This window comes from Marmota flaviventris, chromosome 3 (genome assembly GCF_047511675.1).
Source record: "Marmota flaviventris isolate mMarFla1 chromosome 3, mMarFla1.hap1, whole genome shotgun sequence".
Taxonomy (NCBI): domain Eukaryota; kingdom Metazoa; phylum Chordata; class Mammalia; order Rodentia; family Sciuridae; genus Marmota; species Marmota flaviventris.
This window is the reverse complement of record NC_092500.1, coordinates 124,299,590-124,419,180: the sequence shown is the minus strand read 5'-3', so window position 1 is coordinate 124,419,180 and position 119,591 is coordinate 124,299,590. Positions and strand designations below refer to the sequence as shown.

Genomic DNA, 119,591 nt, shown 5'->3' with positions numbered 1-119,591 from the left:
AGGGTTTGCTGTTTTTTTTTTTTTTTTAATATTTTTAGTTGTAGGTGGACACAATACCTGTATTTTTTTTTTTTTAAATTTATATGTGGTGCTGAGGATCAAACTCAGTAACTCACATGTGCTAGGCAAGCACTCTACCACTGAATTATAACCCCAGCCCTGCTGCTGTTGTGTTTTCAAATCATCAGCTTGCTTTATTGATTGTTGTAAGCTATCTCTGTGTCAAAAATCAGCCTGAGGTGTAAACTTAAAGACTTTTCAGGTCTTTTCTGAGACTTTCCCTGAGCATGCATGATCACTTTGTAATTTTCCTTGTATGTATAGTTATTTGCTTATTTGGGCAGTACTGGGGATTGAACCCAGGGTCTTGTGCATAGCAAGGCAGGCACTCTGCCACTGTTTGGCTCGCAAGAAAGGAGGAAAAGAGGAAAATGAAGAGGGGGAAAAGGTTACTGTTTTTTAAACCCCCTGAACAATATCTTCAGCTGGGAGGTGAGGGCTTGCCCTCTGTGATCAAAAAAACAATCAGCCATCATAGCATAGATCCTCAGTGTTTGAAGGACAGGAACCTTTTGGTCCACTCTGGCTCCCACAAGCTTTTAGCAAGCTGCTTCAGAACACATGCAAATGGTTGATGGATGAGAAATGGTAGTTGCTACTGAACTAAGAAACAAAATTAACTGCAGTGTACCGTCCAAGCTGTCCCTTGGAATTTGCAAGCCTTCAATAGACTCCAGAATTCCAAAATAAGTTCATTAGACCGATTTCGCCAGTGCAATTGTTGTCTAGGTGGGGAAACAGTTTCCTGGTGCTTCCTACTCTGCCATCTTCCCAGAATCCTCTTTTCAGAATTTTTACTGAAACTTTATATGTCACAAGGAAACAATTTAAAATTGTGTTTTAGACATTGTTCTTAATGGTCCTTCCTACCCTAGAGAATTAGCAATGGTCAAGCTACTCCACAAAGCAATAAGGACGTTTTTTTTCCCAAATTCCTGACATTCCTCTCCTCTCCTTTTTTTCTGACTCTCTGGCCTTTCAAAAATCTTCTGTCGGGGCTGGGGATGTGGCTCAAGTGGTAGCGCACTCGCCTGGCATGCGTGCGGCCCGGGGTTCGATCCTCAGCACCACATACAAACAAAGATGTTGTGTCCACCAATAACTAAAAAATAAATATTAAAATTCTCTCTCTCTCTCTCTCTCTCTCTTTAAAAAAAAAAAATCTTCTGTCAGAGCTGGGGGTGTAGTTCAGGGGTAGAGTACTTGCCTACCACATGTAAGGGCCTGGTTTCAATCCTCAGCACCGCATAGCAATAAATAAATAAAATAAAGGTATTGTGTTCATCTACAACTAAAAAAAAAAAAAAAATCTGTCAGTTGGGTATGGTAATATGCATCTGTAATACTAGCCACCTGGGAGCTAGTATTAAATTAAAGCCAGCCTCAGCTATTTTATAAGACTCTGTCTTAAAATAAAAAGGGCTGGGGATGTAGCTCGGTGGTCAAGCACTCCTGGGTTCAATTACCATTAGTAAAAAAAAAAAAAAAAAAAAAATATATATATATATATATATATATATATATATATATGTATATCTCCCAATGTTCAGTATATGTTATATATATATATATATGTGTCAGTCAGCATACTTGGTTTCTCTTTAGTCCCTAATCCCCAAATCAGTTCTTCCCTTTTCCATTACCAGTTGAAATGCTCAGCAGAATCAAGCTGTCCACAAGATCACTGTTAGACCACGATGCAAGAAAAGACCACTGACTCCAATTAAAATCAAATTAAAGCAAGCTTATTATTTCAACCAGCCGGGCTGCCTTGCCCATCAAAATCGTGGGAGCCAAGGACAGCAGCGAGGCTGTTTTATAGCCCAAAAAGTTACACAAAGGGGGGTTACAGATAACAACACTCTGAGGAGCATAACACAAGTTTACATTTTTGCTGGCCCCGGCATCAGAATTTATGGAGATCTTAGAGACTCAGAGAGGGTCGTTATCCGGCCAGGGAAGGCCAGAATTTATGAGGCGTCACTAAGGTTTAGGAAAGGGTTGTTATCTGGTCAGGGAAAACCGGACATGGGTGAGTTCAGGGCACGGGCAGGCATTCCAATCATCTTTACAACATCAACTAATCACCAGGCCATACAGACATCCTAATATTTTTACAGAAAACAGAAATGAATCCTTCATAACTTGTGACAAGCTGGCTTCTGATCTAATGAGAGAACTAGGCTAGGTATATCATCACTCCTTAGAAGGAACTTCTGTTATATTACAGATGTCAGAAATCATTGTTCCAGGAACTGAGGATGTGGCTCACTGGTAGGGTGTTTGCCTAGCATGTGTGAGGCCCTGTGTTTGATCTTCAGCACTAAAAACAGAAAAACAATCCCTCTTCCTGATTTTTCTTTCTTTTTTTATTTGAGATAGGGTCTCACTAAGTTGCCCAGGCCCTGAACAATGATCCTCCTGCCTCAGCCGGGATTATACGCATTGACCACTACACCCAACTAGTGTTTTTGGTTCTTATCAACCAAACACCTTATTTTTTCTAGCCCACTTTATCTCTTCCCACTCCATTCCTTCTCCCCCTCTCCTGTTTTATTTGGTGACTGCCATCAAAACACCCGCCCCCATCTCTTTGGATCCTTCTTCCCAGCAGGGCTTTGAGAGACTAATGATGGTCTGGGTACCCCTATCCTAGTTTTAATTGTATCCCTGATACTCCTCAGTCTGGGTGATATGGGGAACTGAAGAAATGTGAGCATTTGTTCCATCCTCTGGTCACTTTTTAGAATCCCAGCCCCAGCTCTTAGTGTCTCCTAACTCATAAGGCACTAACTAAATATTCGATTGTCCAGCCTTGGCTTTGTTCCCTTGCAGCTCTGTTCATAATTATCACATTGAAATTTCATGGGGCACAGGGTCATAGACTTCCTAAATTCCACTTCCCATTCATTTAACAAGTATTTATTTGTTGCACATCCATTTTGTGTCAGGTACCTGCTAATAGGCTATGAAGATGAAAACAGTTACCAAATGGTTTCTGCCTTTGTAGAGTTGACACACCAGTGAGAGAGTCAGACATTAATCAAGTAATCTCAAGGACACGTCAGGGCTGGGGTTGTAGCTCAGATATATATAATATAATATAATATAATATAAATATCCATATATATGGATATATATATATATATAAAGAAAAGACACATTATACTGACCATTAGTAATGGTCATTATTGCAGTGCTATGAAGGGGAAAGTCAAGATGCAAGATAAGGACTAAGGGGTGCTTCAATATGGAAGCAAAGTTTGAGACCTTTGAAAGCTCTCTATCTGCTTGAGGATTGTTTCTTCCTTTGATTACTCTATGATATTTTTTTTTCCTTACATGCAGATTATATAAAATAGGTATAATTTCTTTCTCAAAGGCTTAGTAGAATTTGCTTGTATGTGTATGTATTTTGAATGCAGTTATTTCTTTCACTGTTGATTTAATTCACATTTTTAGTTTCTTTTGGAGTCAGTTTTGGTAGATTGTATTTTTCTAGCAGATTGTTTATTTAATCTGATTAAAGATTTATAAATTATGAGTTTCAGATTTGTTGTCAGAAATGTTTAAAATCTCCACTAGGTTTAAGGTTATTTACTTTTTTGATTTCCAATGTTGCTTATATGTAATTTCTCAGTTTTTCTTGATTCACATTCCCAGAAATTCATCTAACTTATTAATTGCTTCAAAGAACTGCCTTTGATTTCTGTTTTCTATTTCATTTTATATTCTGATCTAATCTTAAAGTTATTTCCCTCCTTTGATTTTCTTTAGGTTTATATTACTGTTCTTCTTCTACCTTCTTGAATTGGGTGCTTGATTCATTAATTTAAAATTTTCTTCTTTTCTAATATATGCATTTGAAGCAATAAACTTCCCCTAAGATATTTTGCTATGTCTCAAGTTTTGCTATATTGCTTTTTCATTATTGTAAGTTTAAATTTTTCCCATTATTACTTACTTTTTACCATATTTTATTTATAAATACATTTAAATTTTTTTTAGTTGTAGATGGACATAATACTTTATTTTATTTGTTTTTATTTAATATTTTTATGTCGTGCCAGGGATCGAACCCAGTGCCTCATGCATGCTAAGCAAGCACTCTACCACTAAGCCACAACCCTGGCCCTATAAATACGTTTTTAAAATTTCAGATTTTGGGAGCTTAAATTATTTTAAATTTTATTTTATTGTGGTCAGAGAATGTAGTCTGTATGTGTAATATAGTAGATAGAATATTGGCCTATGATGTCTACATTCCTAAAACCAAATATTTTGTTGTACAACAAAGGTTAATTAAGGTGACAGATGGAATCAAGGTTGCTAGTCAGTTGACCTTGAGATGCAGTGATTATCTTGCATTATTAGGTAGACCCAATTTAATCACAGGGATTCTTTTTTTTTTTTTTCTTTGTGGTGCTGGGATTTACCTGGGCCTTGTGCATGTGAGGCAAGTACTCTACCAACTGAGCTACATTCCCATCCCTCACTGGGGTTCTTGTAAGTGGAAGAGAGAGGTAGTAGAAAGAGAACGAGAGAGTTGACAGCTTGAGGAGTCTACCTGATAGCTGCTGCCTTGGAAGATGGAAGATGAGGGCAGTGAACCTTGGAAAAGGGGTTGAGGCGGTGGGGAGCCTCTGGAAGCTGAAAAGGACAAGGAGACTGATTCTCCCCTGGAGCCTGCAGAAAGGATTGCAGCCCCACAACACTAGCTGAGTGAGCCCCTTTCATTTCAGTATTGGGGATTGAACTAGCATACCTCCATGCATGCTAGGCAAGTGCTCTACCACAGAGCTATACCTCCAGCCCCCTATTTTGCTTTGTTTTGTAGCTAGGGACTTAATTCCAGGCCTCCAGTATGCTAGGCAAGGCCTCTACCACTGAGCTACATCTTCAGCCCATTTTGGACTTTTGACCTTTAGAACTAAGATAATAAATCTGAGTTATTTTCAAAGTTTAAGTGTAGGATAATTTGTTGCATCAGCTGTAGAAACACATATAAATTCTCTGGCTTTTGTTTGAGATTTGCTCTGTGGTATAGTGTGTGGCTATAAATGTTCCATGTGTCGAAAAAAATGTGTATTTTTGGGCTGGGGTTGTAGTTCAGTGATAGTGCTTACCTGGCATATGTGAAGCACTGGGTTCGATTCTCAGCACCAGATATAAATAAATAAATTAAATAAAGGTTCATCATCGACAATTATATATATATATATATATATATATATATATATATATATATATACTTTTAAAAAATATGGATTTCTAATTCAGTGGTCTCAAACTTTTTTGATTTTTTTTTTTTTTTTTATATCAGGGATTGAACTCTGGGGTACTCTTCAACCACTGAGCCACATCCCCAGCCCTATTTTGTATTTTATTTAGAGACAGGGTCTCACTGAATTGCTTAGCACCTTGCTATTGCTGAGGCTGGGTTTGAACTTGCGATCCTCCTGTCTCAGCCTCCCAAGCCACTGGAATTATAGGTATGAGCCCAGCACTTTATCTTGTACTCCATCAATAAAATTATTTTCAATATGTATCCCCAAAATATATAATTTTAAAATACATTATATTCATAGATTTGTATGTTCAAATATGTTATGTGTGAGTATATTTAGACATTAAAAGAATGAGATAAAATTATACAGGAACATGAAAAAATAAAAAGAATGAGATAAAGATGGGAAAAATAATATTTAACATTTATGCTTATTTGTAACAAAAGATCTGCTTGCTCTCACTAAAATGTTAATATCTAACAATTTTATACAAAATGCTAAAAAATTAAACTTAATGTATTTAGTAAGAACAATATGACTTAATGTTTTTCATTATTTTAAAAAAATCTTGCCTTGATACTTTCTATATAGTGACTAGTAGGTCTGGGTGTCAGGGCATATGTTTGATTTTAATGACTGACTTAGATGAAAAAGGTGCTTTACGTCACAAGGTTTCAAGTATGTTTTCTAATTTGAATCAAGAGTGCATCTCCCCAATGGCTTGGGAGTTTAAAGCAGGAGGATTGCAAGTTCAAAGTCAACCTCAGTAACTTGGTGAGGCCCTGAGAACTTAGTAAGATTCTGTCTCAAAATAAAATATAAAAAAGGGCCGGGGATGTGACTTAGTGGTTAAATGTCTTTGAGTTTAATCTCTGGTGCGCGCGCATACACACACACACACACACACACACACACACACGAGTATAGCATCTCCAACAAGGCCTTTTCTGTGAGCCCTTGGTGGCCTTGTTTGAGGACATGTCCTTTCCAAGAAGTTTTGTATTTGCTTTTGTCAGACACTAGAGGAATGTTACTGGCCTGAGACCAATTTCTGTGTTATTTTGTTGGGGTGGTGGGCACAGTCAATTTCTAAGCCTTTTGGAGAATTTAAATGTGACCCCCAAATCTAGATGAGCACAGGTCTACAGTTAAAAATTTTAAGACAGTTTTTTTTTTTTCCTCTACCCAGAAGGCAGTCAGAGGCAGACAAACTTCCTTGTTGAGGTTCTGTATTGGTGAGTAGATTTTTCTAGATTTCCTTTAAGGTTCCTATACTTATGTAGGAGGGTATCTTCTTCAGTTCTTTTCCAATGTCCTGTGTGGTGGGTCCCAAGGTCTTTTCTTCCAGACCCAAGTGGGCATCAAGGCCTTAGCCCTAGGTGACCCATGCTGACAGCCCTCCAGCTATTTATGCATTCACTCTAGCAATTTCAGTTTTCTCCATTTTTCCAGCACCTGACATTTCCCTTTATTTGTGAAGAACTGAGCTCCATATGTGAAAGAATGTTATGTAGCATTTAAAAAAAATATTTAGTTTTTAGTGTAGTTGGACACAATACCTATGTTTCACTTATTTATTTTTATGTGGTACTGAGGATCGAACCCAGGGTCTAGCATGGCAAGGCAAGCGCTCTACCACTGAGCCATGACCCCAGCCCTGTTATGTAGCATTTTAAGGTATTGTGGAAACTGGAAGTTACATCTTCTAGGGTACTGTAGGTATCGATATGACTTACCTTCCTCAATACTCTTTCTTTTTCATGGCTTGTTGATGCTCAGGACTTTACGTGATATATGGTTTAGAGAATTAATTCTGATCTGAAGTAAAGCTAATTTCTGAAATCAGATGTTATGTGAATTGATGTAAGGTTTGAGTGCTGGCTATTGATGTTTTTAGTCTATGAAGCTAAGAAAAGGCAAGACCAGTATAAGAAAATTCTTGAAGGGGTGAAATAGTGAGGGGAATATGTAGCTATAAGGGGACAGTATTGACCAGGAACTGAGGGGTGGTCCTAGGACTCAAAATTCTGAGTCAGAAGGATCCTAGGGTTGGTAGAGAGAAGCTGACTTTCAGAACCAGACAGATTGGTTGTCCAAATGCATCTCTGCTAGTTATTACCTGAATCATCTCTGGCATGTCCCAGAACATCTTTGAATTGAGGCTTGATCTGCTTGAGGATAGTGTCCCATACCATGCAGCAGGTTGGGCCTATTAAGCATAACGATGAAAATGAAATGCCTTGCCTTGTTGCATACTCAGTAAATGTTCATTCTTTCTCTCATTTGTTTTTGAGGCTGAAAATCTCAAGAAATGGGATTGAAGGAATAGCCAATTAACCAGAGAGCTAAATCAATGAAATGTGAAAGAAACAGAAAGCTCACAATGGTGAACAAGCTGTGAAGATGCAGTGTGCCTGCTCCATGTATTATTCATACTCAGAGATTTCTTTTTCTTTTTCCTTTTTCTTTCTTTCTTTCTTTGTGTGTGTGTGTGTGTGTGTGTGTGTGTGTGTGTGTGTGCTGGGTATAGAACCCAGGGTCTTGTGCATGCAAGGCAAGCACTCTTTCATCTGAGCTATATCCCCAGCCCCTTTAGAGATTTCTTTATAATGTGGAAAAGTGATTTTGCAGGGAGGTGGGGGGATAATTCCCCTTATAATGGGCTCCTGGCATTTTCTACTTGCTCTATTTCTGGATGATTTCTCTAGCCTACCAGATGAGTGCAGGCTGCACCCACAGCCAGTCTAATGAGTGCCCTAATTCCTCTCACTTTTTTTTTTTTTTACACAATATCTTTATTTTTTATTTATTTGTTTTTACGTGGTTCTGAGGATTGAATCCAGGGCCTCATGTGTGCAAGGCAAGCGCTCTACCACTGAGCCACAACCCTAGCCCCTCCTTCCCAACTTTTGTTGAGTCTAAAGCAACCATGAGTCCCATGAATAACTTGATGTCTTCATTCCCTCTTCTGGCCTTGGGTGTGTCATCTGAGTTTTACCTCTTAGGGTTAGTTCATTTCCCAGAGATGCACTGGAGCCAGCTGGTACTGCCTAGCCAAAGCCAGATTGTTAAATTTTCAGGAATTTTGTAAGCCAGTTATACATTGTTAGCTTGAAATTGGCAAAGTGGCCATGGTCAGGATTTTACAACCATGTAAATCAGCCAGTGCTACAAATCAAGGCCTTTTCACCCAGGGAACTGGCACATTTACTACATGATATTATCATCAACTTATTTGGATGAGGCCAGTTATTGCCTTTAGTTTTTTTTTTCTTTTTTTAGTACCAGGGATTAAACTCAGGGGTATTCAACCACTGAGCCACATCCTCAGCCATATTTTATATTTTATTTAGAAGGGGTCACACTGAGTTGCTTAGCACCTCAATTTTGCTGAGGTTGGCTTTGAACTTGAGATCTTCCTGCCTCAGCCTCCTGAGCCCCGGGGATTACAGCCATGTGCCATTGCACCTAGCCTTTAGTTTTTTTTTGGATGCTGGAGAGACAGAGTTCTCTTGTTTCCAGATTCCAGAGCTCTCATTTTGGCTTCTAACTAGAACTACTTGTGGTAAGCTCCTGTCTGCATACTCCAACCAGTTTAGCATCCCAAACTATCAGAGCTGGGAGGAGGGATTCTGACCCTTGGGTTTACCACCTCATTTTACAGGTATCAGAACCACTGGCTGGAGGCTAAATGACTTGCTTTTTGTGGCAGAGAACCCAGGTCTCCTGGATCCTAGTCCACTGCTGAATAACCCATACAAAATAGATACTCTCAGATACTCAATATGTGTGTTGAACTGACTTTATGCTAGAGGGTGCTCAACGTGTCTTAGCTGCTCTTCCTGTCCCTTTCTGCTTTCTGTCTCAGACACTGTTCCCCTGCCCTTTTGCTCTATGAAACCATCCCAAATTCTTTTGTTGAATTGAAATTTAATTATATAAGTAATACATTTATTTATATCACATTCTTATAGAAAATTAAACTTATAGACTGGATGAGGAGTGCACACCTGTAATCCCAGTGACTCTGAACGCAAGTTTGAGGCCAGCCTAGATAACTTAGCAAGACTCTCTCAAAATAAAAAATAATAATAAGAGGCTGGGGTTGTGGCTCAGCGGTAGAGCAATCGCCTTGCACATGCGAGACCTGGGTTGGATCCTCAGCACCACATAAAAATAAATAAGTGACATAAAGGTAAAAAAAATAATAATAATACAAAGGGCCAGGGAATGTAGCTAAGTGGTAGGTTCTCTTGAGTTTAATTGCCAGTACTAGGAAAAGAAAAAAGAAATTAAACTTACAGTAAAATCCATCAATTTCACACCTATGAATATGTACTAAGAATTTTTGCATATATGCCCTAGGAGACATGTGTAAGAACATTTGAACATTGTTGTTTATAATAGCAAAACAAAAAAGAAAGAAAAGTAGTTTGACTAATAAATTATAATATATATACCCATGGAAATATTCATACAATGAAACACTTGTGAGGAAAAAGAAAGACTTAGATACATCCTCATTTGGGTGACTTTCAAAAATACAATATTGTATAACATTGTGGATGTATTTCATGTCCTGAATTGTACATTTAAAATGGTTAAAGTGGTAAATTTTATGTATATTTACCACAATAAAAATAAATAAAATTGGGCACCATGGCACATGCCTCTAATCCCAGCAACTCTGGAGGCTAAGGCAGGAGCATTGGGAGTTTGAGGCGAGACTCAGCAATTTAGTGAGGTCTTCAGAAACTTAGGGAGAATCTGTCTCAAAATAAAAAGGGCTGGGTTGTAGCTCAGTGGTAGAGTACCCCTGGCTTCAATCCTTAGAAGGTCAGTAAATAAATAAATTTAAAAATTAATTGGTTGAAAAACATAGTGTCAGCCAGGAGCCATTGTGCAGCACAACTGTAATTCCAGTGGCTCCGGAGGCTGAGGCAGGAGGATCACAAGTTCAAAGCCAGCCTCAGTAAAAGCAAGATGCTAAGCAACTCAGTGAAACCCTGTCTCTAAACAAAATACAAAATAGGGCTGGGGATGTGGCTCAGTGGTTGAGTGCCCCTGAGTTCAATCCCCAGTACATGACCTCCCCCAACCCCTACAAAAAAAAAAAAAAAAAAAAAGAGATTGAATGAAAGAAGGAAGCCACTGAGAAGTACATGTGTAAGATTCCATATATATGAAGTTCACAGACAGATGAAGCTAAATAGTTTGTTCTTTAGGGGTGCACACATAGATGGTGGAAAGAAAAATGGGGGATGATGGATACAACCCAGGGCTGGTTCTACCTGGCTTAGAAGAGAATTAGGGAATCAGTGTGATTAGGGAACTTCTAAGGTTCTCAAAATGATTTGGCTTTATGGGTTTTTGTATTGCTATTTCTACATACTATTTTTTATATATGGCATAGTTCATGACAAAAATTTTAAATTACATTACAAATTGAAGGTGAAACTGAAAAAAAAAGTCAAATAATTACAGATAAGCCTCAGTTCCCTTTTGTCAGTCTCCTCTCCCCAGCCCTGGTTCTCCCCTTGCCTCCATAGAGGTGGACCCTGATTCAGATTAGTGAATATTCTTCCAGAACTTTTCTAGACAGATAAGTAAATTATGTGTATACATTTAAAAAATTCTTTTAGGAGCATTTATGTCTAAAAAAGAAGCCAACTTCTTCTCTTATTAAACTGTACATTAATAAACAGCTTCTTTTATATAACAGGGAATAAAAATCAGAATCCTTAGAGACACCTATCTGTCAGCAAAAAAATCAGATGGGTTTTCCCAGCAAAGTCCCTTTTAATTTTTGTTTATTTTGTTTTGCAGTGCTGGAAATTGAACCAGGGCCTTATGCATGTTGGGGAAGCACTCTACCACTGAGCTATGCCTCCAGCCTCACTTTTATTTACTACTTGAAGTATTATTTAGCAGTAATCAAATATCTTTCACTCTGATTTCTCATCCCCTTTGTTGCTGAGGGTCTTCTGCTTGAATTTTTCAGAAGAAAGACAATTCTGTCTTTGGGAGCTGGGGGAAGCCATGTATATCTGGTCACTACCTTTCCCTGTCAAGGGGCTTGCCTCTCTTTTTATTCGTGAGATAAAAGAGAGGCTGAAAGTGATGACATTTAACTTTTCCTTTCTCATTTGGGGCATAACAGATTACCTCTAAAGGAAATATACGAGGCTGCACTAAATAAAGCCTAAGGAACAAGGCTTGCATTGATTTCCTCCACTGGTTAGAAACCTCTCTGGGAAACGAAACAACTTAAGTCAGGCATTTCCATGTTCTCATGTTGCTTTATAAAGTTCATCTTTTTCCAGATAAAGAAAGGAACAATCCTTTCTTTATTGGTCTAGTGTCACAGCCTGCCAAGGCAGAACCCGCCAAGCGCTCCAGGGCACTTGCATTTTTGTTTGTGTTTGATTTTTCTTGAATGATGTACATTGTGTATCTTTCTAGGATTTGTTTTTTTTTTCTTTTTTAATTCAATTATATGTCTCAGAGATCATTTCATTTCCTATACATAGAACGAGTCATTCTGTTAAGTAGAGAATGAATGTACAGAGCCTTTTCAGTCATTCTCCTACTCACGAGTACTTATGGTGCTCCCAGCATTCCACTGTTGCAAATGAGGTTGTATAAAGCATCTTATGCTTCTCTGTTCATGTGGGAGTGTCTCTCTAGAATAAATACTGAGCACTGGAATTGCTGAGTCATAGAGTATGCGCATTTGCCTCTTTTTAATATATACTGGCAAAGTGGTTGTACCAATTGGCATTCCCACCAGTGGGATGAGAGCATGCATTTCCTTACATCCTGCCACCTTTCCATATTAGCAAACCCCTTTTCATAATTTAATTGGAGGAAGTGCTGTCTCATTGTTGTTTCAGTGTGCATTCTTTTGTTTAGTGGTGAGGGTGATTATCTTGCTATGACCATTGGCTGTCTGTGTTTCCTCTTCTGAGACTGATGTCTTTCTTTTCTTTCTTATTTTTTTTAATTATAGTTGGACACAATATCTTTATTCCATTTATTTATTTCTGTGTGGTACTGAGGATTGAACCCAGGGCCCTGCATATGCTAGGCTAGTCCTCTACTGCTGAGCCACAACCCCTCCTCCAACTGATGTCTTTTTATCCTTCTGCCACCATAAGTATTCTAATATCTACCTTTGGCTCTTCCCCACAAAATTCCTGTCCCCCTGACCCAACGTGCAGGACCTCTGCCAGAATGCCTTCTGATATTGGCCCTCTGCCTTGGGGCTGAGAAAAGCCTGGCAGCAAGGGAGTTTCTCCTTTCCCTGCCTTACAAGCCTGAGGAGGTTTCGGAATTGCCTAGAGGTCACCTGTCAGGTGGCATTTGGGACTCCTACTTTAGCACTTGAGACCTTACCTTCCTTAAGTCTGCACTGACCTCCAGCTCAGGTTGAAATGCTTCTTGGGGTATGTTGACTTTTTATTGAGGTAAAAGGAATCATTTAAAAATGTACAGTTCCAAAAAAAAGGACAGTTCAGCCAGGTACGGTGGACACATGCCTATAATCCCAGTGATGTGGGAGGCTGAGGCAGGAGGATTGCAAGCAAGTTCAAGGCCAGCTTCAGCAACTCATGGAGGTCCTAAGCAACTTAGCAAGACCCTATTTCAAAATAAAAAATAAGGGCTGGGATGTGGCTTAGTGGTTAAGTGCCCCTGGATTCAATCTCGAGTATAAAAATAAAAATAAAAAGGGTTAGAGATGTAGCCCAGTGGTTAAGCACCTCTGGGTTCAATCCCTGGGACTAAACAAACAAACAAACAAACAAAGTGCATAGTTCAGTGATTTTTTTTGTATATTAACAAAAACGTGGGAATATCACCACAATCTAATTCCAGAACATTTCCATCTCCTCTAAAAGAAACCTTATTTATGCTAATTAGCAGTTACTCCCAGATCCCTCCTTTATCCCTTTGCAACCTCTATTCAATTTTCTCTCTATGAATTTGACTATTTGAAATGTTTCATATAAATAGAATCATACAATATGTGACCATTGGTGTCTCATTTCTTTCACTTAACATAATGTCTTCAAGGTTCATCCATGTTGTAGCATGTATCAGAATTACATTCCTTTTTATGGCTGAATAATATTCTGTTGTATGAATATATTTCATTTTCTTCAGCTATTCATCAGTTGTTGGATATTTGGGTTGTTTCCACTTTTGGCTATTATGAATAATCCTGCGATTAACATTCATGTGCAAGTTTTCATGTTCTTATGTTTTGAATTCTCTTGAATATATACTTACTAGTGGAATTACTGGGTCATGTGTTAACTATATTTAACTATTTGAGGAACTGACAAATTGTTTCCAATAGCAGTTGCACTGTTTTATATTTCTACTAGCAGTATGTGAAGATTTCATTTTCTCCACATGCTTGCCAACACGTGTTAATTTCTAGTTTTAAAAAAGTTATAGCAGCAGGGTGTAATGATGCACTCCTGTAATCCCAGCCACGTGGGAGGCTGAGACAGGAGAATCTCAAGTTCAAAGCCAGCTTCAGCAACTGCAAGGTGCTAAGCAACTCAGTGAGACCCTGTCTCTAAATAAAATACAAAATAGGGCTGGGGATGTGGCTCAGTGGTTGAGTGCCCCTGAGTTCAATCCCTGGTATCAAAAAAAAAAAAAAAAAAAAGTTATAGTTGCCCTACTTGGTGTGAAGTGGTATGTTATTGTGGTTTTGATTTGCATTTCCCTAAGACCAATGATGTTGTGCATCTTTTTTGTACTTATTGGCCATTTATATATCTTCTCTGGAAAGATGTCTATTCAAGTTCTTTGCCCATGTTTAAATTGGATTATATGTCTTTTTTATTGAGTTTCTAGAGTTTTTTTTTTTTTTAACGTATTCTGGTACTATTCTTGTACTTTTTGCAATACTTTCTCCATCTTGTGGGTTGTCTTTTCTTTTCTTTTATGTGCTAGGTATTGATCCTAGAGTCTTGCACATGGTAAGTACTTGTTCTACCATCTTTTTACTTTGATTTTAGTGTTTTTGAGGTATAAAGGTTTTCAATCTTGATGAAGTCTAATTTGTCCATTTTTTTCTTTTATTGCTTGTGCTTTTGGTGTCATGTTTAAGAAACTGTTGCCTAGCCCAAGGTCAAAATCAAACAGATTTTCACCTGTTTCCTTCTAAGAGTTTGTAGTTTTAATTCTTATATTTAGTTCTTTGATCTATTTTGATCTTTCTCCCTCCCTCCCTCCTTTGCTGTCACCTTCCCTTCCTTCCCATTCTTCCCCTTATCTATGCGTCCATCCATCCATCCATCCATCCATCCATCCATCCATCCATCCCAGAGCCTCATGTATGCTGGACGTGTGCTCTGACCCTGAGCTATACTCCCAACTGGAGTAAATTATTTTTTAAATATTTATTTTTTAATTTTAGGTGGACACAATATCTTTATTTTTTTAATTTTTTTTAATGTGGTGCTAAGAATCGAACCCAGTGCCTCATGCATGCTAGGCAAGTACACTACCACTTGAGCCACATCCCCAGCCCCTGGAGTAAATTCTTAAAAAATGATTTTAGGTGGAAGTCAACCTTAATTTTTTTGTTTGTGAATAAGAAGTTGTCTTAGCACCGCTTGTTGAAAAGACTATACTTTCATATTGCCATGGTCTTGACACCCTTGTCAAAATTAATTGATTATAGATATATGTGTTTATTTCTGGATTCTCAGTTATTTTTTTTGTTTATCTATGTCTTATCTTTATGTCATACACAGTTTTGGTTACTATAACTTTATAGTAAGTTTTTTTTTTTTTTTTAACCGGGGATTGAACTCAGGGGCACTCAACCACTAAGCCACATCCCCAGACCTATTTTGTATTTTATTTAGAGAAAGGGTCTCACTGAGTTGCTTAGTGCCTCGCAATTGCTGAGGCTGGCTTTGAACTCACAGTCCTTCTGCCTCAGCCTCCCAAGCTGCTGGGATTACAGGCGTGTGTCACCATGCCCAGCTATAGGGCTATAGTAAGTTTTGAAATTGAAAAGTGTGAGTTATCTAACTTTGGCCTTCTTTTTCAAAATTATTTTGGCTATTCTAAGTCCTTTGGATTTCTATATGAATTTTAGGATCAGTTTGTTCATTTCTGTAAAGAGGCAGTTGAAATTTTGATAAGGATTACATTGGCTCTATAGATAAAATTGGGAAGTGTTGCTATCTAGTCTTTCAATCCATGAACAAGAAACATCTTTCCTTTTATTTAATGCCTTTCAATATGTTTTATAATTTTAGTGTAAGAGTCTTGTTAAATTTATTCCTAAATATTTATTCATTTTGATGCTGCTGTGAATGGAAGTTTCCCCAGATTCATTTTCACCCTGTTCATTTGCTCATGTTGCTTGTTCGCTTTTGAAGGAGGCAAATGTTTTCTCCACAGAGTTGAAAGGTAATGCCTTGGGGTGTAGGTGTGTTGCTATGACACTCTGTGGGCATTGCTGGGGCTCTCCTGTGACTTATCTGAAGAAGCATTGGAGAATTTGATTCTGTGACACAAAAGAAAATATGTCTGACTAATTTCCCCCACACTCCCTTTACTTCTGATGGCTTCTGTAGCTGGGACAGTGAGGGAGGAAGAGTGGGTTGGTAGCAGGGACCTTACCATTTCTCACAGCTGCTTCTTCTGACCCTTCATTCCTTCAGGGTTTTGGGGCACTTTGAAAGGGTAAAGGTTGTGGTGACCTTAAGTTTTACCAAATGTCAAGCCAGAGTCAGATTTTTTTTTTTTTTTTTTTTTTTTTTTTTTTTTTGGTATAGTACTAGGGATTGAACCCAGACCTTCACCCATGAAAGGCAAATGCTCTACCACTAAGCTACATTACCAGCTCCAGGATCAGAACTTTGATGGGCATCTTGACCAGTAGAAGAATGTTGAAAAGACAGGCACAAGCAGTGTCCTGGCAACTGGCGGGGTCAGAGGAGTCTGGGGAGGAGTCTAAGGATCAGTAAGATGGCAAAGATATGAAGGAGTGCAGGACCATTCACGATAAATCAGTATGGCTTGGCCTTTGCCCAGGGCTTGCTAGCTGGGCCAATTGCTCAAGGTCTGGGAGTCTCTTTCCTCTATAACCTGGGGATGCTGATGCTTACCTCATAGGTGTGACCAATTATGTCTGGTAACATGAAATAACACCCTGCAGAGGATTTGATGCAAAACAGGTGCCAGTTTTGGTCATCAGAATATGAGTCAATCACCAGCTTCTTGCTTTCTTGATTAGTGGGCTGGGGAAAGCTCAGGATTCCCTAAGTTGGGCAGAGCTCAGAATGGAAGGGAAAGAGTGAAGAAATCCAGGAGTAGGGGGCATATGGGATAAATCTTACCTTTACTAGAGCACAGAATACTCAATGGGAGCTTTATAGTGGATAGTGTTAATGCTTCTGGGGCTAGAAGACTCTATCACATTTTCATGCTAAAGGAATGGGACAGGCTAATGAGTGACCAAGCAAGAAGTAGGATGTTACAAATTTGTGTATTTTGATATTTGAGGACATAGAAAAAAGAATCTTTAAGAATTGTTCGGGGCTGGGGTTGTAGCTCAGCGGTAGAGCGCTCACCTAGCATGTGCAAGGCCCTGGCACCACATTAAAAATAAGTAAATAAAATAAAGGCATTTTGTCCAATTACACCTAAAAAATAAGTATTAAAAAGAGAAAGAATTGTTGGAAGGGCTAGAGTTGTGGCTTAGCGGTAGCACACTTGCCTAGTAGCATGTATGAGGCGTTGGGTTCGATTCTTAGCACCACATATAAATAAAAAATAATAATAATAAAATTCTATCAACAACTAAAAATTAAAAATAAAGAATTGTTAAGAAATATTAGTCTATTAATCATTTTAAAATCTATTATTCCTTATGCCTTTTAATTACAAATTTTGTTATCTGTATAACAAATTAGAACAAATTAAAAAAATAAAACAGAAGGGAGACTGGTAGAAGAAGGGGATCAGTGGGAGGGAGGGGAGGGAAAGAGGAGGTACTGGAGAATGAAATTGATCAAATTATACTGTTTATTGTGTGCATGTATGAATATATTATAACAAATAAAAAAATGAAGTTGTGCTAGAGAAACAAAAAGACAAATTTTGTTATTCTATAATTATTCTGATAAAAATTTTACTTTTTTGTTTTTCTTTACATTCAAAATATGAATTTTGCTGGGTGTGGTGGTTCACGTCTGTAATCCCAGTGACTTGGAAGTCTGAGGGAGGAGGATCACAAGTTTGAGGCTGGCCTCAACAACTCTGTCTCAAAAATGATTGGGGGTGTAGCTCAGTAATAAAGTGCTGGGTTCAATCACCCTTCTTATTTATTTATTTAATTTATTTTAAAATTTTTGGTACTGAGGATTAAGTGCCCAGAGGCACTTAACTACTAAGCCATATCCCCAATCCTTTTAATGTTTTATTTTGAGATGGGTCTTGCTAAGTTGCTTAGGACCTTGCTAAATTGCTGAGGCTGGCCTTGATGTTCAGAGCCACCGGGGAAGGGGCCCCAGCAAACTTCCAGCTGCCAGCTGATGATTGGCTCACAGCGGCCCCAGCAAACTTCTAGCTGCCAACTGATTGGCTCCTCTGCAGTGATGCTCATTGGGCTGTTTCCCCGCCCTTTCAGACCACAGAGCTGCTCATTGGGGGACTTTTTTTTTGGCTCCGCCCATGCAACCCAGCCAATCGCCCTCAAGAGCAGGAGGAGTGGGGGGAGGTTGAGAGGCTTGTGGGAAGCCAGTGGTGGCAGTTGGGCTCTGAGGGAATTCCTGAAGAGCTGTGTGGTGCGGTGTGTGTGTGTGTGTGTGTGTCTGTCTGTTCTAAAAATAAAGTTCGTTTCTTTTGACAAGTGGCTCCTGAATTGTGCCCAGCCAGAACTTATGCTCCTCCTGCCCCAGCTTCCTGAGTTAGGATTACAAGTGTGCACCACTACACCTGATTGCTTCATCACTTGATGTTTGTCAGTTAAGCTTTGACCAGAGAAGCAAAACCAATATGAATGATGTGGAATAAGGAACTTATTTTAGAGATTAGACAGTGCAATCAGAGCTGCAAAAGAGGCTCTGGGAGGCTGCTGTCTCTGCATCTGTGGTAGGCCTGACAGCTCTGCAGGTCAGTTGAAAAGAAATGCTGGACGTAATGTGGGGGAGGAGCAAGAACCAACTGGAACCTGTATGTCTCATCACCTCTAGTCCTGGGTTGTCTGCGGAAGGGCCTGGTGTTCTTTGCTGTGGAGCTGCACACATGCCTGCCTTAGGAGTTGAGAGGGGAGGGGATCAGACAGGAGCTGGGCAAGCTGCAGATCTGGCTGTTGCCATGCAGACAAGGTGAACCAGCATCTCAGTGATGATGTATGTGAGTGCACCTACACCTGGCCCTTCATGCTGACTTTCAGAGCATAGTGGCTGATACTTCAATTCTGCTTTTCTACTTTTCAAATCTTGCACATATTTTTCTTGTGGCAAATCCCAAACCCTTAGGGAGGAATTTCCAAGAAATATGATTCCATCTTAGTTGAGATAGTACAAAGTCACCAATTGAATCCCCAAACTTCCTAGAATTAAAAGGACACCTGTCTACTAGGGGAACAGTTTCATTATCTCAAATGGACAGTATGTGACCACGATCTGTGATTACTATCTCAGGGAGACTGAGTTCTCAGGAAGCAGAGATTTGAGGTTTTTGATATCAGACCTGGGGCCCATATACATGTAGGTGAGTCTTCTTGATTTAGTATACTAAGTTCCCTTACATGATTTAAACTGCATTTATAAATTTAATATATCTGGGTCCAAATCATATCCTCATTAGAGTAGCTGGAAGTCTGGAGTCCCCACCCAAACGTAGCCACCCTTAGTAACTCTTCCCTTTGTCCTGACTACTGGATGTTTTTCTTATTCTTTCTGTTCTGCTGGGTCACAGTTCTGTAGGTCTCATGAGCACCTGCATACCACTGCAAGACTGTGCTTACAACCCTGAAGTTGTACTAAGTACTCTGAGCACCAAACAGAACTCTTCAGAGTCTCCCAAGTAACTCTAGGGTGTGGAGATGTATGATACATTCACTCAGGATCAGGATCTTAAACATCCAGAGCAGAGATTCTCCCCAGGGAAGAGGGGAAGTCCATGGTCACCTCTTGGGAAGGGACTGAAGCCAGCAAGAACCGGGCACAAACTTTGTACTAAAAGGAGCAGGTGATCCCCCTGCTAATGGGTATGAGGGCCTGTGGGCTAATTGCACAACTTGGAGTTTCAAACTTTGACTCACTGCCCAAGAAGCCACTCTCTTTTATGGAATAATGAGCTTCTACATGATTTGAATGGAAGCAGGGTGCTCTTCTTCTCATCTGTCTGTGCTTTGGGTGCCCCCTTGTGTCAGAATAAGTGATTTTAGTCTTCAGAGTGTCTCAAGTCCACTCAGGAACCCAATTCTAGCTTTTAGGACATTACTATTAAAACATAGGGTGAAAGGACCTGGGAGTATAGCTCAGTGGTGGACCATGTGTGAGGTTCAGATTTCATTCTGGCACCTTAGGCAGAGATGGCAGGTGTCTGACATCTCCTCAGGGCTTTCCTGAGTCTGCACAGCAGGCGTGGTGTGAGTCTGAGGGATCTGGGGAAGCCCCTAGGGGTGATGGCCACTGATGTGGACAGAGGGGCTTGGTTCCAAGGACTCCTGTCTATGATTATTTAAATAATCCAAAAGAATCCACCATAGCCAGGCATGCTGGTTCACACCTATAATCCCAGTGATTTAGTAGTCTAAGGAAGGAGGATTATAAATTCAAGGCCATCCTCAGCAAATTAGCAAGTCCTTCAGCAATTTAGTGAGACCCTATCTCAAAAAATAAAAATGGCTGTGGATGTGGCTCAGTGGTAAGGTACCCCTGGGTTCAGTCCTCCATACCAAAAACAAACAAACAAAAAAATCCCAAACGAAACAAAACAATAACAACAAAACAAAAACAAAAACCAGCACCATAGCATTATTTGATCTTAAAAGCTCCTGTACTTTTTAATATCTTTTAGCCCAGACTCTATGCTAGTGGCTCTTAATTAGGGTTTTGGGGGGATCCAGGAGATCCTTTGAGTATCTTGAGAAAGGTGTTGGTTGTGTGCAGTGGTGCATACCTGTAATCCTAGTTATTTTGGAAGTTGAAAAAGAAGGATTAAAAGTTCTGTGCTGGTCTGGAGATATAGCTCAGTTGATAGAGTGCCTGCCACATTCATGAAGGCCCTGGGTTCAATCCCCAGCCACACACACACACACACACACACACATGCACACAGTTTTAGACCAACCTGGGCAAGTTAGTGAGACTCTGTCTCAAAATTTTAAATAATTATTTTTAAATGGCTGGGGATGTAGATCAGTGGTAGAGTAGTTCAGTCCCCAGTAGCAAGGGGAAAAAACAAAGAGAAAGAAAGATACTTATCTTCTTTTAGAAAATAATGTGCATGCAATATTGTAAATAGAATTTCAAGTAATTGGTGGTCTCTGGAGACCAGGAGTTCATATGGTTTATACAAGTCCCTATTTTGGATCTCTGCTTCTATTTCTCAGAGGTTTGATGTTTTTAAATAGATTTTCTTTCTTTTGAGGAGATAGAGGTACACTTAGGGAGAAACTCTCTAGAGAAGGAGGAAGGACACAGGGTAAAATTTCTTCTCATGAGATAAGTAGCACCAACCTCAAAACTATGTAAAGGGTTGCCTTTTGTTGAGAAACAGATGTTGCTCTTATGAAAATATCTGAAACAGATAACAGGGATGGATAATTTACATAATCTAAGATAGAGATCATCTCCAGATCATCTAATTTGAGGAATCTGCATAAGATGAAAGGCAAGCCACTCTCTGAAGAATTTCCGAAGGCAGACACCACTTTTGGCTGATCTCAGATGGTTCGAAATGCTGCTGACTGTTCTAAGAGGCAAGGCAAAAACATTTTAAGAGATTCCAAAGAATTCTAAAAATCCATGCTAGTCTGCTTATAGAAGAAAACGTAAACTAATTGATTCATGTCTCTTTAAGACAAACCTGTAAAGGGATATTTTTGGTTGACTGCTATCCCTTTGCTTAACAAATATTTACATAATGTTTATTGGAAAAGAGAATTTTGGAGTTGGCAGGAATTTCAGGCAGCTCTCTCTCTCTCTCTCTTGATTCTTTTATCTTCAGACTAGCAGCATGAGGATCAGAGAGGTAAACTGCCACATTCACTCTTTCATTCATTCAGCAAGATTGTTAGGAACTGGGTTTTGTATGTGGGATTAAAGAGGGAAAAGCAACAAGAGTAATCCAAATGAGAAGGTAATATGTAGGGAAATAACCACAATTCAGTAAAGATAGCTGTTACAGAGAAGGTTATTCACAAATCAGAGGAAAAAGCTTGCCAGAAAAACTAATTAAATCTGTGAGAGTGTCAGAAGATGACTTCACGGGAGAGGTAGCATTTGATCTGTGACTGGAATGAGTAAGGGTTTGCTACTCGCATATCCATTGCTGTGTGTCCCAAGCTGTGCAGATGGTATGTAGGCTGGGCAGTGCAGATGCTGCCAGGCCAAGGGATGATGGGATGTGAAATCTAGCCTGCAACCACCAGGAGGAAGTGACATCTTTTCCTAATTTGCACAAAGGCACAATATGGGCTACTAATCCTGAGATGTGGGCAGATGCACAGAAGTATAAAAAATAAGATATGTTCTAAGAATTGTTAGCTTAGAATTGTAATGTAAAAGGACAGAGAGGTGATAAGCCTGGAAAGGTAAATGGGGCCAGTCATGAAAAGCTTTTTAAAATAACTAACACAAATAGTAGTTATGTTGGGAATGGAATCAGGGTGCCATTCTTGCAGACCATTGCTGTTTCTAAGTCACCAACTGTTTCTAGCCCAGACATAGCTCTGTGCTGGGTGCTGGTGAGGATGCAGTGGGGGAATACTCACAGGCCTTGGCCTCAGGGGTTTATAGTTAGGGAGTAGTGCAAGACCTGTGGATAAATAGTGAGAATAGGGTAAAATGTGATTAAGTAGACAAATAGAAGAAGAAGGAGCACCGGGCTCACACTCAGCACCAGGAAGTGATTTGCTTACGCAACATGCCAAAAGCTAGGGTTCAAGGTCAGATCTTCAGTGTTTGTGTTCTTGGAAGTTTCAAATGCCTTAAAAATGCTCATAATCTGATGCAACAATTCTACTTCTAGGAATCTGTGCTAAGGAAATAAGTGACAATGTATGCAAAGATTTAGTGAAAGGATGGTCTGTGGAAAAAAAATTATAATAGGAACTCCTACCCCAAATGATCTAAATGTCCAAAAATAAGAGATTGGATAAGTATATAGTGTTATGAATGATGAAATGCAGAATAGTTCTTAAAATACTGTTTTAAAAGTTTATTTATTAGCCAGGTATGGTGGCACATACCTGTAATTCCAATGCCTCAGGAGAATTGTGAGTTCAAGGCTAGCCTAAACAACTTAGCAAGACCCTGTCTCAAAATAAAAAAATATGGTGGAATGTGATAGACATCATTATCCAAAGTACTTGTGTGAAGACATGAATTGGTGTGAACATACTTTATACACAAACAGAGGTATGAAAAAGTTCTATATGTGTAACAAGAATCGTGATGCATTCTGCTGTCATGTATTTGAAAAATAAAACCAATAAAAAATAAAAAGGATTAGGAAGCTGGGGTTGTAGCTCAGTGGTAGAGTGCTTGCCTTGCATGTGTGAGGCACTGAGTTTGATCATCAGCACCACATAAAAATAAATAAATAAATAAAATAAAAGTATTGTATCCATCTACACTAAAAATTAAAAAAAAAAAAAGGATTGGGAATGTAGTTCAGTGGTAAAGCACCCCTGCATTCAATCACCAGTACTTTAAAAATAAAGTATATTTATTAATATGGGAAAAGATTCATAATACCTTATTGAATCAAATAAGAAAAATAAACTACATGCTGAATCTTAAGGATTTTTATAAATGTTAGAAGAATTTATACCTGGTAAGGCACAGTAGTGATTAATTTAAAAAGATATGATGATGGTAACTTTAATTTCACACTTTTTGCTAATGTAAGTCTTCTATTTTTTTTTCCCTAATGAGTAGGTCTTACCTATGCAGCAACAACAAAGAAAGCAATAACAGTATTTACAAAGAGTTTCTATCTCCTCCTAGGAGATATGATGGGAACACCTATTAGGATTAAATAAAATAAACATTTAAGCATTCAGCACAGGGCCTGGCATATAATTAAGCATCATTAAATTTTAGTTACTGATGCTAACTGTAATAACAACTACAATGTCAACTACCACTACTACTCTAGTATTGTTACAACAATACTCCTAACATACCATAACTATGACCACAACTACTATTACTGAAAAGGATTGTTTCAAGGACAGGGCTTGAGACTGAGGAAGAGATAGGCTGGAGCTGCAATTTTGTCATTAAGATTCAATTCAACATAAGAGGATTCACCCCAACAATAATGTTTGGATGGTAGAGTTAGGGACTAATCAGTGAGGTTAAGACTCAGTTATTAGGTCAGCTCCTGGCCTTGGGGATGTCAGGTTCTGTGTCAGTGCTAGATTAGAATTCCACTTCAGGTCCGAGCAGCCTTGGTCTGAAGGCATGGGTCTGGGAGGAAGCTACAGAGGCAGAGGCCCTGGGAGAGCCACAAAGTCCCATTCACACTTGCCTTTGTCCATATTTCATCCAAGCACATACCAATTGAGAATCTTTCTCTCTTGAGTTCACTCCAGCGAAAATGTTGACCCTCGCAAAAAGGCGATCACACTTCCTTCCAAGCTCTTATCCACCAAGGAGTTCTCCTTCCAATGCTAGACCTTATCTCATCTCACCATCACTTCCCAAATCTGCAGTCAGTGGGAATGTGCCTTCCTATTGCAATTCTCTCCAATTATGAACTATTGGACGACTTCATAACATCTTAGCTCAAGTCAGTTACATCTACCACTTGTGGTCATTTAATTGAGCTCTCACCTAGCATGCATGAGGCACTGGGTTCAATCCTCAGCATCACATAAAAATAAAAATAAAGGTATTGTGTCTGCCTACAACTAAAAAAAAAAAACAAATATTAAAAAAAGAAGAGGCAGGACTTTGAAGTCTGATTAAAAGAGATATAAATGGTCATTGCGTGGAGGGAAGGAGCAGGTTGGCCTGAAGGATAGAACAGGATCATCTAGCAGTGCAGAGGGCCACCATGCCTGGTGGGGAACATGACTTGAAGTAACAATACACATTAATATGTGAGACTACTCTGTGGTACTCAGAGATCTAGTTATATGCATGGAGAAGGAAAAAGTTCAGTTTATCCAGGATCGGGGTGTTTTCCTGAAGGTGGGACTGAAGTTCAAAGAGGCAAAGAGTTTATAACATTGACAAAAGAGTGATAAAAATAGTTGGACTGAGTAGCGGGGCACAGTGGTATGGTGCACACCTGTAAACCCAGAGATTCAGGAGGCTGAGGCAGGAGGATCACAAATCGAGGTCAGCCAGAGTAATTTAGTTAGCCCCTGCCTCAAAACAAAAATAAAAAGGGCTGAAGTTGTATCTTAGTGGTAACGTGTCCTTGAGTTCAATCCCTAGGACAAAGGAAAAAAAAAAAAAAAGACTGTGGTGAAGATGAGAAGAAGGGAAGTGAAAATAGAAGGAGATGTAGGAGAGGTAGTGGACTGGCAGGCCTGAGTAAAAAGAGGCATATTGGGAGCAGTTGAGCAAACATAGGAGGTTGTGGTCAAGTTTCTACGTCTGTGAAGTAAGGGGAATGGCAGAGCTGTAGTGAGGATTGCATGTGACACAAGATGTTAAACATGACACCAAAGTTTGTTTTTCATAAGCTTCTAGAAGGCATGTTCACGTCTCAGGCTTCCCTTTCCCTGGTAGAGTGCCTGAGTGCCTATTAGAAGGATTAAGGTTTGAACTGATTTTCCCTTAAGATTTAGGCTCTGTGAGAATTTTCTGGACCCTCTAGTTTGAAAAACAGCTAGTCCTTCAATATTATATATATATTTAATATTCTTAGTTGTAGATAGACACAATACCTTTATTTTATTTATTTTTTTAATGTAGTGCTGAGGATAGAAACCAGTGCCTCACACATGCTAGGCAAGTACTCTATCTACCACTGAGCTACAGCCCCAGCCACCTTCAATATTCTTGTATACAAATACAAATATTGTATTTGTATACAAGAGTCTTACACCGAACAAACCATTGTCTCTCCAAATTGGTGAGAGGTGAAGGTGAATACAGTGCATTACAACTCACCAGAGCAGAAAGCCATGAGGTGAAACTTCACTGGGGACCTGTGGTGGGTTGATAAATTGCTGGAGGCTCAAAGTGGGTAGGTCTGAGAGAGAAAAACTCCAGGGGGGACTTAGTTATCAGGGGCAGCCACGTGTGTGCATTTTACCTCCTGGAACTTTATCAGGTTCATAGGAAATATCAGAGAAAAATCTCCTCATGGGTCTGGCAGGGGGAGGGGAGCAGGCACCATTTTGAAATGCTACAGAGATTCTGTTCTTCCTAACAAGATATGCCCTGAGGACAGACTGTTAACCAGAACCTAACCTGCTAGGGTTTTATCAGAGTCAACTGGCTTGGGAGAAGGGAGATACCCAACCCCAGGCCCTTCTAGCCATCCTGTCGCATCTATAGAGGGAAACTGAGAAGCACTTAGGAAGTTCATAGTCCAGAGGTACAGGCTCACTCAACCAAAGAGCTGTGAAAAGCTTCTTCCCCTCATACCCTGCCACCACATACTAATGGCCTATTTATAGCAATTCCATGTCTGGCTATCAAGAAAGAAATCACAAGGCAGACCAAAAAATAACAAAGCAAAAAAATAAAATTTAAATAATCCCAAACAATATATGCAGGATGGAGTTTTATTTAGCCATAAAGAAAATTGACATTATGTCATTTGCAGGAAAATGGATAGAACTAGAGACCATCATGTTAAATGAAATAAGTCAAACTCAGAAGATCCAGGGTTACATGTTTTCTCTCATATGTGGCAGCTAGAGAGGAAAAAGGAAAAGAAAGATAGAGGTGGGTCTCATGAAAATCAAAGAGATATCAGTAGAAAAAAGGGACCAAGGGCTGGTAGATGGGGAGGGAGTGGGGAAGTTCTGGGCAGGGATATTGGCCAAATTATATTGTTATATTGTGTGCATGTATGAATATGTAACAACAAATCCCATCATAATGTACAGATATAATACACCAATAAAAATTGTGGAAAAAAAAACAATAAATAAAATAACCCAAAACCCCATCATACAGTTTGAAGAGGCAAAGAGACCATCAGAACCAGGCTCAGAGATGACAGGGATGGTGAAATTATTCAACTGGGACTGTAAATCAACTATGATTAATAAGGTAAGGGCTCTAGTAGAAAAGTAGCCAGCATGCAAGAACAGATGGAGAGTGTGGTAGAGAAATGAAAAGTCTTTTTGTTTGTTTTGTTTTGTTGAAACAGGGTCTTGCTATATTGCTCAGGCTGGCTTTGAACTAGCACTCTTTCTGTGTCAGCCTCCTAGAATTACAGGTATGCACCACTACAGCCATTTTTTTGAGAGATGGTAATTCTAAAAAAGAAATAAAAGATGTTAAGAGAAATGAAGAATGGCTTCAATGGGCCTGTTAGCAGAGTAGATACTCCTTGAAGAAAAAAAAAAAAACAAAAAACAACAACTCTGGCTCAAGGCCCAGTGTGGTAGCACACTCCTGGAATCCCAGCAATTTGGGAACTTGAGGCAGGATCGCAAGTTTGAGGTCAGCCTCAGCAATTTAGCACAGACCCTATCTCAAAAAATACCAAGGACAGGGGATATAACTCAGTGGTAGCACGCCCCTGGGTTCAATCCCCAGTACTACAGAAAAACAAAAGGAAAAAAGAAAAAGAAATTCTATCTCAGTAGAAACTTCCAAATCTGAAAAGCAAACAGAAAAGAGTCTGAAAAATCAAAACAAAAAATAAACACAGGAGAGAATATCCAAGATAACAGATAACCACAAAAGGTGTAACATCTATGCAATAGGAAGGAGAAGAGAGAAGAGGAACAGAAGAAATATTTGAAAAAATAATGATTGAGAATTTCCCCAAATTGATGTCAGTTACTAAACCACAAATCCAGGAAGCTCAAGAACACCAAACAAAATAAATGCCAAAAAACTACTCTAAGGCATATCATTTTCAAAGTACAGAAAATTAAAGATAAACTGGATGCAGTCCCAGAGACTTGGAGTGTGAGAGGATAGCTTGAGCCCAGGAGTTTGAGCCCAGCCTGGATAACATGGTGAGACCATGTTAAAAAATAAAAATAAATAAAGAATAAGATCCTGGGTTAAGGATATAGCTCAGTTGTACAGTGCTTGCTTAGTATGTGCAAGGCCCTAGCACTAAAAAAATAAATCTTGAAAGAAACAACAACAGTAAAGAAACAGAAAACAAATACCTTATTTACAGAGGAACAAAGGTAAGAATTATGTCTGAATTCTCCTCAGAAATCATGCAACCAAGATGAAAATGAAGTGAAATATTTATATTCTTTTATTTAAAATACCAGGGATTGAATCCAGGGGTGCTTTACCACTGAACTACATCCCCAGTCCTTTTTATTTTTTATTTTGATATAGGGTCTCACTAAGTTGCTGATGCTGGCCTTTAACTTGCCATTACTCCTGCCTCAGCCTCCTGAGTCTCTGGGATAACAGGAATGCACCATTACACCTGGTTTTCTTTTTCTTTTTTTTAAAAATATTTTTTAGCTATATATGGACACAATACTTTTATTTATTTTTATGTGGTGCTAAGGATTGAACCCAGTGCCTCACATGTGCTAGGCAAGCACTTTTACCACTGAGTTACAACCCCAGCCCATTATTTTTCTTATTTTTAATTGATGTGAGCAACTGGCATTTTGTTCAAAGTAATGATAGAAATAATGCGAGTTCAAAGCTAGTCTCAGCAACTCAGCAAGGTCCTAAGCAACTCAGTGAGACCCTGTCTCTAACTAAATAAAATATAAAAAAGGGCTAGGAGGTAGCTCAGTGGTTAAGTGCCCCTGGGTTCAACCCCTGGTATTAAAAATAAATAAATAAATAAAAAAGAAAAGAACAGAACACTGTGGATTCAGTTATGTGAAAAAGAATTATTTACCACAACCAAATGAGATTTATTCCAGATAAATATTCAAAAATCAGGGTTCAATATTCAAAAATCAGGGCTGGGGATGTGGCTCAAGCGGTAGCGCGCTACCGCATGCGTGCGGCCGGGGTTCGATCCTCAGCACCACATACAAACAAAGATGTTGTGTCCACCGAAAATTAAAAAATAAATAAATAAATATTTTAAAATTCTCAAAAAAAATTCAAAAATCAGCTAATGTGATTCATCACATCAACAGATTAAAGAAGGAAAATCAAACAATATTTTAATAAATAACATTAATAACATTTAACACATTTATGATTTTAAAAAAGTCTCAGTAAACTAGGACTAGAGAAGAACTCTTCAACCTGATGAAGAATAGCTACAAAAAACAAACAAACAAAAAAATAAATAAAAATCCCTGCAGCTAATATGATACTTAATGGTGAGAAAATAGATGCCTTCTTTTTCACCAAGAATCAAGAACAAGATAAGGATGTCTCTTTTCACCATCATATTGAAATCCTTACAATAAGACAAGAAAATGAAAATATAGAAAGACAAGAAGGGAAAATATTGAGACTGGGAAGGATGAATTGAAACTGCAGAATGGCATCATTGTCTATGTAGAAAATTAATTATTAGGTGATATAGCAATGCCACAGAATACTAAGTTAGTATACAAAAGCCAATTGCTTTCCTGAGTATTAACAATAAATAAGCAGCATTTGAAATGAAAAACAAAACAAACCAACAACTACATCAACAAACAAACACACAATACCAAATGCATTAGAGAACTCCAAAATAAAATTAGGTTTAACAAAGTATGTGAAAGTTCTGTATGAGGACAACTATATAATTTGAATGAAAGAAGTAAAAAACTACATGAATGGAAGGATAATCCATGTTCATGGAGAAGAGATTAAATATTGTTAAGATGTCAGTTCATCCAAAATTCACCTATAGGTTCAATACAACTTCAGTCAAAATGCCAGCAAGCTATTGTGTGAATACCCACAAATTGATGCTAAAATTTTTATTTTTATGTAGAGGCAAAATATTCAGAATAGCCAATCGAAAAATATCAAAAAAGAAAAAGATTGGAGGAGTGATAGTATCTGAGCTCTATAGAAAGTTATAATAATCAAATAGGTGTTGGTATTGGTGAAAGAAGAGACAAATAGATCAATGGAACAGAACAGAGAGCCCAGAAATGGACTCACATAAGCATAGCTAAGTGATCCCTGAGAAAGGAACAAAAGCACAACAAGGGAGAAAAAAATAGCCTTTTCAACAAATGGTACCAGAACACCTGAGCATTCAAATACAGAAAATTCTAAAAAAGAACTTACATTCTTCACAAAAATTAACATTTTTATGAATGAATATAAATATAAAATATTATATCCACCTATAACTAAAAAATAAATAAATATTTTTAAAAAACCAAAGAACCAACCAACCAAAAAATGGAATAAACTTAAATGCATATTGCTAAAGGAAAGAAGCCAGTCTGAAAAAGCTACCTACTGCATAATTTCAATTTATTGACATTCAGAAAAAGAAGAACTATAATATAGACAATAAAAAGATAGTGGTTCTCAAGAGCTTAGAGGGAGGAGGGATGAATAATGGGGCCCAGGGAATTTTTAGGAGAGTGAAATTATACTATATGATTCTGTAATGATGGTTTATGACATTATGTATTTGTCAAGACCCATAGAATAGTACAAAACAAAGAGTGAGCCTAGTATAAACTACCAATTTTAGTTGGTAGTAATGTTATCAATAGGGTATGTTAATCATAATGAATGTATCAGACTAATGGAAGATGTTACTAGAAGCGGAAACTCAGGTGTGAAGGGGAAGACAGGGTATGTGAGAAGTCCCTGTACTTCCTGCACAATTTTTTCTGAAAACCTGAAGTTTCTAAAATACAAAGTCAATTAAGAACAAAACAAACTACCACTTTCCTTCAAAATTCCATTCCCCTCTTCAGCTATTGACTTATTGTTCTCCTCCTTTCATAGCCAAACTTCTTGAAAGAATTGTCTAAGTAATATGAAAAATATTTACATTTGTTGAATGCCTACTATATGTATGTCAGTTGTTTTATTTATTCTCCATAAAAGTCCTGAGCTACACCTCAGGACAGAGGTTTTTTTTTTTTTTTTTTTTTTTTCCTTACCTAAGACTTTAACCCAGGAGCACTGAGCTACATACCCAGTCTTTTTTATTTTTGTTTTGAGACAGGGTCTTGCTGAATTGCTGGGGCTGACCTCAAACTTGCAATCCTTCTGCTTTAGCCTCCCGAGTCGCTGGGATTACAAGAATGTACTACCATGCTCCATTCCAGCCCAAGTTTAATAAAAGGTGGAACCGGTATTTAAAAAAATTATTTTTTAGTTGTTGATGGATATTTATTTATTTATTTATGTGCGGTGCTGAGAATTGAACCCAGTGCCTACAACATGTTAGGCAAGTGCTCTGCCACTGAGCTTCAACCCCAGATCTAGAACGAATATTTGATGATACGCAGTTGGACCTTACAGTGCTCTTAAAATATTTTAGTCAAGAATGCCATTTCCTTCCCAGGTTCTCTGCATTACATAGCAGTATGGAGCTCTGTTGTATTGTTGTCTGCATTCATAGTGTTCCCTGGGGCATAATTTTAAAAGGTGCCTTGTGGAATTGTGCAGTGTGGTAATCCTGCTTACCTCCCCTTCAACCTTCATCCCCATCTCTTCATTGGACTCTCTCTTGCTTAGATCAGTTGATCATATATATTTTTAAATATTTATATTTTAGTTTTAGGTGGATACAATATTTTACATTTATGTGGTGCTGAGGTTCGAACCCAGGGCCTCGTGCATGCTAGGCAAGCACTCTACCACTGAGCCACAATCCCAGCCCCAGTTGATCACGTTTTAAAATGCAATAGACACTTTTCCATCTTCATCTTATTTGACCAGCATTCAACATATCAATTACTCCCCTCTTAAAACATTTTTTTTTTTCCAGACATCACCTTTCCTTGGTTTTCTTCCTACTTCTTTGGTTTTTCTTTCGCAGTGTCCCTTGCCAGTGTTTCCTCCTCTGCTCATCATATGTGGGAGTTCCACAAGGAGTCTTATCTTATGCCTGCTTCTCTTGTCACTTACACATTTTGTAGATGATCTTATCTATTTTTGTTCTTCAGTTATCATCTAAATCATCCATATCATCCCTGATTTATGTCTCCAGTCTATTTAATATCATCAACAATTGATTGCCTCATAGTCACCCCATAATGCTCAAGCTGGTCTTTCATCACACTTAAACCCAGCCTGGTCTCTTATTTTTCCTTTAGGTGTGAAACTTACATCCTAGCAGAAAATTGTGTGTGGATTATAGTTTACTGAATGATTCTCAAGTGTAATGATTATGTAATTACCACCTAGATCAAGAAACGGAGCATTATTGGGAGTTCAGAAGTCTTTCATGCACCCCTTTTTGATCATAACAAACTTCCTCCTTTCTAGAGCAATGATTAAACAGCTTTGGGTGGTCATTTCCTTGACTGTTGTTATATGGTTTCACTACTTATAAATGTACCTCTAAACAATGTAATTTAGTTTTTAAAACTTTATGGAGGGAATCACACTGTATATTTTCTTTTCTGTTTTGTTTCTGTAGGAGAGGAAATAACCTTTTTCCTTTGTCCTCCTAAGATCTCTGGCTGGGGCCCAAAAGTTTGACTGACAAAAGATTAGCAAAAGAGGGTGGGGTATAGGTCAGTAGTAGAGTGCATGCCTAGCACTCATGAGGCTCGGGGTCCAATCCCCAGAACCATTTAAAAGAAAAAAAAAGAATTTATTAATGCATGCATTCTGCATACATACAGAAGAAACTCAGTGATGAATAACTTAAAGCAGGGAAGTTTAGGAGGTTAGAATTTCGGTTTATATTGCATCTTAACAAAGAACAATGAATTTAGAGAATGAAAAAAACAAAGGAAAAGAGTTTTGGGCTTACAAGATCAGTAAACTATGGAAAGGTAACTATATGGGGAATTAATAAAAGTTAAGGATTCAGTAAAGCTTATTGGTGTTATGTAGATTCATCTCCCTATTGTCTCTGGGATAAGAGTCTCTGGTGACTGAGTCAGCCTGCTTTTATAGGCAAGTAGTGGAGAAAGGGCAGAGTGCTTTTAATTTATTTATTGCATTAAGTATCATATTTTGGGGTGGCATATCTTAATTTCCTATATTTATTTTTCTCAGTGAAATGTTTGAGATTCATGTTCATTGCCATGTTTCATTTTAGTTCACCAACTTTCACTATTCTATAGCATTCCACTGTGGGACTATACCATTATTTATGATAATAAACATAGTTTAATTGCAGTCTTTGTAACTGGAAGTGTGAATACTCTTTCTTTTTTTTTATTTAGAGAGAGAGAGAGAGAGAGAGAGAGAGAGAGAGAGGGAGGGAGAATTTTAATATTTTTTTTTTAGTTCTCGGCGGACACAACATCTTTGTTTGTATGTGGTGCTGAGGATCGAACCCGGGCCGCATGCATGCCAGGCGAGCGCACTACTGCTTGAGCCACATCCCCAGCCCCTGAATACTCTTTCTGTTAGCCTTATTATACACAAATACTGGTAATTATATGTATACATTTCTCTGTGTATATACCTAGGAGTGGACTTGCTGAGTCATATAGTATTGTCAACTGTACTATAAAGTGATTGAACCAATTTACATGCATTGGGCAATGTGTGAGAGTCTGCTCCACACACTTGCCAACTTTTAGTACTGTCAGAGTTTTGATTTTTTCCCCTTTGGTACTGGGAATTGAATTCAGGGGCCCTCAACCACTGAGCCACGTCCCCAGCCCTATTTTGTGTTTTATTTAGAGACAGGGTGTCTCTGAATTGCTTAGTGCCTTGCAGTTGCTAAGGCTGGCTTTGAACTTGAGATCCTCCTGCCTCAGCCTCCTGAGCTGCTGGGATTACAGGTGTGTGCCACTGTGCCCTGCAGAGTTTTGAATTTTTTTTTTGGTCAGTTTTGTGGATGTGTTTTTATTTTATGTATTTCTCTGATGTTTATTGATGCTGAGCACCTTTTATGTATTAGACATTTGGATTTCCTTTTTGGTGAAGTAAAGGGTTAAGCCTATTTCCACATGTATGTCTGGATTTTTGCTGTCTCTTACATTTTTTTCCTGGGTAATCCTTACTATCTTGTCATCTTGTGTTTTTTTAAAAATATTTATTTTTTAGTTATAGGTAGACACAATATCTTTATTTTATTTTTCTCTGGTGCTGAGGATTGAACCCAGTGCCTCACGCATGGCAGGCGAGTGCTCTACCTCTGAGCCACAACCCCAGCCCCTTATTGGTGTTTTTCCATTCGTTTGAGTCTGCTCAGACTGCTGCAACAAAATACCATAAAATAGGTGACTTGTAAACAACAAAAATTTATTTTGCACAGTCTTTGAGGCTGAGAAATTCATGATTAAGACACCAGCATATTGGATGTTTGTTGAGGGCCCATTTTCTAGTTCATTTAAGGCCATCTTTTTGCTTTAACTTCACATGGTGGAAGAGGTGAGGGTCTCTCAGAGTCTCTTTATAAAGGCACTAATACCAGAAACGATATACTGTCTTCCACTTGACAGTAAAAATAACACAGGAATACATCATGGAGAAGTTGTAAGAAACAGACTCTTTCTGGGAAACAGTACAAAGGGAAGATGCAAGTCTAAGGGGAAAGACAAAAACAAGTTATCACTAGAGGAATTTTAAGCCTCTTGGTGCGTTGAGGATAATAATAGCAAAGCAAACGTTCAACCCTGCCCATCTCTCAAGGAGATTACAGAATCCTTCAACTAAAGAGCTAGCAGAAGGAAAGGAATGCTCATTAAAAAAAAAAAAATTATGTGTGTATACACACACACACACACAATTCCTGTGGTGCTAGGAATTGAATCCAGAGCTTGATGCATGCTAGACAAGCACTGTACCTCCAGCCTAGGATAGCTATCTGTCAATAAAAAAATCACAAGGCACACATAAAAGAAAGATAAAACCCTGAAGATACAAAGCAATCATCAGTACTAGACTCAAATCAGACATGGAATTTAAAATAATAGGGTTAATTGGGCACAGTGGCACATGCTGTAATCCCAGTGATTCAGGAGGCTAAACCAGAGGATCACAAGTTTGAGGCCAGCCTCAGCAATGTAGCAAGACCCTAAGCAAAAGGGCCTCAAAATAAAAAATTAAAAGGGCTGGGGATTGTAACTCAGTACTGGGTTCAGTCCCCAGTATAAACAAAACAAAACAAAATTGAAAATCAATTAAAACAACAGGATTAATATATTAAAAGATTTAATGGGAAAAGTAGAGGAAACAACATGTCAAAATAAGATTTTATTCATCTTTTTAGCAGAGGAAGCTAATAAGAATGAAATGGAGATGTTTGAAATAAAAATATGGTAACAGAAATGAAGTATACCTTTGACTAGCTCATCACTTGACACGATATAGCTGAAGAAAGAATCAGTGAACTTGAATATATAGGTCAATAAAAATCATCCAAACAGAAATGCATAAAGAGAAATGAGTGGGGGAATAAAAAGAAAGAAGAGAGCACTCAAGAATTCTAAATGGTTAACATGCATATACTTGAAATTCTGGAAGGGAAAAAAAGAACAAACAAGAAAGAGAAATGGTTGGAAAGATAAAGGCTTAGAATTCTACCAAATTAGTGAGAGACAGCAAACCATAGACTCAAAGTGAGAGAATATCAAGCAAGATAAATACCAAATAACAATAACCACCACAAAGCCACACATCTAGTCATGTCATATTCAAACTGTTGAAAACCAAAGAGAAAGAAATTATTGAAAATAGTGAGAAAGAAAAAACACATTATCTACAGAGATACTAGGGTGAGAATTATAGCAGACATCTAGTTAAAAAATACATAAGGAGCTAAGGGTGTAGCTCAGTGGTAGTGTTCACCTGACATGAATCAGGCTCTGGGTTTGATCCCCAGAACTGCAAACAAAACAAAAAACATGTAGAATAACATCTTTGAAATGCTGAAAAAAATACAGTAAAACCAGAATTCTTTCTTCCTCCCCCCCCCCCCATTGCCCCCCTCCTTTCTCCTGTGCTGGGAATTAAACCCAGGGTCTCACACATGCTTGGCCAGTGTTCTACCACTGAACTATACCTTGAGCTCAAGCTGCAGCGTCTATACTCAGCAAAACTAGCCTTAAAAAGTGAGGAGAAATTAAGTTTATCAGAGAAACAAAACGAGATTCATTACCTACAGACCTCCTTTATAATAAATATTAAGGGAAGTTCTTTAAGAAGAGATATTATAAAAGCCAGAAACTTGGATCCATACAAAGAAATAAAGAACCATAGAAATAGATGCTCTCTGTGGTGAGCATGTTAAAAATCTAATCTTGGGACTGGGGATGTGGCTCAAGCGGTAGCGCGCTGGCCTGGCATGCGTGCGGCCCGGGTTCGATCCTCAGCACCACATACAAAGATGTTGTGTCCGCCGATACTTGAAAAATAAATATTAAAAAAAATTTAAAAAAAATAAATAAAAATCTAATCTTTTGGCAATTTTGAAATATATATTATTATTAACTGTGGTCACTATGCAATAAAATAGGTCACTAAAACATATTCCCCAGTCTATTTGAAACTTTGTACCCTTTGATCTACATCTCCCCTTTCTCTGTCCTTCTACTTCAGTTATCATTTTAAGTGTAAATAATCCAAACATACAAGTTAAAGGAGAGATAGTTAGGTTGGATTAGAAAACAAGACCCAATGATATGCTTTCTACCAGAAATCCACTTTAAATATGAAGTGTTTAGTAGGTTAAAATTAAAAGAATGAAGAAAAATTTACTATGCATACTCTCACCAAAAGACACCTGGAGTAGCTGTATTAGTTTACAACAAAGTAGACTTCAGAACAACAATGGATCAGGGATAGAGATGGACATAACATTAAGGAGTCATTGCTCCAAGGAGTCATAGTAATCCTAAATGTATATGAACCTAACAAAAGAGCTTCAAGATACAACTGGACAATCTAGAGGAGACATGGAAAGATTCACACTATAATGGAGGATTTACCATTTTTCTGTCAGTAATTGATAGAGCATGTAAGCAGACAATCAGTAAGGATTTGGATATCTGAATAGCAAATATTACCAGCCAAGTTGACCAAACTGACATTTATAGAACATTTCATCCAACAACAACATAATACATATTCTTCTCAAATACATACAAATACAAACAAAGGCTCATAAACTTTTTTCAAATTTTATTTTATTTTGAAACAGGGTCTCCTTATGTTGTCCACACTGGCCTTAAACTGGCCTTGCTTCTGCCTTGCCTCCCCAAAAGGCTAGTTTTGCTGAGTATAGAAGCTGTAGTTTGAACTCAAGGTATAATTCAGTGGTAGAACACTGGCCAAGAATATGTGAGACCCTGAAATTATGGGTGTGCACCACTAAGCCTGGCAAGGCTCATAAACTTAAAAAGTAAAACATCTAGTGCTGGTAGCTCTGTGGCAAAGCACTTGCCTAGCATGTTTGAGAACCTGAGTTCTGTCCCCAGCACCAGCCCCACAAAACTGTATATCTTTGAGAGATATTCTATATCTCATATATCTCCCAGAATATAAACTCAACTCCAGGGATAAGGATTACTGAGTGAGAAGGGGCATGAAATCATCTTTCAGAAACTGTATATCTGGGGATGGTAACATATAAATATCTACATATGTAACAATTCTTCAGGCTGTAAATTTAAAATTAGCATACATTACACATTTTACTATATTTTAAAAAAAAACAATGTAGTGATTTCCTAATTTCTATTATAGTTCAGGAGTCTGAGTGACCTGCTTCCAGCCTACTTCTCCATTCTCATTCTATTCCCAAACTTCAGGCAAATTATTTTTCCTATCACAGGGCCTTTGCACATATCATCCATTCCACCAGGACCCACCCAATCAACCATTTATTTTTCTTTGGGGTGCATTTTGAATTTCCTCTGGGAGGCGTTTCCTGATCTCTAAGTCCAGATTAGGTGCCTGATAATGTGTTAGTGTTTCTCTTTTGTAGTACTCATCTCACTATAATTATGTCACAGGCTCCACGAGGCTGTGAAAAAAAAATGAGATCTCATAAAGAAATGAGATCTTTTATGAATAATCTTTACGAATCAAGTCTGCCTTGTTGCTGTTTTATCTTAAAATGCCTGGTACATAGTAAATGCTCATTCAGTATTTTTCCAAATGTTAATTTTCAAAGTGAGGCTCAGATTAATTTAACAAACTAATAGGCAAGCCTCAAAATATAAGCTAGAATACAAGCCCATCAGCACATCCTGGTAACTGTATTTCCAAGGTATATCCCCAATCCGTCAATTTTTCTCATCTCTTTGTTGCAATAGTTTCCACCTGATCTGTCTGGTCCCAGTTCTTATTTGTTATGGGTTGGATTGTTGTGTAATAGTAAGATATGGATGCTTCTTTAGCATAGCAAGACTTAATACTTGTTTCAACTCCTGCTTAACAAGAAATTGCTGTTAAAATCGGGAATAAGATGGAAGTGTTTATTACTGTTTAACATTATTCTGAAGGTTCTAAGCAATGCATTTAGACAAGATTAAAAAACAGGTGCTAGGCGCAGTGGCACATGCCTCTAATCCCAGTGACTCAGGAGGTTGAAGCAGGAGGATCACAAATTGGAGAACAGCCTCAGCAACTTGGGCCCTAAGCAACTTAGTGAGACCCTGTATCAAAATTAAAAAATATTTTTAGAAAGGTCTGGGGATGTGGGCTGGGGTTGTGGCTCAGTGGTAGAGTGCTTGCCTAGCATGTGTGAGGCACACGGTTTGGTTCTCAGTACTGCATACAAATAAATAGAGGTTCATGGACACTAAAAAAAAAAAAGGATATATATATATATATATATATATATATATATATATATATATATATATGGTCTGGGGATGTAGTTTACTGGTAAAGTGCCCCCTAGGTTCAATCCCCAATGCAAAAAAAAAAAAAAAAAGAATATAAAAATTGGACAGCAGACATAATTTCACATTACGTATAGGTGATAACCTGAGAGAATTAATTAAAAACTATTATGTATGATGAGAGAATTCATTTGGTAGTAGCTAGGTTTTAAAAAATTAAAAGATCTCATTTCTTTATCTCTTACAAAGATAAAGCACCTGGGAATGAACTTAATAAGAAATGCTAAGATCTGTACTAAGAAAACATTCGGGTGGTACCACAGGGACACAAATAGAAAGGTACACTGTGTTCTTGATAGGAAGATGTTCATTCTCTCTAATTAATCTATAATTTTAATGCAGCCTCAATGCAGATGCCGATAGGAGTCTGTTTGGTAATAATACAGTATAAGAGCTATGATCCTAAATTTGAATGGTGTCACAGGGCTTTGCCTCAGCACCATTTCTTTAAACATTTTTTTCTGCTTTTATTTTGTTGAAAAAGATGTATAAAAAGTTTTTTTTTTTTTTTTTTTTTTTAAACTCTAAGCATACTGGAACAATTAAGGACTCATGTCATTTGGCTCTATCATATAGAAGGAGGAGGAAGATTTATCTTTGTAAAGATACAACTTGTCATTATTTACTTCCTGCAGAAGGTAGGTGTACCTAATACTTCACAGACAACCTTAAATAACCCATCCGTTCAGTTGGCTCAGACGATTCCTGGGGTATGTGTTTTGCTGCCACGCTGTCTTGATGAACGCCAGTAACAGAGTTCCTAACCCTGGATCTATGACAGTGGCCTTTTATGGAAGGAGCAGTCAGCTGGCAGCAGCTCCCCTAGCAATCTTTCAAGCTAGGATTGCCTATAGCTGGCAGAATGGAAGATAATTTGGGGGAGGAGGGCAAATATTTGCTAATAAGAACACTAGAGAACTCTTAACGTTTTTTGGGGGATAAAACAAAAAGAAACAAACAAAAAAATCACGAGTGCTCCTGAGCTAAAAGGAGGCCAGCCATATTTCTATTCATCAATAGACTCTGAACTTGGCCTTTTGCATTCTGTTTCATGTGTACATCCTTCCCTTCACCTGGCTCTAGAAAACACTGTTCACTTTGTGCAGGGGCTAGACATTTGGGAGTTGATTGAGACTTAAAGTCTGTGGAACACAGAGAGATCCCAGTGAGAAGCCAGCCCCTTCTACCATTTAAAGAAATTCTGGGGTCTGGGGGATGTAGCTCAATGGCAGAGTACTTGCCTAGCATGTGCAAGTAGGTTCCATCCCCAACAACATAAAAATGAAAACAATCAAATTCTGAAAGGGTGTGATATTAAGTTTTTATCACCCAAGAGGCCTCTAGAGCCAGATTGAGTGCACAACATGGCTTTGCCATTTTTGGCTAAATTTATTGTCTTTAAAATCAGGCAGGACTGATAGAAGAAAAAGTTGGCTACGATCTACATACTGTGGGGTCGGGCTCCAAATTCCTCAATAGGACACCCATAGCACAAAAGTTAATAACTAGAATCAACAAATGGGACTTACTCAAACTAAAAAGTTTTTTCTCAGCAAAAGATACAATAAGAGAGGTAAATAGAGAGCCTACATCCTGGGAACAAATCTTTACTCCTCACACTTCAGATAGAGCCCTAATATCCAGAGTATACAAAGAACTCAAAAAATTAGACAATAAGAGAACAAACAACCCAATCAACAAATGGGCCAAGGACCTGAACAGACACTTCTCAGAGGAGGACATACAATCAATCAACAAGTACATGAAAAAATGCTCACCATCTCTAGCAGTCAGAGAAATGCAAATCAAAACCACCCTAAGATACCATCTCACTCCAGTTAGATTGGCAGCCATTATGAAGTCAAACAACAACAAGTGCTGGCGAGGATGTGGGGAAAAGGGTACACTTGTACATTGCTGGTGGGACTGCAAATTGGTGCAGCCAATTTGGAAAGCAGTATGGAGATTTCTTGGAAAGCTGGGAATGGAGCCACCATTTGACCCAGCTATTCCCCTTCTCGGTCTATTCCCTAAAGACCTAAAAAGAGCATGCTACAGGGACACTGCTACATCGATGTTCATAGCAGCACAATTCACAATAGCAAGACTGTGGAACCAACCTAGATGCCCTTCAATAGATGAATGGATAAAAAAAATGTGGCATTTATACACAATGGAGTATTACTCTGCATTAAAAAATGACAAAATCATAGAATTTACAGGGAAATGGATGGCATTAGAGCAGATTATGCTAAGTGAAGCTAGCCAATCCCTAAAAAACAAATGCCAAATGTCTTCTTTGATATAAGGAGAGTAACTAAGAACAGAGTAGGGTCGAAGAGCATGAGAAGAAGATTAACATTAAACAGGGATGAGAGGTGGGAGGGAAAGGGAGAGAGAAGGGAAATTGCATGGAAATGGAAGGAGACCCTCAGAGTTATACAAAAGTATATACAAGAGGAAGTGAGGGGAAAGGGAAAAATAATACAAGGGGGAGAAATGAATTACAGTAGAGGGGGCAGAGAGAGAAGAGGGGAGGGGAGGGGAGGGGAGGGGGGATAGTAGAGGATAGGAAAGGCAGCAGAACACAACAGACACTAGTATGGCAATATGTAAATCAATGGATGTGTAACTGATGTGATTCTGCAATCTGTATATGGGGTAAAAATGGGAGCTCATAACCCACTTGAATCAAAGTGTGAAATATGATATATCAAGAACTATGTAATGTTTTGAACAGCCAACAATAAAAAATTTAAAAAAAATAAAATAAAAAATAAAATCAGGCAGGCCAGGTGTGGTGGCACATGCCTATAATTCCAGTGACTTGGGAGGCTGAGGCAGGAGGATTGCAAGTTCAAGGCCAGCCTCAGCAATTTAGGGAGATCCTGTCTCAAAATAAAAGGGGGGAAGCTGGGGATGTAGCTCAGTGGTAGAGCACCCCTGGGTTAAATCTCTAGTACCCATTCTCCCTAGAAAGTTAGCATTTCTTATTAAGTTCATTCTTAGGTGCTTTATCTTTGTAAGAGATAAAGAAATGAGATCTTTTAATTTTTTAAAAACTGTCTCAGTTTCCTCATTTGTTAAACAGGAGTAATATCCACCTTGTGGAGTTGTGAGGATAAATAATTTGTGAGGATTAAATAAATTAATTAATAAAGTATTTAGAATCCTGCCTGACATGTTGGCAATTTCTGGCCAAAGTTGTGTTATTACCTTATTATCTGAATTACATATGTGGGTTTCTCACAGAAATACCTTTGTGGGGTTAATTATATTTTAATATCTTGACCTTTGCCTCTGATATTGCCCTGATGGATTAGGGTTTCTATTTAAATCCCAAGAAGCTAGCCAGGTGTGGTAGCGCAGGCCTATAATCCCAGCAGTTTGGGAGGCTGAGGCAGAAGGATCGCAAGTTCAAAGGCAGCCTCAGGAATTTAGGGAGGCACTAAGCAACTCAGTGAGACCTTGTCTCTAATAAAATTCAAAATAGGATTAGGAATGTGGCTCAGTGGTTGAGTGCCCCTGATTCAATTCCTGGTACCACACCCCCAAAATCCCAAGAAAATAAATTATTTGAATCTCAATCTCCTCTTTATTTGCATGTGGTTAAATTCATAAATATACTTGCCATTTTTCCCCCTTCCCAAACTCTCCCCCATACCTAGTAACCCTTCCCAAACCCCAGTTTTCATTGACTTGCTTTCCTCTCCTCCAGGAGGTAAGAGGAGGGATGGTCCTCCACATAACTTCATCTTCATTCAGGGTCCATCTCAGTTCACATGAAGTATGGGCCCTCAAAGGGTCTCTGAAACTCGGGGAATGAGCACCACAAATCCTTTAGAGGTCCCAGGATGTCCTTGCAAGTGAACATGTGACTGGCTCCCCTGTGTGCCATGCTTTGGATGCAGAGTGCCACAGTGGGCAGAAGTTTAGCGTCATATGCCCTGTCGGTGCCTGAGGCTGAGCTGCTGCAGCCCCAGTGGGCAGGTGGGTCTGCAATAAGTTCTTGGGCTTGCTCAGGCAGTGGTGAGAGTCCTGTAGTGGGCACTGTACCCAGCGAGTACGTGACCCTGCTCTCCAAGAGGTGTCTGAGGCCCGGTCCTTTAAAGCTCTGCCTCTCAGGGCCCTGCGCAGGCTCCATGTGAGTTCTGTGTGGGTAGGCAGCCTCCGAGGAGAAGGTGCTCTTGGGCCTCTCTTTTCCTTGTGTTTCTCAGACACCGTCAAACATGGGTGACCAACTAGCTCCTTGGGCCCCTGTTAGAGGGCATGGCAACCCATTGTCTCTGTCTCAGCCAGATGCCAAGCTTTCCCATCTTCTTGGTAGGGTGTAGAGAGCTCAGAAGATACAGGGGCACCCTCTTCAGGAATGGGGTATGGAGGCTCAGGGGGAGCTGTGGGGTCTCCAGGACCCCGTGTTCCCCCCAGTACTGGACCATTATAGATGTAGATGTTGCCAGTGACGGTCACAGAGCCACCGGTGACATGAATGCCATTGGCACCTGGGGGAAGGGAAGTGGAATGAGAGACGTCAAGGGAGCCTCGTGAAGGAATGCCCCATAATGGAGCAGACTGCTGCTCCCTGAAATCTTCCAGCCTCCCGCTCTTCCCTCCCTGTCCCCTTTCCCATTTGCTACTGGCTTCTTGAGCTCTAGGAATATTTCTGTTTCTGAGTTTTCCGCTCTTCCTCTCTCTAGTTGTGACACTCTGGCTGGTTGTCAGGAACTCTGTCTTGACTCTGCTTTGGTCTTTTTGTTTCATCTGGCCATATTTCCCCTCCGTGCTACCATCCCTCCTTTTGCTTCTTTAACATCCCTTCCTCTCCACACTCCCTTCTCCTTGCTGGCCTGCCCAGGCTCACTCACCATGGGCCACATGGCCTTGCTCCCCAGACTCGGCCTCCAACTCCCTGGTCTGGATCAGAGGGCTCTGCTGTTGTAGCACCACTTCCTCCAAAGCTGGAGTTGGTGGGGGCCCACCAGGGGCTGGGGACAAGTCTCCAGAGTTGGGCAGAAGTGGCTCTACCAGGTCAGGGAAATGTGGGTTGGCTTTCGGAGGAGGACACGAAGGGGATTCCTCCCCCTATGGAAGAGAGACAGAGAATCAACCAATGATAAATGACAGAGATCCCCATCTTTTATATCCTATGCCATGCTTCAGCAATTCACTACCAGTTTCTGCTCCTCACCATGCCCCCTTCCTCAGGGCCTTTGCACTTGATGCTCCCCCCACTTCCTAGAGCACTTTCCCCAAGACACCTCTCTGGTGGGCTCCCTCATTTCTTCTCTGCACAAATAGGAGCTACCAGAGAGGCCTTCCCTGTCCACTCTGTTTAAAATAACATACCCCGATCCTTTGTCACTGTCCCCCTTCCCTGCTTTATTTAGTATTATATTAACCTGATATTTGGTTTATAATTCTTATTCCCCAGCATGTAAACTCTAGGAGGGGCGGTGCTTTCCTTTGCTCACTGCTGCACCCCCATTTCCTAGCACAGTGCCTGGTACATGGCTTAATAAACTATTAGTTGAATGAATGAATGTTGAAGCCTGAAGAGTTTTTCTGGTCTGCTCCCTGCTGTACCTCATCACCTCCGCCCCTTCTTGCTGTCTTCTCAGCCTCCCCCATTACCTCTGGATGCGTCTTGAGCAGAGATCCTGCAATGCAAAATGAAATGGGTGAAAAGCCTCCAGCCCCGGCCTTTCCCCCCGCCACACCCCATCCTCCTGTGTTGCTGCCCATCCTGGGATCCCAGAAAGAACAGGCTGTTATTACTCTGTCCCCTGCCTCAGAATGAGGGCTTAGGTGGAGAGAATGACATTTATTTTGGGGGACAGGCATTAAGAGCTTTGAGGGGGTGGGAAGAGGTAGAAGAGTTTGCACTGGGGAAGTTGAATATCCCTCCCGACTCCCAACCATCCATGTGGGAGCTGAGGGCATCTCCTTCCTACCCAGTTTCCTGCAGAGAGAGGGATGGCTCTTCCAGGTGCAGGCGAGGACAGTGGTGAGGAGCAGAAAGGAGACCAATGGCAGCAGGATGGCCAGCACCAGCATGGTTCCTGCCAGGACAACAGATGGGGCGGGTGGTGTGCGTGTGTGATGATGGCTGGAAGGACAGAGGGGGAGGAAGCCAAGGAGGAGGCTTCCTGTTCTCTGGCAACTCAGACAGAGAAAAGGGGGAGCAACTTTTTTGCTCTGGTCATAATGTAGAATTAGAGCCATTTCCCTTGGGTTGTAGAGAAGGGAACTAAGCTGGGCTTGGGGAGGACCTCTTGACAGCCACAGAGACCCTGTTGTGGAGAGATATGCTTAGGGTAGTGTACATGCCTCTTGCTCAGAGACCACCAATGGGGCTGCCTTGTGGGTGAGAGATGGGAGCTTGGGGAGCTGGTTTTCAAAGGGCTGGAAGTGGTGGGTGGGAGGCAGTAGGGGAGGGTTAGTCTTGGGGTTGTAAAGACATTCAGGACACAGGGTAGAGCCACATTTCTGTGGACTTGGCCATCTTACATACAGACCACTGCAGAGGAGCTGGGATTGCTGCTGTATATGTTATACCTGGGTTTCTTCCCCGTGGTGTGATTTTAAGTCATATCATTTATTTAAATATCAAATTTTCATACACAAAATAAGCAGGTTAGCTTATATACTCTCTAGTCATTTCTAGCTCTAACATGTCAGTTGTATTTGATACATAATTAAAAATTCTGAGAGGACATAGAAAGATATTTAGGATATACTGTTGAGTGAAAAATCAGTTTACAGGGGTTGGGGTATAGCTTAATGTGAGAGCTGTGCTTAGCATGAGTAAGGTCTCTGGGGTTCAATCCCCAGTACCAAAAAAGGAAAAGAAAAGGAAAGAAAAGAATAATTAGGTTATAAACTGTTAAAATCACTCCATTTTAGTTAAAAATTTCTATGTATACATATGCACAAGAAAATGTCTGGGAGAATATATATCAAAATAATAAAAGTGAATATGCTAAGCAATGGCTCTGTGAGTAAGTTTGTTTTGCTTTAGTTTTGCTTATTCTGAATTTTCTAATTTTCCACGGTGTGCATACATTATGGCACGGAATTTAGAGTAAGAAAGACCTAAATACAGATCTTAATAATTCCAGTTACCACCTGAGTGATCTTGGGTAAGTCACTTAATTTCTTTGATTTCCATTTCTGCATTCTGTCAGTGAGGATAATAATAGGATCTCCTTTGTAGAATCATTAAGAGGATTAAATGAGATAGTGAATGGAAAGTGTTTAGATTGCCTAACATAGTTCTCAATAAATGGAAGCTATATGTCAGCTATAATTAAATCTCAGTGTTGGAGTATTTCTTGGCATCTTATTATATATAACTTTAAAAGTGTGTGTACTGGTCAGAATGGCAGTCCTCAAGAATACAAATAATAATAAATTCTGGAGAGGATGTGGAGAAAAAGGAATACTTTTACATTGTTGTTAATTAGTAAATCCACTTGGAAATCAGTGTGGAGGTTCCTCAAAAGACTAGGCATAGAGCCACCATACTGACCCAGCTATTCCACTACTTTATATTTACTCTGAAGAATTAAAGTCATCATACTACAGTGATACATGCATACCCTTGTTTTTAGCAGCACAATTCACTGTAGCCAAACTATGGAACCAGCTTAGGTGCCCATCAATGGATGAATGGATAAAGAAAATGTGATATATATATATAATGGAGTTTTATTCAGAAAAAGAAAAATGAAATTGTTATTTGCAGGAAAACGTATGCAACTAGATATCATTAAGTTAAGTGAAGTAAGCTAAATGCAAAAGGTCAGGGGTCATATTTTTCTCTCATATGCAGAAGCTAGAGAGGAAAAAGGAAAAAAAAAAGGTTTGTGGGGGGAAGGGATCTTGTGAAAATCAAAAGGAGGTCCATAGAGGAAAGGGAGTAGGGAATGAAGGCAGGGAGGGAGGGGGAAGTGATATTGGACAAATTATATTGTTATAGTGTGTGTATGTACAAACAGGTAACAACAAATCCCATCATTATGTACAACTATACTGCACCAATAAAAAAAAAATGTGGGAAAAAAAAAAGTGTCCTGACCCCACCTTGTGTCCCTCAGTCCTCACTCCTCACCTGGCATCTCAGGAGGCAGTGGCTCTGGTGGTTTTATGCAGATTGTGTCAGATTCAGGGGTGCCTGGAGCTTCTTCCACCAGGCCTTGGTCCTCACACCTGCAGAAGAGAGGATTGATTGTGATCTCCTGCTCCTGTCTCCAGTGCCTAACTCAAGGGATACGGGGTGGAAGTGGCCAAATGAGCGCATGGAATCAAGGATGGGAGCAGCTGGGCTTCTTTGAGGGTAGAAAGGCATAGGCAGGGGCACTCACCTGGTGTGGGGTTGGCAGTGGGCGTAGCGAGAGGAAGTGTTCTGGAAGTGTCCTGCCTTACAGGGGATACAGTTGTTGTCATCCTCCCTGATTTCATCTGGCAAGAGAAAGGAAGGCCAGCACAGGTGAATGGGCAAAAGGACCCTATAAAGGGTCTCCTGTTTGCCAACCACCCTGTGTTGTAGCTCTCACCTTCCCCAGCTCTGCTCTGCTGCCTGCCATTTTGCCCATGCTTCCTCAATGCTGAGAGGAGCCCCCTGTGCTCCAGCATCCATCCCAATTCCATTTCCCTGCAAACCCCTTCTGTGATTCTTTTGCATGGAATGAGAAGAAGCATTTTATGCCAAAGAGACTACCTGGCATTGGCCATGGCACAGTTCCATGCTCCCTGCCCTCACTCAAGCTCAACACTCAGCCTCCTTTCCTTATCTGCCCTCAGTGACCTCTGACCTTTAAGCTCGACTTCAGTGCCGGGCGGGCACTCTGAAAGTAGATCACAAAACACACACTCAGGGGCTCGTTGGGCACAGAACATTCCTGGCTGGCAGCGACACTCAGTTTTGCGATGGCTGGTGCAAGGCGCAACCTCCTTGAAGCCCAGCACTGGTGGGGAGATGGGAAAGCTCAGAGAAGGGCTATGCTCCAGGAAGTCCCAACCCTGAGCACATCTCCACTCACCTGGGTCACAGGGGCGGCACATCTGGCAGATGGTGAGGTGGTTCCAGTGCTCATTGTAGGAGTTTTCAGCGCACATGGCACAATGTGTGTCCTGGCTATGGTTGCATTCAGCTGTGACATAGGTGCCTAGGATATGAGTGGGGCAGCAACAGGGCGTCAGGACAGCTGGCATTCCACCGTCACCTCTGCTGCTTGCTTGCTTGGTGACTCCAAGCCTATCCTCAGTCTCCTTGCCCCCTGCATCCTACATGGCTGTCCAGCTACTTTTCAGTGAGGAAAAGGACTCAGAGGCCCACTGAAGAGGGCAAATCTCAGTGCCTGCATATGAAACGGCCCATGTTTCTCACTGTCACTATGGACACTCACTGTGGACAATGTCCACCTTTCCTCTAACCCACCTCCATGCCCCAGGCTTCCTGGGACCACCGCCTCTCACCTGGGGGGCAGCGGGAGCAGCAGAGCTGATGCTTGGGTTCGTAGTACTCCTTTTCCTGGTCCCAGCAGGTTTGGTTCTTCGATCTGTATGGGGGCACCTTCAAGGGGAGAAGGAGGTGAGGGAGAAGAATGAGTCAGGGGTCAGCGTGAGAGGGCAGAGGGACTGGAGAGCAGGCTGCTCACACCCTCTTCCCTACCATCACCAGCCACTGGGCCCCTCCCTCACCAGCTGGGGCTGGGATGTCACTAGGAGCCCGCAGAGGCCCAGCAGGAGTGACCCCCAGGCCAGGCCGCAGGGAAAGACCGCCCAGGGCAGGCGCATGGCGGCCACTGGACCCGTCGACCAGGCGTGTGGAGGCCTGGGAGGAAGGTGGGAAGCCTATACGTCCAAAGCGGCGATGGCGGCTGCTTCCCAAGCCCAGCGGCTGGGCCGACGTGCCCCCCGGGGCCGGGAGCGGCCGGGCCTGGCCTCCAGGGCTCCAGCGGCCAGGCTCAGGAAGTGGGAGTGGAGCTAGCCGGCCGCGGGGGCGGGGACAGGGAGCGCTGGGAGCTAAGACCGGCCTGTCGCAATCGCAATGGGGGAAGAGGAACAGGCTTGGCTGCCTAGATGCAGGGCGGGAGGGGGTGGCCGGGAAAGCACGTGAGGACAGCAGGCCCGGAACCCGGCCTCCTCCCTTCTTCGGAAGCCTGACCAGGAGAGAAGGACTGCCAGAACAGGAGGGCCCAGCTGGTGGGAAAGGGGCAACAGACAATGGACAGCCCTCAGGCAGGCCTCCAAGAGCCTGGACCCAGAGGAGTGTACAGATAGATGGGTGCCAGATCTGAAAAATGGAGGTTCCAGGGACCGACGGAGTGCATTGAGCAGAGACTCAGGAACAACCAGCAGAATGTAGCTGTCTGGAACCCAGAATTCCCTCTTGGCAGACGCCTGCGTGCCTGCCCTGCTCTGTGACTTTTTAAGACAAACTAGAAGGGATAGCAAGTCAGATGGGTCTCCACCCTGCTGACCCAACCCACTAGGCAACTTGAGAGAGTGCAGCTGGTCCTGAGCCCAGAGAGAGTGGAGAGGATGTGCAGACTGAGTTCCTGATGAGTGGGCACAGCTGGGCATGCTGCTGGGAAGCCTAGTCCTAGCTTCCTCACCCAAGTGCAGCCCCCTCACCTTCAGGAGGAGACTGAGGCTCAGGGTGCCAGGTACAGGAGACCCAGATTCCAAGGTTATTTAGCCTGGTGCCTGCCCCCTTTCTTTCCACCATCTTCTTTCAACCTATTAACCCTCCCCCAGGGCTGTTTGCAGTGTTGCCGCCAGCCTATTGGGTCTCCAAGTTTCAGTGCTCTTGGCTAACTCCTGTCTGTGCTTGAGGAGACACTCTGGCTCTGGGAAGCATCTGCTAGACCAGCTGCGCCTCCCTAGGAAAGCTGTCTCTGTACCCTGCTTTCTTAGTAGACTCTGCAGTGACTAGAACCAAATGTTTGAGTCTAGCATACGCTGACTCATACCACGTGCCCCATACAGATTTATGGAATAAATGAACAACGTGCACCTTGCTTAACCGGTCCATGAACTGGACCAGGGTCCAGAGCTCCTGATTTCCAGGTCCCAGATCATTTCAGCAACCACACTGCCTCCTTGTAACTCAGAGGTGTCTCCTTTGGGATGAGGGGCTAATTTTTCCCTTGAGATAGGTCACTTGTACTTGTCCCTGACAACCTCTGTTCAGCACTCATCTTTACCCTGGTTGGTAGATGGCCATGCAGGCTCTTAGTGGAGAAGACAGGAAATGTTGGTGCAGGAGTATGGGGAGGAGATGTTACAAAGACTGAAGGGATCTGCCTGAGTGTTAGACTCTGTGAGGAGCTCTCTCCTCACCCGCAGTCCTAGCACCTGCATGCTGTTGGCAACTGTGAATATGAATGAGCCATGGCTGCCTGGAGAGGGAAGAAGTATCTAGACAGTGGGCACTGCTCAGGGCTGCAGCTCTTTCCAGATCTAGGGTATTGGGCTCACCCTGAGCTCTTAAATGCATAAAGGAATGGGTATCTAGTGGCTTTAAATCCTTTTTTCACTTCTAAAAAATTTTTTATTATGGAAATTTTATAACATAATAAACAAAGTGAGAGAAAAATAATATTGGGACCTGCTATGTCCTCATTACCCCTTCAACTCACGGTCAGTTTTATTTCTTTGTATGCCTCCTTCCCATACTAACATACATGCTCTGTTAATCCCCCTTGATTATTATGAAGCACATTCAAGACATCATGTCATTTCATTTAAAAATATTTCAGGCTTTTACTCTAAAAGAAAGAGACTCTTTTAGTTGAGATAAAACATGAATGAAGTGTATGAAGTACACAAATCTTATACATACAGGTAGGAAATATGAATCGGTGAATTTTCAACCTCAAAGATTCTGTGTATCCCTCTAGAACATTTCTTGCACTACAAAAGGTTGCTGCATGCCCTTTGCAGGCACAGATAACCACTCTCTCAGATCCTTTTTAACCTCCGCAGGCTGAACTGGGCTTCTTTTCTTGTGCCAGTAAGCAGCTGATTCACTTTGGTATCTGTTCTCCACCCTTTCCATGTATTGGGAACTACATTTCCCAGACTCCTTTTACTCTGGCTTCTGCATAGGTTCAGCCAATAGGAGGCACTGGCAAATGACAAGTGGGTGAGGAGAGAAGACGCCAGGCCATCTCTCCCATTCTGTTTTCTGGCATCACTTGTGGCTGGTTATATTTCTGTCTACACTCCTTCCACAATCCCATTTCCTACTGGGGAGTCCCCACTATTTAGTTCCCGCTAAATAGCTTTGCGAGCTTCTTGGTCTCTAATGCTGGGATACCCTTCTGTCTTCCAGCCTAAAGGAGGGAAGCTGCTTCCTGCTCTGTTACTTTCTTACTGTCTCCATTACCCATATACCAATTCCTTGTTAATTTTTTTTTCCATTTGGAAGAGTGTTTTATATTTCCTACCTGGCCTATGACAGACACATCAATAAATAGCTGTTATGCCTACCCAATTGACCCTTGGAGGACAGAGACTCACAAATACAAAAAAATCCATGATTTCTTGTGGGCAGGGTACCATCTTCACTTTTTTCCTTTCATGTTCTTTGCCAGCTTCCTTGAAGTTTTACTGAGGTCCATTGGGCAGCACCAGACCCAGACTGAGTGTCCCATACACACTTAGAACATATGAAAGTGATGTGGTGGTACACGCCTGTAATCTCAGTGGCTCGGGAGGTTGAGGCAGGATTGTAAGATCAAAGCCAGCCTCAGCAATTTAGAGAAGCCCTGTCCCAAAATAAAAAAATAAAAATGGCTGGGGATGTGGCTCAGTGGCTAACTGCCCCCTGGATTCAATCCATTGGTACCCAAAACAAAACAATAGCAATAATAACACAAGTGACAGTGGGGTCTCCTCCCAGGCCTTCTTCAGAGCAGGTTACTGAGAGGTCCTTCTTCCCACAGGCCCTTGAAGAATTCCAAAAGGAGATCAGTATGAAGAGAGTCTTTCAAATGTTCTTTCTTTCTCTCTTCTGTCCCACACTGCTGGTGCCCTTGCATAGGGTCTGGCAAACACTGAAAAATGAATATAACTGATGAGGGCTGACTTTCTCTGCAGTTGTTCTCAACTGGGTGAATTTGCCCCCCAGAAGACATTTGGCAACATCTTCAGACATTTTTGGTTGCAACTGTTTTGGAGGTACTACCATTTTCTAGGGCATAGAAGTCAAGATGCTGCTAAATATCCCATAATGCACAGGCCAGCCCTCCACAACAAAGAATTATCTGTCTCAAAATGTCAGTAGTGCGGAGGGTGATAAGCCTTGTCTTAACCAAGGGAATAAATTTTTAATGGTGAACTTCTAAGCATTTTTCCAGACCCTATCTGGACTAGACTAAGAGTGAAAGGGAGGGATTTTCTGGTCCATCGTTTTAGATTCATATCCCATAAATAAACACAAAAGGATTGCTGTTTTCCCCAGTATGTATCCCAGGGTGAAGCAGTTTTAAGTGGTAAGACTAAAGAGTTATATTTAGCCAGATTTGGTGGCACATGCCTGTAATCCCTGTAGGAAGCTGAGGCAGGAGGATCGCAAGTTCGAGGCTAGCCTCAGCAACTTAGGGAGACCTTGTTTCAAACTAAGATTTTTTAAAAAAGTCTGGGGATATAGCTCAGTGGTAAAGAGCCCCTGGATTTAATCCCAGTAACAACAACATAAAAAAATAGTTGCATTTAATTAACTCATTTTTACTCTAGAAAGGATATAGGCTGCAAAGGAAAAAAGTGAGGGAAATTTAGGTAAATTGATAATTCACAAATAAATGATTTATCAGAGGAAATTAGGATGTTAGATGTTTGGGGTCTTCTTTCTCATTGCACAAGCCTCTCTGTCAAAAATAAATCTTGGGCCTTACCAAAAAGAGGCTAATTCTGCTGTCCTCTGCAGAGTGGATCAACAAATAGTGACCACTAGACACTGAGGTCACCAAGATGAAAAAGCTAGGTCCCTGTCCTCAGAAAACTCACAACATGATGCATACATATGTAAGTATGCACACACACTCTCACTTTCTCTAGCATAATCATAGTAAAGAGCAGCAAGTACTAAGATAGGCTCTCCCTGAGAGTGTGGAGGAGAATGATTCCTTCTATCATTGTTTGTCCCTGGAGCACAAGAGGCAGGAAAAGCTTCCAACTCATAATCTTTATCCTACTGAGGGCCCTCTGGTTTCAGTTCTTTCCATGCAACCATTTTTTTTTTTTTTGGTACCAGGGATTGAACTCAGAGGCACTCAACCACTGAGCCACATCCCCAACCCGATTTTGTATTTTATTTAGAGACAGGGTTTCATAATTGCTTAGCACCTTGCCATTGCTGAAGCTGATTTGAACTCTCCATCCTCCTGTCTAAGCCTCCCCAGCCACTGGGATTACAGGTGTGCGCCTGGCTTCTATGCAACCTTTGTACATTTTATGGCCATACCAAGAATTAGAAGGTGGCTGAAGTTTGGGCAGGGCTGGGACTCTGGGAGAGGCTGAGAGGAGCCCTAGAAAGTGGGTGCTTCCTAGATAAGATCAGTAAGACCCCCGACCTCCCATACAACAAGACTCCACTTCTGTCATGTGGGTTTTTTTTTTTTTTTAACCTTTATTTATTTATTTTTATGTGGTGCTGAGGTTCAAATCCAGTGCCTCACACATGCTAGGCAACGGAGCCACAACCCCAACCAAGACTACACTTCTGGAAGTCAGGGAAGCAGTGTTGAGCTTGGAAGCGGAATTGAGGGTGGTGATGCTGCACAGGGAGGAGGCTTGGTTTTCATTCTGGCCCTACTTCAACTTCTGAGTGACTGTGGGTAAGTCACTTTGCTTCTCTGGGCCTCCGTCTCTCATGACTTGAGCAATGGGCCATATTCAGATTGGCTAGCAAGGCCTTTGAAACCATCTGGCCTGCCTTTCCCACCTCTTCCTATCTTATCATTTTTCAAATGGGAATGCTGGGGCCCAGAGAGATAAATTTCCTGTTCCAAAGTCACACAGTTTAAAAGCAAAAGTGGAAGCCATAGCATAATATTTGTAACATGGTCACACATGAAAAAAATTGTACATTTAATGTAAGAAAATACATATAAATCTATAAGGACACACAAAAAGATACAGGGCTGGGCATGATGGGACATGCTTATAATCCCAGTGACTCAAGAGGCTGAGGCAGGAAGATCACAAGTTCAAGGCCAGCCTGGGCAATTTAGTGAGATCCTGTCTCAAACTAAAAATAAAAAGGGCTGAGGATGTAGCTCCGTGGTAGAGTGCCTCTGGGTTCAATCCCAGTACTGGGGGAAAAATGTGACAGTGACAGATATACAAATTATAGTGGGTCTTTTGGGGCTGAGGGAAGGAAAAGAAATGAAGCAATGAAAACAGTTATTATTCCTTTTACTTGTGTATTGCTGGGAAACGATTGTGACAAAATATATTTGTGTATTATTTTTACACTTTTAAAAGATATTATTTCAAATGGAGCCCTGACAAAAGCACAGGTCTCAGCTTTCTATTTTTCTCACAACAAGCTTGCTCTGGCCCATTCCGGATCTACAATGCTGTGGGCTCTAAGCTGCTCCTGTACCTTGGCAGGACGTGCCAGGATCACCACACTCTCCAGATCAGACCTTGCAGTTCTCAGCCTTTGAGATGAAGACTGTTTGTCATTAATGGCTGGATTTCAAACACCATCTAGCAAACAGAAAAGGGGAGGGGGGGTGCTTCTGAGCACCTACTAGATCAAACAGTTAGAGAGCCACATATCTGTTTGTAGGACCCTAATTTAAGGACCTCACTCATCTAGGGGTGTCTGGGTTCCACAGGGAGGCAGGGATAGTGCAGAGAGAGCTTTTCTCAACCCCAAGGAGACAGTCCAATACCCAAAGAACTGATGAAATCATGGTCTCTACATGGAATTTAACAGTCCCTTCCTGGCTTTCAAATCCAGGTACAGAAGAGCCCTCAAGGAGGAGAAGAATTCTGAATTCTGTTTATAACTCTGATGCTATTCAGTTTTGTGACATCAGGTCAGAAAACCAGCTTATCTTTGTGGAGGGCCAGTTCTTTTTCTGGAAAGTGAAGAAAAAGCCAATCTTTCCTTTTCCTAGGGGAGGTTTCACAAGAGATGGCAAGGTAAACCACCAGATTAGGTTTAGAATCCTGGTTAACACCTGCTCTTTTAGAAATCACAAAAGACAGCCACAAGGTCAGTTTGTACCCTGAGCCAGAGGACCCTCCTTCCCTCTTTGCCTAGTGAACTCATTCTTTGCCATCCAGTTGAGAGGCCAGCATCTCTGGGATCTCACCTGGAAGTGAGAGCCTCCCTTGGACTCTCAGAGTGCTTGGTTCTTATCTCTGCCTCTATATCCTTATCTTACTATATATTGCAACTACCTGTTTGTAGGCCTGCTTCTTTCCATGAGCATAGATCAGTGCTCAGGCAGGCCTGGGCTTGCAGGTCGGAGCACATTGGAATGCCCAGGCCTGCTGCTGGAGGGAGGGAGGCAGGAAGAGCCAGTGACCACACTCCTGCACTCTGGGCTGCCTGCTGCAGGACCCAAGGGTGGTAGATCTGACTTGCAAAGGGCCTGAGCTATGTGAATGGATCTCCTGTGACTCCTTGGGTCCTCTTTTGGGGCTAGATTCTCTGACCCTTCCCTTTCCACTCACTCACCGCTTCCATCTTTACTATTTGGCTGCATTATAATTGAATAGAGGTCTTGGAGAAAAACAGCCCCAACTAATTATCCCTCTTCCACAGCAGTGTAACTTGGACCATGCGCACCCTCTTCCTCCCAGACACCCAGAAATGACACATCCCTTTTTGCCCTCTCAGTGCTCTCTGTCCCTGCCTTTCCCTGGGCTCCCAGTCTCCCAGTCTTTACCCACAGTACCCTGCTTGGCCCCTAGGCTACCTCTCAGTGCCCACATTCCTGCAACCCCGTGACCAAACCAGGGGACGTTACACATTCTTGGCCTGGCAGTCAATGGTGTAAAAAAGAACAGAATGTCCCAGGGCCCCACCCATCCCCCAGCTTCACCTGGGCCCCTCCCTGGCCAGGACAAGGCTGAGCAGGGGGGTGGCAAGTCTGGAGGGAAGAGGATGGAGGAGGAGAGAGAGGCAGCAGGGGCCAGCAGTTGTTCCCACTTTTGTGGAGACTCTTCTTTCTCACTAGAACCCAGGGATGAGGCTGATCCTGTGGGTGACTTTGGAGGTGCTCCCACTAGGGGGGATCCTACCTCCTGGAAGCCTTCTTGAGGCTCCCTCCCTTGCTTGCCTGCTTGGAAGAAAGACTCCCTTTGGCTCTCTCCTCTGTACTTTCCACCTCTGCCTCTGTGTCCCAAGGCCCCTCCTTCATCCCTCTGTCTCAGCCCTTCACTCGGTCTGTCCTCCTCTTCCTGTCTCCCCTTTCTGCCTTCCCTGTTCTCCTGGTTTCCCCACCCTAGTCTCACTCATCCTGGTGGCTCATCCTCCTTCCTATTTTGCCCTCCTGGCTTTGTGTCCAGGATTCTTCTACCTGTTCAAGATTTCTAATGCTTATCTACCTACCCTTCTCCCCTGCCCAGTCTCCATCAATCCCCAGCCCAGACCCTTCCTCACATCTCCTCCCACCTTCTCAGGTCCCCACACTCCAGCCCCCAGGAGTCCTCCTTCTTTGGAGAGCTCTCAGCCCCAACTCCTCCTCTGCTCCTCCCTCCACCCTGCTCACCTTTAATTGAGATGCTAATGAGGCTTCTGTCCCTTCCATCCCTGGCCAACAGGCAGGCAGGCGGGCTCCCAGGCCAGGCCGCTGCACCTGTCAGGTGAGGGGGAGGAGAGGCTTGGCTGCCAGATTCAACTGGAAAGGAACCAGTCCTAGCCCAGCCACACCTGGGAGTAGGGAGAAGGAGGCAGCTCAGACCTCCTGGAGCCCTGCAGTCCCAGGGCAGAGAGGGAGTCAGGACAGAGCAGGAGGAGAGGGCCCAGGAGGAGAAAGGGAAAGGCTGAGGAGGAAGAGGAAGAGAGGCAGGATCAGAGAGCCTGGCACAGGGAGAGGAGACTGGCAAGGAAGAGGAGAACTGAGAGAGAGAGACCCGAAGAGAAGCTGAAGGCAGGCAGAAGGGGTGAGAGGCAGAAGCCAAGCCACAGTGCTGAAGGAAGAGGGCCAGAGGCCGACTGACCAGCAGGCAGAGGCCTCCTGCTGTGGAGAAAGAAAGGAAGGTGTTAGCGCGGAAAGCAAAAGTGGCCTTATCTGGGAAGCAGAGAGGCCACTCCAGGGAAGCCCAGAGCCAGCTCCTTGGCCCGGACTCCAGCAGGTCAGCTGGCTCCTGGAGAGGTGGAGGAGGGCGGGAGGGAGGAGAGGGGGGAAAGTGGACTCAGGGTGTGATGTGGGCATGGCCCAAGCCAGCCTCACTCTGGGCCCAAGTTGTTGATGAAGGAGGGCTCCCAAAGCCCTGAGCTCAGCCTGACCCTGACCATCACCTCCCCAACCCACCTAAGGGCTCAATGAAGGGGGACAAGCTCAAGGAGCAAGACCCTTGCCCTCCCCCACCCATCCAAGGGCTCATGAAGGGGGACAAGCGTGAGGAGCAGGGGCTGGGCCCCGAACCTGAAGTCCCCCAGCAGCCCACAGAGGAGGAGGAGGCTCTGATCGAGTTCCACCGTTCCTACCGAGAGCTCTTCCAGTTCTTCTGCAACAATACCACCATCCACGGTGCCATCCGCCTGGTGTGCTCCAAGCACAACCGCATGAAGACGGCCTTCTGGGCCGTGCTCTGGCTCTGCACGTTCGGCATGATGTACTGGCAGTTTGCCCTGATGTTTGAAGAGTACTTCAGCTACCCTGTCAGCCTCAACATCAACCTCAACTCTGACAAGCTCGTCTTCCCTGCTGTCACAGTCTGCACTCTCAATCCCTACAGGTCAGTCCGTCTTCTGCCACTTGCCTGACACCTGGAAGAGTGGTCAGAGGACATAGAAGTGCTCATCCGTCAGGCAGAACCCGCAGGCCCAGGGGGAGGAGCTGATGTTCTTGTGCCCAGATTGATCCCCTCTGGGCAAGATAGGGAGTCCCCCCTCCCTACTTGGTGGAATGGCATTCCTGCCCAGTGGAGCCAGCCTCACCCACAGAGGAGTGCTGGACGAGCAGGGCACTCCATTCCCATCCCTCTTCTTCCCGAAAGGGGGAATTGAGGAGGTGGACATACTGATAATTTCCAAAAGGGCAGGGTCGAGCTCAGCCCCACTACTTCCTGGAGCAAGATGACAACCTTCTAGAACAAGGTCTCTGCCACTTCTGCAGAAGGATCTGATGTAGGGCAGGGGTGTAGCTCAGTGGTAGACTGTGTACTTAACATGTGCAAAGCCCTGGGTTCAATCCCTAGCAATAACCACCACCACCACCACCACAAAAAAGAGTTTAATGGAGAATGAGGCCAGGTGAGGTGAGGCCAGGCCATGCAGGTGCCCTGGAGGTGGGTGAGGTCAGTCTTTGTGTGGAAGGGGAGCCTTGTTGTGGAGAAAGCATTGTGTGTGGGGTGGGTGGAGGTTAGGGCTTAAAGCAAGCCTTGAGGGTGGGGGTTAGAAAAGCTAGAGAAAAATGGGGTAGGATAGAGAGCCGCCCCTTGTCGACTGTTCCCAAAAGATCCTGCTAAGATATGGAGGCCCCTGCTCAGGTGCCTGACCTCCACAGGCTTGTGTGTGCCTTGATATTTTTGGGTTTCATCAGCACTCTTTGCCAATTCTAGTCTGGAAATTAGAGAGGGTGGTAACCATGGAGAAGAGAGGAGGGCAGGGCTGTTTACATATACCTTTTATTTGTATTCACTCAGTCCTGCCACACCTTGGGAACACCTGCGTAAAGCCAGCCACAGTGCTAGGCCCAGAGAAAATGGATTCATTAATAACTCAACAACCTTGATTGGAGATACTTAGCTCTAGGTAGTGGGGACACAAAGCTAAAATAAGGTGGAGAGGTAGGAATATAAACAAATAACTGCAGTACACTGTGATAAGTATAATGAAAATCATGAGTCAGTCTGCCTTCTAGGAGTGCAAGATCTTTTATGAGTCTTTGTATGCATATGAGTGTATGAGCACACCCACTGGGAATGTGTGTGGTTATGGATGGTTGGGATTGGTTACATGTTGCTGGTGGAGGCCCCTCATATAGTCTGTTGTGTCCTAAGGTGCATTGTGAACTAATAAGGGTTGGGAAGTCCTGTTCTGGAGAGAAAATACTCTCTTCATATAATATCCAGGGCAGGGGCCACTTGCTGAGTAAGCTACTGTATGCAGCAGCCACTGCTAAGTGCTGACAGCCAGCTCATGACATTCTCACAACATCCTATGGAGGCAGGAACTATTATCCCTGTTTTGCACAAGAGGAAACTGAGGCAAAGAGAGATAAGTCACCAGTTCACAGGGATAGTGACTGAACTGTGACTCATCTGTTTGCCCAATCCCCAAACTCTGCTCCTTCTTAATACACAGGATGTAGGACATGGAATAAATGAAATCTCCAATCAGATGATGTTTCCCTCTTATTTCTGGGCCGTCTTTGATCCTTCCCTCAGCTTCATTTTTTCTGTAAGCTTCCTCCCCCTCTCATTCCCTTAGGCCAAAATGGAGGTGGAGAACATAGCAGGAGCGGGAGGACAGGTCTGGGGAAGGCCATGAGCAGGGTAGTAGGCACTCAATAAATATTTGTGGTTGCAAAGATGTTGATGAGATATGGAGAGGGCAGGGGTGAATCTGTTGAGGCCTGAGTGTCTTCTAGAATTCTTCTGGGGGCCGGTTCCAGGACAGGACAGGATAAAACTGCAGAGAATGGAAATCACAGGAGGGGAGATAGTAGAGGATAGGAAAGGTAGCAGAATACAACAGTTACTAATAGGGCATTATGTAAAAATGTGGATGTGTAACCGACGTGATTCTGCAATCTGTATTTGGGGTAAAATTGGGAGTTCAAAACCCACTTGAATCAAATGTATGAAATATGATATGTCAAGAGCTTTGTAATGTTTTGAACAACCAATTAAAAAAAAAAAAAAAGAAATCACAGTCCTTAGGGGCTCCCAGGTTGGGAGATAGGTGGCTACCGCATAACAATCCCTCCTGCTGGACACACTGTGGTAGAGTTAGGAGGGAGAGAACACTTAGGAAGGAAAGGACGAAGGGAAGGCTCCCAAGCACAGGGCAAGCAGACCAGACACCTCCTTTGTGCTTACTCCTGTGCTGAATGCTTTCTAGATACTATCTCATTTAATCTTTTTTTAAAAAAAACTTTTTTAGTTGTAGATAGACACAACACCTTTATTATATTATATTATATTTATTTATTTATTATGTGGTGCTGAGGTGCTAAGCCTCACCGGTGCTAAGCAGGTGCTCTACCACTGAGCCATGACTCCAGGCCTCATTTAATCTTTTTCTTTCTTTCTTTTTTTTTTTTTTTGTGTGTGTGTGTGGTGCTGGGAATTGAACCCAGGACCTTGGGCATTCGAGGCAAGCATTCTACTAACTGAGCTATATCCCCGGCCCTCCTCATTTAATCTTAAAAAGTGCAGGGAAGTGGGTATTTTTATATATTTAATTTTTCAGATGGGGAAATTGAGGTTTATCAAGTAAAATAACTTGAACAAGTCCACATAGTTAATAATAAAAATGATAACAATAATAGCTATTGCTATGTATATTTATGTGCCAGGCATTTTTCCAAATGAATCAAAACCTGAAGTAAGTTGGGCATGGTGGTGCAGGCCTGTAATCCCAGCAGCTCAGGAGGCCGAGGCAGGAGGTTTGGGAGTTCAAAGCTAGCCTCAGCAATTTAGCAAGGCCTTAAGCAACTCAGCAAGACCCTGTCTCTAAATAAAATATAAAAAGGGATGGGGGGTGGGGGTTGTGGCTCAGTGGTAAAGCGCTTGCCTAGCATGCATGAGACACTGGGTTCGATCCCCAGCACCACATAAAAATAAAAACAAATAAAGGTATTGTGTCCATCTACAACTAAATAAATAAATAAATAAATAAATAAATAAATGGAGATGTGGCTCAGTGGTTTAGCGCCCTTGGGTTCAATCCCTGGTACCAAAAAAAAAAAAAAAAGAAATCAGAATTAAATGATATTAAATTATTTAATCCTCACATCTTATTGGAAGTTGGTACCATTATCCCATTTTATGGATGAGGAAACTGAGACCCAGAAAGTTAAGTAACTTGGCCAAGTATAGACAGGTAGCAAGTGGTAAAAACTGGGATTCAAAAATCACTACCAAGAACCAGTGCACCTCAGATAAGCAATCACAAACCAATTTTGTTTGATATCAAAGGGCTCTCTCCCATTACACTGAAAGTCAAGAGCAGGCAAAGGCTTCCCAGTGTTGGGGCAGTGGTAGGAGACAGTGGGAAGAGTGATAGTAAGAGGAGGGGTACTTTTCAGGAGTCCTGAGCAGGCAGGGATCCAGGCTGGTGGCTCTGTTGGAGGAGAGAGGTAGGGTGGGTAGACAGGCTAATTAATGCAGCTCGGTGAGTGCTAACCTACCCGAGTGTGAGTCAGAGCAGCCAGGCAGAGCAGAGGGAGGAGCTGGGGCAGAGGGAGGAGCTGTGTGGCTCCCCCAGGGAATGAAGGGAAGGTGTCGGAATGGGTTGAGATAGAGGAACTGGAGTGGAGCAGATGGAAGCTGCAGTGTCCACCAGCTGAGGACTGCAGCCACTAGAGGGAGAGTAAAAAGATGGTCCTGCCTATGGGGCTGTGCTGCTTTGTATAATATCCAGGAAAGGGGACAAGGCTGACAGCTGTCCTAAGCAAGGAAGTGCTAAGAATCTGATGGAAAGGGTCCACACCACTGCTGTCCCATTCTTTCTGGCCCACAGAGGGGTTTTTCACCCAAAGGAAATTTCATATTCATTCATATCCTTGGAACATAGAGCTAGTCCAGACCTAAGGGAAAACCCAGGGTTCTTGAACAATGAATTGTGAAATCTTTTTTTGGAGATGGCAGAGCAGGGGCCCTGGTAAACAAGTATGGGAGAGGAGGCTGGGTGTAGTGGCGCATGCTTGTAATCCCAACAGGAGGATTGCAAGTTCAAAGCCAGCCTCAGCAACTTAAAAAGGCCCTAAGCAATTTAAAGAGACCCTGTCACAAAATGAAAAACAAAAAGGCCTGGGGATGTGGCTCAGGGGTTAAAGCCCTCTAGGTTCAATTTCCAATACCAAAAAAAAAAAGAACGAGAGAGGAAAGGGACAATTTCCCAAAGAGAGCCACTTCAGGGAAGGAGAGTAGGTTTGAGCTAGAGAGTCATCCCTGACCATGGGGGGCCCTACAACTCACCATCTGGAATACCAGGCTTTGCTCTGCAGGCCTGGCAGGGAGACAGCTCAGACTTGGACTCCCTGAGCCTCCCATACTGATCGGGTGCTTCTCCAGGCAGAAACCTTATTCCCTCTGCAGTAGCTACTACTAGAAAATTCTTCCTTAGGTAAAGCTTCAGTTTTCCTCCTGGTAACTTCTACCTTTTGGTTCTGCATTTTGAAGTAACATGGCTATTAGTTCAGGTACAGCTGTAACAGCAGCTGCTACTCTGCAGGATACAGAGTGCACTCTCACATTTTGATCTCATATCACGCTGCTTAGATGAGGAGGCAAGCATCCCCATAGACAGATGAGAATGTCGAAGCTTGATAACCTAGAGGCTTTGCAAAGTCGCCCAGCTGTAGAGTGGAGGAGTCAGAATTGGAATCTGCATCTTTAGTTCCACTTTTGGTCAGACCACAAGGTCATGTGGTAGATAAGTGGCAGATGGTGCTCCTTTGTCTCCTTACCTTTTTTTTTTCCAATAATAGTAATAATAATAGTGATGATAATAAAAACAACAGTAGCAGTTGTATAGTTTTTACTCTGCCAGGTACTCTGTCCAGTTCTTTTCCTATACTAACTATTTAATCCTTGTTACAACATTAGAAAGCAGATATTATTTCTCCCATTTTATGGATGATGAAACAGAAATATAAAGAAGATGAGTAACTTGTCCAAAGCTAACCAGCACAGTGGTGAGGTTAGAGTATGAGCCTGGAAAACTAAGTAGAGCTTAGTTTCTGAAGGCTGTGGGTGGAGCTCACTGCAGAAAGAACTTACCTTTAATATTTCCTTAAATTGAAATGGTTTCTAGATTTCTCACCATCCTGACTGTCCGTCCTCTGAACTGTCCTTGGTTTGTGAAGTATCTTGTTCTTAAAATGTCTTGGCCAGGACTAAGTTTCACATGTGATTTGAGAGCTTAGGACTGACTCTAGAGGGGTGATCTCCATCCTCAAGGAGGCTCAGAGGTGAGGGCTAATTGTGGGGCTCCTGCCTGTGAATGCCTCGTAGTATAGGCTGAAGTTTGTGTGTGTGTGTGTGTGTGTGTGTGTGTGTCTGTCTAGACTCCATTGAGGTTGTGTTCATGATCCCCTGGGAGACAAGATTGGACGTGCTGAGAGGTGAAGAATGGGGTTGGGGAAGGGGCCAAAGAAAGGAATGTCAAGGTTTCTAAGTAGTCCCTGAAGGAAGCAGAGTAGGGCTGGGTCCCCACATACACACTGGTGAGTCAAGGGGCTTGTGTGTTTCTTGTGCCCAGCTTTGGTGTATTTTTCTCTGTTTCTTTTGGCTGTAGGTGTCAACTTCCAGGCTCTGCCTCCTGTTAGAGGAATTCTAATGTCAGGAAGTTAGGGAGGGAGGTCATTCCTGTCTTAAGTGGAAAACAAAGAGGGAAGTGACATAAGGGACCTCTGTGTGGAGTCCAGCTTCTTCTAGAGGCCTTGTCATGGGTTTGGCGGGGAGGATGGTCAGGGGCTGGAAGACCAGGCAGTGTTAGGGTGTGTGCTCCTCAGCATTCCCTCTGGAAGAGGCTGGAGGGAGCCGGATATGATGAACAGCATGAAGGGGAGAGCCTGGCATAGGGATAGCAGGGTGCTCTATGGGGAAGAGTGACAGCTTGGAGTTGGTGGTGAGTGAGAGGGAGGTATACGAGGCAGAACAGGGGTATAGATGGTGTCATGACAATAACTCCAGCCAAGCTGGAGGACCTGGGTTCTTCCTGTATGACTTTGAAAAAGACACTTCACTTTCCTGGGCTTTGGACGCCTGTCTGTCTTCCTGATAGTTGATGGTCTTTTTTGCTTTGAATATTTTCTTATTTAACTCTTCAAGAGCTTCATATGAAGCTTTAGTGTTCTGCCCATTTTACACATGAAGAACTGAGATTGGGATTCAGAAAAGTTGGGTTACTTACCCAACATCTCATAGCTAGAAAGTATGCAGCTGGGACAACAGGACTCGCATTCAGTTGACTCTGGCTCTTATGGGGACAGAATGAAGGACAATGTGATGGGTAGAGCTCTATTTGATCCATTTCCTGGCTGTGCTGTCTTGAACAAATCACCATGTCTTAGGGGTTTTTTGGGATGGGTTAGGGGGCATACCCGGGATTGAACTCAGGGACACTCAACCACTAAGCCACATCCCCAGCCCTATTTTGTATTTTATTTAGAGACAGGGTCTCACTGAGTTGCTTAGCACCTCACTTTTGCTGAGGCTGGCTTTGAACTCTCAATTCTCCTGCCTCAGTCTCCTGAGCTGCTGGGATTATAGGCATGCACCACCACGCTCAGCTTTTTTTTTTTTTTTTTTAAATTTTAATTTTCTGCAGTGCTGGGTATAAAACCCAGGGCCTTATTCATGCTAGGCAATAGCTCTACCACTAAGCTACATCCCCAGCCCTGTCTCAGATTGTTCACCACAAAAAGGGAATGACAATAATGTCAGCTAAGAGTGGCTACTGAGTCACACTGAAGAGTAAATAATGCACATTCTAGTGCCACAATGCTTGCTTGGTTCCTAGTGAATGCTCAATAAATGATAGCTATTATTATCATCCTTTTAATTGCCAATATCAAATAAGCATCTCAGAAGGCCAAACACACTCCTTCCACCTGAGTTACATTTTTTCCTATAAGGCTATGAGGGGATAAAAGTCCAGCCAGCTAGACTTGTAGGGCCAAGTGGAGGAGGATGTGAGGATCTAGATTAGACTGTGGTTGATGTAGCTGCACATTAGGACATGTGGAGGTTCTTTTATTTGTTTGTTTGCTTATTTATTTATCAGTGGTACTGGGGATTGAATTTAGAGACACTCTATCACTGAACCACATCCCCAGCCCTTTTTATTTTTATTTTTTTGAGACAGAATTTCACTAAGTTGTCCAGGTTGGCCTTGTGCTTGCAATCCTCCTGTTTCAGCTTCTTGAGTTGCTGAAATTATAGGGGCTCTTTTAAACATGGGGGTGTAGCTCAGTGGTAGAGCCATTAGTTGGCTTGTTTTTAGACTTCATATAAAAGGAATCATGCAATATGTATTTACTTGTATGTGTGACTGGTTTATTTTGCTTAATGTTTCTAAAATTCATCCCTTTGTGTGTGTGTGTGTGTATGTGTGTGTGTGCATCTCAGATCTTTTTAACTGTTGAGTGGTTTTGATGAACATTTGGGTTTTTCCAAGTTTTTTGGTTATTGTGAATAAAACTTCTATGAATGTTCATGTGCAGGTTTTTATGTTTTCCTTGCATTTGGGTAATAGCCAGGAGTGGAATTGGTAAAATATCTAGAAGTGAAATTGCTGGGTCATAATGCCATAAGGTCATGTTTAACTCTTTATAAAAAACTGCCAAACAGTCCTTCAAAGAGATTGTACCATTTTATACTCCCACCAGCAGTCTAGGAGAATTCTAGTTGCTTTCCATTCTTACTAACATTTGGAGCTGTTGATGTTTTTAGTTTTAGCTCTCCTACTAGATGTTAAATGGTACCTCTTTTTTTTAATATTTATTTTTTAGTTATAGGTGGACACAATATCTTTATTTTATTTTTTTATGTGGTGCTGAGGATCGAACCCAGTGCCTCATGCATGCTAGACGAGCATTCTACCTTTGAGCCACAACCCCAGCGCCCCCAACCCCCCCAGTCTGCTTTTTTTTTTTTATATTGGAGATGGAACCCTCATGCATGCAAACACTCTACCACTGAGCTATGTCCCCAGCCCCCTCATTATGGTTTTAATTTGCAATTTCCTGAGGACTATGTTGAGTACTTTTTCATGTGTTTAGTGCATCTCTTTTTGCTCATTTTTAAAAAAATGTATTTTTTCACAATATATAAATTATTCTATTGTTGATTTGTAAGAGGTCTTTAAATACCAAGATGCTCTTCCTTAGATATCTTTCTTTTTCTTTTCTTTTTTCTTTAAAGGACAGCTTAATTGAAGTACAATTCACATCACCATATCATAATTTATTCATTTAACGTGTATAATTCAATGATTTTTATTATTTTCACAGAATTGTGCAATTATCATCATTGTTAATTTTAGAACATTTTCATCATCCTAAAAGGAAATCCTATTCCCTTTTCCCCATTCCCTTAACCCCCAGCCTTGGTCAATCATTAATGTATTTTCTATCTCTATGGATTTGCCTATTCTGAACATTTCATGTTAACTCAGCCATAGTATATGTGGTCTTTTGTGTGTAGCTTCTTTCATTTAATGTAATAGTTTCACAGTTCATCCATGTTGTAGCATGTATCCATACTCAATTTCTTTTTATTGTTGAATAAAAATATTCCAATGTGTGGATATGTCATTTATTTATCCTTTTATCAACTAATGGATATTGGATTATTTCTACTTTTTGGCTATTATGAGCAAGTAGTACTACTATAAACATTTATGCACAGTTTTATGTGCGGGTCTATGTTATTTTTCTTAGGAGTAGAATTGATAGATTATATGGTAACTCTATGTTTAACCTTTTGAGAAACTTACAGATTATTTTCCAAAGTGGTTGTACCATTTTACATTCTCACCAACAATGTATAATGACCAGAGCCCAGATAGATCATCTAAAAATGAAGATCTGTTCATAAATGTGTCTGCCTCAAAAAATTGTTACAGGAATTATTTGTTTGTTTGTTTTTTAATTTACAAGAAAATTTTACCTACCTGAAGCTCATGAATATATCTTCCATTTTAATGGTTCTGAATTTTATATTTTGTTATATGATTCATCTTTAATTTTTGTGTATAGGATAAGTAGAAATCATTTTGTCTGTACAGTATCCTGCTGTTTCAGCACAATTAATTAATTTGTTAAAAATTCTTTCCCACTGAATTCACTCAGAGTTTTGGTCAGTTGACCATATTATATGTGTGAGTTTATTTCTGAGCTTCTTTGTGTGTGTGTGTGTGTGTGTTTGGGGAGTGGATACTGGGGATTGAACCCAGGGGCACTTTATCACTGAGCCACATCTCTAGCCCTTTTTATTTTTTTGTTTTGAGACAAAGTCTAGCTAAATTGCCTAGGCTAGCCTTGAATTTGCAATCTGCCTTCCTGCCTTGGCCTCCAGAGTCACTGGGATTACTGGTCTGAGACCTCAAATCCACCCACACTTGTGATTACTGCGGCTTTAGAGTAAATATTAGGTAGTATAAATATTCCTTGCTTTTCTTTTCTAAAGTTGTTTTGGCCATTCTAGGTCCTTTGTATTTACATATAAATCTTAGAACCAGTCTGTTGATTTATTTAAAAATGCTGAAATTTTACTTGTGATAGTGTTGACTCTAAACATGAATTTGAGAGCTACCTTGAGTTTCTGATCCCTGGTCATCTGTATCTTTCCATTTATTTTGGTCTTTGATTTCTTTTTAGCAGGAATTTCAGTACAGTTTCTGTATAGGGATCTTGCACATCTGTTACTTAATCCTGGATGTTATGTTTTTTAAACATGGAATTGTTTTTGTGGTTTCAATTTTCAGTGTCTCATTGACGAATGCAGAAATACAATTAATTTTTCTATATTGGTTTCGTATCATTCAGCTTCATTTATTAGGTCTAGATGTCTGTCTTGCTTTAGTAAATTGTAGTCCCAAAGCCAGCTATGTGGACTTTTAATTGAGGTGTAATTGGTCCAGTATTGAGGAGCAATATGAAGATTTATACTGAATAATGTTTAATTTATAAAACTGAGCCTTTGGAGGAAGGGGCAAGAATGGCTGTGGCATCTGGTATTTTTAGAGTTCTTCGTAAAGATTCTAAGAGCGCAGTTGAGAACCTTTGATTTACAAGGTGCCTGGTGGCAGACACACTGGCCCAAAGGTCACCCTCCCCTAGGGGACTAGCAACGAGGGCTGAGGGAGTGTCTGGACCAAGGACCACCCTCGAGAAAAGGCAAATGAGTTCCGGGTTCCCTTCCAGGCCGGGAGGAGTGGGATAAGCACGCCTCACAGACAGGCGGCCTCGCGCCTGTGGCTCTAACAGACGTCCATCAATGTCCCCTTGACCGAGGTTCGCTGTGCCTCCCACTTCCTCCGCAGACACACCTATCTACACTCCCCCCCCCGCCCCGCCCCCGCGAGAGATCCCTGTTAACAGGGCGCTATCCACAAGCTTCACGCGGACGACCCTCACCCGTGGCAGATGTTACAGATGAGGAAACTGAGGCTCAGAGAGGCCGGGCCTTCGTGTAGGGCCGCCTCCAGTTCGACCCTTTTCCCGTAACCCTTTTCAGGTATAATGAAATTAAATCGGAGCTGGAGGAGCTGGACCACATCACTGAGCAGACGCTCTTTGACCTGTACAAATACAAGTTCAACACGCGCCTGGCCAGTCCCCGCGGCCGTCGCGATCTCGGGGGCACTCTGCCGCACCCACTGCAGCGCCTGCGGGTCCTGCCCCAGCCCCGCAAGGCCCGCAGAGCACGCGGCGCGACCTCCAGCATGCGGGACAACAACCCCCAAGTGGACAGGAAAGACTGGAAGATCGGCTTCCAACTGGTAAGGCAGCTGGAGGGCACCGCCCGTCCACTCGCCCCACCCTGCCCCCCCCCCTCACGCCGCAGACCCCGCCCCTTTCGGACTCGCCTCTACAGATGAACGAATCAGAATGAGCTCTTCTGATTGCGGGCAAATTAAATAAATGAAACAAAATAGAATGAAATGGAATGGAAAGAAAAGAGAAAAATAAAATGTAAAATAAAAATAAGATTACACCTTTCTGTGAGCCAGTTTGTGCAGTCTCCTCGCTGGGAGCCTATGTTCCAGCGTTTAAGCCACAGGAAGTCCAATCTATTGTGGAAAATGCACTTTTCAGAATCTCTGGTTCTCAATGGTGGTGCTCAATTGGGACCTTCCAAGTCTAATGGAAAACTGGGGCTTTACTAGCCTAAGACAGAGAACTAGAGACAGTAAAACGGGAGACTTAAAAGTATTTTTAAAATACAAAATTATCTGTGGGTGTAGCTGAGTGGTAGAGCACTTGCCTAGCATGCATGAGACACTGGATTCAATCCCCAGCCCCCCAAATAAATAAAATCAAAGGCAAAATTACAGGAAATGTCTTCTAGGCCCAGCTCTGTCTGAAAAACAAAACAAAATACATACCTTTTGTTTCCTCAGTCTTCCCCCCAGTGAAATGGGAGAAGTTCTTGCTCTTCCCCCTGCAGGGAGTATATAAATGAACTGTAATCATGTGTGACTCTTCCCTGCTCACCCATCCTTTAAATCCATTTTCCCCTGGCCCACTCTCCTGGGCTTCTGCTTTACCCACCCTTTCTGCACTATTGCATTCTTATTCCTCATCCCTGTCCATCAGCCCTCAGAACTCCAGACAACTTATCCTTGACCCCGTCCTGGCCTGCTGCTGGCCTTTTGGGCCCACTAACATTCTGCTCTCTGTGTCCAGTGCAACCAGAACAAATCTGACTGCTTCTACCAAACATACTCATCAGGGGTGGATGCGGTGAGGGAGTGGTACCGCTTCCATTACATCAACATTTTGTCCAGGCTGCCAGATACCTCACCATCTCTGCAGGAGGAGGCACTGGGCAACTTCATCTTCACCTGCCGCTTCAACCAGGCCTCCTGCAACCAGGCGTGAGTAGGTTCTGCTGGGGTGGGTGTTCTTCTCTGGGCCTCCCTTGGGTCATCCTGAGGCCCATGGGTCCAGAAAATGCTTGATAATTAAATATGGAAATGCTGACAGTGGGTAAAGGGGAAGAACTGGCCTCAGGACCATGCCTCTGCCTCACGGGTCACACGGAGGCCCTGCTAGATCTGAGTGCAGTGGCCTCATCTGAATTCCATTGGAAGATTGGGGCTCAAGGTCTGGCTTTGAGAAATCAAGAACTAGAAGCATGGTTCTCGGTCTTTCTAAGGCCTCTTTCTCACTAGCATTAAAGTTCACTCAGACCTGGGAGGTAGTAAGTGTAGTGAAATAGTGTGGATTGAAAGACTAAAACCCAGTTCCCACTCTGTTTCTGTGACTTCCTGGTTGGGTGACTGAGCATTTCACATAATTCTTCAGAGCCCTTTGTTTGTAAAATGGAAACAAAAAAAAATACACAAAATGAAATTCATTCATCCAACTTTTTTTTTTTTTTTAATTTGTTTGTTTTGCTTTGTTTTTAACTGTCTGGACTATGTGTCAGATACCGTTCTAGGCACTTGAGGCACATTAGAGAAAAAAAAAAAAGCCCTTGCCCTTTTGGCACTTGTACTCAAGTGAAGATGATGAGGATAACACAGAGTGCACAAGGTAACACTTGTCAAGACATTTATACACCACTGGATTGATGGATCTCAATATTCTTGTCCTTAAACTGGGTCAGAAGCCGGCATTAGCTGAAGATTCTTCCTACTCCGTTGCCCCTCAAGCATTCTTTTGGTTGGGACCCCTGTCATGATGTCCTTGCAAAGAGGTCATGGCTGCTGTAGTCTCTTTGAGAACTGGGAAAGGCTGGGAGTGGAGGGGGTTCCATTCTGTTGCCTCTGGCCTCGTCCTACGCCTGCCTTCCCCTCCTGCTTCTGCTCCTTGAGCTTTGGGGGCCATCTCCATGTCTCTGCCTGGCTGAGGAAGGGTGCTGAGGCAGCATCTCCATTCTACAGGGGGCCCTTCCCTCCTATGCTGGAGAATGGCAGCAGGGCCAGGTGTCACCTGGTTCTGCCCCTACCATTCACCCCTCACATATACTTTGTTCAGCACACAACTTGGTTCCTGTCTCTAGTCTTAGTGTTTGTTTGAGGACAGAAGTGAGCAGCTGGGAAGTAGGGCAGCTAAGCCCGAGTCAACTGGCACCTGCCACCAAGCCTCTCTAACTGTCACTTTCCCACCTGTAGTTTTCATTTCCATCCTCTCCCTTTGCCTGCTCAATGCTTGTGCCTCCCATCAACAGAAAGTCCATAGTTCATCCTTGTTTTGGCATTTAAGTGACTTCCTCAGTTCAGTTCTTCCCAGTTCTTACCTGGATTATTATAACTACCCCCTAATTTGTTTTTTCTGCTTCTAAATCCTCCCTTTATTCTGTGACCAAAGGAAGTGTCTCAGTCTGTTTTCTGTTGCTGTAACAGAATACCACAGCCTGAACAACTATAAAGAAAAGAAATTTTATTCTTCTAGTCCTAGAGGCTGGGAAGTCTAAGAGCATGGTGCTGGCTCTTGGTGAAAGCCTCTATAATATTACATGGAGAAAAAAGGCAAGTGAGTTCATGTGAAAAGAAAGCAGGAAGGGCAGACTTGATTTTTAACAATGCACGCCCCACCTCCACAATGATGACCTTGATCCATTCATGAGAATTCTGTCTTCACGACCCAATTACCACTTATTAGGCCAAACTTCCTAACACATTGGGATTAAGTTTCCAACACATGAACTGGGAGAGTTTGAACCATAGCAGGAACTTTTGCATTTCACTATACTTAACTATTCCAGTTTGTCCTGTTTAAAATCCTTTGGTCTCTTGTGGTCTTCAGAATCATGAATCCTTTATTGTGGCCTTCTTTTTTTTAAAACATAGGTTAGCTGCACATTTTTTTCCCTAAAAAAAAATGTATATATATATATACACATACACATACATATATATAATATATATATTTCATTTCTCTTGGTATTATATATATATATATATATATATATATATATATATATATATATTTTTTTTTTTTTTTTTTTTTTTTTTTTTTTTTGGTGCTGGGGATTGAACCCAGGGCCTTGTACATGCAAGACAAGCACTCTACCTACTGAGCTATATCCCCATCCCCCTAAATATTTTTTTTGTAGTTGTAGATGGATACAATACCCTTCTTTATTCATCTTTATGTGTTGCTGAAGCTCGAACCCAAGGCCTCACACGTGCTAGGGAAGCGCTCTGCCACTGAGCTACAACCCCAGCCTTAGTGTGGCCTTCTTATCCCTCTCCAAAACCTTCTTATCCCATCTACAAAACCTTCCTTCACATATTATCTTTTCTTTTTCTTTTTTTGCATGTGTGGTTCTAGAGATGGAATTCAGGGCGTCACACATGCTAGGTGAGTGATAAACTGCTGAGATACATCTGTAGCCTTAAATTTTTCTTTAATAGTATTTGAAGATATGGCATATGTGCCATAAATTCTTCCTAGTAACATGTCCAACTTAGTGGCTTTTAGTATGTTCAGAGTTGTGCAACTATCACTGCTATCTAATTTTAGAACATTGTCCTCACCCCAAAAAGAAACCCGCTGCTTATCAGCAGTTCCCCACTCACTCCCCTCCTCCAAGCCCTGCAAACCACCAATCTGCTTTCTGTTTCTATGAATTGCCTGTTGTTGACATTTCACATAAAGGGAAGCATGCAATATGGAGTCTTCTGTGACCAGTTGGCTTCTTTCACTTAAGCGTAATGTTTTCAAGTTCATTTATGTTGTAGCATGTATCTGAACCTCATTTCTTTTTATGGGCAAATAATATTATATTTAGAAGGTAGCTTTATCCATTCTTCAGTTGAGAGACATTTGGGTAATTCCCACTTTTTGGCTATCATTCATGAAACTGCTATGAACATTCTTGTACATGTCTTTGTATGGATGCATGTTTTCATTTCTCTTGGTATAAATCTAGGAGTGGAATTGATGTGTCATATCGTAACTCTAGATTTAATATTTTGAGGAACTGCCGGACTTTGTCAAATGGCTATACTATTTTACGTTCCTAACAGCACTGTAGGAATGCTCCAAATTCTCTATATCCTACATTTGTCTGTCTTTTCATTTTAGCCCTCTTAATGAATCCCTGTAATCTTCATAGTAAACCAATGCAGCTCTTACTAAGTGCTAAGCACTGTTCTAAGTGTAATTTATCACACCTGTGAGGTAGATATTTTTAACATCTTGATTTTACAGATAAGGAAACTAAGGTTCAGAGAAGTTAAGTAATTTGTTTGGTATCATGTCTTTTCTTTTCTTCTTTTTTTGTAGTATTGGGAATTGAACCCAGGCCCTCATCAATTCATCTCACTTTTAATACTTTTATTATTTAATTAAATTAATTAATTAATTTTTTTGGTACCAGGGATTGAACCCATAGGTGCTTAACCTCTGAGCCACTCCCCAGCCCTTTATTTTTTTATTTTAAGACACGGTCTCACTAAGTTGCTTAGGGTCTTGCTAAATTGAAGAGGCTGGCCTTGAACTTGCAATCCTCCTGCCTTGGCCTCCTGAGTTACTGGGATCACAGGTGTGTGCCACCATGCTATCTAATACTTTCTAAAGCTTAGAGATTCAGTTCTGGACTCTGTGCTTTTAATCATCACATTATAAGGCTTCTCATAGGCCATTATATTAATATGCTTAATGTATATTCTTTGTGTTTTTGCAAAATTCATATTTAATTTATGTACACGGCATTATATATCTCATTGAATCCCCTGCCTTTAAAAACTAAGCTCTTGGGGTTTAAGATCCATCCACATTGCTGATTCCATCTGCTGATTTCATCTGCTGTGTGCTGTCCATGATGTACATCTGCAGCATCGTGTCTGTCCCCTCTCCCAGCAGGCAGGGCCCAACGGCCTTTTAGGACTGGCCACTTCTGTAGCCTCTTCTTCATTCACTCTTTGCATCCAACCCATCTCTGGAAATACTGACTTCCTAGCACATCCTAAAATATGTTCTGGTATTTCACACCTCTGTGCCTTTGGCTTTTAAGGTCAATGGAATATTCCAGATCATCTTCTTCTAATCTCTTCATTTTGTAGATAAGGAGAATGAGCTCAGAAAAAAAATGACTTGTTCAGGGCCATACAGGCAGAACTCCACTCCTTACCTCTGACTAGACTTCTTGCTTCTCTTCATTTCTCCTCTGCCTCTCACAGGTCAAAGCCTAATCTTCCTCTTCGCCTGCTCCCATCACCAGCTCTAAGATGAGATGGTAGTAGAATATAGATTTCCTCTGTCCTCAGGTGGGCTCTCGCTGCAATCCAACACAGCCTCCTGGCTTTGAAACCTGTTATTTGCTGTCAGATCTTATTGTTACTACAACAGCATTGCCTCTGATTGCTTTCTCTGGATTCCCAAATCTATTGTAGATTAGTTTTGGATCTGTCAGTCTGAGACATGCTGGTACAGGAGGCCTTGGAAAAACACTTGGCCGCATTTTACCCCTGGGCTCTGAACTTCCTCTTCTTAGCACCATGTTCCTCATGTCTCACTCTTTCCTTTAACCCTGTTCCCCTCCACATCTCTATTTCATTCTCTACATCTCTGTTTCATTCATTCTTTCATTCATTCACCCAGCAACTATTTGTTAACTATCTCCTATATGCCAGGAACACCAAGATGATATAGAGATGAATGAGATGTGGCTTCTAACTTCAAGGAGCTCATGATCGCGAAATGGGGAACTAAGAAGTAGATACGTGAGAAGTTAGGGGTACTGTAAGAGTCTTCACAAGGCACAACAGTAACGCAGGAGAGAGTCACAAGGCAGCGTATAAGTCAAGACAAGTGAGGTCAGATGGCTTGGTGGGAGAAATCTGAGCTAGCAGGTAGTTGTCCTGGGCCTGAATCCCAGGGCCATCATCACTGTCTATGTGACCTTGGGCAGCTGTTTGACCTCTCTGAGACTGAGCTTCCTCTTATATGATGTGAGAATGAGGCTCCCCAGGGAGACAGAGGGGGAGCATACTGGGTGATTTGGAAACCGACAGCTCTGAAAGGCTTAACTCCTATAGGTGTTTACAAGAATGATTCTCCTCTGCCTCTTCCTGTTCTCCTGCTTCCTATACATACCCCTCTAACCCTACTCTCTCTCCTGCTAAGGAATTACTCTCACTTCCACCACCCAATGTATGGGAATTGCTATACTTTCAACAACAAGAACAATTCCAACCTCTGGATGTCTTCCATGCCAGGAATCAACAATGGTGAGAAACTCCCAGGACCTGGATGCCCCACCTCTGCCCCAGCCCTTCTCACCTTGGGCCCACATCCTAGAGATGCCATGTGCCTTCTGGGTCTCTATCCTGGAAGGAATCTTCTCTTCTCTTTCTCCCCCAAGTGCATTGTATAGTCCATTCCAGGCATGAGAGGAATCCTGTCCCAGTCCTTTCTTGGCTGCCCCCAGAATTCAGCCCCAGGGTTGCCAAATCCACTTGCAGGTCTAACTGGATGTGCTGTCCTTAGAGATTAGTGACTAGGAAAGGTAGGAGGGTGGGTTTCCATCCCCTGACTCTTCTCTAAGACCTATCCCGCAACTCTGTTCCTGCTGCATCCCCCAGGTCTGTCCCTGACATTGCGCACAGAGCAGAAAGACTTCATCCCCCTACTGTCCACGGTGACTGGAGCCAGGGTAATGGTGCATGGGCAGGATGAGCCGGCTTTTATGGATGATGGTGGCTTTAACCTGCGGCCTGGTGTGGAGACCTCCATCAGCATGAGGAAGGCAAGAATGCTAACTGGTAGCTTGGGAAGAGAGTCCCAGATTGGAGAGAGGCCGGCAGGACAGGGGAGGTAGACAGGACAGCCAGGGACTATGGAAGATCATATAGGGTGGGCCTTGAGCATGGGGTGATCTTCAGGTGTAGGAATCAGGGGGAAAGGGAATGGCTGAGAGGGCATGGGCAGTGGATCCTGGGGAGTGGAGCTTGGGTGAGAAGTGCTGAAAGGGGGTTCAGGGCATGCTTGGGATCTCAGGGGATGCTCTGAGCCCAGTGCCCTTGAATCAGGTCGTAGAGGGATGGGACCTGGGGATTGCGGAGCATGTTGAGGTTGGGAGGCAAATAGGAGGAGCTGGCAAGATGTGAGATATGACCTGAAACTGAGGAAAGACAGAATCCTGGCACAAGCCTGGGCCACTTGCTCTGACCTCTTGATGTGCCTGGGTTCCTAGGAAGCCCTGGATAGGCTTGGAGGCAACTATGGTGACTGCACTGAGAATGGCAGTGATGTCCCTGTCAAGAACCTTTACCCTTCTAAGTACTCGCAGCAGGTAAGGCCCAGACTCTTTCTGTGGCAAGCTGTTTCCTAGGCCTGCCCCGGGTGGTCAGTCAGAGTTGTGGGGTGGTGAAAGAGGGGGACTTTGGGATGAAGGCTGCGGGAAGAGTGATGGAGGTCCAGTGCAATTCCTTCTCATTCCTTCTCATCTCTCCTCTAGGTGTGCATCCACTCCTGCTTCCAGGAGAGCATGATCAAGGAGTGTGGCTGCGCCTACATCTTCTACCCAAAGCCTAAGGATGTGGAGTACTGCGACTACAGGAAGCACAGCGCCTGGGGTGAGAGCCTGGGAGCCCCTGGGCTGCCTCACCCCTCTACCCTAGGGCTTCCCCGAGCTCTCTCCTCCAGTACCTTCTGTCTAAGGCATGACTCTTGCTCCCACCACCCTAAGGAGTTCTCCCTCTCCCTCTCTCAGCCCTTACTCTCTGCCTCTGTTTTCCTCCCATTCTCTGTATATTTCCTTTATTTCTTTTTTTCAACATGATTTATTCTATTTTATTTATTTTTTATTTATGTATGACAGCAGAATGCATTACAATTCTTATTACACATATACACCACACTTTTTCTTATCTCTGGTTGTATACAAAGTATACTCACACAATTCATGTCTCCATACCTGTACTTTGGATAATAATGATCATCACATTCAACCACCATTAATTACCCCATGCCCCCTCCCTTCCCCTCCAACCCCTCTATTTCCTTTATTTCTGTTCCTCCCTGTTGGCTCTCTGTCTCTGCTTTTGTGTATTTGTTAAGGAATTGCCCCCATTTAAAAATAACCTGCAGCAGAAGGAAGAAAGAGCGCATGTCCCTCAACTCCTTCCCCGCTCTCCTGCTGCAGCTTCATCTCGTACCTGTGGAGCATGGCATTCACAGGGTGCTGAGCAGGACTGGCTCCAGAGGAGCTGGGTGGGGCACAGGACAACTCTGGGGCCCAGGAAGAAAATGTTAGAAGTCATATGTGTCTGTCTCATTTCTTCACATTTTCCATTATACATACATTTTAGAATGTATATACTATATCCATCCAGTAGTTCAGCTATGTAATTTGTAAATCAAAAACATATCTCGGACTTGCTTATTTTAGATGTGTGTATGTATGTGTGTGTGTGTGTGTATATATATATATATATATTTAACCTGGAGGAGGGCACAATCAAACAAGTTTGGCTACTCCTGGCCTTTCCTCCTTATCCTGGTTTAGGAGTTGACAAATTCTTCTCATCTCCATTACTGCTGAACTGTTCAGCATGGAAACTGTGTGTTAGGAAGATGAGAAAGACAAACCCAGCAAGAAACCATGGCAACTGGGTGCTGTGGTGCACACCTGTTATCCCAGCGACTTGGGAGGCTGAGGCAGGAGGATTGCAAGTTGAAGGCCTGCCTCAGCAACTTAGTGAGACCTGTCTCAAAGTAAAAAATAAAAATGGCTGGGGATGTGGCTCAGTAATAAAGCACCCCTGGGTTCAATCCCCAGAATATATATAAAAAAAAAATATGCACACACCCCATAGATGCTCTGAGGGGTCATGTTTCTGTGTTCCTGCTACACAGGCTTTCATCTGGCACAGCTATCCTGTTCCACCCTCCTCTTCCTCCCAGGGCTTTATGGGCAAGGAGGTAGGCTGAGGGACATGGTAACAGGCACAACAGGCACAGAGGCCATGCCAGGAGCTGATCATCTCACCCAGAATTTAGAGTCCAGCCCTGCCTCCATTCTGTCAGTGGTGATTTTTCAGCCCTCTTCTCTTTTCTCCCCACCTTCTCCCTCCCCACCTTTCCTTTTTTTCCAATATTAGGGATTGAACCCAGGGGTGCTCTACTGCTGACCTAAATTTCCAGCCATTTTTAAATTTTTTGCGACAGGGCCTCACTAAGTTGCTTAGGCTGGCTTTGAATTTGTGATCCTCCTGCCTCAGCCCCCGACGTAACTGAGATGACCGGCATGTGCCACCATGCCTGGCTTCTGCCTCTTTTCTTGCCTGTGTCTTCTCTATCATTCTCTTCCCGTGACAGTTCCTTCCAGGTGTGGCTGGGACCTTGGGAAGATGGGAGCACATCATAACCTGAGGGAAACTCAGAGGCTATCTGATGTCACCTCTGTTTTCAGATAGGCAAACGAAGGCCCAGAGGGAAGGCATGAGCCTCCCAGGATATAAAAAGCAGTGGGAGCAATTTAGAAAAAATAATTTTTTTTCTAAATTGCTGTAATTTTGAGGATCTTTGAGCAAAAAATAACAATATTGATTGCTGAGAAGTTGTGAGGATGAGGGAGAGGAACTAAGGCTAAAAACAGTTTGATGTGTTTCCTAAGACTTAGTCCCCAGAGAAAAAGGCCCAGTTGCTTCTCATTCTTCCTAATGTAAGATTCCAGCTCTGGTGATTTGGGTCAGAGATGAAGGATTTTGAATTAAGTGACTCAAAGTAGCAATGATGACAAAATAACCTTACTTAGAACTTGGCAAATGCTGGTAGAGGAATCCATAGTCCTTTTCTCCTCTTTCTGCTCCTCCTCCTTCTTCTTGTTTTCCTCTTCCTCCTGCTCTTCTTGTGGTAATTGCTTTATTGAGATAATTCATATCTCACGCAATTCACTCATTTAAAGTATATGGTTTTCGTCAGGCACGGTGGCACATGCCTGTAATCCCAGCGGCAAGGGAGGCCGAGATGGGAGGATCTCAAGTTCAAAGCCAGCCTAGCAACTCAGTGTCTCTAAATAAAATATGAAATACGGCTGGGGATGTGGATCGGTGGTTGAGTCCCCCTGAGTGTAATCCCTGGTACCCCTCCCCAAAAAACATAATAAAGTTTATGGTTTTGCAGTGGCACAGTCTATAATCCTTGTAACTCAGGAAGCTGAGACAGGAGGATTGTGAATTCAAAGTCAGCCCCAGCAACTTAGTGAGGCCCTAAGCAATTTAGCAAGACCCTGTCTCTAAATAAAATATTAAAAAGGGTTGGGGATGTGGCTCAGTGGTCAAGTGCCCCTGGGTTCAATCCTTGGCACCAAAATAAATAAATAAAGTATATGTTTTTATTTTAGTACAAGTTTTAGGTTTTTGGTAGTCTCAGGGTTGTGAAACATCACCACTATCAATTTTATAATCTTTTCATCACTCCCAAAAGAAACTTTTTATACTAGGTAGCAGTCCTCAAATTTCTTACCCTTCATTGTCAGTCCCTGGACAACACTAATCTTTTTGTCTCTATACCTTTGCCTGCTTTGGACACTTCATATAGATGGAAACTTATAACAACACATGGTCTTTGTGAGTGACTTTTTTCACTTAATCATAACATTTTCAAGATCTGTCTATGTTGTAGCACATATCAGCACTTCCATTCTTTTTTATGACTGATATTCCAGAGTGTGGGTATACTACATTTTGTTTATTTTCTTATCTGTTGATGGAAATCTAGGTTATTTTTACTTTTTGGTTTTGTGAATAGTGTTGCTATGAACATTTGTGTACAATGTGTATGGATGTGCATTTTCAATTCTCTTAGGTATATACCTAGGAGATTGCTTAGATTCTGTGGTAACTGTTTAATCTTTTTGGGAAGCTATCACTCTTTTCCAAGATGGCTGCACAATTTTATATTCCCAGAAGAAGTAAATGAGATTTCCAATTTCTCTACATCCTTACCAGTACTTGTCCTTGTCTTTTCCTTTTTTATTTTATTTTTTTAAATAGTAACCATCCAAGTGGCTATAGAGTAATATCTTTTTGTGGCTTCACACCATTATTCTTAAACAATTGTTCCTATTTTTCTTTGTGACTTTTAGATTTCTGTCCATATTGAACACACTTTTATATTTTGCCCCGACTTAGTTTGTTAGAATTGAACTCAGGCGCACTCAACCGCTGAGCCACATCCTCAGCCCTATTTTGTATTTTATTTAGACACAGGGTCTTGCTGAGTTGCTTAGTGCCTTGCTTTTGCTGAGGCTGGCTTTGCATTTGTGATCCTCCTGCCTCAGCTTCCCGAGCCACTGGGAGTACAGGCATGTGGCACTACACCCAGCTCATAAACATTTATTGTTGCTGCTACTCATAGGCATCATTGTAATGTTGCAAAAAACTCTTGTAAATTGGCTGCCCAGTTCTGAGGGGAGAACTCTTGGGTGTGGGGTGGAGAAGGTCAAGGTGCCCTCAGGAAACAGGCACTTCGCTGTACCCATAGGCTACTGCTACTATAAGCTCCTGGGAGCCTTCTCTACAGACAGCCTGGGCTGTTTCACCAAGTGCCGGAAGCCATGCAGGTGAGTGTCCCCTGCTCTCAGGCACAGGTTGGGCAGCAGGCTGCTTGGCTGGGTAGGATACAAGGTAACCAGCTAGCTTTGGAGTGGGAGAGCCCTACTCCATTACTAAGCACCTTTCTCCATCTTCAGTGTGACCAATTACAAGCTGTCTGCTGGTTACTCACGATGGCCCTCAGTGAAATCCCAGGTAAAGTGGGGAAGGGAGAGATTGGGGGACTTGCACACATGCCTGTGCCCATGCAAGGGTAACTCTGTGACCTTCTCTGGGTGTTGGTGTGCTTGACCTGATCCCATTCCTCTGCACCTGAGGAATACAGGGATGAATTCCATGACACTACTGTTCTTTCCCAGGACTGGATTTTCCAGATGCTGTCCCTACAGAACAATTACCCCATCAACAACAGAAGGTGAGTCCTGCCCTGGTCTTAGCTATAGGATAGGAATCCCTGGGAGGGAAACCAGATCTGGGAAGAGGAATTGATTCAGTTGTTTAGAAGAGGGTTCAAGAACTTAATCCTCTAATATTTCTTCCCACCTCTCTCCCACTCCAAAGAAGTGGAGTTGCTAAACTCAACGTCTTCTTCAAGGAGCTGAACTACAAGACCAATTCTGAATCTCCCTCTGTCACGGTATGGCCTGCCTCACAGACCCTGTAATTCTCTTGGGGGGTCTTGGCAGGGTGGTTTTCCTTCTGTGGGGGCCAGAGAGTTTCAGCCTTGAATGTAGGGGACCAAGGAAAATGGGTGTGGGGTCAAGGGTGAGGTTGAGAGGGTTGGAAGGAGGGGAGCTAGAGTTGGGGTTTGAGGTTTGAGCTGGTGGAAGGTACATGTATGTCAGATGATGGGGAGAAGGCCCTTGAGACACACCCCAGTTGCCACTGGCCTCATTACCAGTTTTCCTGGGTGATACCAGTCAGGAGCTATGTGTTCCTAAGGGGGAAGAGCAGCAGCAGGGGGGCATGGAAGGTCTGAGGGGATAGTTGGGGTCCTCAGGCAGGAAGGGGATTGTGAATTCAAAGTAAGTGAGGAGGGGGCTCCTCTGTCTGAGCCCACCCTCTGCCCCATGGTCAGTGTACCTCTCTCCCCTCACAGATGGTCACCCTCCTGTCCAACCTGGGCAGCCAGTGGAGCCTGTGGTTTGGCTCCTCAGTGCTGTCTGTGGTGGAGATGGCCGAGCTCATCTTTGACCTCCTGGTCATCACATTCCTCATGCTGCTGCGGAGGTTCCGAAGCCGATACTGGTCTCCAGGACGAGGGGCCAGGAGTGCAAGGGAGGTGGCCTCCACTCCACCTTCCTCCCTTCCCTCCCGCTTCTGTCCTCACCCTACATCCCCATCCTTGCCTCAACCAGGCCCTACTCCCTCCTCGGCCTTGACAGCCCCTCCACCTGCTTATGCCACCCTAGGTCCCTGTCCATCTCCCTTGAGCTCAGCAGGGGCCAGCTCCTCTGCCTGTGCCCTGGGAGAGCTCTGATAGGGAACTTAGCCTACAGTGTTTCTCCCACCAAGGCCTGCGCTCCCCTGTGGCAGGGGCCCAGCCTTGGCAAGGTTAAAAGATGTTTGGGGCTTCCTCTCAAAGCTTCTCACTGCCTTTGGTGTGGGGGAGGGAAGCAGGATGGGTAAGGGGTCCAGGAAGTTGCCCAGAGAACAGTGGCCAATGAAGCCACCCAGAACTGCTTTGGTCCTGCCCTGCAACCTCGGTCCTGCCCTTGAACACTCTGATTTCCACACAAGTGCAAACAAGTCTCCTTTTCCCTTGGATCAGCCAAGCTAAACTTGGAGTTTTGCCAAGGAACTTTCCTAGGAAACGACCAACAACCAGAACAAAACACAAACAAGGACATACAAAGGCATATCTAGGTTTCCTACCCACAGTGACCAAAGCCAGCCCCAGGCTGGCCTGGCCACACTGCCATCCAGTGATACAGATGTCTGCTCCTTTTCTTGAACTTGGGTGGGAAACCCCACCCGAAAGCCCCCTTTGTTAGCTCTTGGGCAATTCCCCTTCACTGACTTCAGGGCAGGAGCTTGAGCAGACCAGTGTAGAAAGGTTTGGTCATTCCCAGTCATTCCCAAGACGCTTCTAGTCTCATACTTCACACCCCTGCGGAGATGCCCCAGTGCCTCTGCCCTGTGTCCTTCATTCCCCTGCACGACTGCTCAAGCTATTTCCTCAGCCTGAACACTTGCCTCACCATCTGGAGGACTATGCATCCTTTAGAACCCTTTCAAATACCATTACTTCCTTGAAGGCTTCTGCTCCATCTTGTCTTCCCCAGAATTGATCACCCACTCTCCTTTGGACTCCCATGGCCCACTATAACATCTTCTGGACTGCTGATGTTGCATTAAACGTTTGTGTTCATGTGTGTCTGCCTCCCCGACTAGACTGTGAGCTCCTTGTGGTCATTTCTATATTCTCCAGGTCTAGCCCAGTGTCCCACTTGGAGCAAGTAGACAGGTTCTCAATAAATGTTTGTTGCATAAAGCAATGTCTGCTGAGTTGAATGGGGCCCCAAGAAGATGGTAGGGAGTAGACACAAGTCGTGAAGTCAATGCCCACTCTTCTGGGAGGTCCTGGGGCAAAGAGGGCCAGAGAGATTCCCATGCCCTCTGGCTCACCATGGAAGAGATCATTCTTCAGGTGCCTTATAGGAGAGAAACTATCTTATGAGTTCATTCACAGGTGTGGCAAAGGATTGCTATGTGCCCATCACCATATTAAGGTGGAGGGGGAAGACTTGGTGTTCTGCAGTGATTGGTAAGACTCTGCTCTCTGCAAGGTCTGAACCTCCCTTTCCTTTCCAACTTTAGTCACCATCATCATTAACTCTCTGCTCCATTTGCTGAGTACCAGTCACCACCCAGCCACAGTATAACCCTCATCTGACCTCCTGCCCATCAACTGCCTAAGCAGTGGAGAAGGATGAGATGCAGGCCAGTTTCTTCTGAAACCTCGGAGCTCTATTTAGCCTTACTCACATTTCATCATAGAGAAGAGCAGAGAAAATCATTCTCGTTTCAATGAAGGAGAAATTGAGGTCCAAGGAGAGGCTGAGGGGTATCTGGGTGGAACCCTATTTTTCTGATCCCAGTCCTTCCACCCCCTCCAGCATCAGATCTAGAACCCAAAAGTAACCCCTTTTTCATTATCTCTGGGATACTTCCCCTGTGGCCTTGGTTTTATTCCTGTTATTTACAGTCTGTCCTGAGGATCCAGAGGCGAAAAGGATCTTGAGGAAAGAGGAGGAGTTGGTAAAGGGAGTGGGGACATAGGAAGGGTCATGAGCCAAAATGACGTGGTGACTTCTGACTTCCCTTTCCTAGATTCAGGCTGATGAGGGGGAAATGGTGCTGTCCTGATAGTTTCCACGGTCAGAGTCCTCAGGTACCTTCTGCTCTTATCTTCTCTCTGCCATAGTCTTGGCCACCGCCTTGTCCCACCCCGTGCCCAGTGCCTTCTCCTCTGGCTGGGGAGGAAGCACCTACTGGACTAAGCTGGATCGATTGTAGGTGGTGCAATCCCTACCCATGCTCCAGTTTCTCCTTGCCTGCCTATACTTCCTCCCTGAGGTCTTTCCTCATCTCTATCTCTTGTCCTAAGAGTTGGCATCAGGGTGTTAGAGAAAAAAGTGTTTAAGTGGCCTCATTTTCCTTATTGGGCTTAGTGGGTACAGTGATTTCCCCAAGTTTATAATTTTTACAGAGGAGCCTAGAACTCACAGGTCTCTTTCTATGACTCACCCTGCCTCCCTGTGATAGGATGAAGTCCCGAATGACAGAGGTGGAGCTAGAACCCACGTCACTCAGAGTTCAATGCCCTTTTGGGTTACGTATGTGTGTGTTTGTGTGTGGGTGCACGTGAGACGTGATAGGGGAGGGGCATCTCTGCTATCTGAAGCTCTTTCTTTTCTTCCTCCTTTGTCTCAATAAACCTGACTCAGACTCTGTCATCCCCTGTTCTGTTTTTTCATTTCTTTCCCACTTTACCCACTATTATTGTTTCTACCCCTGAAGGATCACAGTCTCACTTTCATCTCCTCTGTAAAACTAGCTAACTTTTCATATCCCTAGATCCACCCATTGCTCACTATCTTTTCTTCTTCTTTTTAATAGAATTTTATTGAATAATTCAGTATCACATGTGCCAAGGGTTTAAACTTAATGAGTAAAGCAACAATTATCCTAAATCATGAAAGAAATTCACCTTTTGTGCCAAGCTTTGTGTTAATGGCTTTGGCAGTTTGCACAGACTATTGAGAGTCTTTGTAATATTAAAAATGGGACATTGATGTTGTTATTAATTTTAATATGAACTATTAATATTGCCACCACTTATAAAATGCTTAATGTATGGCAAACACTTGCTAAACACTTTATATGCATTTAATCATAAAATCAACTCTGTGAGAGGTATTAGTGAGTTTCTCATTTACTTAACTTTTTTCCCCCAGTGCTGGGGCTCCAGACCAGGGCTTTGCACATGCTAGGTAGGCTCTCCACTAGGCTACATCCCCAAGCCTCCCATTCATTTTAGATGAGGAGCCTGAGGCTCTCCTGGTTTCTTCACAATGGAAAGTGGCCAGTCTGACCCTTGCATTACATTCTTTTCTTTTTTATTTGTTCTTTTTAATCACACATGACAGCACAATGTGTTTTGACATATTATTCATACATGCACATTCTTCCATTCTTGTGGTTGTACATGATGTGGAGTTACACTGATCATGTACCTTGCACTACATTCTAATGAACTTGTTTTCTTCCAAAGCTCTGCTTGGGCCTCACTCCTACTGTACCTGGCCTTTTTGTATGTTGATAGTGAACCCCTTCCTCCTTGAGTCCACTTTCAACCTACTAGTTCTCCAGAAGCTGGAGGACAGGGTAAAGTCAGTCCCACCACCAGTGGGGGCACCTAAACCCTCCATTCCCATTTACAGATGCCCTGCCTTTAGGGTTAGGATGGCAGAGGCAGGAAAACCAGAGGCAGGAAAAGCTAAGGCAGGAGGGCTTGGGGCTGGAAGGTCAGCTGGTGGATCAAAGGGAGTAGAGGCAGGGAGCTCTGCTGTACATCATAAAGCCCCAGGACAGCACTTTCTGGTCCCCCTGTGTTTTCTACAGCCTCAGCACCTGAAAGACTTAGCGTGTGGGGGAAGGCATTGTATTCCGTGGGCATTTGAGTCAATATTGCACTCAGGGTATAGAATTTGCTTGGGAGAAGCCCTGCCTAAACTGGGATAGTATTTTACATTAACAGAGGATGACAGGATATGGGGACTGAGAGGGACCCTGACAACAAAACAAACAAGAAAGGAAGAAAAAAAAAGACCCCAAAGGACAAACAAAAATAAACCCCAAGGGGACATTGGGAAAAGTGGCACTGTGTCTCTCATAGACAAAGGGGGCCCTTTGTTTGCAAACTAAGAATTGGGTGTTCTCTGCTTCTAAATGCTATGTATCTCTGGCCCTCACTCTTCTCATCTAGAAAGTCAGAGGGTTCCATAAATTCTCTTTCTAGGGTCAGTTCTGATGGATGTGACAAAATATTTGGGAAAAGGGTGTTGAAAATGGACTTTTGATATCTTCTGGAGATACCCAAATATCCAAAGCATCTTCACAAATACGGTCTCATTGATCTTCATGGCCTCATTTCCCCTTGTAGGTGGGCAGACACTTTACCCCCTTTAATAAGAGGAACCAATCAAAGCTCAGGAGCAGGGTTGCCTGATGTCCCACAGTTGGTGGCAGAGCTGGGATCAACAGCTGGGGGCACCTGTCAGGTGGAAACTGGTTAAGAGCCAGAGGGTGGGGGCCAAGGGTTAAGGTCCCAATTAGGGCAGAAAACTAAGATTAGAATTGACTTTGAGTATTGGTTTGGATGGGCAAACTCCCACCAGAGAGGGGAAGTAGAATGCCAGTGGGAACTCCAGGGTAAAGGGGAGGGCCACTAAGAAACACTGAGTACTTCCCACAGTCAGACGTTTGTGTATTGTTTCAGTAAATCCATACAGCAACCTGGCCTTGCAAATCGAAAAACAGGCTCAGAGAGGTTAGATCATGTGTTTAAAATCACCTAGCTAAAAAGTAGTGGATTCTGAACTGGAACTTAGTCATTTTGACAATTTGACTCCAAAATCATAGGTCTTCCCATTCGTAGCTGAGAAAGGCCAGGGCTGGGGGCGGCCGGGGAGGGGGTGGTGTCAGTGCACCTTGGGGTTTGGTTGCGAGTGGGTGGATGGGTGGGCTGAGGGTGCAAGGCCGCGGGATCTGGGGCTCTGGTGCCTCTGACTGGGCTACAAAGCGTTAAAGAACCTTGGCCCCCTCCACCCTCCACCCCCGCCTCCTCCCCGGGCTCTTCCTGTCCCTGTTGCAACACCGCCCGCCACTCTCCCTTCCCCTCCCACCTTCTCTCTCCTCTCTGCTTTAATTTTCTCCTGTAAGTTCTTTAGATTCAGCCTCCATTTCTGGCCTCCTGGGTTCGAGGTCCCTGGTCCTGGGTTGTGATATCCTGCCCCAAGTTTCAACGCTCAACTCCCACTCTCACCCCAAGGCCCAGACGGCGCTGGGGACCTCCTGGGCAGACCCGTGCGACTCCGGTCGCTGCCGTGCCGCTGGCGCCGCCACCGCCGCCGCCGCCGCCGCCGCCGCCGCCGCCCCGAGCCCCAATGGGGGAGTGAAGCCCACAGCCGGCCCGACATGGGCCTCCCCATCGTACCTGGCCTGCTGCTGCCACTGGTGAGACCAGGGTCAAAGGGAAGAGTGGGCTGGGGGCATGCGCCTCCTGGCAGGAGGGGGCCAGACTTTCCAGTCTCGGCCTGTCCTTGGTGCCAGTCTCAGGCCGGCTTGGCCTGACCTCAGGCGCTGACCTTTCAGGTTTCCCCATTCACCCTTCTCTAGGAGAAGGGGCTGCACTGAGGCCTGGGCAGAGGGGGGCAGGGAGGGACGAGTTTGAAAGGGAGAGAGTGAAAGGAAGCTCTGACAGCCCAGGAAGTTGGATTGGGCCAGGGGGTGTCTGGGAATTTGGGGGTTGGTGGAAGGTCAAGGGTGGGGCGGATTTGGCAGGGGGGAAGAAAGGAATGAAAGAAGGAGGTGGATCCTCTTGGAGTCCAGATGATTTGGAATTTAGTTCCTCTGGGCAGCTGGATGGCTCAGGAGTGTGTTGGGTGGTAAGGCCACCTGTGGAATTCAGCTGAGCAACCTGTTAGGGCAGGAGTTGAATGGCTTGTGAAATGGGGAAACTGAGCCTGGGAAGCAGATGATGGGTTGGTGGGGTGGGTTTGGGATGCTGTGTAGTGGAGGGTATTGGAGAGTGGAGTGAGATACTGGGTAGGGACAAGGCAACCAGTGGATAGCTGTCTTGGGCCCTGGGAGGCCCAGGTTTCCCACCTGGGGGCATACTCTGTCCTTCTGCCTCAGCCTCAGCTCCCAGACTCCTTCCAACCCCCTCCCCATAGACCTAAACAACAATCATTTGGTTTCTAAATCCTGTGTTCAGTTTGGGGAAGTTGGTAGCAAGTTGTTTTCGTCACTGGAAAATGTCCCTTTCTCTGGCCTCAGCCTTGTTTTAACGTATCCTTGATCTTCACCTGTGTCCTGGAATCATCTTGCTCAGATACCTGGAGCCCCCAGCTTCCCTGCTTAGTGGGGTGGAGTTTCCTACCTTTGTGGGCAGTTTCTCCGGGTCCCTGCTGTTCCCTGTCTTTTCCCCACCATGCCTTCCTTTTCTGTCACTCTCCTGAGCCCTGCTTGTGAGCACCTTTCATCCCTCCCTCCACCTCTGTTCTCTCATCTAGTCTCACATTTCTAGACTTCAAGTGGCACCTGTCTCTGTTATGTCTCTTCTCATTTCTCCATTTTCCTGTTTCCCCAGTCCTACCTTTTCTTCCCATCTTAGGACTGTCCTTCCATTGGCTACTCTCCCCGCACCATCCAGCTGCCCTGTCCTCTTAATTCTGTTCTCTCTGTGGTGGTCGATCACCTGGATTCATGCCACAGCTTGTGAACCTGAGCTGGTTATTGACCACTAATGCTTTAAGTTCTTTATCTTTAAAATGGACATAATCATGATGATCTTGTAGTGTTATTTTTAAATTTAAATAGATGGATACATGTTAAGTGTATTTTCAATTTATTAAGTGCCTACTCTGTGAAAGACACTGTTTCAGGTGCTGGGATTTCAGTGGTGTATGAAATTCCTACTCTCAAGTTTATGGTCTAGTAGGGATAACAGAAAGCACTCAATAAATCTTTAGCTTGTACATTATTGTCATTAGTGGTATTAGTAGTAATTATTCAGTGGCTACTTGTGTTTGGAAAACAGAAAGTAAAGGTAGTCTAAATATGGGTAAATGCCTGGGCTAGGAATATAGCTTAGTAGCAGAGCACTTGTCTAGCATTTGTGGGTTCAATCCTTAGCATGGGGTACGAGGAGAGTGCCTGGTACCAGGCTGCTGCAGCCCTGGTGGGGATGTGACCATTAGGGATGGAAACCTTGCCTGGAGCTGAGGGGGCAACAGGAGACAGGCAAGGTCTGTAGAGGGCTGTCCATGGGCTTTTCAGGTGAGCACCATTCAACTAGCAGTACAGAGCACACAGTACAGAGCGCAGAGTATATGGTGTATGTGTGAGTGGGAGGTGTTGGTGGGAATAGGGAACAATGAATACGGGAAGAGTGTGGCAAAGCAAGTAGGAGTTTGCTATTCTCAAAGAGTTTGCAGTCTAGGGGCCAAGATAGCAAAAAAAGTAAAAATGACTTCAGAACACAGTGGAGGAGCCAGGCTCTTATAATAGGGTTGGGGATGTGGCTTAGTGGTTGAGTACCCTTGAGGTCAATCCCAGGTACCCCGAGGAAAAGACCCATTGGAGTCCAGCTGCCTTTCTTTTTTTCTTTTTCTTTTCTTTCTTTCTTCTTCTTCTTCTTTTTTTTTTTTTTGTACCAAAGATTTAGCCCAGGGGTAGTTTACCATTGAGCCACATCCCCAACCCTTTTTCATATTTTATTAAAAGACAGGGTCTTGGGGCTGGGGCTGTAGTTCAGTGGTAAAGTGCTTGCCTCACATGTGTGAGGCACTGGGTTCGATCCTCAGTACCACATAAAAATAAATAAAGACATTGTGTGTTCATCTTCAAATAAATAGATATTAAAAAAAAAAAAAAAAGACAGGGTCTTGCTGAGTTGCTCAGAGCCTTGCTAAGTTACTGAGGCTGGCTTTGAACTTGTGATCCTCCTGCCTCAGCTTCCTGAGCTTCTGGGATTACAGGCAAATGCCACTGTACCCAGCTCCAGCTGCTTTTTCTTGCTTAGTGAATCTCAGCTCCAGGAAACCAGGAGTTTCCCCAGCTGATTCAGGTGTCTCTGCTAAGCTGTGGGCTGGAGCGCTCTTCCCATCCTAGGGCTTACAGTGTCTTCAACTGTCTTCAACTGTCTTCAACTCATTGAGAGTTCTTAAGAGGATGATTATCCATCTCAGCATCCCCATCACCCACATGGGGCCTGGCAAAGACCGTCCTTTAACTGTTGAATCAATTAAGGAACAAGAGATTGGTTGGATGAAATGAGGGAAGGAAAGCCTCATAGAAAAGTGGATTTGGAGGGCTGGGGATGTGGCTCAAGCGGTAGCGTGCTCGCCTGGCATGCGTGCGGCCCAGGTTCGATCCTCAGCACCACATACAAACAAAGATGTTGTGTCCGCCAAAAACTAAAAAATAAATATTAAAAAATTCTCTCTCTCTCTCTCCCCCTCTCTCTTTTAAAAAAAAAAAAGTGGATTTGGAGCTGACGTCTAAGTCACTGTCTGGCAGCTAGAAGGGAGGGAGGCAGAAGAATTGGGAGACTGGTTTAGAGGAATGGAGAGATGGGATTTTGTTGAGGGGTGGTGGGGACAGGAGCTAAATATACTACTAGCTGGCCTGGAACCTCCATGTGAGGAACAGTAGAAAATGAGAGTGGAAATATTGGAGTGAGTGGGTATGTGTGAAAAAGAACCTTGAGTATGGATCCAGGTGGAGAGTTTCATTCATTAACTATTCTTTAGGGGCCCATTCTGTGCCTAGACTATGTTCAGAATAAAAGTGCCTAGATATCCCTGACATGTGCATTCAGGGAAGGAATGAAAATGATGTTTCCAGCAGGCCCTGGAGATGGAGAAGGTTCTCACACTTGTGGTACAAGTTGAAGCCTGAACACAGATAAGAAAGTATGTGGGAAGCCTGACAAGGTGGCTGCAGTCCCAGCTCCCTGGGAGGCAAAGGCAGAAGAATCACTTGAGCCAGGAGTTCAGGGCATTCTGAGCAGCATAGGAAAGATTGGAACAGGAAAGAGAAAGACCTTTACAATCATCAATAATCCAGATGTGAGGCCATCGAGGAACATGGAGAAGAAAGAAAAATCACAGAGGAAGGACTGGCAAATGAACTGATAGGACAGCAGCAGGGTTAGGGACAGGGGCTGTGAGGAGAGGGCTGGGCAAATGTCTTGGCATTGGCACCAAGAATTTTGTGGTGTGACTCTAGGTGAGAGATGAATGAATTAAGTTTGGGGCATATTAAGGGTTGGGGACTAGCCAAGTGGAAATGTGGGTTTTAACAGCGGGTCTCAAAATCTTCAGTAGAGGCATGTGCGTGTGTGTGCCTGTGTGTGCCTGTGTGTGTTGGGAATGCTGAGTCTGAAAACTCTCCCCAGGTTATAAATGTACTTTAATGTGGGGAGTGCTGTCTCCCCACTTCCCTCTTGAAGTCATCATTAGTTTCAACTAGAATGGAAGACAGACTGATCAATCCATGTTAATCTGTCCCTCTAGTTCTGTGGGCCTGATAGAGAGGATTCCCGTGAGAGGAAGACAGGGCTCTGACCAAGATACTCTCTGATCTCTCATTTCATGGGGCTTGTGGTCTGTTTGGGAAGATCATATCTATTCATCTTAAATAACCTTTGTATGATAAGAGACCAAAGTAGGTATGGTCAGTTCATGTTATTCAAGGTTGCTGAGGGACGAGTGGCTAATGAACTTGGGTGAGGAAAACATGTGTCATCATCAATAGAGGGCTTCATGGTGGGGGTGGGATTTCAACAGGGTCCTTGGAGGAGACAATATCATGAGCTCTTCCAAGATCTTGACATTAAATGGACAAACACATTTTAATTTAATGAACACATTGTTGTGGGGAAATGGCAGAGCAAAGTGGGTCCCTGAGAGGTGGCTGGGTCAGGGTTAGACCACAGGGTCCATCTCTGCTTCTCCGCTCTACTCTGCAGCCCTGGGACCAGCACCGGAAGTCACACTTTAAAGTCTCCCCAGACGGAAGTTGTGGGGGGGAGATGAAGAGGTGCTGGGTCACCCCCTCAAGTCTCTCTCCACAGGAACCCCCAGCTTCCTGCCCTTCCTCTGCTCCAAGTAGAGGCAGTCAGACTGGAGTTGGGCCCTCAGAGCTCACCTCCTGGTTCTATAGTTTTGCCACTTAAGACAAGTGCTATGGATTGGGCTCATTGGGCCAGCTGGTGCCAACAAATGGTGCCCACTGGTGGGGAGCCTGAGGGCCCTGGCACCTTAGGGTCAGAAAGGGCTGGCCTGGAGCATGCTGTGAGCAGTGAGAGGCTTGAGCAATAGAGCTGGTTCCTTCTCACATCTTTTTTGCTTGCTCTCTCATTCCTGGAAATGAGTTTTTATGGCTCTGCAGTTTTTCCTGTGCAGTCACTAGGCTTGGGAAGGAGCTATGCAGCCTCAGAACTGGCCCTATTTTCTAGGGATTGTCCGGGACTTCAGGGAGGTTCCCAAACCCAACACAACTAGCCAGAACAAGGCAGGCTGTGGGAATGTGGTGAACCCAGAGTGGGAGGGCAGCCTTGGATGGCTTCCTATTGGAACTAAGGGGTGTCAGGAGGCTGGTGCAAGAGTCCAGGGAAGGGTTTATCTGTCTTCGAACTTGTTGAACTGGGAGAAGAAACAGGGCGGGGCCTAGTCTAAAGGAAGGATGCGGAGGGGGGGAAGGAACTGAGTGGCCCTCTGGGAGGGGCAGCTATTGACCTGATGGGCGGAAGCCAAGGGTCGAGGGAGACTTCCCTTTGGGATGGACCGGGAGAGGGAGGCATTTCCCTGAAATCTGTGGGCCAAGTGGGACAGGGGTCCATTGCCTGTCTCTTTTAAGGAGAACAGGGGGTGAAAAGGGGTGCTGAGTAGAGTGGGAGAGAGAGATGGGCCCACTGGAGGAAGGGATGAGATGGCATCCTACTTGCTGGCTGACCCTGCCTTTTGCTGACTCATGACCCTTGAGGAGCTGGGGAAGCTGAAGTTGATAGTTCCTTCTCCTCTCCCCTCCATCCCCTCCCTCTGGACTGAGTCACTGGGGCGGAGCTGCTGGGAAAAGATTTCCCCTTCCCGGATCTGACTTAACCCCCAAAGTTCTGGATAGGGAGGGACACGTGTGTGCTTGGCCAGAGAAAGCCTCTCTCCTTACTTGCCTCTATGAGGCTCATTCCTCACCGGCCAGAGGTCCCTGAAAAGCTCCCTTCAAGGCTATCCTGGAACTGGAGCCCCTCAGTGCCTCTTCCTGACTGCCTCTGCCCGTTGGCTTTGCTCCAAGCCCCTTGGATAGGATTCAAAGTGTCAGTGACCTTAGGTACTCCATGTTCTTCTTCGGGGAAAGGAACCACACATTTCAGGATTGGGAAGTTCTTCCCATAACCAACCCTTCCTGTTGCCCTAGGAGCCCCTGCCTTCTGAGTGTGTGGGCACACGCCTGCCTACAGGGGTTGCTACTGTTTCTGTGTATGGCTTCCCATGTTTGTGGCTGAGGTTTGAGCTTCCGGACCTGCGCAGCCGCTGGCAGCAGTGGCTCCTGGCAGATGACAGGGTGCAACTTGCCTGCCTGCTTGGAGCTGTTAGGACCTCAGGGCCTGCAGGGAGCTGTCAAGGCCGGGCGGCTGTGGCCTGCCAGGCCTTCTCCTGGGTTTCTGTGATCCAATTAGTCTGTTTCTCCCCAGTGGGGCTGCTCTTGTGTGTGTGTGTGTGTGTGTGTGTGTGTGTGTGTGTGTGTGTTTGTGTGCCGGGGTTTGAACCAGAGAAATACTATCACTGAACTATATAATCCACTCTTTTAAAATTTTATTTTGAGACAGGGTCTTGCTAACTTGCTCAGGGTCTCACTCAATTGCCCAGGCTGGTCTCAAACTTGTGCTCCTGCTGCCTGAGCTTCCTGAGAAACTGGAATTACAGGCATTACATCATGTGCCATCATGCCAGGCTTATCCCAGTGTTTAATAAACTTTTGAGGACATCCTAAATTGTTACAAAAAATGGCTCGTATCAGGGGGAAAGGAGAAGAATCAAGGCTCAGAGAGAACCAAAAATGAAGCCAGGACAGATTAAAGAGCAGTCTGAGTGGAGCTAAATACGACTCCTGGCTTTGCTTTCTCCATACTGAAACCAGAACCAGGAAAGCAATTTAGCTGCTGTGGGCCTGGCCCAAACCTATGCAGCTCTGAAGTCTGCCTTCCAGATACCCTGCTGTGCAAAGGGCTGATCTCAGGCACACCCTCCTGACCAGTCAGTTGAGCCTGATCTCCAGCTTCTGGACAGCTCTAGTTACTTGTGACCTGCATGCCTTTGCCCACTCCTGCTCCCACCTAAAGTTTCTCACCGCCTACCCTATCCTTTACCCCTGAAGTTTCACTTTGACTCCCCTCCCCATTTGTCCTCACCAGCTTAGTGTGTGTGCTTATAAATTTAGCTGTGGAAGGTGATGCGGCATGAAGTATGCGGGCAGGGTCCTGAATAAGGTTTGATGCAAATGTATAAAGAAATGCTTGGCTGGGGGTGTAGTGCTTGCTTAGCTTATAGGAAAAAAAAAATGTCCTTCTTTTGCTTCTGTCTACTCCCTAGGGATGGTACCTGTAGGAATGTCATTCACCTTCATCCCCATCTGATTTTCCCAAAATACTTTTTATAATTTATTTATTTTTGTGGTACTGGGGATTGAACCCAGGGGCATTTGATCACTAAGCTACATCCCCAGCCCTCTTTTAGTGTTTTAGTTTGAGGCAGGGTTTTGTTAAGTTCCCCGGGCTGGTCTTGAATTTGTGATCTTCCTGACTCAGACTCTCTCATTTCTGGAATTACAGGCATCCCCCACCCATGCTCAGCTTATCCAAAATACTTTTTAGTGGTATAACAATCCAGGAAAGTTTACAGATCCTAACTGTTTTCTTCTGTAAATGTTTACAAAGTGAATACACTGAGAACCCTGCCAAACACAGATGGAGAAATGTCACCTCAATCTTTAGGGTGGCTAGTTGGAAAAAAAAGGGCCATAGTGGAAGTGATCTGCCGGTTCCCAATCCAATAAAACATCTTCTGGGCTGGAGGTGTAGCATGTGTGCTTAGCACATGGGTGGACCTGGGTTCCAACTCCAACACTGCAAACAACGACAACTCTAAACATTCCTTGAACATCTGCCCTGTGGCCAGCAATGTTGGCTGTGGTGGGGAACTGTGAATCAGGATAAGATATAACCTGGGCCTGGGGCTTACTAGACTTGATTTGAAGGAGCAAAACTTAGCACACAGGACAGCCAGAGAACAATTAAGCGCTAGATTGCTCTGCATCCCCTGTCCAAGGGGCGAACAGTTCCTTGAGGAAGGACTTGAGCCACAGAGGTTTTAGATTTGCTGCCCCTAGTCCGCCCGCCCCTCCCTCTCCTGATGGTGTCCCCTCTCTCTGATTCTTCCTCAGGTGCTTCTGAACGTGTTGGTGGGGATACACCCCTCAGGGGTCATTGGACTGGTCCCTCCTCTTATGGACCGGGAGAAGAGGGATAGTCTATGTCCTCAGGGGAAATACAACCACCCTCAAAATCATTCCATCTGCTGTACCAAGTGCCACAAAGGTAGGAGAAAGTGGTAACAGTGAGTCTCCTCAGTTGTGGGGCCTTGAGTCTTCCTTTGCTTGTTACAGATGTTCGAGAACTTAGGACCCACCCTGATTCCTCTAACTTTACTGCCTCTATTGGGCTGGAATTTTCTCCCTCTTTTCTTCTCCTAGAGACTTCCTTCTGTGAGCTCTGAGCTCAGCCTAACCCTGACACCCCATTTGTAGGAACCTACTTGTACAATGACTGTCCAGGCCCAGGGCTGGACACGGACTGCAGGGAGTGTGAGAATGGCACCTTTACTGCTTCAGAGAACCACCTCAGACAGTGCCTCAGCTGCTCCATGTGTCGGAAAGGTGTGTCTTAGGAGAGGCTGAGGGCTCTAATGGGAGTGTGTATGGTCCAGATTCTTGGGGGGACTTGAGTGTCCTGTGAGGTATGTGCATCGATGCTGGGGGGTGTGGGCAGGATGAGTGTGCTCGTGTGGGCTGTATGCGTGGTGTGAATGTATGTTACAGAGACAGGTGTATGTGGTGGTGGGGGTGAAGGGACACAGGGAAAGGAGAAGTTGAGTAAATATGGCAAAGGGATGCAGAACTCAAGCCCCATCTTCTTCCCTCACCAGAACTATCCCAGGTGGAGCTTTCTCCTTGCACAGTGAACCAGGACACTGTGTGTGGCTGCAAGAAAAACCAGTTCCGCCAATATTTTAGTGGAAAACGTTTTCGCTGCATGAACTGCAGCCTCTGCCTCAACGGAACCGTGAATATCCCCTGTGAGTGTGGCCTGCCTGATCCCAAGACCAAGCCATCCCTGCCTTGGGGTCAGCCCATCTCCCAGAAGGAAGGTCGTCACCTTGCTGCACCCTATGAGGAGTGTGCCCCTTCCTACTCCTGTGGTCATGGGTCTGAGGACCATGTCCATCCCACCCTACCCCACCTTCGTCTTCTGGTCCCCAGGGTGCAGGGTGCATCTTCTGTAGCTGTGCCTTCTCCCCACAGGCCAGGAGAGCCAGAACACCGTGTGCAACTGCCATGCAGGGTTCTTTCCAAGAGAAAATGAGTGTGTCTCCTGCAGTGAGTGAGTATCTGCCAGCAGCAGGTGTTGGATGGGGGGCTGAGATGAGTGGGGTGACTGTGGTTGAGAGGCCCTAGCAGAGCAAGGGAAACACTCAGAATGCACATTCTCCTACTGGCCAACCAAGTGGGAGACACTTCATCAAGATACCAGACGACCTTCCCTCTTCCCCAAAAAATGTTCCTCAAATCTTAAGAAGTCTTTGAGCCAGGGTCAGTGGTGTACTCCTGTAATCCCAGCAGCTCTGGAGGCTGAGGCAGAAGGATCACAATTTCAAAGCCAGCCTCAGCAATTTAGCAGGGCCCTAAGCAACTCAGCAAGACTCTGTATCTAAATAAAATGTAAAAGAAGGGCTGGAGATGGGGCCCAGTGGTTAAGCTCCTGAAGGGTTCAATCCCCAGTACACACACACACACACACACACACACACACACACACACAAGTCTTTGGATAGAAGCTCATTCCCCCAGGACTTGCAGTCCTTCCAATTCAGGTTTTCAAACACTTGAGCAACAGGGTGTATTGTTGTTCATTGATTCTAGGACATCATCTACTTTCACATTTCTGAAATCAGACTGTGCCTTACAACAATTGATGATGTATCATGGTTTAATTGGCAGCTTTTGAGCATGTGCTGTGTGTGTGGTATATCAAGAATGGTATCTCTTATTATTGATGGCATCTTAGGTTTGCTATGATATGGTATTTCTGCCTCAGTCCTCTTGATAAGGCCTTCTCATTCCTGGATCCATAGATGCTGTTCTTTTCTTTCTTTCTTTTCTCAGTACCCAGGAGTGCTTTACTACTGAGCTACATTCCCAGCCCTTTTTATTTTTTATTTTGAGACAGAGTCTCGATAGGTAGTTGCCTGGGCTGGCCTTAAAACTTGCTGAGGCTGACTTTGAACTTGCAATCCTTCTGCCTCTGCCTCCTAAGTCACTGAGATTACAGTGACTTGTCACCATGCCTGACTCAGAGGTTGTTTTTGCACACTTGCTTGCTAAGAAGAAATTTTGAGGGCTCTCAGAGTCGAACTGACCTGGGCCTAAATCCCAGCATAGCCACTTGGAAGCTGTACAACCTTGGGCAAGTTATTAACATCTCTGAGCCTTATTTTTCTTACCTTTAAAGTAAGGATATTGGGGCTGAGGGTGTAGATCAGTGATAGAGCACTTGCCTAGCACTTGGGAGGCCCTGGTTTCTGTCCCCAGTAACATACACACATACATACACACACTTACAAAAGTGTCTGACACAAAACTATTTTCTTTTTTTCAACCAAGCGTTATTCTTCTTGAGAGTTTTTACCTTCATCCCACATGGTTTTCACCATGAGCTTGTGAGGAGGGCCAAAGTGCCTTTCCCTGCTGTCAGATTCCTACTAAGAACTCATGTTCTCAAGCTCCTTCTAGCTTCCCCAATGTAGTTATCACTCCACATGTGAAAATGTGCTGCTTCTATAGAGGACTCTGGCTGCCCTTAGTGAGATGTAGGGGCATCTGTGTGGGGTGCAGCAAAGTGACGACCTTCCTTTCATGTGCATGTTTGTCACCCCCACACTCAAAGCCAGGTACTATCACTGACAATGTTATTTGAGAAAAAGTGCTTTAGACCTCTTGTGTTGTCTGCATTCCATCCCTGTGACATACTACCTGAGGCAATCAACTGATAAGGAGGAAAACTTTATTTTGGCTCAGAGTTTCAGAGGTTTTAGTCGCTGATCATCTGGCTCTACTATTTCTGGTCCTGTGATAAGGCAGAACATCATGGCTGGAGTATGTGGTAGACCAAAGCTGCTTACCTCATGGAGGTTGGAAAACAGGGAAAGAAAGAAACTGGGGGCAGGGGAGAGGGGCTGTGGGCCCATTTTAATCCAAGAGCCCATCCCCAGTGACCTAACTTCCTCCCACTAGGCCCCACCTCCTAGAGGTTCCACCACCTCCCAGTAGTGCCTCAGACTGGGACCCAGCCTTCAACACATTGGGGAGACATTCCAGATCCAAACCATAGCACCTCTCTCTGCCACAATCCTACCAACAATGTATTAATAAACAATATTATATCAATATTGTATTAATAAACTTATTAATAATTACCATTTATCAAGTACTGACGATGTCAGGCTAATTAGCCCTATTGTACTGGTGAGAACACTGAAGCTTAGAGGTGAAATGACTTGCTTATTTCACAGTGATACTTAATGAATGGGCTGGAATTTATATCCTGACCTTAACTACCTTGAATTTTATTTTTTTTTCCGATGATGGAGATGGAACCTAGGGCCTGGTGCAAATGTTCTACCATTGAACTATACCCTGGTCTTGTAACCTTGAATGCTTTTAACTTTCTCAACATAGCTTTTTCAAGATCCCTTCTAAATCTAAAATTAAATAGTTCTGTGATTAACTGTTTCATTCTTTTGCATCACTTCTCAAGATAGGTTAAATTCCATTATATTAAGAGATAGCAAAAAATATTTGTAAAGCAAAGCATTTCCAACAATCTTTGTGTTCCTCTTGTTGTAGAGTCTCTTTTCACCAGTGCTGTCTCTTCTTTTAGATGTAAGAAAACCCCAGACTGCATGAATTTGTGTCTTCCCTTACTTAAAAATTTTCAGCCCCCTCCGGACTCAGGTAAGGAGAAGCCATATTGTGCCCATGTTCACCTGGCCTCCTGCCACCCCATGCATCCCTGGCTGTTCCCCCTTCCCTCCCCATTTACTGTGATCTGCTTTGTCTTCAGGTACTACAGTGCTGTTGCCCCTGGTGATCCTCTTTGGTCTTTGTCTTTTTTCCTTACTCCTCATTGGTTTAATGTGCCGCTACCCGCGGTGGAAGTCCAAACTCTACTCCATTGGTGAGTAGTGCCTTTGGGAAGGGAAAGAGTGTTTGGTGGAGATGTAGGAGATTAGATGGGTAAGATGGAGGGATATGAGAGGAAGTGTCTTTTTAGTTTGCTGCTGAGGACTCCAAGCTAGAGGTGGTCCTGGATGGCTGGTGGGAGGTAATGTGGCATCAGTAGTTCTCTAGTCCCCAGGGCCACATAGGCCCTGAGGCGTGTCACCGCAAGTCCCCATGGCCAGTCCCAGTGCAGGTTGCCAGGGCTGAGAGGGGAAGTGAAATTTATGATGGTTTCTCTCTCTCTCTCTCTCTCTCCCCTCAGTTTGTGGAAAATCAACTCCTGTAAAAGAGGTGAGATGAAACCTGGGACCTACCCCAAACTTCCCTGACTATTCCTCATAATTTTGGAATACCCAAATGTCTTTCACCATATGGGCTCTAGTAGTAATCCCATTTATCCCCAGACCCTCCAGAATAAAGAAGTTTGAGTTATTTTCTCTTCTCTTTCATTAATGCTGTGCCTTCTCTCTTTCAGGGGGAGCTTGAAGGAATTCCTACCAAGCACCAAGACTCAGGCTCCAGTCCCTTCCTCAGCCCCACCCAACCCTCCTGCCCCACTGATTGGTCCAACTTCAGGGCTGTGTCACCTCTGAGGGAGGTGACCCCAACCCACCAAGGGGCTGACCCCATCCTCACCATGCCCGTCACCTCCACGCCCATCGTCACCCCGGTTCAGAAGTGGGAGGACACCGCCCGCATGCAGCGCTCTGATGGTGAGTTTGGATGGAGCAAGGCTACGTGGAGGGTGCCAAGGAAGGGCTGCCAGTGGAGGTTCATTATCTTTATCCTCTGTAGCCGACCCTGCGACGCTGTATGCAGTGGTGGATGGAGTGCCCCCATCGCGCTGGAAGGAGTTGGTGCGGCGTCTGGGACTGGGTGAGCACGAGATCGAGAGGCTGGAGCTGCAGAACGGGCGCTGCCTGCGCGAGGCGCACTACAGCATGCTGGCTGCATGGCGGCAGCGCACACCACGACACAAGGCCACTCTGGACCTGCTGGGCCAAGTGCTCCGCGACATGGACCTGCTCGGCTGTCTGGAGAATATAGAGGAGGCGCTGCGTAGCTCCTCCTCCTTCTCGCCCACAACCAGCCTCCTCCGATGAGGCCACGCCCCCGCCTCGGGGAAGAACACTGTCCTTGTGACGGCTGCTTCCAACTCGCGCCTCCTGCAGGGATGATCTTGCAACATGCCCCCTGGACCTCGTTTTCTGGAGAGAAAGGGCCTTGGAGGGGAAGGCGAGAGCCGGCAGCCGGCAGCCGGAGTCACTTACTCGGTGCTACCCGCTCCGTGTATATAGCTTTTCTCAGCTTGACTGAGAGTTTCCAGAGCCCATAGAGTGGTTTCTGGGATAGGTGCACCATGCCTCATGCCTGTTTTGGGTGTGGGGGACCCAGCAAGACTGCCTAGGGGCTCCTGGTTGGTTCTGGGCCCTTTTTCACAATAGATAAGCAATCTTTGAATCAATTATATCACACTAATGGAAACTTGGCACCATTTGCCCCCTGTCCGGGCAAGCACAGAGTAAGCTGAATTGTCCCAAAGCAGGGGCAAGCACAGAACAATGGGACTTCCAGCTGGAGCTGTGGACTTTTGTAAATACACTAAAACTGGGAAATTAAACCTCTGTGCCTGGAGGAGTGGTCATTCAGTGTGAGAGCCTGGGGCAGAGACCACAAATCTGAGCGGTGCAATGGTCCTGACTAGGGCCAGCAGTCCACTGCCATCATGCTAGCTGACAGAGGAGAAGGCTGGGCTTATTGTGATTCCCCTTCCCAAGTTCTTGTTCTTCTCCTACTGATCTAGCACAGACCAAGCAGTCATTTTTGTGTACAACTTTTATGTGGGGCTCATGGGTGTCTATGATACATAAATTTACAGTTCTTGACCCTCAAAGTCCAAAGAGCAAGAGGCAGTGTGGTCCTTGAGGTAGAGTCCAGGATGGGGGGTGGTGACCAGCACTCTTAGGGAGATAGTTCTTCTGGGAGAAAGGTCAAAGGGCCTCGACATTTCTCATACCTCTCTGAAAAGGAAGGAGGTAGATGTTAGGTCAATGGCAATGGGAAAGTGAGGGTCAGGCATGAGGTGAAGGAGGAGGCTGGGGTCCTTCCCTGCCTTGGTCTCTGCTCTGCACTGCCCTCTTTCTATCCTGCCACCCTGCCTCCCCCAACTCCATACTGCCCTTCTTCCCTCCCATGCCAGCTTCCCTTTAGCACTTACGAAGTGGACAGGGGCGTGTCCAGCTTTATGATGTGATGCCCACGCATCCTCTGCAGCTGGGCCCGAGTCAGCTTCCGAGGTCTGCTGTCCCTAGGCTCTGGGGCTCCCTCAATCCTTTGGCTGGCCAATTCCTCTCGGATCTCCCTGAGCATGTCCTCAGCCCGGAGTGGGCGGGAGCAGGGGCTGTAGCCAGGGCCTAGGAAGAGAAGCCCCTCATCTTCCTCTGAGGACTCCCAGGGGCTTTCTCCAGCAGAGTCAGTGTGGTTCTGGGAGGAAGGGAGCTGCCCCCGAAGTTGGGCTCTGTGCAGGGTTTCTGCCACCACGTTCCTTCCTGCTGAGGATCCATCTTCCTCTTCTGACCAGGTAGGTGGGTCTACCCTCGGAAGACTGCCCCCTCTTTGGATCCCTTCTGGCAGTTCAGGGGCACTTCGGCGTTGGGGCGCTTGGGGATCAGCTGGCTGGGGGCGCAAAGGAACATTTCGAAGATCCAGGGTGGAGAAGGTCAGCCGAGGGTCCCGCTTAAGAGCCCTGGGGCGCAGACGGCTTAGCCGAGAGTGGGATGCCTTGGGGGAGCTTGACATCAAAGTGCCATAGCCAGCATCTGAGGTATCATCTGGTACAGAGGGAGCATCTTCATCTGTATCTTCAGTCACCACAAGGTGGGGGATGATGACGGTGAACTCAGGAGTCCTACAATAAATAACAAATGGTCAGACTCAGATACTTAGGGTCAAGTTCATGCCTAGATGTCTCTCTGGATTACTCCATCCAGAAATGGCTCCTTCTCCGAACTTATCTCCTTATTTCCCTTACATGGCTCGGATTGTTTTTCTCATCTCACCAGCTACACCGTGCACTCTAAAATAGTTTGCGCTGCCTCTAAGCCATTTTATCCATAGAACCTGGTCTAGGACCTTGTATAAACAGGTGGTCAGAGTGGATCTAGAGCTGGGGGTTACTCAATTATGCCCCGATGATGGGTTCTTCTTTTCTCCATAAGCATGTTGCTAAGCAGCTGTGTTGTCCTGGATGAACGTCTTACATTCTGGGGATTGGACTTGCTGCAACCCTACAGTTCTGATATTCTGCATACCCATACCCATCTGCTCATTCTGAAGCCTGCTCCTTGCAGGAGTTCATGTGTCATATTTCTGTTTTCTTTACTCCGTGCCCATTGTAGGCTCACCCTAGGCTGGCTGACCTTTACAGCCTGTCCCATGCATTCCTTCATACGGCTGGCACCAACCTACTCTACTCCAGCTTGTAGCCTGTGTTCCTCTATTCATGTAGTTCCCTAAGGTCGTAGTATCACTTCTCAACCTTTTGGATTTCTCCTCTTCCCTTCTTTGCCAGTGATCCCCTTCTTTGTTGGTGCTTGTAGGTCTTACCTCCCCTCAGCACTGCTTTGAGAGCCCTCTGGGGAAGGCGTGGAGGGCCTGGTGCTGGGGGACTCCCTGCCTTGGTCCCGGTAGAGGGCCAGGAGCTCCCTCTTCTGTTGGACGTACTCCTCTGCCTTCAGTTTCTGCAGGGCAGCCTGGTGGGGGTGGGGAGGACTTCATTATTAAGAATTCTAATTTACTGAGCACTTGCTGTATGCTGGGCACTGTGTAAGTGCTTTCCATACATTATCTAGTTTAACCCTCACAAGACCCCTCCGAGGCAAATATGTTTACCCCTACCTTAATAGTGAGAAACGGAGTCTGGAAGGTTAAGTAACTGTTGAGGGATAGTTTTTGAGTAAGAAAGCAGGGTGGTGACTGGGTTCGGTGGCACCAAACTCTAGAGCTGGTGCTTGGGAAGAGTGGGAGGAACAGAATGGCCTTTTCCACCTGTATACTCCCTGCTTCTCATGACCCTTTGGTAGACTCTCAGATGTGCACCCTCCTTCAGGCTGATTGGGGTATTGGTGACATAAGTGCTCTGAATGTTATCAGCCTTCAAGTTGCTCTTTGGGAGCATCCTTCTCCCACCACTTGGACCTCTGCCCTGAAGCTGGAAGGTGCAAAAGGCAGAGGGTGGGTAGGAGCAGGATTTGTCCTAGGCTGCAAACTCTGCTGCCCTTTAGAGAGGGGAAAGCAAGACTGTCTTTGGAAGGATGAGAAGAGGATACATTATATGGTCTGCCTGTCTTCCTTGTTTTTATACAGCTGCATTAGAATAAAATAGTAACATCTGAGAAGTGATTTACAAAGTACCTCCACATGCAAGTTGTCATTTGCTTACACACCACCACTCTGCAGGGTGCAAGATAGTTGCAGTGACTTGCTCAAGGTTGCACAGGTACAGAGGAGCAGAGCTGGCCAGGGCCACTCTCTTTAAGTTCAAGTTCAGTAACTGCATAGATTTTCAAGGGCAGCCTTGAAAGGTCAAGAGGTACTCAAAGATGCTAGCTTGGGGAGGAGACAACAGAACCTGGGGAGAGGTTATAGGTGGAGACTTAGCAAGAGGTGGGTAGAGGTGGCTACTGTGGGCTGCACTGAGATCAGTACTTACTTGCATGTTGTTAAAACTCTGAAGCACTTCCTCAGAGCTGGTAAGGAAATGCTGCAGCCGGAGCCCCACGCCCCACCTCCTCCAAGCACAACAGGGACTTTAAGTACTAAACCCCACTCCCACAGCTTCACACCCCCTCCACGATGCTCCATTAAGATTCTCTGATTCCTTATTAGTTGTTCCATATTTTTAGTTTCAGCTTAAGTTATAGGAGCCAGCAACTTCTGGGCTTTTCCAAAGCTTCTCCAGAAATACTGGGGGCAGCTGGGTCAGGACAAGATGCATGTTGGAGAAATGATGAACAGGGATAGGAAAGTGACATCAGGCTGATATCTCTAATTCTTTCCCTGGCTCTCTAGTCACTCAGCCAGAACAGAGGATGGTGTTTGGGGGCAGGAAACTAACATACCAAGGCCAAGTCCTGTGACTACTCCCTCTTCTCCCGGCCTCATTTCCCAACTCAGTGTGGGTTGAGAGAAGGAATGAGAAAAAGGAGAGTGGAAGGGCTGTGGCAGCCTGCTTCTCCTGATGAGATGCAATGCCCTTTTGCCCCACGTTCAAGTTTGTGTTTGGAATGCCCAGGATAGGGATGCAGTGTGGAAGGAAAGAATGGGAAAGGTGAGAGGGGTTCTGTAAGGAACATCAAATGCAAGCATCTCCACTACCCTTGCCTCTTGCCCTTGAGTGTCAGGCCCAGGACTACCAGCTACCTCAAAACCTCTCCAGAAGCCCTGGGAGGATTTTCTCAGTTTGGGTAAGAGGAGAGGATGGAAGGGCAGTGTAGGAAAGGAAGAGAAAACTGGTAGTCGAGCTGGAAGGTGACATCCTCACACAGCTGGGAAAAGGAAGGAAGAGCCCCCCAGCAGATTCATCTTTCTTTGTCCATGGCGAGGCCTGGAGAGGCAATGCTTCCCCTCCCTGAAGTTTCAGAGTGGCTCCAGATTCACCGTTCCCTTCCTGGAGCTCCCTGACACTGGCCTAAATGGGTCACCAGAAGGTCCTTGCTGACTTCCTAAGTGACAGATGTGAATGTGTTTCCCCAGCCCTGGCACCACTGCTCACCCCTTTCTTCTAAAGAGGACAATGACAGACATTCATGAAGTGCCCATGAAGTGCAGGGTCTTGTGCCAGGCCCTTTAGACAATTTTCCATCTACCCCGTGTGATAGTTTCCATTATCACTGTGGTTCTCCAGATGAAGGCCAGGCGGGCTAACTTACCTAAGAACACAGGTAGCTACCAGTGGCTTCTGCAGGCTCTGGATTCTCTTTGGACCCTGACTCTTCCCCTCAGCTGCCTTCTTCAGTCTGCCCTGCTTTTATTTCCTGCTTTCATCTTTGACAGCGCTTTCTGTTCCCTTTATTGGTTCCTTTTCCTCTTCCCAACAGCTAAATATGGGCATCTATTCAGATTCAGTCTCTCCCCAGTTGACAAGCTCGTTTTCTCTAAAAGTATAAGCCTCTTCTACTAGGCCCACTAGGGCCTTCATCTAGGAAGAAACCTCAATATTTCTGCAAGGCGGAAAGTGAAAAGACAGATCCCTGGGGTTGCTTGATGAAGGGGACCAGTAGATGTTCTACTACCCTCTTCCATTTTGAAACTTATGTTAGCTGGGCTTGGTAATGTCACCTGTAATCCCAGCTACTCAGGAGGCTGAGGCAGGAGAAGTGCAAGTTTGAGACCAGCCTCAGCAATTTAGGGAGAACCTGTCTCAAAATAAAACAAAAAGGGCTGTGGATGTAGTCCAGTGGAGGAGCACTCCCTGGATTCAGTCTCTAATACCTTAAAAGATTGATGTTAATTGAGAAAAAAAAGAATTTGATATGAAAGAACAGCAGCAAAACTAAGTATAATGTTGCTTGTTTCTTTGGTTCCTTAAGGGAGGTGGGGAGCCTCAGGATACAGTTTGGTCATAGGTCAGAAATAATCTGTCTCTCAACTTGGAGTGTGACTGCCAGGGGCTAGATAGTTTTGTATATGAATAACAGCAATTTTTAGTGGTCACTAGGGATCCTAGAGGAAGAAGGAGCGGGAGGGGTTGTCATAAGACTGGAAAGCAAATGAAGAGAAGAAAGTTCTGAAGAGAAGGGTGGCAAAGAAAAAAGTCTCCCTGCTAGTAATGGTCACCTCTGCCCGCTGTTCTGGGGATGCTTGCTTCCAGTTTCTCCCATATCTCCCCTAGAATGGTATCCCTTAGCCTTTGGGAAAGCTTCATTAACTACTAGAATGGGGTCAGTTGCCAATCAGTCCAATGCCTGGAACCTGTGTTTAGGACTGGTAAGAAGTGGTATAGAGAGATCCTGCCATGCAGAAAGGGGATTATGGGAGCAGGGGCCAGGGCAGATGGGAGACTACCCTTGCTCCAAAAGCCATATACTTCCACTGCTCCAGTCCCCTACCTTTAACCTCCTGGGGCTTGTCCCCATGTCATTCAGGTATTCAAGAAAGTTGCAGCCCCATGGATCTGGAGGAGACAAAGTGTTTCACCCTAATTTCTCACCTGAATTCTAGGCCCATGTTTCCATATTTCCAAAAGCCCCAAAAATACTCCCATTTGACTATCTTCCATTGCCTCAATTTCAAAGTAAATAGTGGCACCCAGGACTGGGGTTGTAGTCAGCATTTGACTAGCATTTTTGAAGCCCTGGGTTCAATTTTCAACACCACTAAATAAATAAACAGAATATTACTACCCGTCCCACTCCTTCTAGGAAGTATAACAACTAGACAAATAGGCTTCTCTTTCTAATGGTTCCACTCATCAGGGTTCCCCTTGCCAAAGCAGTCCTTCAAACAGAAGCTTCAGAAGGCCATCATTATCTTTGTACTTGAGTCCTGGAGTTACTCTTACCATTTGCTCACATAAAACCTGTGCTCTAGACTTAGACACATGTGGTCACTGTTCCAAAAGCAAATTCAGCCCCATTGCTCAGGATCTTGCCCAGGGTCTTCTGATTCTTCTGTTCAGGGTCTTGCCCAACCTTAAAAATTCAACTCCAGGGCTGTGGAGGTAGCTCAGCCGTACAGCCCTTCCTAGCATTCAGGAGGCCCTGGGTTCTATCCACAGCATCACAAAACAAAACAAAAGAAAACAAAACACAAAAAACTAGCCAACCAACTTAACAAAAAAGTCCAACTCAAAGTTTCAACTCTCTTTGCCCATTCTGTTCCTGTGGTGGGCTGGCAAGCAGCCCCCATCCCCCAAAATAAGACTGAATCCCCAGAACCTATAAATGTGACTTTTTCTAGAAAAAAAGTCTTTGCAGATGTGCCATTTTAAGAATTTTAAGAGAAAATCTCAGATTTCAGATGGATTCTAAATCTAATGCTTGGTGTCTTAATAAAAGAAAGGAATGGGGATTTGGAGATATATATATATATATATATATATATATATATATATACACACACACACACACACACACACACACACACACACACACACACAGAGAAGAAGGTCATGTACAGACCGAGGCAGAAACTGGAGCCAAGAACCACATGGAACCCACCAGAAATTAGAAGAGGCACAGATTGTCCCCTAGAGTCTGGTCGGAAAGCTCTGTCCTGCCAACAACTTGATTTCCTACTTCTATCCCCCAGAACTGTGAGAAAAGCAGTTTCTGTTTTTATTTATTTATTTGTGGTAATGAGGATTAAACCCAGGGCCTCATGCATGCTAGGCAAAGGCTCTACCACTGAACTTCATCCTCAGCCTCCTTCTTCTTCTTCTTCTTTTTTTTTTTTTTTAAATTTTGAGTCAGGGTTTTACAAATTGCCCAGACTAGCCTTGAACTTGTGATCCTCCTGTTTCCACACCCCAAGAAACTGGAATACAGGCGTGTGCCACTTTGCTAATCCTTCTTTTTTTTTATGGTGATAGGAATGGAACCCAGGGCCCTGAGCATGCTAGGCAAGTGAGCAAAACCCCCATCCCAGTTTCTGTTTTAAGCCACCAAATTTGTGGTAACTAATGTAACTTTATTGAGTCTCCCTTTATCCAAACTCCTGCTTTTATCACATACATCTGTCCATGTCACTACCCTGCTTCACACATTGACTGATCCCATGTTTTCTATAGGGCAAAGTTCAAGTTCTTAGCATGATGTGCAGAGATGGGCATGATCTGGTGGCACCTTCCTCCTAGCCTCTCTACTAATGAGTCTCCCTTTGTACTTTAGAACTTTGTACTTGCAATGCTAAGCTACCAGGCCAGTGGTTCTCCTGACATGCATGACTTTTATTTCTATCCTTTTGCTTCTCCATTTGGAATGTCCTTCCTTCTCATCCTTGTTCCCCTAACATCTTCCAAGTCTTTCCCAAATGGTCTGTCATTTCTGTCATGGCTTCTCAGCCTCCCCTCTCCCTTTTCCAGCAGACCTGCCCTCTCCTGTGTACATGGTCTATCATTTGTCCACTAATTACTCTAACTGGGCTGAAGTTCAGACTTCTTGAGGGCAGGAATGGTGTTTTATTTATTTTTAAAAATTTCCTGCACTTAGCGTGGTGCCTGTACCTAGCAAGTGCTCCATAAGGGTGGGAATGGGAGAAAAAGTTTAAGTTAATTGTTGCAAAAAAAAAAAAGTTAATTGGTGCCCAGCACAGTAGCACAAACCTGTAATCTCATCAGCTCAGGAGGCTGTGAGTTCAAAGCCAGCCTCAGCACTACTTAGCAAGGCCCTAAGCAACTCAGTGAGACCCTGTCTCTAAATAAAATATAAAAAAGGGGATGAGGATGTGGCTCCGTGGCTAAGTGTCACTGGGTCCAATCCCTGGTACCCCACCCCCCAAATAAGCTAATTGTTTCAGGGCATGCAAGCCACCCTGCTATGTCCTGGGCTTTCTCAGTGGCTGTCCTGGTAGCTTGTCTCAATCTTTTTTAAGAATGGTCAATGCTCTGTCCCCCTCTGAGGGCACCTGAGTGGCTAGGGGTGAACCCACATCCAGCTGAGGCTCTCTCTTCCTTCCCTCTGTGGCCCCATTCCTGGGCTCCAAAGACATCTGGAGCCTCCCATGACTGGCTTTCACCTACCTGGGCTTGCTGGGTCTTTTCCAGCCACCTTGCACGATCTGTGGAACTGGGACAATGTACAACGAGGGCACTTGAGACACACTGGAATTCAGTAAGGTGGATCACCAGGAAGCTGTCTGGTGGAGGAGAAGGTCTGCTTTAAGGGTTTTATTTGACCTATATGCCAAGCCTTCCCTACCTCTCCAAGAAGAAGGGGGAAGGAAAATTTTTCCAGCAGAAGAGACATACTGGGATCTCGCAATGGTCGGCAAACAAGCTTCTCCAGCATAAGAGGGGGTCGGATGACCTTGGCTTTGTCCACCTTACGTTGGGGCTTGGTCACCAGGAGCACATCAGAGAAGAGGAACAGGTACACATCCAGCTGCAGTGGGGGCATAGGGGAAAGAGACAGGTCAGCTGGAGCATGGGCAAGGTCTGGTCAGGGATCTGGGCTCAGGCGTGTGTGCACAGGAACTAGTGTAGACAGTGGAATGCCAGAGCTGGAAGAGCATCAGTTTGGCCCCATTTCTCATTTTATAGGCAGGGAGAAGGGCTGGTTCAAGGGCAAACAAACAACCAGAGCTTAGCCAGAACCGTGTTTTCTCCCCAGTGTGCACGTGCGTGTACACACACACACACACACCAATCTCCCCATTTCCAGCTTTTCTGCCTCCCACCCTGACTTCCTTCCCTTTAGTTCATCTCCCATCTCTTTACTCTTGGCCCACAGCTCCCTCACCTTCCCTTCTCGTCCCTCCTTCACTCTCACAGGTCCCTCCAGCAGCAGCTGCCTGGTGTGCTCAGGGCCAACCCCCAGCATGGGGGACATAAGGTCCAGAGTGCAGAATGGACGCAAGTTCTGAGGGACACAAAGGGGAGGGTATCAGGGCACCGGGCAGGCATGTCTCTACATCCCAACCAAGAGTGGCTTCTTGTTCCTCCACCAGCACCCTCTCTCTCTATCCTTCCCCACTTGGAGCCGGAGCAAGCACCCCAGAGTCTCTGTTTTATTCTTTTGAACTCTGCCCCTTGGACCCTCACCACTGGGAAGGAATGATGGGCACACCCTTGGTGGCACCCAAGTGCAGGGTGTTCTGACCTCTGTCCCTTCCTTGCCTGGCTTCCCCTTCATCCATTTTCCCTGGGACCTTACATTTTCTGAGCCACCTTACCTTTTCCACTTCCTCGCTGGATGCCTCTAATACCTCGTAGTTCCCAATGCGCTGAGCTGCAGCCACCAAACTCTCCTGCTCTTCGCCTTGGCGGACTTGACCATTGATATGTCGAAGGAACGACTCCACAGCTGCAATCTCAGTTGGGAGTGGGGGTGCAGAAGGAGGTGTAGCTCAGCTCAGCTCAGCTCAGTCCTGTATTCTGCACAGCCCACCCATCCAGTGACAACCACAGCATTCCAACACAGCCGAATGAGTGGGTGTCACACGAGGAACAAGACCCTCAAGAGTGCATGGAAATCAGTTCCCACCTACCCGTCCCCAAACCTGTGGTTCCTGAATCCACCTGAACACCTACCATAGCATCCAGGGCCTCTCGGGCTTGGGCCTCAGGGCTCCTTTTGAGCACAGCCTGCAGCAGCAGTGGGTACTTGGTGATGCGCTGGTGGGGCTTGATAAGTAAGTCGCCCAGCATCTGCCTCCCTGAGCGCTTGTGCTTCTCACACCACTGCCAGGGGAGGTGAGTGGGGGCTCAGAAGTTTGCAAGAAATCTCCCATCCACCCTTGCGACTAACTCAGCCTTGGACCCAGCTGGAGACTGGGGATGACTGGGCTGTCTAATCGCACCCCTCCCGCTACAGGCACCACCTCTCCCACCTGCACGAAGGTGTGGAAGAGAAGGTTAGTGTCTTGCTGCTCCCGAGCATAAGCCATGATCTGCTTCACTCTCAGGCAGTACTGGACATAGGGCTGGAACCACTGGCCAAACTGGAAGGACAGATGTAGGGTCAGGGAGCAGGCAGGTGGAAGAAGGTCATAAATACAGACTCTGTCTGCAGAACAAGGGAGCAGGGTGCTAGGAGAGCCTCATGTAGCCCCTTCGTGAAGTTCCTGCCAGTCTCCACCTCCAGATTTGCTCTCATGGCCAGGCCCTTCTCTCTGCATTCCAAGCAGGAGCTGAAGTCCAGAGAAATGGACCACACTTTAGAGCTCCTGTCCACAGGGCCTGCTGTGCCCTGCTCCTCTGGACTTATTCTCCCACCATCAATAATTCAGCTAGACTGTTTCAGGACACTGTAGCTCCTATTTCTGTGAACTGCAGGTTGCCCAGAAGTCTTGTTCCTATGGAAGGGGGTGTCCAAAGTGCTCAGGAAACCACCACCCTACCACTGTAACCCCTGGCAACATTCTCCTGCAGGGCCTACATTTATTTCAATTGGGTAGCACAATAGAAGAAAGACCCCCCCAGTCCCCAGTCCCCACACACATTTTTACTTTCTTTTTTTTTTTTTTGGTACAGGGAATTGAACCCAAAGGTTCTTTACCACTGAGCTACATCCCCAACACTTTTTAGTTTTGATTTTGAGACAAGATTTCACTAAGTTCTGTGTCCCCCAGATGCTGGCCTCAAGTTTACAATCCTCCTGTCTCAGCCCCCCGAGTTGATAGGATTACAGATGTGCACCATTGTGCCCAGCACTTAGGCTCCATTCTTGTATCCAATGATTTGTTGATGGATCTCTGAGAACTAAGATTTTATAGTTGACAAGCATGTAGGTGTAACTTTTCCCTGAGAAAGCTGCATTTTCGTTTCATAATGGCCTGTAGATAACTTGTGGAATGGAGTTCAGCAGGGAATGATATCTGGGGATAAGGACTGTGCCCCGTGGGCCCCTCGAACCACAGAGAGATTTGAATCCTATGGGCAGCACCCTCTGGGCTCTCCCAGTCCTACCCTCTCTAGGCTTCATCGGGCCTTACCGTCAGAAAGCCATTTTGTAGCCTGATGGGATCCAGAGGCTGGCCTGAGGCCCGAGTTTCCTCCAGGAAGGGTTCTAGCACCTCTTCCCAAAACCTCCGATGGGCTCGAATCAGGCCAGGGACATTTCCAAACAGGGTCTTAGCTGACACCTGGAGGAAGGAGCAGAACTCTCAGAAACAGGCTTTTGGCGGGTCACTCTCAGGCAGCACTGGCAGGGTCAGATGAGGCCCCCGACCTTGGGTAATGGGGAGTGAGGGAGGGGTGCCCCAGACTGTGAGCCTAGAAGATTTAAGGGGCTCCAGCTGTCTTTTTTAATCTGTGGCACTTCAGCCTCAGTGCGTTTAAGGCCTGACAAATTGGGGGACCTGTGGCCTGCTGTAGGTCTAGAGAAAACAGGGAGTGTGGAGGGCAGGGGTGTCCCAGAAAATGAGGCAGTGGGGATTTGGACTGGGCAGCCTAATGTGTTCCATGAGCCCATCCCCGCCCTCACCCACCAGTTCCCACTCACCTCCATCAGCAGTCCCACACGCTGCAAGTTCAGCAGACCAGCAGCTAGGAGCTGGATGCAGGAAGAGGGACAAGGATCTCAGCACCTCGTCTCCCTCCTCTCTAAGCCCCAGCCTAGTCCTTCAGGGTCACCTCCACCCCCACTAACTTTGACCTTTCTTCCCCTCATCCTACGTGGGTCTACAGTCAGGAGGATCTCTTGGAATCCTGCCCCTCCAGTGACCTGTCCCTTCTGATTTGAGAGGATGGGGATAGTGCAAGGGAGATGGGTAGACGGGTGGAGATGGGACTGTGGCTGGGGCTGAGGGACTCACATCGGTCATGATCTTGAGTTTTCTCACGTAGATCAGCTCAGTAGTGAGGAGCTCCCACAGAGCTTCCTGCTGGTGGCACTGCTCCCGACTCATCTCCTGGGTGAGGACAGTGCTGGTTCAGTTAGGGAATGATAAGAACAGCAGGTGCCATTTATGAAGTGCTACTGGATCCACTTCACAGGTTCTGAGCAATCTATACATGACCTTTTAATTCTAAACCAGTCCTCCAGTATGTAAAGTGGCATTATCCCCATTTTACATATGATGCTACAGAGGCTCCGAGAGGTCCTCTGTCCTGACCAAAGTCTCACTAGTAAGTGGCAGAGGGCTTCGAATGACAAGTTGTCTTTAAATGCTTTTCCCTCCTGGCCCTCTATCCCAAGGCTTGAAAGTCATCCCTATTCCCTCCTCTAGGGAAGAAGTGAGATGTGTGCATATGTGTATGTTGGAGGGTGTCTTTCTTTCTGTTTGTCATACTATAGGGACAGACATTATCTCAAACTTACCTTGTGCCCAGGCACTAGCTCTCTCCAGGACTTCTCAATGGTCACACCACTGTCACCACCCTCTCCTATCTCCCAATATTGTCGGTCCTCAGGGGGCAAGCGGGGCATCCCGAACATGCTGAATGTGTGGAGCCTCAACTCTAGCTCATGGGCCTTGGTAACTTCCTAGGAGAGCCGAGAAGGGGAACAATTAGCTTCATTCTCAGCACCCAGCCTGCTTGGCTCTGGGAGGGCAATGAGTACATGTGTGTGTCCGCCATGGGAGGTGGCAAGCAGCTCTGAGTATGAGTGGGAACACAGAGGCCTGGAGGGACAGGGATCACCCTGATTGGAATGGGGAATGGGTGTTACTGGAAAGTAACTGGAGAGGTGCCTTGGTTTGCAGAAAGATCCCTGGACTGGGAGGTCTGATCAGGGCACTCTAACCAGAAAGATACCTTCTAGGAGTCTCCTGATTCAGAACAGGGGTACAGGGGCAGGATTATACTCTTCGGAGGAGCCTTCAAGTGGAGACCAGAATATGGCTTAAGGAATCAGTAGTCTCAGCTAACATTTTGACATTTGTTCATAAAATGGACATTTTTATGAAAAAAAAATGACTTAAATTTTATAATTGTTTTTGGTACCAAATAATGTAGGCAACAGATATTGCTGACCTTCACTTTATCTGCAGTGTGGCTTGGGAGGAGAGGGGTGAGGCTCACAGCTGGGGTGAGGGATACTGTAAGACCTGGTAAATTCTGCAAACAGAAATTTGAATATTAATAGTTTATACTTTAAGTTATATCAAAATGTCTTGAGTCAAAGTCACTTGGTCTAATGCATGGGCCAAGTAGAAAAATATTCCAGAAATAGTCTCTGGATAGAGCTGTGTCTGATTTCTTCTTCTTCTTTTTAATTTTTTTATTTTGAGACAGTCTTGCTAAGTTGCCCAGGTTAGACTTAAACTTGCAGAACCTCCTGCCTCAGCATTTGAGTTGCTGGGATTACAGGTATGTGCCACTGTACCATGCCAGTGTCTGATTTTTTGGAGGGGGTGTCAGGCAGAAGCCCCCTAGGCCAGTGCTCTCAGCACCAGGGGCTAGCTGAGCCTGATTATCTGTGGAGGTCTTTGCAGTTGGGGCTATAAGCATGGGATGGGAGCAAAGGGACCCCTTACCTTGAGTTTCGGGGAGTGAGGTGGGCCAGGTCCCAAATGACCTCCATGCTTCTTCTCGAGCTCTTGTTCTCGCAACATCAAGGGAGACAGGCTTCGGGAAGGGCCAGAACCCTTGACGAAGGGGACATAGTGCGGGAAGCGTCGGCGGCTGGGATCCTGGGGGAGGAGCAGGGGAATTCTGGGGGTGCCGGAAGTACCAGAGAGGCAGGGGTGGGGTTTGGCTCTAGGCATCATCCCCCATCTCTACAAGTTGGGTTGGCTCATCGCTCCCCTCAAACCAGTTTGGTGTGGGCTGCTGCTGCACTGAGTCACTAGGGAGACCAAGCTGTGTTGGGCAGGGACATGTCAACCTGACTCCTTGAGTGGGCCTCAGGGCAGAAGCAGGGGTCCTCTTCCAGAGTAGGCACAGAGGCACATGCATATGCCTGGGCTTTGGAGTGTGTGCCCCTGTGTCTGCCTGTTTATATGCATGTTCTCCTCAGGGACAACATAGTGCATGCCGCATTCTGAGTTCCTCATGACCTCCCTTGTTTGTGGCCAGCCTCCTTCACACGTGAGGATGATAGCTCACACATGTGGGCCTCCTCCCTGGGGGCATGTAGCCCATGTCCTATCCTGCTGGGAGTGGCTCTTTCTGTGTAAGAGGTTGAGACCATAGCCACAAGTCTCCTCCCAGGGCAGGCCTGGTCACATTCCTTGATCTGCCTGTGGCCTGAATTTTACCCCACATACTTCCTAATGTCCCTTCCTGCCCTCAGCCTGGGAGAATCCCCATCTCCAAGGGCCAAATCGTCCTCCAGAGAGGCAGAGGATATCCCCAGTCAGAAGAAGAACAGTTCTCAAGGTGGACGGGAAGCCTTGAGCTGAGGGACAGCAGGAGCTCCGGCTTCCTCACCTGCTTCCTGGACCAGGCTTGGAGGTGGGCCAGGCAGGTGGAGCCAGGGGTGGAGCCAGGGTAGGTCTCCACACCCTCCCCCTTTGGGAGAGCAGGGACACCCTGAACCTTTGCTCTTCCTCAGTCCTGACTCACAGGGAGCCTTCTGACTCCTCCCAAGTGGAGGCAGGAGACTGGGAGGTACCATTCCCACAACTCTAAGCCTCAGACCTGTCTTACAGCACCTCCTCTGTGAGCCTGGCTTCTCCTGGCTTTCTGCCTTTCTCTAGGACTGGGGTGTGAAGTACTGGGAACTGAGCCCAGGTACTGCCCTCCTCTCCCCCGCAGCCTGGGGAAGAAGAGGAGGGTGAAGGACAAGAATAGAGCAGCCTATGAACTGTAAGGGGACAGTGACTTCAAAGCCTGGGTGTCCTCCCTCCTGCCCCACCCAGGTCACCCTGAGGGCACAGCCTAGACTCACCAGTACAGGGCTTCCTCGAGAATAGAGACCGCCAGCAGGGCTTTGGGTAGAGGCCTGACGCCGGCCCCCATAAGTCTCAATGCGGGAGGCCACGAGGCCCTGGAGGGGACTCTCATCTGGAGGACTAAAGCCCTGCATCCCTTCTCTTCTGGGTCACCTCCAAAGGGTCATAGCTCCATTGTCCAGGAGAAGGGGGGGTCCCTTCAGGCTATAAGAGAGAAGAGAAAGGAATGAAAGGGCCAGGTTATATCAGAGGATAGCATCAGCTTGAAGACCAAGGAGAAGGGCAAGAAGATGGAGTACAAGGGACAGGATCAAGGCTTGATCACTTATTGGCAGGTGGGTGTGAGGAGGGTGATGGCTGCCTCATGGTGGGGATAGGATAGGCCAGGCACATGCTGGGTAGAAAGCCCTTTGGAGATAAATATTCTCCCTCATATGTATGCACATTTAGGTACAAGCTCTCACATTGGCCTCAAAGGATGCTGTGGTTCAAAGAGTAGCTGGGAGCAAGGGCCACAGACAAGTCCCTGTGTTCTGGATGCCCCCAGGTGGAAGGATTACCCTTAGGCTTAGATACATGTCCCCTTCCCCATAAGTAGCCTGGTAGCAGATGCAGGGAGGCCATGGGTAAGGTGGGCTGGGGGTGGCCAGAGACTGTTCAGCCTGCCATCATTTTAGTGCAGTCTGTGAGCTAAGAATGTTACATTTTTAAATAGTTGAAAAAGTCAAAAGAAAAATACCATTTTGGCAAAAATGAAAATTATATGATATTCAAATTCAGTGTCCATAAATACAGTTTTATTGGAAAATAGCCACCTTTACTCATGTACTGTCTATAATAGCTTTCCTGTTAGCTGTGACAGGCTGGACTGTATAGGCTGCAAAGACTAAATATTTAGTATCTGGCCCTTTACTGGAACATTTGCCCCTTCCTTACCTGGACTCTCCAGGCCACAGACAGGGAGGCAGCTATCAGGCAGCAGGCCTTAGAGATTGGCCCCAGGAGAAGAGCTCTGGTCTCGGACTACCTTTGGTCCCCAACCTTTTGGGGACACCACCATAGAGCTGGGAGCCAGGTGGGGCTCCATTCCTCCTTCCTCAACCTGAATAGAAGACCCACCCTCTGAGTTGGCAGAATTTGAAGAAGAGAGGCCTCTTAAAGGGGGGGGGGGGCTCTAACGCTGTGCAAATACGTGCTGGCCCCCACCAGGTGGGCCTGAGGCCCCTTCTCAGTTCTCTTCTCTTACTTTTTCTGATTTATGAGCAGAAGAGAAAAAGGCTCTTTGTCTCTCCTGCCCCCTCTCATTAACCTCCTCTTAAGAGCTGTCTCCCTCTCATTTCTTCCTCCTTACCTAGGGTCCTTTTTTCAGCTTTGGCCCGGGCTTCCTTTCCTTCCCCTCTCAGGAAGCTAGGCCTCCTCCCTGCACCCCAGTTCCCAGGCCCCCTGTCCCCTGCTTGCCCCGCCCACCCCTCTCCGTCCGCCCGCGCTCCCGCAGCTCACCTGTGCGCTCAGGTGTCCCAGCGACCACTGCCCTCTCTGTCGGCCCCCGCCCGCGGGGCTCCGGGTCGCTGTCAGCAGCTCTGGAGATGGCAGCCCCGTTGCCCAGCCTGGGACTGGGACCCAGCGGCCCGCGGGACCGGGACAGCTCTGGGCCGGTCGGGGAGGGGAAGGTGGAGGGAAAGGGGCGGGGATGCGGGATAACCCCGCCCCCTCACCGCTGGCACTGCACCTGAGGCGCAGCGAGGACGCACCCGCGGCCCCGAGCTACAGAGGAGTCCCCGCTCCCAACACAGCCATCACCTCCTGGGCGGAGGGAGCTTACTTCTCAGTGCGTTCCTTTCCCTTATTCCTTCGCATCTAAACTAACCACCCACCTGATCCAGGCGGGAGGGCTGGAACCGCACGCCACCCGTGCGCCATCTCTTCCCAGCCAGACCCCGCGAGGCGCCAGAGTAATGAGAGATAAATAAGAGGCTGGGCGCCGCTGGTAGAAGGCGACAAGAGTAATGACCGAGTGACTTGTGGCAGGTGCCCACCTCCCTTTTGGGGCGCATTGCGTGGGTGGCTCTCCCACTCCTCCAAGACTATTAACCAGAACAGGGGAAGTGGCCTGCCTACGGGACAGGCATGGGGGCCTAGGGATCCTAGGCGCCCTCGCTGTTCTCTGAGTCCAAAGTGTGGCCCTTATCTCTTTGTAGGCCCCGCTGGCATGTCCAGGCACTCAGGTGGAAGACTGTCTCTGAACTTTGCCTTTGTTACAGACATAGGGTCAGGTGCCAGGCTGAGACCTGACCCAACACTTCTAAGTGTTATCTAAGACTGGGGTGGAAAGAAGAGGGGGACATGGGGATACCCTCCTTCCTCACTGGGCCTCATGAACCCACTTTGGGCTTCCCAAGGGCCACCCAGCAACTACTGCAGCTGCTACAATAGACACTGCAGGAGAAACCGCCCTGGCTGGACTTATGTGAAAGGACCACTGTTTCATATCCCCTTGTCATGGCACTTAATCTGTCAGAAGCACTAGATGTTTGAAATCAGAGTTGTCCTGTGGATGTGTGGTCATTATAATCTTATAGTCATGAAGCTGAAAGTCCTGTAGTGGGGACTGGGCAGGTCTGAGGTGCTGCCCTGTGATCTCCCTCCTGTCAGTGAGCTATACAATGACAACACCCAATTACTTCTGTTTGTAAGATATCCTGAAGTTCATGAAACACTCTCAGAAGTGGAATCTCTCTGAGTTACCAGGGGAAAGGGTCTCCACCCTCTTTTCACATCTAGCATATTAAGCACATCAATAATCAGAATGTTCTAGTCTTCACTGACTGGTGGCTCCATTTAGTCTGGGGGAAGAATTTATCACTGAAGAGTTTCTAATTTTATGTTTTCTGTCCCCAGCCTCAGATTTGCCCTCCAGTGTCCTTTCCCCTTTCCTTACTTGCCTTATTTCTTTCTTTTTGTGGTACTGAGAATTGAACCCAGGCACACTCTACCACTGAGCTATATCCCCAGCCCTTTTTAGTTTGTTTGAGACAGGGTCTTGCCTCCAGAGGCTGGCCTCCAGCTTGTGACCCTTTGCCTCAGCTTCCTGAGTAGCTGGGATTACAGGAGGGTGCCACCATGCTTGGTTCCCAGTGTCCTTTTTTGAGTTTAATGTTGTGATGGCTTTGTACCTCTGTACTTCTAGATCCCTGAATTCTGCCTCCCACCTGCCAGTTAATCAGCAGGACCAGTTTTAGAGGAAGAACTTGGTGGGACAGGAACTGCAGTGGCAAGCAATCAGTTTTTACTGGTTCCTAGCCCCTTTCTCTCCCCACTCACTGTGTATGTTTTGTGAGAGCTCAACAATAAGAGCAAGAGAGACAGGGATGACAAGAATACCCATGAGGGAGAGAGAGCTAATGGACTAAAAGGTGGTGATTACTGGTAGTATTAAATGACACCCCAGAGACGGCCAGTGCCAAGGGCTCCTAGCCTCTCTTCCCACTCTCCCAAAAGGAGGTAGAAGGAGGAGCAAGAGGGAAATTGAAATTGAGAGGACACCAGAGGCAAGCCTGGGCTTACAGTGCTCTGGGGTGAGCTGGCGAGGCTGGCCCAGTGCACCTAGGAAGAGTTAACCCTTTCCCTTCCCTCAAGGCTGAAGTCCAGTCTCCACCCAACAGTGCCCCAGGACCTATCTTCAGCCTCCCTGGGAGGAGAAGTTCCCAGGGAAAGCTGGAGTCTAGAAGCCAAGGTGTGGCAGGCACAGGTGTGTGGGCTGGAAGGCAGGGCCTGATGTTCCACCCTTCCTATTCTGGCCTTGTCTGATTGTCCCTCTCACAACCTCCATTTTTCATAGCCTTTTCTGTGCTGTGGAGAAAAAACTTCTATGATGGGCTGAGAGAGGAAGCTGGCTCAGGAAGCTGAATGAGCCCTATTCAACTGAGAGTCAGGAGGTTGGATGCTTGGCTTGTGCAGAGGAGGGCTGGTCCTGGGAGCAAAGCAGACT

The 119,591-nt window shown here is 44.7% G+C and overlaps 4 protein-coding genes and 1 long non-coding RNA gene across 8 annotated transcripts; 2 read left to right on the top strand and 3 right to left on the bottom strand.

Annotated features, from left to right (window-relative positions):
• The first annotated feature begins 6,537 nt into the window (after positions 1-6,537).
• Scnn1a (sodium channel epithelial 1 subunit alpha) lies at positions 6,538-82,754 on the top strand. Of its 3 annotated transcripts, none has more exons than XM_071610338.1 (13): positions 6,538-6,583; positions 68,260-68,524; positions 69,432-69,622; positions 72,027-72,056; positions 74,826-74,929; positions 75,284-75,447; positions 75,895-75,993; positions 76,159-76,276; positions 80,190-80,268; positions 80,398-80,455; positions 80,620-80,675; positions 80,822-80,897; positions 81,360-82,754. In XM_071610338.1, exons 2-13 carry the CDS (start codon positions 68,468-68,470, stop codon positions 81,738-81,740), a joined length of 1,413 nt encoding a protein of 470 aa, XP_071466439.1. In that variant the 5' UTR covers positions 6,538-6,583; positions 68,260-68,467; the 3' UTR covers positions 81,741-82,754. The 3 variants fall into 3 exon arrangements, with proteins under 3 accessions (XP_071466439.1, XP_027806870.1, XP_027806871.1); XM_027951069.2 differs by lacking the exon at positions 6,538-6,583 and adding an exon at positions 57,030-57,582; XM_027951070.2 differs by lacking the exons at positions 6,538-6,583; positions 72,027-72,056 and adding an exon at positions 57,031-57,582.
• Positions 42,222-48,632, bottom strand: Ltbr (lymphotoxin beta receptor). Of its 2 annotated transcripts, none has more exons than XM_027951071.2 (10): positions 48,352-48,632; positions 48,127-48,223; positions 47,691-47,816; positions 47,463-47,615; positions 47,013-47,109; positions 46,760-46,857; positions 44,601-44,708; positions 44,233-44,306; positions 43,515-43,731; positions 42,222-43,151 (listed from the first exon to the last, which is right to left on the bottom strand). In XM_027951071.2, exons 1-10 carry the CDS (start codon positions 48,445-48,447, stop codon positions 42,910-42,912), a joined length of 1,308 nt encoding a protein of 435 aa, XP_027806872.1. In that variant the 5' UTR covers positions 48,448-48,632; the 3' UTR covers positions 42,222-42,909. The 2 variants fall into 2 exon arrangements, with proteins under 2 accessions (XP_027806872.1, XP_027806873.1); XM_027951072.2 differs by having other exon boundaries at positions 44,281-44,306.
• LOC139705240 (uncharacterized) lies at positions 57,542-71,589 on the bottom strand. The gene is made up of 3 exons (XR_011707146.1): positions 71,450-71,589; positions 69,131-69,186; positions 57,542-57,613 (listed from the first exon to the last, which is right to left on the bottom strand). It is a non-coding gene; the product is annotated as an uncharacterized lncRNA (long non-coding RNA).
• Positions 82,755-86,644: 3,890 nt separating the features above from the next.
• On the top strand, positions 86,645-100,741 carry Tnfrsf1a (TNF receptor superfamily member 1A). The gene is made up of 10 exons (XM_027951293.3): positions 86,645-87,001; positions 94,994-95,147; positions 95,357-95,485; positions 95,755-95,904; positions 96,131-96,209; positions 98,766-98,839; positions 98,949-99,062; positions 99,369-99,397; positions 99,582-99,819; positions 99,902-100,741. The coding sequence occupies exons 1-10, from the start codon at positions 86,963-86,965 to the stop codon at positions 100,207-100,209; spliced, it is 1,314 nt and encodes a 437-aa protein (XP_027807094.2). The 5' UTR covers positions 86,645-86,962; the 3' UTR covers positions 100,210-100,741.
• Positions 100,742-100,832: 91 nt separating this feature from the next.
• Plekhg6 (pleckstrin homology and RhoGEF domain containing G6) lies at positions 100,833-115,737 on the bottom strand. Its single transcript, XM_027951292.3, has 15 exons — positions 115,600-115,737; positions 114,245-114,400; positions 113,086-113,250; positions 112,580-112,675; positions 112,267-112,317; positions 111,758-111,907; positions 110,654-110,764; positions 110,355-110,504; positions 109,997-110,134; positions 109,564-109,683; positions 109,074-109,206; positions 108,846-108,961; positions 102,713-102,858; positions 101,325-102,014; positions 100,833-101,127 (listed from the first exon to the last, which is right to left on the bottom strand). The coding sequence occupies exons 1-15, from the start codon at positions 115,735-115,737 to the stop codon at positions 101,118-101,120; spliced, it is 2,370 nt and encodes a 789-aa protein (XP_027807093.1). The 3' UTR covers positions 100,833-101,117.
• Between the last annotated feature and the right edge of the window lie 3,854 nt (positions 115,738-119,591).

Coding starts and splice junctions, on each gene's coding strand:
- Ltbr (XM_027951071.2), bottom strand. CDS start 48,447: ATGCGCCTGCCCTGGGCGGTCTTTCCCTGCGGCCTGGCCTGGGGGTCA. Junction 48,224..48,351: donor TGACATCCCAGCCCCAGCTG/GTGAGGGAGGGG, acceptor CTCCCCTTGAAG/GTGCCCCCATACAGATCGAA. Junction 44,307..44,600: donor CTCTCTCTGCAGGAAACTGG/GTAGGAAGGAGA, acceptor TTTGCATTGCAG/GATCTCTGCTCAAGACGCAT.
- Scnn1a (XM_027951069.2), top strand. CDS start 57,167: ATGAAGGGGGACAAGCTCAAGGAGCAAGACCCTTGCCCTCCCCCACCC. Junction 68,525..69,431: donor GGAAGATCGGCTTCCAACTG/GTAAGGCAGCTG, acceptor CTCTGTGTCCAG/TGCAACCAGAACAAATCTGA. Junction 80,898..81,359: donor CTGAATCTCCCTCTGTCACG/GTATGGCCTGCC, acceptor CTCCCCTCACAG/ATGGTCACCCTCCTGTCCAA.
- Tnfrsf1a (XM_027951293.3), top strand. CDS start 86,963: ATGGGCCTCCCCATCGTACCTGGCCTGCTGCTGCCACTG. Junction 95,905..96,130: donor CGGAACCGTGAATATCCCCT/GTGAGTGTGGCC, acceptor TTCTCCCCACAG/GCCAGGAGAGCCAGAACACC. Junction 99,820..99,901: donor CCGCATGCAGCGCTCTGATG/GTGAGTTTGGAT, acceptor TATCCTCTGTAG/CCGACCCTGCGACGCTGTAT.
- Plekhg6 (XM_027951292.3), bottom strand. CDS start 115,737: ATGCAGGGCTTTAGTCCTCCAGATGAGAGTCCCCTCCAGGGCCTCGTG. Junction 110,135..110,354: donor GAGAGGCCCTGGATGCTATG/GTAGGTGTTCAG, acceptor CTCCCAACTGAG/ATTGCAGCTGTGGAGTCGTT. Junction 102,015..102,712: donor CAAAGCAGTGCTGAGGGGAG/GTAAGACCTACA, acceptor TATTTATTGTAG/GACTCCTGAGTTCACCGTCA.